We start from the raw sequence: 128,443 nt of genomic DNA on the forward strand, positions 1-128,443 counted from the left end.
CAATATATGTAAGTGATACATATGTAATGTATGTAAACATATGTTGTGCACCTTAAGCATATACAGCATTCCATGTGACCTATATCTCAATAAAACTGGGGGAAAAAGTTATTCTGTGCCAAAAGCTCTCCTAAAGGCTTTGCACATTCACTGTGTTTACTCATTTTATCCTGACAACAACTTTGTGAAACAGCTATTACTATTTTCATCAGTATTCCGTTTCTAGGGACGGGGAGGCTAAGATTGCAGAGACGTCAGGAATGGAGAGGAATTTGGATCTAGGCTGTTAGTGCTACCATTCCTGGACTGCAGGTGCTCTCTTCCTGGGGGCCTGCACCTCTAGCAATTTCTGAGTGACGTCTTTCAGGTTTTCTATGTAGAGTCTCATGGCATCTGCAGATGGTGAGAGTTTGACTTCTTCCTTGCTGATTTGGATGCCTTTTATTTCCTTTTGTTGTCTGATTGCTGAGGATTGTACTATATTAAATAACAGTGGTGTGAGTTGATATCACTCTCTTGTTTCTGACTGTAGAGGAAAAGTTCTCAGTTTCCCTCCATTGAGGCTGATATTAGCTGTGGATTTTCCATTTAAAGTCTTTCTTTTGTTGAGGTGTAGCCCCTCTAAAACTACTCTATTGAGGGTTTTCATCATGAATGAATGTTGTACTTTGTTAAATGCTTTTTCTGCATCTATTGAAACGATCATATGCTTCTTATCCTTTATTTTATTAATGTGGTTTATCACATTGATTGATTTGTGAATATTGAACCTTTTGCAACCCAGGAATAAATCCCCCTTGATCGTGGTGAATGATTTTCTTTAATGTATTGTTGGATTAGGTTTGCTAGTATTTTATTGAGACTATCTGCATCCATGTTCATCACAGATATTGGCTTGTAGTTCTCTTTTTTAGTGGGGCCTTTTTCTGGTTTTGGTATCAGGGTAATACTGGCCTCATAGGATGAATTTGGAAGTTTTCCTTCCTTTTCTGTTCTTTGGAATAGTTTGAGAAGAATAGGTACTAACTCTTCTTTAAATGTTTGGTAGAATTTGCCTGTGAAGCCATCTGGTCCTGGACTTTTGTTGGCTGAGAGTTTTCATTTTGTATTGTTTTTACTGGTTCAATTTCTTTGCTGATTATCAGTCTGTTCAAGTTTTCTATTTCTTCCTGTTTCAGTTTCAGTGGTTTACTTGTTTCTAGGAATTTATCCATTTCTCCTGGATGATCCAGCAATTGAGCTACTAGGCATTTGCCCAAAGAACACAAAAATACTCATTCAAAGGTATACATGCACCTCAGTGTTTACAGCAGCATTACCAACCATAGCCAAATTATGGAAACAGCTCAAGTGTCCTTTGATGAGTGGATAAAGAAGATGTGGAATATTTATAGAATGGAATATTACTCAACCATCAAAAGAATAAAATCTTGCCATTTGCAATCACGTGGATGGAGCGAGTGAGTATTCTGCTAAACAAAATAAGTCAGTCAGAAAAAGACAAATACTATATGATTTCATCTGTATGTGGAATTTAAGAAACAAACAAAAAACGACCATAGGGGGAAAAAAGAGAGAGAGAGAGAGGCCAATCAGGAAAGAGACTCTTAATTACAGAATACAAACTGATGGTTACCAGAGGGGAGGTGGGGTGGGGGGAGGGTGTTAAGCAGGGGATGAGGATTAAGGAGGGCACTTGTGATGAGCTCTGGGTGTTGCATGGAAGTGTAGAATCACTACATTGTACACTTGAAACTAATATTACACTGTATGTTAACTCACTGGAATTTAAATAAAAACTTAAGGGAACCTGGGTGGCTCAGTCGGTTAAGCATCTGATTCTTGATTTTAGCTCAGGTCGTGATCTCACTGTTCATGGGTTTGAGCGTTGACAGCATGGAGCCTGCTTGAGATCCTTTCTTCTCTCTCTCTTTCTCTCTCTCTCAAAAAGAAATAAATAAACTTTTAAAAAAGGACTTACAAAAATTCGTTATAGAAAACGTAAAACACAAACAAACAAACAACTAAATAATACTGCATCCTCAAGGCTACCTAATTCTGCAATTCAATTTAATTATCTGATACCGCTAAAAGAGCTTTTTCTGCAGTAGCTTCCTTGTTCAGATCTTTGCTTACAGGTACACATTGGGGGTTGGGACCTTTGCCTGTGGGATAGAAAAATGACAGATTAGGGGAATGGAATGTCACATTTCAAGACAGTCTAGGGAGAAAAAAAAAGATTTATAGCATTGGGTTTCTTTGACCTCTTCCTTCCTTCCTTTCAACAATGGTCACCCGACATTCCTTCTCTCATTGACAGGCATCTACATAGTCCAAGACCAAAAAAAAATAGCACACTTCACCCCAAACTGTAACTCTTCTGGGCATTGCAGGCACCGGGATGAGTGTATCTGCCAGGTTGGTCGTAAAGGGTGAGCACAACTGAAATGTTAGAGAAGTTGATCAAATGTTACACAATTGAAAAAAAGCTCTTCATCTCTGCAACAATTACGTAATTGTAATTGTAGCCACAATTTAATGAATAGCCACCATTGGTTGGGCATCTCACATGCTCTCACTAACCCATAAGATAACCTTATGTATTATTATCCTCAGTTTACAGACAATGAAGCTGGAGCTTCTGGTTCCCCCCTCGGGCTGTCTTCACTCCAGCTACCCTGAATTTTTTTCAGTCTTTTAATTTTCCCTGCTCTTTTCCACCAAAGATCTTTTGCATAGGCTGCTTCTTCTGATTGGATGCCATTTCCTCCACCCTGTGACTTATAATGCAGTTTAGAACTTATCTCAGAGTATAATCATATATTCATTAGTGTCATTTTTAAAGAATGTCTATCTCCCTCTTGATACTGTGAGGTCCATAAGAGTGGGGATTATAGATACCTTTGCTCATTATCATGTCATAAGAAATTAGTACAATGCCAGGGACATGGTAGGCACTCAGTACTACAGGTTGCATTAATTAATTTGCCCAAATTCACAGGGCTAAGAGTCAAACCAACTTCTTCCTGGCTCCAAAGCCTGAACCGTCTCTATCTGTGCTGTGCGGCCTCCAACATTTTCATGGCACTGTAGGAAAATAAATTGGCCTTTAATGAATAACCTACATAGAGATTCCATGGAAATGGAGCCCGGCAGACCACAGCACAACCACAGTTGCAAAATGTGGGTGTTGGTATGAATAACATTGCAGATGCTTTCAGCTTTTGAATTTGCGGGGACTTCTCCACCTCTCTTCTGTCATAGTTGTCCGTCCATCCATCTATAGAAACCACTCTTCCTACCCTCTGCCCAACGCACCCTGAATTTCAGTGGCTGCCAGTCCATGTACTCGCTTCGGTGAGTAGATGGACAGATAGATACATGCGATATAGGTACAGATGATACAGATTTGTACGCATGTCTCTCCTTTTGGAAAGGATTAAAACGGATGTTTGAATCCCAGTGGAAAAATAAAACCTTCAAACTATGAATTTTTTTTCTAAAATTGTTCTTCAGTATTCACAATCTAATTTCATTTTCCCTTTAGTTCCATCTCTCAGTTCTAATGCTGCACTTCAGTCTTGGAAGCGTCGGTTTCTTGCTTTAGAGATCTTTGCCCTTTCCTGCTTGGGTCTCAGCAAACAGCAATATAGTTTTCACTTACTAAGCAACGATTACGTGTAAGGTACATAGCACTTCACCTGCATGGCCTTGTACAGTAGGACTCCCAAGGTCTCTGTCAAGCTTCTCATTGTACAGAGTAGGAAACTAGGGCTCCAAAAAGTGGAGTAACTTCTCATGGCCACACAACCAGTACGGAGCACAAGCAGAATTCAAATCACATCTGATACCAATGTCTTCCTGTTCTTTCTGCCACACTGAAAAAAATAGCTAGAACATTTGAACCCAATTTAAAAGAAGTAATAAAGTCAGTCATCTCAAAGGCAAGGGCTGCTTGAACCATATGAAAACAGTAAGGGCAGATGACAAGCTACACTTACCTTTCCCTTCATTGTCTCAAGCTTTCTCTCCCCGCTTGCTTCCCATCTACACTTGCTCCTGCATAAAGGAAACTAGGAGTGCTTGACTGGTCAATTGGAAATGTCTAAGAAACTAATTCTATATTCGAATTAAGAAAGATAAAAGATTCAGGGGCGCCTGGTGGCTCAGTCGGTGAAGTGCCCGACTCTTGATTTTGGCTCAGGTCATGATCTCGCATGAAATCAAACCCTGCATTGGGTTGACATGAGCAGAGATTGCTTAGGATGCTCTCTCCCTCCCTCTCTCTCTGCCCCTCCCCTGCTCATGTGCTTGTGCATTCTCCCTCTCTCAAACATAAATAAATAAATAAATAAATAATAGAAAAATAGAAAGTAAATATCATGTACCTTCTTCATAACAAGTGCTTTACAAACATTGACCCATTTACAACAATGCAAAGAACACTATTGACATTTTGTAGATGAGGGACACTTGGACAGGTTAAGAAACTAAAGCTCATCATTTCCTTGTGAGTCATTTCTGTTCCCTTTATAAACTTTTTCTGGCCAATTTCCTCCACATTCATATTTCAATCACCAGCTAAATGCTGATTACTCCCCAAATGTACTATTCTAGGTCCCACGCATCTCTTTGTTCCCAACCAACAATTCTCAACTTTTTTAGTTACTTGAAACCTCTTTACATTTTTCCACATTATTGACAACCCCAAAGAATTTTGCTTACATAGATTATATTTATAGATGTTTACTGTGTTAGAAATTAAAACTGAGAAAAAAATCAATTTACCTGTTAATTTATTTAAAAATATAAATTCACTACATGTCAATTCTATGTTATCAAAAATGGCTATATTTTCCCAAACAAACAAAAAATGTACTGAAGAAAATGTCACTGTTTTGTAGTTGGCAAATCTCTTTTCTATCTAACTTAATAGAAATAAGTCTTTTTTTTTTCAGTCTTTATTTCAGTCTTTCAATTTTCAGTCATTAAATTTTAATTTTATGTGTCTGCATTTAATTCTCCTATCTGTTTCTGCATTTAACCTGCTACGATATATTTTTTTTCAACTTTTTTTTTTGTTTTTTGTTTTTGTTTTTGTTTTTGTTTTTTGGGACAGAGAGAGACAGAGCATGAACAGGGGAGGGCAGAGAGAGAGGGAGACACAGAATCAGAAACAGGCTCCAGGCTCCGAGCCATCAGCCCAGAGCCTGACACGGGGCTCGAACTCACGGACCGCGAGATGGTGACCTGGCTGAAGTCGGACGCTTAACCGACTGCGCCACCCAGGCGCCCCTAACCTGCTACGATATTGACAAAAACTGGCATCATACGCATATACAGTTAGAAAGAGGAGTATTTTAATAGCCCCTCCTTTTTATTCTAAGTAATAAACAGACACTACCCAGAAGATACATAATTACATTACTAAAGTGTTTAACCTTGCTCCACCAGTATGTTGTGAATTACTTGATGTCACAGGAATTTGTCCCGGGAAGGATGCAAACAGGATATGCTCCAGGAGCTACTTACAGTGGGTGTAGCCAACATAAGCTCAACCACGTCCTGTTTTCTGAAACTATACAAGCACCTATGCCTAAGATATATGACCATATGTAGCTAGAGTTATCAGGGGATAGAAAAACAGTTGTGAGAGTTTGAGAACTTTTTAAAAATTAGTTAATTTATTTTTAGAGAGAGAGAGAGAGAGAGAGAGAGAGAGAGAGAATCCCAAGCAGGTTCCGTGCTGTCAGCACGGAGCCCAATGTGGGGTTCTATCTCACGAACTGTGAGATCACAACCTGAACTGAAATCAAGAGTCGGGCGCTTAACTGACCGAGCCAGCCAGGTGCCCCAGAGTATGAGAACTTTTAAATGAAAAACTAAAAGAAAAAAAAAACCATACACATACTTAGTTACTTCTACATGTGACTGCTGTGTCAAGTGTGTGTTATAAGCAACAGGGTGGTTTCGATATATGCAAGATGATGGGAGCTATCCAAAGTGTGGTCCCTTAGCAATAATACAGACAAGGGTCAAGAACACATCACTCACAGTCTGAATAAATGAGAACTGTGTTACTTATTTAACATTCATATGTCCCTGATTTCCTAGCAAATTCCTTTTTTTTTTTTAATATGGAATGCTTCATGATTTTGTGTGTCATCCTTGCACAGGGGCCATGCTAATCTTCTCTGTATCATTCCAATCCTAGCAAATTCCTAAATTCATGGATTCTGCCCAGAAAGCAGACCAAATGTTACGGTTTTTCTTTTGAAATATGGTCACTATTACAATACACCATTAAAGAATGTCCAGGCTGTGACTTGACTTTCAGTATCATTCCACTGCTTATACGGAGATGTAAGAACATTGACCTTAACTGCTTATATGGTGTTATTATTATTATTACTATTGCTGTTATTTTATTCATCTTTTTCCAAAACTGGAAGAGTGTGAAGTTGTGTGCATACGCTGGGGGGAGAAGGAATGAAGAAACAGAATGATATACAAATCAAATTGACTAACTGCCATATTTAGGAAAAAAGCAATCACTGTCACATTCTATTGGATGTCTTTATGCTTATACACAATTACCAATATTAAAAGGCAAAAACATTAGGAGTGGGAGAATGATGACTGCTTATTCCATTTGAAAAGGACTCTCCATTCCTTTAAAGAGTCCATTTATGGGGCATCTGGGTGGCTCAGTCGGTTAAGCATTCAACTTCTGCTCAGGTCATGATCTCATGGTTTGTGGGTTCAAGCGCGGTGCTGACAGCTCAGAGCCTGGAGCCTGCTTTGCATTCCGTGGCTCCCTCTTTCTCTGCCCCTCCCCCACTCACCCTCTGCCTCTGTCTCTGTCTCTCTCTCTCTCCCAAGAATAAATAAAAACCTTACAAAAATAAAAATAAAAAAATAAAGACTACATTTATCTGTTAAACAAAAATGTTGAGGCTCCCACCTCTTAAAATCTATCAAAACACCATCATGCTCTACGTTTCTTTCTGTTACTGAATTTTGAAAGTATGTATGTTTTGAAATCGCTTCTCTCCTGTGGCAGAGAAGACTGAATGGAGTCCATGTCCATGTTGACGATTGTGGCTTCTTTTTTTTTTTTTTTTTTAATTTTTTTTTTCAACGTTTATTTATTTTTGGGACAGAGAGAGACAGAGCATGAACGGCGGAGGGGCAGAGAGAGAGGGAGACACAGAATCGGAAACAGGCTCCAGGCTCTGAGCCATCAGCTCGGAGCCCGACGCGGGGCTCGAACTCCCGGACCGCGAGATCGTGACCTGGCTGAAGTCGGATGCTTAACCGACTGCGCCACCCAGGCGCCCCGACGATTGTGGCTTCTTGAGGGCAGAGACTGTCTTGTGCATCTCTATGTGGCCATCTCTGCATCTGCCTGGCACACAGCAGTTTTTCAATGACTGGGTAATTTGAATTCTTTCCACTTGCCATTACACTGTTGAAAAACAGTGTATATTGAAGGTGAGAAACTTTCTCTTAGAGAGAAAAAGTGCTTAGAAATAGAAATTATTTGGATCATTCTCAATATTATTTTTCATCGTTCAAGTTGTGAACGCAGTTGTGTGGCATTTATCCCCATCATGAAGACAAATCATAGCCTGATTCAAAAGTTACTGTTTAGCCCTGCAATGCAACAACAGAGGGTGAGCCTTTCTAAAAATTCATCAACTATGGGGCGCCCAGTGGCTCAGCCAGTTAAGCATCTGACTTCAACTCAGGTCATGATCTCAAGGTTCATAAGTTTGAGCCCCATGTCAGGTTCTGTGCTGGCAGCTCAGAGCCTGGAGCCTGTTTCGAATTCTGTGTCTTCCTCTCTCTCTTCCCCTCCCCCGCTCATGCTCTGTCTCTCTCTGTCTCTCAAAAATGAATAAATATTAAAAAAATTGTTTTAATTCATCAACTATGTAAAAGTTTTTAAATGACCCAATCATCAAAAATAGCATGGCCTTAATTAACCTTTGGGAAGAATTTTAAAAGGGAATTTCTCCTCCCTTATCTTATTTTTCTCAACAAAGAAAAATTTTTATTTTTTTAAATCAAAGTTCAAAAGCCTTTGTTTTCATAGGAAATAAATTACATGTTCCTTAATCTAAATAGGAAATGATGGTTTACTCCTCAAGTTCAAGACAAATGTCAGGATTTTTCCCAGGGAATTAATATTATCATTGTTGTAATTTACTAAGATTTTGAATGTAAAAATTCCCAATTGTAAAATATATTTATTTTAAGCATTACATATTGGAAAAGTAATTTACCATGTTGCCTCATTATGAATGGCTGGCTTCCTTAATAAGGCAATCCAGTTTGGTTTTTACTGGGAGTCCCTTCAATGTTTAGAGTTGTGCTGCTTCCTTTTTTATTTCACTTAGTGCCTAGCATAGGCCTCAAGTACAGCTTCAGATACAAAATGAGGTGTGAGGCCACGAAACAAACTGATAAGAATGACCCACAGCAACTGGGTCACACAGTATTAGAATCAGGTAATTTCTTGTTCTTCGTGTATTTTCCTCAAGTTACAATCATCTCTAAATATTTTTCAGGAGTGATATAGTGGTCTGTGGAAATGACCTAACCTAATGATAACCCACATCTCTTTTTTCCTCCTTTTCTGTTCTATTGCTATGGGTCATTGTATTCCTGCAACAGAATTGTAGTAGAAACACAACATAATCTAAGTATTTCTTCCGACTTTCAATTAATGATATATTGCCATGCATGCATGTTTGTATTTGTGTATATGACAAAACACACCAGATGTATTCATTAGATTGTACTCTAAAAAAAACCACCTCAAAACTTAGTGGCTTAGCACAACCACCATTGAAATAGCTCATAGTTCTATGGGTTGGCAATGTGGGCTGGGCTCAGCTGGACGGTGTTTCTGCTGTTCTCAGCTGGACTCATTTCTGGGTCTTTAGTCAGCTGCAGATTAGCTTAGTGGCTCTGCCTTTAGGCTGTCAGCTATGGTAATGGAGCAACTGGGCCAAGGGTCTCTCCTCATCCTACAGGCTAGCCCAGCCTTGTTCATATGGTGGTTCTGACTTGAAGAGCCCAACAAAGCTTAATCAACAGAGTAACTCCCATGGCCCAGCTGATTTTCAACTTTCTGCTTATATCGCTTGGTACTGACCCGTTGACCAAAGCAAGTCACATGTCCAAACCCAGAACCAGTTTAGAAACATCCCTCCAAAGAATATAGGGAGGCATGAACAAAGCAGAGCTATTCCTGTAGTCAATCTAGCACTCACTTGAGTACCCTAAAAGAAGGTATTAACCAAGAAAACTATCTCCTCTTAGGAGCCTTTCTCCCCTAGACCTGAAGTCAATTGATAACACGGATGAACCTGCTGGCTTAGGAGAAATTGCCAGCAACAATGGTTAATGGTGAAATCACAAAATATAAACTAAATCATTATTATGCTATAGTGAGCAGCTATTTATGGTATTATAAGGCTAGACTAATCGAGAACATTTGAGAAAAAAAATGATGATCAAATTGTATTTCCAGACATTAAGCTGTACCATGAAGTTAGAATAATAAGAAACTAATGCCAGTATAGCTACATAGATGAATGAAACGAAACGTAAATTCTAGACTCGTGTTAAAAAAATATATATACCTTAATACTTGCTAAAAGTATCATTTCAAGTTGGGAAAAAAGTAGATTTGTATTTATATACTCAACATGTATCTATTAAGCCACTATTATTTGTTCCTCTACCAGTGTTTCTTAAACTTCTGACGTGGGCCTAGCATTGTTTTAGGCACAGAAGACAGAGCCATGAACCCAGAGGTCAAAGTTCCCGTTTTCTTAGAGCTAAAGTTTTAATGAGAGGAGACATAAAATAAACAAATCACCCAAAACAATAAATACACCCTCAGTAATAAAACAGTAAAATGAATTCAGATGGTGATAATTGCCATTAGGACAATAAAATAGGGGACTGTGTTAGAGAAATATTGGAGGCCTTATTAGGATATGATGGCCATGGAAGGCCTCTCTGAGGTGGTAACATATAAGAAAAACCAGAAAAATGAAGCCAGCTGTGTTGAGAGCTGAGCTTTCTGACAGAGACAATGATAAGAGCAAAGGAAATGAGGCCTGGTCTGTTTCAGGAACAAAAATCAAGCCAGAGCAGCAACTATAGAGTCAGGACCAGGGAAACAGAATCAATCAAGTAAAAGAAATAGGGAAGAATTTGGTCACGGGGGCCTCTGAGGCCATGGAAAGGAGTTCAGATTTAGATTTGATCCTGGATGTGGGGGTCAACCAGCAGAAAGGTTTTCAGCAAAGGAAATCAGAGGTAGTATTGTGATCTGATTTTTGTCTGTAGAAGATGTTGCTGGTTATGGGTGGAGAATGGACGTAGTGAGACAAGAGTGAAGGCAACGACCAATTAGGAGGACATCGCAGTGTTTGAGGAAGAAGTGATCCTGACCTAATGTAGGGGGTAGTGAAGATACAGAGACTAAGATACAACATCAGGACTTGCTGATTTACTGGGAGTGGATGAAGGGAAAGAAAGGAGTCAAAAGTGACTATTAAACATTTGGCCTGAGCAACCATGAGCCTGACAGTCACTGTGCTATATTTTGGGGATACAAGGGAGAATAAGACATAGTCCTTGCCTTGTGGAGTTTGTAATCTATATTATTTAATAAATGTTACTTGGTTGATAAACTACTAGTTTAGAAAAATTGTTAAATTTAAATATCACGGTTTTTCAGAAATATAGATCCATGGAACAGAGAACCAAGAAATGGACCCAAAAATGTATGGCCAACTAATCTTTGACAAGATAGGAAAGAATGTCTAATGGAAAAAAGGCAGTCTCTTCAAAAAATAGTGTTGGGAAAACTGGACAGTGACATACAGAAGAATGAAACTGGACCACTTTCTTACACCATACACAAAAATAAATTCAAAATGGAACAAAGACCTACATGTGAGACAGGAAACCATCAAAATCCTAGAGAAGAAAACTGGCAACAACCTCTTTGACCTTGACCACAGCAACTTCTTACTAGACATGTCTCTGGAGGCCAGGGAAACAAAAGCAAAAATGAACTACTGGGACCTCATGAAGATAAAAATCTTCTGCACAGTGAAGGAAACAATCAGCAAAACTAAACGGCAATGGGAGAAGATATTTGCAAATGACATGTAAGTAAAGGGTTAGTATCCAAAATCCATAAAGAACTTATCAAACTCAACACCCCAAAAAACAAATAATCCAGTGAGGAAATTGGCAAAAGACATGAACAGACACTTTTCCAAAGAAGACATCCAGATGGCAAGCAGACACGTGAAAATATACTCAACATCACTCATCACTAGGGAAATACAAATCAAAACCACAATGAGATAGCACCTCGCATCTGTCAGAATGGCTAACATTAACAACTCAGGCAACAGCAGATGTTGGCGAGGATATGGAGAAAGGGGAATCCTCCTGCACTGTTGGTGGCAATGCAAACTGGTGCAGCCACTCTGGAAAACAATATGGAGGCTCCTCAAGAAGTTAAAAATAGAACTAACCTATGACCCAGCAACTGTACTACTAGGTTTTTATCCAAAGGACACAAAAAATGCTGATTTGAAGGGGCACATGTACCCCAATGTGTATAACAGCACTGTCAACAATAGCCAAATTATGGAAAGAGCCCAAATGCTCATCAATTGATGAATGGATAAAGATATGGCATATATATACATGGTATATATATACAATGGAATATTACTCGGTGATAAAAAGGAATAAAATCTTGCCATTTGCAACAATGTGTATTATGCTAAGTGAAATAAGTCAGTCAGAGAAAGACAAATACCATATGATTGCACTCATATGTGGAATTTAGGAAACAAAACAGATGCAAATATGGGAAAGGAAGGAAAAAATAAAATAAGATAAAAACAGAGAGGAAGGCAAACCATGAGAGACTCTTAAATATAGAGAACAAACTGAGGGTTGCTGGAGGGGAGGTAGGGATGGGCTAAATGGGTGATGGGTATTAAGGAGGGCACTTGTTGGGATGAGCACTGGGTGTTACATGTAAATGATGAATCACTAAATTCTACTCCCGAAACCAAAAAATAAAAAAATAAATAAAAAGCACAGTTTTACATCACAAAGTCTAGATGTGTTGAATGTTAAATTTAATATATGAATAATATCTAAATAAATAATCTAGAAGAAAATAAATATGCATACTTATATACTTCAAGGACAGGAAAGCTTTTTAACAGATATAACTGATAAGGAAAAATATTAATAGATTGAATACTGAAATTTTCAAACTTTTGAATGTAAAAACATCTACAATAAACAAAATTGAAAGGCAAGTAATACTTGTGAAATATATTCATAGCATATATGATGAAGAGTTGATGTGCCTAATAAATCAATATGGAAAAGATGAGCAAAGAATACAATAAGTAAAATAAGCAAAAATACAGGGTAAATCTATAGAAGGAATTTAATCTTACAGAAAATCAATAATGTACATATTTAAAATAGGACTTGATTGGTAAATAAAAAATGAGAAGAACCTAGGAGTTATCCTAGGGGTATAAAGTTGACATTTTTTGGAAAGAAATTCTTTAAAAATACACAATTCCCTCTGAGTTGGCAGTTTCATTTTTGGAAATGGATCTAAAAGGCATGATCACGGTTGTGTGCTGCTATATATAAACATTTACTGCAGTCTTGTTTACAGTAATATAAATTTCTCACAATAAAGAACTGATTAAATAATACTTTATATGGTGTAATATAGTGCAGCTAGTTAAAATCACATTGCAGGAAAAAACAACCGACTGACATATGGTAGATAGTTCATAATATGTTTTATGTGATAGAATCAGGTTATAAAACATCAAGCCAAAGTTAATTGCATTTTGGTAAATACCTGTGGAGAAACTACATCAGTGAAGACGTACACCAAATTGTTTATATATTTGAGTGTTGGGATTGTAGGTGACTTTTCTTCTACATGTCTGTGATTTGCAACTTTCCACATTGCACATGTGTAACTATATATGTTTTATATTACAAAATTTAAAAAATGTATATATTTATGGAAGGGTAAGTACTCGAAAATAAAATGAGTCACTGAGCCTCTAACTAAAGGTAACTAGTTGGAAACCAGAAGTCAGAATAAAGGCTTCAAGGATGGTTGTGATAAAAAATGCAAAACAAAGATGCCCTGATATTGATAATAAGCAAATGATCCCCATAAGAGTGCAGGCAGTGAAGGTGAAGCATAAACTTAGACAAAGAAGTTCTGGAGTCTGGAGGCTAGAGACACTGTGGGGCCCGTTAGCCATCATTCAAAGGTCAGTCCATACAGCAGGGGATTATGGGGCCAACTAATCAAGTTAACACCCACAAGTAATCCCAACTTACACTGACCTCATATAAGAGGTTATAGAAGCTTTGACTGTGATCTAATAAGCCCCTTGCTTGATTCTGTTCAGTTTATTAAAATAACCCCCCAACGTGATAAAACTCATCATTCCTGACCTTCACACACAAGTTAAACAGATAAACTGTCTGACCTTTTGAACATACAGAATCCTTAAAACACCCCATTGATCAAACAGGTAACCTGTAAATCTAGAAAAATGGTCTATGACTTTGAATGGTCTATGAATTTGAATTCAAAGGACACCAGAGGTCAAATGTGCCTACTGAACTCATTGTTGAATTATATTGAAATTCTTTTGAGGACTCCAAGGTTTACACTTGTAAAATAACTTTTTTTAAAAATTATCAACAGTTGCTTTACATGGGAAACATAAATGAACAATGATACTAAAAAGTTTGTGTGTGTTTGTGTGTGTGCGCGCGCGTGTGTGTGTGTGTGTGTGTGTGTGTAAATAAAAGCACTTTGCATTTCCACAGTATCTGTCATTGGTGCGGAGGCGCAAGGCGTGCAGGTTCGGCGAGTTACAGAAGTGGTTCTGGTGTGTGCCCTGAGGTGTGAGAACCACTAGTCTGGGTGAAAAGGTGCCGGCAGGGAAGGAGCTGGCAATAGAACAAGGAAAAGAAAACTGAGACATTTCTAATTCAAAGTGAACATTTTTAAAAGAAGGACGTGTGAATAATGACATTCCTTCCCAGGTAGTGTCATTTCTCAGGGACCCTTCACCTGTAATCTGGGCACAGAGTCGGGGTTAGAGTCAGTCCAATTCAGTGGGTAATGTCAATTCACTTCTCACGATGTGTGTCAGGGAGCAAAGGAGTGTTCCTATCAGCTGCCCCTAAGAAAGAAAGTAAACACTCCCAACATGCACTGAGGTAAAGGGAGTGGCTCAGGTTTCTTACACGTCCCTGCTCTGGCGAAAAGGGGTAATAATTAACAGCTCCTGGGGCTCGATGATCCTGCGGAGGGCACTGCCAGGTGCAGAGCTGAGCAGCACGGGGCGTCGGGTCGCCCCTCCTCCACACTTGGCTCCGACCTCCAGGACAGGTGAGGGAGCCCTGCCTTTCCAAGGGACGCTCGGAATTGGAGAATCTGTGACTGAGCAGGGGAACAAACTCTCCGGAGCAAGTTCAGCTCAACAACTCAGGTAAAAAGCCTTCTCCTGGTGTGAATAACAGGTGACAAATGGGCCTGGGGAAAAGAACCCCTCTAATCCACCCTCCGCCCCAGGTCAGGTTGAGGACACGTTATTAGAAAGCGGCATCCACGGGCAGCCAAGTTGAATGTAGGCATGCATCAGACCAGTTGAAACTCAGACATTGCTTTTCCTTTTTGATTGTTTTCAGAATACCCTTTCCTGACGCAGGTAAGCATGTGGGGAGGAGGGAAAGGCACGAACTTAAGTGTGGCCACTGAAGCCCTTCTCCCTTTCCTCGAGGGAAATAGCTCAAAGAGCGCTTTATCTGGAATTGCACTTAACCCTCACATCCCCCTTTCTCTTGAATCAGCGGACTTGAAAGGTCCTTTTACGTGAGGGTTCCGCTAAACTTTCCGCTCAGAAACTACAGAGCTACAGAGACATATCCCTCCAAAAATTGAAAACGATTTCTGCTGTAATTTAAGAGTTCACCAAACAATGAATGAATGAATAAGCATAATTAAATGGGAGCCCATGAGTTAAGGATACAAGTTCTGAAGCAGGAGAGCCATAAGTTCAAATCCTGGCTTTGCCACTTATTAGTTTGTCCCGTAGCGAGTTACTTAACCTAGCCAAGCCTCAGTTTGTCACCTGTAAAACAAGCCCCATAACAGGATATGCCAATGGGGCTTTGATGGGAATTAAACACTTAGCAAGCATCCTATAAGTGGTACCTCCAGTTAGGATTAAGAAATTAGCAGTTCTGCCAAAAGGGCCAGATCAGGGAGGGTGAGCTAAGCTGGGGAGACCAGACAGTGTGGAGGTGGTAAAGCTTAACTGGTTTCCAGAGAATGGGTCTAGGACACATGAGCGGATGGCCAGTGGGCAAAGAGTTACAGATCATCTGGCTTCTTGCTCCTTTTCAAATAGTGTACATAGTGGCAAATTCAAAATTATCTGCTACTCAATCACTTTTGCTTTGGAAAAGTCACGTTCATTTTAACTGTTATTTCTAAGCAGAAAATATAATTTTGTAGTAGGAGACTTACACACAACCCCAGATTGTGCAACCTGTGACATTTAGTTTTATAAGACAGATAACCCTTGAATGACTTTGATAAAATAGACCATGGTAGCACCCATATTGGATTGTTTGTATTGAAGTGATATAGACTTTCATTTGTGTATATGCACGAGAAGCACACAAGAACAATACCTGTGTTTGTTGGTCTTCACCTCTGAACTTAAATTACAGGGAAGTGACCTTTATGAAATTTTATTTAAAGGGCACTTTTGTTAATGTTGCTGTTAGTTTTATATTAATGTTGGTAATTTCAAGAAGGGAACAAACTTAGAAGTTGCAACTAGCAACGTATTTTCATTGATGACATTTTATATTTTCATTACATTAATATACATTTAAATGGTTTGCAGTTGATCCCAGCTTAATGTCATCATTGTTTTGATGGATTCTTGTTTCAAACTGCAGATTTGAGATTCTCCAATGTACTTATAGTTGGATATTCGCTAGAATTCTAAAGCCAACCAAACTGAGCTTTACTATGTTATTGTCCTCTGGGTCTTAATTGTGTTAGTGTTTATAGCTAAAAGCTTATAAAATATTCTAACCCATTTAGAATATAACTTTATGCCAAATAGATATGGTTGGAACTTCTTAAACCAAATTATTTGATTTAACATTTTGTAATGTTGTATGTTTAAACAAACAGTAACCCCAACTGAGATAAATCTACTTAACTGTACTTGAGATTAATATGAGATTAATTTATCTAACCACATAACCAGATTAAGTCTTCCTAGTTAAACTCTATTTTAGTGTACATATGTTCCTCTACTATCTCCAATATGAATAACATTTTAAGATATACTATTAAATGTATTGGTCCATCGAGAGAGAGAGAAATAACCAGCAATGACTAAGAAAAAATGAGCTTTCCCAATTATATGGAAGATAGTGTAACACATATGTAATATTTTTTAGCATGTAATTCAAAGTTTCATATTTGATACTTGTTTTCACTTTTCCTAAAATAAGAAGCACCCTATACTTTTCACTGAAATGGAAATCTAGTCCTAATAGTCAATTTACTTGTACAGATTCATTGAAGGTAGGGAATTTAGGATTTTTAGAGATACAGGAGCTTCCTATAAAAGTTTAGATTTGGGGGATGCCTGGGTGGTTCATTCGGTTAAGCATCTGACTCTTGGTTTCGGTGTAGGTCATGATCTCATGATTCATGGGATCGAGCCCCATGTTGGGCTCCATGCTGACTGTGTGGAGCTTGCTTGGGATTCTTTCTCTCTCTCTGCCCCTCCTCAGCTTGCTCTCTCTCTCTCTCCCTCTCTCTCTCAAAAAAATAAATAAACATTAAAAAACATTAAAATAAATAAATAAGATAAATGTTTACATTTTTATCTTGCCATTTGCAATGACATGGATGGAACTAGAGGGTATAATGCTAAATAAAATAAGTCCATCAGAGAAAGACAAATACCGTGTGATTTCAGTCATATGTGGAATTTAAGAAACAAAACAAATGAGCAAAGGGAAAAAAAACAGAGGGAGAAACCAAGAAACAGACTCTTAACTACAGAGGACAAACTGATGGTGACCGGAGGGGTGGGGGGTGGTGGGATGGGGGAATCGGTGGTGGGGATGAAGGAGAGCACTTGTCATGATGAGCCCTGGGTGATGTATAGAAGTGGTGAATCACTATGTTGTACACCAGAAACTAATATTACACTGTATGTTAGCTAACTGGAATTATGATTTTTTTAAAGTTTAGATTAAAAATTTTTTTTTTCAAATATAGGTCAATCAAAGATACAACCTCTGAGAAAGAACTTCTGAATATTCTCTCTTTGCCCTAAGGTCTAGTGTTAGAGAGGGTTGGGTTTTGTGGCAGAAATTCATCTGTGTCTTTCAAAGCTATCAGATACGGTGATTATATCACTTCATAACATCATCTCAAATTGCAGACTAATGTCACTGCTTTCCGTAGTGGAACGTGACGATGTCTCCCTTTTAAGTGATGACAGTGTAATCTTAATCACCTAAAGGACCACTTCCCCGTCACCATCCCAGAGCCCAGTAAGTGGGGTTCAAGAGCAGAAAGTGCTTGCTCTGCAGCCAACATACAAATAAGCACAAGAACAATGATTCACCGTCCCTGTGAAGTCAAGCTTAGAATTTCCTCTTGGAAACTAGATGAAGCAGAGAATCCTTGAGTGGTACCACAGCAGCAGTTCCAGAACATGCCTTTGGCAGACTGAGCAGCTGCCCTCCAGACCGAGTGGTGGCAAGATGCCTTGAGTCCTAAAGTGGCTGAAAACCCATGTGCTTCTGTTACAGTTCCTGTGCCTTGAGGGAGCTCTGGGGACAGTCAAGCCAGTGCGTTAATGTCCTGTCAATATGGAATAGAATATTAAAGGTTGGCATTTCAAATGAGATTCCACTGGGACTGACAGCAATGGCATAGAAGCCTGGGTGTTTGATCCATACCCTGTTGAGTCCCGTCTTATATTCAAGCATTATGATACATTGTTATGCATCTCAAAACAAGCATTTCTTAACTGTAATAAATATCACTTAATAAAGTGATAGTTTTTATATGTCAGCTTCTCACTTTTGCCATCTTTGCAAATGAGGCAAATTCTTTAGAAAGATAGAGCTGGATATTTCCCAGAAACCACACTTCTCTGGACTCTTGTACTGTTTTACTAAGAACTGGATAATGGATAGAATTCTAGATTTTTTTTCTCATTTCCTTGAAGTCATGTAATTGTATATAGATCTGTTCTTCTGAACTTTAAGGTTCCTGGTCAGAGTTTAGAGAAAAAACTTTATTTTGGAACTGAATACATATTTGTAACTTTCCATTGCTTTTTCCGGCCAAAACAATGATTAAAAAAAAAAAAAAACCTTCATTTTTACTGCGCTGAATATAATCTTACTTCATAATTTAAATACACATTTGCTATTCCAATGTGTTACTTTCCATTCTTTTTTTTTCTTAGTAACTTTTATGGTGTGTGTTATGTAAGATATGTTCCTTGTATATGATTTAGAAAGAACATATGAAATCAAAAAGAAAATAATTATCATTCATGATTTTGTAGCTTACAGCTTTATAGTTAATATTTTAATATGCCTCCCTATATATTGCATATATTCATTCTTTTATATATGTTTTTACCTACATATTTGCATATATACACTCACTCTAGAAGGTACAAAAACGAAATAATCCATAATCTTGTTCTAAAGGAATAGTCAAATTAACTAAAGTAAAATTTAGTTAGAGAAAGCAGTAAGTAATTAGAAAGCTGCAGATATTTTGCTGTGTAATTTCAGAGGCAGGAAAAATATCCTTTGGCTGGGGAATGTTGGGAAGTTAGCACCTATATTCTTTTAGTTCATTGTAAAATTCTGACTGTTCGGCACCTCATGCACCAGTGATCCCAGGAATAAGGGGCTACAGACACAGATGTAGGCTATGCTTCCTGTGCCTAGCACAGGGGCAAGCCCAGAGAGGGAACTCCTGAAATATCTGTTTACTATACAAAGGAGTGAATCAAATTTTCCACTTGTTAAACAAGTGGCCATTTAATCCATGATAGGCCACAGGAAGGTACTTTAAGTGACTGGCCCATTTGAGTTCATTGGGGCTGGGATTCACCTCCCATCCTCTGGCCTCCTTCTGGTACCTGGCCAATCCAGGCAAGCACACGTCTAGGAGGGATACAGGCAGGATACAGAGCAGGTGGAGGCAAAGCACAGGTGCTCTCTGATGCTCCCAGGTCTCACTGTGGCCTGCGAGCTGATGCTGTCTGATCCTGCCTTCTCAGGCTCCCGATCTTGTCTGCTTGCTTAGACCTTGCTTGTCTGCTTTGCTTTGCTTTCTCAGTCTCTGCCCTTCCCTGTCGAGCCACCTAGGCCCATCTGAGCTTAGACCCATCTAGTATTTCCAGGACTGTTTATTTCTCCAGGACTTGATTGCTGACCTAATTTCCTGTCTCATGAGCTCCATCCTATCTGGACAAAATGAAAAAATAAATAACCAAACTTATTCAATAATAATCTTATTTCATACACATAGTCAATAAACTCTGGCCCGAGGACCAGAGAGATTGTGTGATTCACTCTCCCAGTAAAGTACATAGATTTGTAACAACTACCTTCCTCCTCAAGGCATAGTTTATTATGCCCTACCAAGCAAATTGTGAATGTCCAACATGAGACCTCTAAGCTTCTAGAAGTATCATTTTTCCTTTTTTCATAAATCCTCATCTCTGCTAATCATGACCTCTCTTATCTTGCTCTTAAGATTTTTGAGATAACTAGCTCAGATCCTTAAATCTACCCAGTCTCTATAATTTAGAAGATATTCACAAATGTCCTACCAGGTTTTAAATTACTATGAGTCATAGTTAATAGGATTGGAGAGGGGAAACTGTTTGAATTCACAGATCTATTTCTCACCTTGGCAATTAATAATAAAATGAGACTTTTACCTTTTGGGTATTTAGACTGTTTGAATATTTTGTTGAGCCAATTTTTAGATTCAGATATGGCCAATATGATTCCTATTTAATTAGCATATATTGCCAATGAACAAAAAATTTTATCCTGTTTTTTTTTTCCCCCATAAATTCCATTTAATTGTCTTCCTTCCTAAGGTCAGAGAATAATGTAAGTGCTTTTGAAATCCTTTAATCACACCTGAAATCTTCTGATTGGCTTTGGCATAGCTCACCAGTTTGACAATATAATTCCACAGCAATTGTTTAGTATCTTTAATGACACCTTAGCTATTTTCCTATAAATACAAATAGGAAGCCAACCAGGAAGTTCCTGCAGTGATTTTCAGCCCATCACTGTCAACGTCACTTTGTGATTGTAAGAAACTTCCACTGGTGATTCTTCAGTTCAATATATACCCAACTTCTAATCTCAGCAAAGCTATCATGTTAACTATGAGGTCAAGAAAGATGTACAAATACCAATTACTCAGGCCATATCTGCAATTCTACATTTAGTCAGTCACTCAGCAAATATGAATTGAATTCCTTGCATGTTCCAGGCAAAATTCTAAGAGCTGGTTGTATACAGATAAATACAAAAAGCCCTGATCCAAAGAAGTTCATGTTGTGGTTGGGGAAGACAGATAAGTAAATAAATAAGATCCTTTCAATTACTGTTACATACCTAAATGGAAATCATGTGGTAGTAGTGGCTGACTGAGAATTGCTTAGGGAAAGCCTCTGAATGAAAAGATAAACTTGGCCCACGATCAGCATGATGGAAAACAGATGTGGAAGTCTAAGAGCAGGGTGTTCTAAGTAGGAGGAGTAGCAAGTATAAATCCCCAAGACAGGAATGAGCTTAGGGAGTGATGGAAAATCAGCAAAAAGGCCAATGTAGACAAAAGGGAATCAATGAGGAAAGTAATGAAGGGAATGAACACTGAAGAGATTGATGGGATGCTGTGGGTAATCGTAAGGAAGCTATATTTTATTCTATCTCATTCTTGGAAGCCATTGCAAGTTTTTAATCATCAGATGATGAGATTTATTTCAGTCTTTAAAAAGAATAAATAAAATAAAAATAAATAAGAAATAAATACAATAAATAAAGTTATCATCCTAGTTTCTGTGTGGAGAATGGAAGACTAGTCACTGGTGGATGCTGGGAAACTAGCCATGAGGCTGATGCAGAAATTCAGGAGTTAAGGTGGTGATGATGATGATGGCTTGACTCAGGGTGGTAGCATTGGAAATAGAAGCTTTTGAGTTCAGGTGATATGTTGGAGGTACAATTAGTAGGATCTACTTTTGAATTAGAATCTCGTTCTAATGAAAGAGGAAAAGATAAAACTGAGTCTTAGTTATGGTGCCAAATTGGGTAGATGGGAAAGAATTGTCAGGGAGGGAATTCTGGAGACTGAAGAAAGTCCATGGTCCTGTCTGGGCCATTTGCATGGAGATATCTTCTAGACTTCCAAGCACAGATTAAGTAGGTAGTGACATGGGTCTGGAGCTCAGCAGGGAAGTTGGGTTAGAGATGGATTCGATTATCTGGAAGAAAGTGTAGACAGAGAAGAGGACACGGCCGAGGATAGGCTAGTAGAACTAACCAGCATTCTGTGATTGTGCAGAGGAGTCTGGACAAGAGACTAAAATGTGGAGTCCTGTGAAATAGCAAAGAAACAAGGCAAGTTTGTTGTGGTTACTGCTTTGTCTCAAAAGCCTCAAGAAAAAAAAGGATGGGGGGAGTTCAAAAGCAGGAAACAATCAACCTTGTCAAATGCTGCTCAGAGAGAAAATGAACCATTTGTTAAGATACAGGCCATTGGAACATGGGAGGAGAGGTGCAGGGAGGGGTAAATTAAAAGAATAAATGGTAAATAATAGATATCCAGGAGAAGACAGTGTTTGGACGATGAGGTTACCACTAGGGGATTCTCAGTAGGGAGCAACAATAACCTTTTTTGTGGGTGATTCAAATGATAGCATCTAGAGGCAAAACTCAGGTTTTAGAAGCAAGAGCAAGGGCTATATAACGAAACAGCCCAGACCAAATCATACGAATGAGTAACTGGGATCTATTGGGCTCCTGGAACGTGCTGTATCTTTCTCGCAAGGCAGCCTAAAATACCCATGTAACTTCTGACTTACAGAGTTGATTTGCCTGATGGCTAAGCTTCTGTCCCTGCCATCACAAGTCCTCCCAGAGACCCCCTTCCAATGATGAGCTGTCAAAGAAGATGACATCCCCAACTAGAGGAACACTGTTCTTTCAGCAAGAAGATAGGAGTAGAAAAGGTATAAATCAAGAGCAATGATACAAGGTGAAAAGGAGAAAATGGCATCAGAGCAGTGCAGATAAGAGACTATGGAGAGACTTGATAAGTCCCACTTGAGCAGAGACTAGGAAGAAGCAGAAATCTGAACATCAACCTGTGGTGATGAGGGCCCTCTCGTGTGAGGTAACTAACTGGTGACAAGAGACTCAATGGCTTGAGAGCCATTGGACCAGTAGGCCTGGTATTTGAGAAAATCTTCAGTTTTAAGTTTAGAAGAGTAGATGTTTTGGTGGAATTACAGAAAACCTGAATGTCAGGTTAGGAGACCTGGACTGTATTTGCTAAGAATGAAATCCCAGGAAAGTTTGTGAACAAGAAAATGATGTGATGGTCCAGATAGTAAAAACATAAAGGGGAATTAGTCAGGCATTCAGCTTAGAGACTATTACAATGTTCCCAGTGAGATGTGCTCATAGCTTTCAAATAGATTATATATTTTCAAATAATGTGCTATAATGCATCAGGGAATTTGTGAACATAGCTTTCCTTTTTTTTTTTTTCTTCTTTTCTTTTCTTTTCTTTTTTCCTTTTTTCTTTGTTTTGGGCAGTGGGTGGGAGGATTGCTATTATCCTGGAGAAAGATGATATGAAATACCTTCCAAACACCTTACTCCAACCAAATTAATCTAATTTGGAAGTAAAAGGAGGAAGTCCCACCCTTCTTTTTTTTTTTTTTTAAATAAAAATTGAACTTTTCTCTCTAGCCTAGCCTTTTATCCTGGCTATATCCCCTATGATTCTATAGGCTTGAAGCAATAGTAATTAAATATGTAATTTCTGCAAAATGGAATGACTGGAAAACATTATACTTAAAATCTCTTGTCACACCCGAATGCCATTTAGATGAAGACATAAAGGAGGATGTTATTCACATCTGACCACGGTTTCCAAAGCCTGAAGGAAACTTGAAGGATGTTACATCACACTTAATCAACACTTGCGAGTCAGAGCTTGATTTTAGATGCCTGGAAACTTAAAATTGTGTTTGCAGGACTGGGGCACAGTTCAGTCAATTTGGGTTGAGTGGCTGTAATAGAAGAAATGTATTCCCTTGCGCAGAACCATATAGGAGAGAACTCATTCTAGAAATACTCCAAAAACAGACTTACCAAACTGGCCAATCCTTCCTTGCCTTGGACCACTGATTCTGTAGTTTTTTAGTTTACTTGGTACATTTTCTTCTTTTCTGCACATCTCCAAATGTTGATCCAGGATTTCTTTTCTACTTTAACTATCTTGCCTTCCCATGTTGCCAAAATAATTTCAATGATTATAAAATGCTTTCGGTGGGGCGGGGGGATTATAGAAGCCTTTGGGACTTTAGTATCTTCTTAAAGAGAATAACACTGAGCTGTCAAGTAAGCAGAACTTTAAAACTGACTGAAATTTTTTTCCACAAGTTTCTGGAAATTTCCTTGAAAAATGTAATAAGAGCAAGACATCTCAATTTTTTTCATAAATTTCTGGAAATTTACTAGAAACTGTAAAACCAGCAAGGCTTCAGAAACTATTATTCCAGACGGTCAAAGTTCCTCATGTAGCTTCTTTTCTTTTTTCTTTTTTATACTTCTCAATAAAAAGTAAGATCTGAACCAAAAAAACAGCAGTTTCAAACATCCCAAGCACACCTGTGCATTTATAGAGCGAGCAGGAACATAACTTTTGAATCAATAAAACCTGGTAGTACCAGAACTGTGGATAAATCGAAAAATGAAAAAAATCCTTAGAGCGCATTCCAAATCAAATACTAAAAATTCAGAAGTAGAATTCCTGACAGGAGTTATGCCAAATTTAACCATACTGGATACATTCATTACCAGGAGCATAGCTAATACAGCCATCAACTGTAAAGTGATCATCAGCACAATTTTGACCCGGGGTTTCACTTACAAATTTGCAAATCATTTGCATTTAACACAGGCCAACATTGCGGTTTGTATTATACTTTCTTAGATATATCTCTCTATCCTGTTGGCCCTTCTCTCTCCCTATCTCTCCATTCCATAGTTGTCAATCTCTCAAGTTGATTACCAAGGGGAAGACTGGAAGTGAAGTTATATACTTCTGGCCCATCTAGTGTTTCTTCATATGCCCTCTTTATCATCTTTATTCAGAGATTGTTAAAATTAAATTATACGTTCCTCTTCCTTTACTATTTTTCCTAAAAACATGAAGAATATAATTTTCAATTTCAAGTGAGAAATATATCATGAGAGATAAAATGAATTTTTCTCAGAAGCACATATGGATAACAAAAACAGGAAAACACCTAAACATCTTAAAACTTATAAAGGTCAAGTGGGGGCAAGAGCAGAGAAAACAAGACATTATTACTTGTTGTCAAGCAAGTCACTTTGTGAAAAGTCATGAAAAGGTGGTTTACAGGATGCCATTTAGAAACTCACTCAAAATGTGTTATAGTTAAAACGCTGAACTGAGCCTACTTTCTAACAATTGAAATTTTGGAGGGCATCTCACTTATCCTCAATAGTAATTCTCTTAGAAAAAAAAATATATCTTTGAAAAGAATCTTGGAATGGGCCAACTAATAGAAAATCAAAGATTGGAATTTGTATAACCTTTCCAAAATGCAAAAACAATGTTGGTGAAAAGAAAAAAAATTAGAGGCCTTCAAGATTCAGACTTTGTTTCAAATTATGTGTCCCATTACTTACCAAGTGTTGGAAATAGAGGTAATAACATCTACACCCTGCTGGGACGGTCTGAGGATTGAGTAAGATAACATCTGGAAAGTGGCTCACAGACAGAGTATAAGATCTGTGGCACATGGTAAAAAAAAAAAACAAAAAAAACCTTTCTCTTTCCTTCCCTTCCCAACCCTCATGCCCATAGAAAAAACACTACTTAAAAACTTGTCCCAAATACTTTTACTCACCGGGGACAAAGCAAAACATTTCAATTTAAGTCAGAAACTAATTTATGAATGCATCACAGGAGTATACCATTAATGTTATCCTCACGTCTTAGGGTATCCTCAGATGATCTCAAAAAAGGAGAAAAGTTGAATATGATGGCTCACCAGTGCTCTTCCTGGATCTTCATCAATGAGAGGACATTCATTACCAGGTAATTATATGCCTGTATGTGTTATCCTACTCAGCAGTCATTGGTGGATTAAGCCCCAGGACTTTGTCATTCTAAGCATGATGAATGAACCACAAAATCAATATGAATCAACAGTCAGACAGTGAGTACTAGTCCTAAAGACTGCTAACACATAACCTTTCATGGAACAATCACTCATATTTTATAAATAGTGGTCTAATTTCACTATAGTTGGCAGAATTCTCAGGAGCAGCCTTAACTAACGGATCTAAGTCTCCTCATAAATTGGATATCCAAAGAATTGGTCCAGGGGCTCAAAACAGGCCTTCCCATCCTCTTCTCTCCCTCCCTTACTCCTTAGGACACACTTCATTTTCACTGTGTCCCTCTTGATGTTAGGTTATGCAATATATAGAACATCCACAGTGGTTTTCTTATACACAGCAAATAGCATCTTATATTGGTTTGGGAATAACTGAGCAGGAATTTGAAAACTCTAAGAGTAAAGCTGAGCCCTGAACTGGCTGATCAGGAGCAAAAGCAGATGAGAAAAAAAGACGGGGAAACACACACACACACACACACACACACGCACAATTGGCCCTGAAACATGACCCATGTCTCACTGGGAAGAGAAACAAAGCCAAACAAATGATAGGAGGTGGTGGGTATAAATTGATGCTGGATCGGGCCACAGGAAAGCAGAGAGAACAAACATGGTCAACAATGGAATTAAAGTCAGACGGAGGATAAACATGAAATATAAGAGGTGGGAAGAAGGTGTGAAGTAAAAGACAGTGGATTCATCTATTCATTCCTCAAGTATGTATTAACTGCTTCCCAAAGACAGGTATTCTGGACCCTGAGCATTCAGCAATGGCCCAAACAAAACCTTTACCCTTGTGGGGTGGCCTCCTCAAAGGGGGATACAGTTGCTGTGTAAGATAAATGAGTAACAATATATATATTATTAGACACTGAAAGGTAGGAAGAATAAAATAAAGCGGGAAAGGGAATAATGAGTGCTGGAGGTGGACAGCTGGGGTTATGATTTCATATATGATGTCCAGGGAAACCTCGGTGAGAAGGTAGCATTAGAGGAAAAGCCTGGAGAAGGTGAGCAAGCCAGTTGTGTAGGTATCTGGCTGGGAGCAAAGGGGACAGCCAAGACCAAGCTCTGAGGCAGGTGCATGCCTATATGGATGGAGGAAGCCAGGCTGGGGTAAACGAAGTGGGAGGAACAGCAGAAGCGAAGGCTCCTGACATCATGGGCCAGAACACGTAGGATCTCGTAGGCCGTTGTGAGACTTCATCTTTCCCACCGATGAGAAGCCATTGAAGGATATTGAGCACTTGGGTGACTGGATCAGTGTGGCCGAAGAGGGCATAAGATTGGAAGCAGAGAAATTATCAAGGAGCTGAAAGTTCAGGGGAGGGATGATGGTGCCTTGGGCCAAGGTATCAGTAGTGGAGGTCAAAAAAAAAAAAAATCAGATTCTCAGATATTTTGATGGAAGAGAATGAAACCACTTTTTTTGGGGCGGGGGCGGGGGGGAATATTTCCAAGGAAAGGTCTGCAATTCTGAAGACCCTTATTTTATGTCATATTTTGAATTGGCCAAATTGAGGACTGACAGTTTGTATTTTGTAGCCCAGCGTCCCTTTCAGGCCCTGGTATCTACATATCAGCTGGAACTCCAGTAAAATTTTATTACATTTACACAAACGCCAGACTTGAAGATAGCACTTCTCAAAATGTGGTCCACAGGCCGCCCACCTCCCAGTCAGACAGTTGTTGACAATGCAGACCCCGGGCTCCCCTTGACAGATAGTTCTGATGCATACTGAAGTGTAAGAACCACTGCTCAGAGGAGGAAAGGATTAAAGTTCGAGAACTTCTGACCTCCTGAAATAAACAAAATCCCAGAGCCCGGGGAAATCTGTACAAAACACTTGTCAGAAATTAATACCACCGACCACCCAGGATATCCAACATGTCACAAATCTGACAGACACCTCCATTCATTTAGTCACTGGATGAGTAATCATTCTGCTCCCGCTCTGCGCTAGGCTTTGTTCCAGCGAACAAGGCAGAAATTACAAACTTATTAGGGATTTTTATTTTCCTGCACAAAAACATGTGAAAATAATGGAAACGAATAGGGAAATAGAATCCACTCAATGGAGATTTTGGCCTCAGCACATTGCATGAGAGCTACATTTGATCGATAAAATAAGAGGTTGTGACAGTAATAGCATAGCAGCAATGGAACATTTAGGTCTTACTGCTGAATGAGGATTCTCTGAGTTTAGAAACTTCCCTGGGTAAATGGCGTTGGCATAAGTCAGCTTCACGCTCCGATGACTAAGTTTCCAGTTGCCGTTTTCATTGCCTGGGGTCATCACTGGTCTGCTGCTTCACATGGTAAATATTCTAAGCGAGCAGAGTTTCAAAAATATATATATATGGTTGCTTTCAAAGTACTTTCAGGTGCTAAGCTGAAATCAGGGCACTTGAGAGGTGAGTAAATCCAACCAGAGTACTTGAAAAAGTTCAAATCCGGTTTTAGAATGCAGATCAGATTTGATTCTCTGGATTCCTTCGTCTTTGTCTCCTCCTCGGGGAGCCCAATGCACACTCCTGTGGGCTGCAGCGCTACCCACAGCCCACAAGCCATGTGTGCATTCCTGTCCTTAGTAAATAATTTTAATGAGCATGATGTAATAAATTTTAGCAGTAAGTGCATTATTCCACACGGTGTCTCTTTCCAAGCATGTTGGCCGGGCACCCTTTGCTGAAACAAAGGAACCAGCCACCTGCACCTCTGAGCACAAATTCAGCACAAAGAGCCAATGTTCCACAGGCTGCTTCTACCTGGCCAGTAGAGCTAGAGGGCAATGTTTGCCCAGTTTCCATGGCCAGGGTCTTCTCTAATCAAGGAAACTGGATCAAACACTGCGTGTCCCAGCGTGCCCTGCAGGTGGGTTTATAAAGAGGACACCCTTCTCCTGAAGGCCACTGGACTCTTGTCTTTTTTTAACTTTTTAATGTTTACTTATTATTTTTGAGAGAGAGAGAGAGCAAGTGGGTGAGGGGCAGAGAGAGAGGGAGACACAGAATCCAAAGCAGGCTCCAGGCTCTGAGACGTCAGCACAGAGCCCAATGCAGGGCTCAAACTCACAAACTATGAGATTATGACCTGAGCCAAGGTCAGCCACTTAACTCTTAACTCTTATCTTTAATAAAGGATAAGAGAGCCCTCTCTGACATTTTTTTTTAAGGAACCAGGATTTTAAAATAGGTCAGGGGGACGTCTGGGTGGCTCAGTCGATTGAGCGTCCAACTTCGGCTCAGGTCATGATATCACAGTCTCTGAGTTTGAGCCCCACATGGGGCTCTGTGCTGACAGCTCAGAGCCTGAAGCCTGCTTCGGATTCTGTGTCTCCCTCTCTCTCTGCCCCTCCCCTGCTCATGCTCTCTCTCTCTCAAAAATAAATAAACATTTTTTTTTAATAAAATAAGTCAGGGACAAAAAGTTCAAGACATGGTTGGGACCATCTCCTTTAAAAATGAGAAATTTTTTCTACATGGAGATCGTTTTTAAAAATTTATTTCAACATTTCCACTATGAGGTTTGATAACCTAATGAAAATAACAGAAATGTTCATAATGAAAAATTGGATATACTAACTTCATTAGTTACTATGTCAAAAAAAAGGTGAATAATGTCCCCCCAGATATGTGAAAAAGTTCATTTTTTAAAGCTTTCCTTATATCAGATATTTTTCAATGAGCATTGACAATCACGAAGCATATCAATGTGACTGTTATTCCCAACCCAATTTACTTATTCCACGTTTACCTGTTTTATCACTTTGGTCAGTTAGAAAACAGTAGGATCATCCATCTGTCCAAGATACACTGAAAATATTTCAATAGGCATCTGATAAAATCAAAATTCAAAGACTAGAAATATATTAACTTATGGAATTTACTTGAATTTCTGGATATGTTAAGTGGTGGCACTGGTAAAAGGTTTTATTTTTCCCTCTAAAAATAGGTCAGGGTTTAATTTTCTATATTTTATTCCCTCAACAAATAATTATTGGGAACACACCACAAGCCAGAAGTTGTGCTAGAAACTGAGGTATGGAATTTTGAGCAAAAAAAGACAAGAGCTGCTTGGAGCTACGGATCTCCGATTTGAGCCTTCGCTAGAATGACCTGGAGGGCTTGCTACACTAAAGATTGAGGGACCCACTCCCAGCTTGTGACTCAGTGGGTCTGGGTTGGCGTGAGCATTCCCATGTTGAAGTTCCCGGGTGGTGCCCATGTTACTGGCCTGGGAATCACACTTTGAGAACTACAGGTCTAAAGGCCTGATTGATAACAAACTGACGCAGATGTTCAGAAGGAAAGGGATCCTTTAGAGAATAAGGAACTAGCCTAAACAGTGGCGGGGGTGGTGGGGTGGGGCTCCCGATATCTGACCAAGGAGGAAGCTAACGAGTTTAAGGAAGTGAGCAGGAGAGCATTCCTGACATAGGGAGTCTGCCTGAAGTCGTTATGGCCAGAGAGAGCTCAGGGTTCCAGCAAGTGAAGGGGACCCAGTGTGGGTGAGGTACAAGACACAGGGAAATGCATCTCTTCAAAGTAGGCTAAAGAGACGGAGCAGGACCTCCCCTGCTGTGATAAAGATTTGTAGTTTTTATCCCAAGAACAATGGGAAGACGTTTAAAGATGTTAAGCACAGCAAATGCTATGGTATGTTCTCTGTGCTCTGTATAGAGTGTGGAGTATATGGAGGACACCCAGAAGAAAAACAAGGAGGTCCCTTAATATAAATTTTTATTTAATTTTTTAAAATGTTTTCTTTATTTTTGAGAGAGAGAGAGAGACAGACACAGAGTGTGAGCAGGTGAGGGGCAGACAGAGAGGGAGACACAGAATCCGAAACAGACTCCAGGCTCTGAGCTGTCAGCACAGAGACCGATGCGGGGCTCGAACTCATGAACCATGAGATCATGACCTGGGCCAAAGCCGGACCCTTAACCGACTGAGCCACCCAGGTGCCCCTGTATTGTTTTAAACGTAAGGAGAATCAGTGGTCAAAGTCATGGCAGCGTCACAGAAGAGCCAGGTAAGAGCCTGTGTGTCAGGAGAGCTCCTGTCTTCAGCTCATGCTCATGTGCGTGGCCCCGAGGATCACTGGCCACCTGCTGTGTTTCAGGCACTCTGGTAACAATCCTAATGGTCCAAGAGGCTGTTAATGAATTAACAGAGTAGATAGATCATTTCCTCATCCCTAGGGAACAAGGGGCATCAGACTGTGAAGCCAAGGTCGTCATCCTCAACAAGCACACAAGCCTCCAGCTGTTCATACACAAAGGGTGTTATTTTACAGCCAGCCTGTGTGTGCTCCAGTAATGACCAGAGTTGTGTGGCACACTTGTGTTTACTTTTCAACTGGCTTACAAAAATGTATAAGGCTTGGATTAGAAAAAAAAATGAAATGAAAGTTTAACTCATAGGAGAATAAGATCCCAATATAAGCTACATACCAACCCAACTGTGCCATTCCCTCATCTCTATACCCAGCCCCACAGCAAATCTAATTGGCTCCACTTCCAGAATCCAAACAATTCTCACCACCTAGTCCAAGCCACCATTATTTCTTGCCTGGACAATTGCAACAGCTTCCTGCTTCCATTCCCTGTCCCTAGAGATCTGGCCGGGAGGACCTTTATGACCTCATCTGAAACCACTCTTCCCTTCTTTCTCTCCTTCAAACATGCCAAGCTTAGTCTTGTATACAGGGCATTGCATCTCTTGCTTGGGACAGTCTCCTTGACTCTTCACATGGTTGGCTCTTTCCCATTATTGAGATTTCAGCTTAATATGGCAGGCCTCCTGATCACCCTTGCTGACACGTCCTCCACTATGCACTCCGTCAACATGATCCTGTTTTATTGTTCTCAGAGCATTTATCCCTATGTAAAATTAGTGTATTTCTTTAAAAAAATTTTTTTAACATTTATTTATTTTTTTTGAGACAGAGAGAGACAGAGCATGAATGGGGGAGGGTCAGAGAGAGAGAGGGAGACACAGAATCCAAAACAGGCTCCAGGCTCTGAGCTGTCGGCACAGAGCGCGAAGCAGACCACGAGATCACGACCTGAGCCGGAGCTGGACGCTCAACCGACTAAGCCACCCAGACGCCCCCAAAATTAGTGTATTTTGCTCTTTTGTTTTCCTCTGTCTTCCTCCCCCTCAGAATGTAAGTCCCATCAGTGCAGGGGGTCTCATTCACTGTATACTTTGCCGTATCGCTAGCATCTATTACATCATCTGTTATATAGTAATCCCTCAAATTTTTGCTGATGATGCATTCCTATGGGCACTAAACTTCAGAGAACTAAATTAGGAGCTCAGTGTTTTGACATGTGCTACCCTTAAATACTGTTTCATATCTAAGGGCAAACTGATTACATCAGCACTCCTCTTGAGTTTAATGTATATGCAGATTTCCTGGGTATCTTGGTTAAAATACAGATTTTAATTTCTAACAAGATGCCTCCTATGTGTTCAGGTGATATGAGAGGAGCCACTCTTAAATCCTGTGATAGGCATATTAATGGCCTCCCAGAGATGGCTACATTCTACTCCCCTGAACCTGTGAATATTTTACAGTTGCATGGCAAAAGGGAATTCAGGCTGCCAATCTGCTGACCCTAAAATAGAGAGATTATTCAGATGGGCCCAGTGTGATCCCCAGGGTCTTTAGAGATGAGACAGGAAGGGGGCTCTGTGAGGGGAGCCTGTGTCAGAGTGGGGCTGGTGAGAATGACTCCATGGTCATTGCTGGCTTTGAGATGGAAAGGGGGACAGAACTGAGGAATGTGGCAGGCTCAGGAACTGAGAAAGCAAGGAAACAGGTAAATACAGTCTCTGGTTCGAAGCACTACCACTATACACAAATCAGTACCTGTTCTCTCCAAACACTCAGCTACAGCAAGGGGCACCTGGGTAGCTCAGTCGGAGGAGCATCTGACTCTTGATTTTTGGCTCAAGTCATGATCTCGAGGTTCGTGGGATTGAGCCCAACGTCAGGCTCTGTGCTGACAGTGCAGAGCCTGCTTGAGATTCTCTCTCTCTGCCCCTCCTCTTCACTCTGTCTCTGAAAATAAATAATAAATATTTATTTTTATTAATTATATTTATTAAATATAATATTTAACAAATACATTTATTAATATTTATGAAAATATTTATAATAAATAAACATTTTTTTAAAAAGACAAAACACTCGGCCAGAACAAGAAAACGGACTATTTCATCAAAGTGGAGGTGGTTTCAAGTCCTTACTTCGGTTTGGAATAGAAATAGAAGCATCAGTCCTGATTTGTGAGTAGTGTTAGGGCTGTGAACCAGAGGCCATATTTCTCTGTGTTTCCGGCCAAAGAAGACAGAGCACAGACTTCCCTCATTCTTTCCTCCCTGTCCACAACTGCTCGGGCTGCCCATAAGGGTTCAGCTGCTGCAAGTGACAGCAGAGAACAAGATCTGACACGGAGGCAGCTCCTCGCAGCTGCCAGCTAGAATATAGTAGGTTGTGAATTTTTTTTTTAAATCTTTTTCATAAAAATCTTTGGAAGCCAAACCATAGAGGAAAAGGGAATAGATAAGTATCTTCCCTCGTCTGAGGCTGTTGGAAAACACGCCAGTGTGTTAATATATCAAACACTGAGATTTACCCTTATGAAAGGATTCTCTCAAAAATCCGCTATCAGATCTGGAGCACATTCTTGTTTCCTTCAGAAGCACCGGTATTTGAACAAATGGCACAGTCCTTTGCCTCTCCCTTCTTATCCCCTCTTTTATGTCTTATCAACGCCCAGTGGCATTGTTCTGAGTAGCTAAAGCCCCTGTCTTCAAGGGTAGAGTTTTCATCCTCAAGAAAACACTTTGGGCATTTTTCTTTGTTTTGTTATCTACCAACTAGCCATCACTTCCAGTTTCTTTTTAATACTATGAAATTACTCCTTAATCTTTAACCCTTTTCCCTTAGCTGAGTTCTAGGGGTTGAGGACCCGAGAGAAACTGACACGTCTATCCACTAATGGCTCCAGGGCCATTTTTTACAGGCGTTATCAAGAAAAGATGAATGCCCAGAAAATACAAAAGTCACAATATGGCCAAAAGCAGTGAGGGGGAGTGTGGTGGAGGAGAGGCAGGTCTGGCTGTACTATCGTATTGATTAGATTACTAGTGGAGCTCACGAAACTCCCAGGCCCTTTTTATTGTGGGTTGTCAGCACTGAAGAGGGAGTTAGGTCTTAGGATAGAACTGTTTGGGAGAACAAAGCAAACAAGTCAGGGGCACCATCATCCTGACCGCCAGCAACGATTACTGATATTTTAGCAGAATTACTAAAAATGTTAGGAGCCCTTCCTTTTCAAAAAGAGCAGCCTCCTCAAAGGAAGCCAGGAGAGGCAGACAAATTCAGAGGTCCCTGATCAGTTAGGGTTTGCATTTTTCCTGCAGTCAAATCAAAACAGCCCTCCTTCCTCTTCCCAACTTCTCTCTTTTCAAACTGTGGAATCCAATCCCTTCATTTGCAATGGAAATGTGAATAACCTACTTTGCCAGCTGAGGAAGGTCTCTATGCAAAGGTGGAAAGGTAGTCTTCTTTCTTCATTGAGCCAGGAGCTGAGGCTAAAGGCAAAAAAAAGACCCAGAGCTGTAGCCGCTTATAGAACAGTTGCAGAAGTTTGCGATTTGAATTCCAGGATTCAAGCTGACAGTAATGAAGGATAAAGCGGGTTAAGAGAATTCTGCTTCTGCTTGCAGACATCATGCAGACATCAGTAACATGGAATGATGGGTTGTCTTGGCATAGGGCTTAATGATAAGTCTCCATTTATTCTTTTCTGTTGTCCTCCTATTTCCTGGTTCCACCTTTCCAAAAACATACAGGAGTTTATATTATATTATATTATATTATATTATATTATATTATATATTAATTTTTTTTAATGTTTATTTATTTTTTGAGAGAGAGACAGACAGAGTACAAGCAGGGGGAGGGGCAGAGAGAGAGAGAGGGAAACAGAATCTGAAGCAGGATCCAAGCTCTGAGCTGTCGGCACAGAGCCCGACACGAGGCTTGAACTCACAACCCCCGAGATCATAACCTGAGCCGAAGTTGGACGCTTAACAAACTGAGTCACTCAGGTGCCCCTATTTTATATTTTTGTTGGAAGTAAAATTATGACAACATTATAAATGCATTATGCACTAATTATATGAAGTTTGGAAACTATACAGAACTATGACCCATAAAATAAGTCACAATCTTTTTTCCCAGAAAAATGGTCAATTTGTTACCTTTCCATGCTTAATTCATAACTATTTTATTAAAAACATATTAAGTTTTAAATTGTTTTGTAACCTAACATGAAATTGTTGATCTCATTGCTAGAATTTAATATTATGAACAAAATCCATGTGTGTTATGGGGAAAACTAAATATGTAAGGCAGTAAGTTAGCATTTTTATTCTGCCTAAATTTTTCAACTCTTTGAAGATATTCTTTCAAATGATTTAGGCTCCTGTCCTTAAACATGGAAATATGCACAGCAGGATGTTGTTTCTAATACTGCTGTCACAATGCATTTCAGGGTCGGGTATTTGGAGCCTGGACACTTTTCAACAAGTCTCCAGGAGGCAGAAGTAACACAAAGTCAGGAAGCTCAGCCGTGGCCAAATATGCCTTTGGTGGCTGAGTTGGGTTGTATTTTTCTCCGGTTTAGTTTGTGTCATGTGTAGCATCTGAAGTTTGTGTTGGGTTACATTGTACAACAGTGTTTCTCATTTGCCTTTATCGGGTCCAAATAGTCAGAATCACTTAGCAAAGAGGGGGCCAGGGTTTTTGGTTGCCAGGAAAGGGATCGAATATCCTCTTAATTACATTGCAAATCATTACTGAAACTAGAGAGAGAATTCTATTGCCACTAATATTTGACATCCATTCTGTCTATGGATGCAGGGCGTAACTCCGTTCCATCCGTCATGCTGTCCCACGTCCAAGAATATTACACTTTTATAAGATCAAATAAAAATGGTTTCTTCCGGCCAGCTCAGTAGCATGATAAGATTGAGGAGCTCATTTCTTGCAAAGTCCATTATTCATGGCAGACGTCACTATGTGGGTAATTCCCATCTGCTGAGCAGCTGCAGTTCGGGCCACAAGGTACAAAGTTCACCTAAGCATTTTACAGTGAATTCTGGATCCACTATTGCTCATAAAACCAACCTGGGAGCCTTAAAGGAACAGGAGCCTGGGGCCCTCCTATGCATTGTTCCCCTGCACCTGTCACCCCTGTATCAAGTCTCTCCTGCCTGGCACTCTTCACGAGCTGCAGTGAATAATTCTGGGTGTCCACCAGCAACTATCAAGATGTGATTTCTGCCCAGCCAGCACACGGTGCCAGCTTCTGTCTTGGGAAGCTTATGATCCTATGTCTTCATGTAGGTTGGAAGTCCAGTTTATACGGAAGTTTGCCATTCCTCAGTTTTGTAAAAACACCAATCCATATTATTTACTGTATGGTTTAAAAAAAAACACACACCTTGGGGCGCCTGGGTGGCTCAGTCGGTTAAGCAGCCGACTTCAGCTCAGGTCATGATCTCGTGGTCCGTGAGTTCGAGCCCCGCGTCGGGCTCTGTGCTGACAGCTCAGAGCCTGAAGCCTGTTTCAGATTCTGTGTCTCCCTCTCTCTGACCCTCCCCCATTCATGCTCTGTCTCTCTCTGTCTCAAAAAAATAAATAAACGTTAAAAAAAATTAAAAAAAAAACAACACTCACAGCTTGTTATATATTATGATGCGGTATTTCTATGTTCCAAAAAACCAAGCTCTCAGAAAGTCATTGTTTTAGGTATCAAACATAAACTGTATAGGCTATTCGATGTTTGTTTCTTGGGTCTCTCTGTGACTTCTAAATATCACAGAATTGTAAACTGAGAAGATTGCATGTGGAATCTATTTCTTGCCACCCATTTTATAGCTTTGTTAGGGCAGCTGAATAGTTGCTAAGTGGTCTGATCTAGGCTGGGTGGGGAGCTTTTTTGGCAGCTGAGAGGAAAAGGTACACAGATGCCTGTTTCCTTTTTTGATGGGGGAAGGAAGGTCCATATATGACATGTAAATGGACCCAGAAAAATCTATTATAATTACCATTGACAAGGCACAGAGTGTATTAAATCCCTGTCCCCTTTCCTGACTGGGGACTGCCTAGATAGCGCTTTAGTGATTAGATGTCCTAAATCATGTATAGGTCCCATCTAGACTTCAGACCCTTCTGTACATGCGAGACACTTGACCCCATTTCCATAGAACACAGCCTTGCTCATGCACCTCTACCCCAGTACTGTTTGCCAATAGTCCCAAACATCTTTCTGTTTCCATCTTGTCCTGAAATCTGTCTTCTGTAAGTTCCCTAGTGGCCCTTATCATCATGTCTTTCTTTTGCCTAGAACCTTCCGTAGCTGCCCCCTGCTGGCAGGGTGAATGTTAAGCTTCTTAAAATGGCTCACGAGGTTCCTGCCTGGTTCTTCAGCTATTCAATGCTCACCACTCCCCATTTACATGTTCTACCCTTAGAATCCCGGCACTCTGAGCTTCCTCCACAAAAACTGTGGAAATAGCTACATGTCCTTGTGAAAGGTATTTTTGCCTGGTAAGCTCCTCACACGCTTCATGTTTCATCCCTCCCTTCCGAAGTTCACTGTAGGAAGCAGCTATCCTTGAAGCTCTTACCCATCCTCAGAATACGAATGAAACCTCTCGATGGAGCTCACACGGTGACTATATGACTGTATGAGAGAATGACCGTTCACTGTTGGAAGACACAGTTTGAATCAGTCTGCAGATACAGGTGATCGACTTGACAATAACTTCTTAAGCCCTTGTGCCTTCAGTGCCAACGCGTAAGATCACAATGTTGCAGGCTGGGTTTCATTACTACCAGCGTTCTATTAAACCCACTGTTCCATCAGATGAGCAAAAGAATCATCTTCAAAAGTTCCTCTGGGAAGGGATATACAAATCAAATGTAATGGTGCTTTAATATTTGCAATGTATTCACTTTTGCTATAGTTGTTTACATAACTTGTGAGGTTTTGTGTTCATTTTGTTGTTGTTTTTTTTTTGTCTAATTCTTCACTTTATCCCAGAATCCTTCAAAGTCCCATTAATATTCGGTCAGAATGATCCTGCCTATGGTAAAAAAAATATGGATGACTTCTGTGGTGTTCAGCAACAGCCTATGTTATACTTGGGGAGGGGTGGAGGTTGGCTGACCCTCTCTGTAAAGGGCCAGATAATAAATATTTTAGGCTTTGTGGGTCATATGGTTTCTGTCACAACTATTCAACTCTGCATTTATAGCAGGAATGCAGCCACAGACAAGAAGCAAGCAAATCAGCGTGACTACATTATAATAAAACTTTATTTATAAAAACAGATAAGCTAGGACCGAAGTTTGCTGACTCCCTGGGTCATCTGGAGACTTATTTCTGTAGAGGAAGATTTAGTCAGGTTCTGTTCAGGTACAGAAACATTTTCCAAGTGGCTTGTTCCCTGAGAATATCTTTCTAATTATACATGATTCTTAGGTAAATACTATGAAGGATATTTGTACCATATCCTATTATGCAATTTTATCAGAAACAGAAGCTGAGGGAATAAGATGATATAAAAATTCATTTGCCTTAATAACAACCCTCACAGCTCAGCATATCAGGAGTTGCATCTCAAGTGAACCAGAAATTTCTATATGCTGCCCTAGCACTCAATAATGAGAGCTATAAAAAGTGTTCATGCTCCTCACCAGTACAATAATTTTTAAAAGATATCCCACAGTAATGACTCCAAGGGAACGAACCCCTTGTGTGTGCAATGATATTTAGAACAGAAATATTCATTAACATTGAAATTCTAAAGTAACTCAGTTGGAAATGGAACCATAGCATGGAGGAATTCTGTAGAACTTTTTTTTTTTAACGTGTCAACTGAAGTGTATTGAACCTTGAAAATCTGTGTATTAAAGTTACAAAGTGAGGGGTGCCTAGGTGGCTCAGTTGGTTGAGTGTCCAACTTTGGCTCAGGTCGTGATCTCCCTGTTTGTGAGTTCGAGCCCCCCGTTGGGGGCTGTCAGAGCCTGGAGCCTGCTTCAGATTCTGTGTCTCCCTCTCTGTCTGCCCCTCCCCTGCTCACACTCTGTCTCTCGCAAAATAAATAAACATTAAAAAAATTTTTTTAATAAAACAAAATTGCAAAGTCAGATGGAAAGAGCATGTCTACATGATATCAAGCATAAAAATCAATATACATGAATTCTGTCATTCAGCATTTAATAAATCTTTATTGAATAAGAGCCTACTCTGATCAAGTCTCTGTTCTAGCACTGGGAAGACAGTAGTGAATAAAATAGACCAACATTGCTGCCCTCATGGAGCTAATATTCTTATGGGAGGGAAACAGATATTGAAGATCAAAGGAATTTTAACAAATGATATATTTGGAAATTTAATATGAGATTTCCCACCCCATCCCCATAAAACTATTTATGTAAAGATGTTTTTCCCCCTTTATTTGGCATGTTTCCATTTTTAGGAATAAGAATTTCTCTGATCATTTCATTCAACCAGTGTTCATAGAGTTCTTACTATGTGCCAAACACTCTTCCAGGCACATGGAACATAGTGCAAACAAAATATACAAACACACCTATTCTCGTGGAGCTGCAGTCCGGTGAGAGAGACCAAATATAAGACACATAAGTAAAATACGTGTAAGGTTAGATGGTGACTAAGGAGCAGAGATAAGAAAGCAGGATAAGAATGTTGAGAGAAGGCAAACCTTTAGATCAAGTGGTCAGGAAGCACTCCTTGTAAAAAGGACTTCTGAGTAAAACGTTAAAGAAAATGTGCTAACAGTGTGACAGTGGGGGGAGGGGAGGGGAGCTCATTCTAGACAGGGGGACGAGCAAGTGCAAAGGTCCTGAGGTGAGAATGTGTCTGACATATTCAAGAAATATTAGAGTCCAGTGGCTAGAGGGTGTAGTGAGTGAAGGAAAGAATAGTTGGAAATGGATCAAAGGGAAACAGAAGACCAAATCACATCTGGCCTTTTAGGTCATCAGAAGGCTATTGGCTTTTACTCTGAATAATGAAAAGATAATTGGAGAGGGGCACCTGGGTGACTCAGTCGGTTGAACGTCCAGCTCTTGATTTCAACTCAGGTCATGATCTCACAGTTTGTGAGTTCAAGTCCCACATCAGGCTCTGTGCTGACAGTGAGGAGCCTGCTTGGGATTCTCTCTCTCTCTCTCTCTCTCTCTCTCTGTCCATCCCCAGCTCTCACTGTCTCTCAAAATAAATAAATAATCTTAAAAACATTTTGTAAAAGATACTGGAGAGTTTTGAGCCAAGGAGAGATGATCATGTTTGCACCAAAATAATACCTACTGTTACAACAGACTACAGAATCAGGGAGGCTTTTAGGAGACTGTTGCAGTAATCCAGGGATGAGAGGATGGCTTGGACCAGTAGGTTAGGTAGGGTAAGGATCTTAGGCTGTGGTAGCAGGGGAGAGGAGAGAAGAGTGTCAGGAACCAGTATTCCCACGAGCCCAGCTGCCTCACAGGAAAAGTAACTCGGGAGCAGTGACCATTCCTGAACTGTGACTATACCGCTGGTGGGAAACACAATGTCAGGCACATACTAGGTGCTTAATGTAGGCTGCTTAAATGTTGCAAAACCAAAAAGAAATGTGAAGCCAAATCTCTATTTTATGGCTGTCTCCTGTCAACCAACAGTCTTCTCACCACTTTCCCCTCATTTTCCCTCCTTTGGTGATTTATTTGTGAATAAGCCCCTCCAGCATTTGTCGATGTCCCAAGAAGACTTCCATTTTCAGTGACCTGCATTAAGGTAAAACCACAGAACAGTAAGGATTCCATTGAGCCATTTCTATCTCATACCTATGCGAGCTGAATGAATATTATTGCCTTTTACTGTCCAAGGGCATGAGTATAACCAAATGTAACTTTTTTTAGGGAACAACTCAACTCTTTATTGAAGACCTATAACATTTTTTACGAGAACCAGAAAAACCTGCATATTTTATGTGGACAGGTAAGCCCATGAAACTAATGTAAAATACGGTTTAATTCACAGAAAGAAATTCCATAGAGGTTATATAAAGGAATCAGGATGGGTTGGAGTCTATAATCTAGCAGCACAAGTGGTCTGGAAAAACAGGTGAATCTTTGACTGGATCATGACTTTCGTATTTAGACTCTATCACCAAATCCCAGTCCTGGGACATGTGACCTTTTAAGCAGCTTTGGGGACAGGAAAAGCATTTAAAAATCATTTTAATGACCTGTTTACTTTCTAGTTTTAAAACAGTGTATGAATAGATTTTGAACAGCTGTTCCACTAGAAAGCTATTATAATACTTTCTTGCAAATGTACCAGAACAGATAGAGAAGGTGGTGTTATCCCGTGGTGACATCATTTGTAATGGAGAGAGTATCTTCAGTCCATACCCATGGGGGAATGCTCGAATAAATACGACACAGGCTGTAACATGGTTTGATTTGGTTGTTAAGATGAATCAGATTCCAATGACTGTGTACTATGGTATAATAACAAATTTTAAAATGTGAAAGAAACACTTCAGAAAAGTCCTGAATCTAGAAAGTATTTTTAGGAGTGCAAACTGGCCTTAGACTTTTCCTTTCTTCCTTTTCTTCTCCTTCTTTGAATGCTTCGTTCTCCACAGATCTCTCCACTTAGCCTTGCATTCTAATGGGACTCGCTTCACATCACTACAGTATCTTCCTGGCCGTAAGGAACATTGGAACTTTGTACCTCCTATTAAAATCTTCACATTTGATGGTACAACATTGAGTTTAGGCCACTGTGATTTGGCTTAAAATTGCAGTTGAACACAGAGAAACTTACTAGCCACTCTGGCCCTTACTAGTGAAGTTAAATGATTTAGTTTGATTGAATATTTCAGTTACCTTCCCATACGTAATAGAAAAAGGAAATAACTAATCTCTTTACAAAGAAATGGGCCTATTTTTAAATTATTTCAATATCATCCTATATCTTAGATCTCTAATCTATATCATTGTGAAGATAATTTAAGAAAAAATCCAAACTTTAAAAAAATGACTATTTATATTTTAGTTCAAGTTTCTACAAAGTTCACGATGTGAAGAAGTTTGTTTCCTTGAGGAAAATGTTCGAATTTTGATGTTATGAACATATAATGTGAGGCATGTTCTTCCCAATTCTGCAAATCAGTGTTCAATTTACCATACAAAAGTCATTTAATTTTTTTTAAAAATTACGTGAAGTAAAGTCCACAGTGAGACTGTCAGATTGCTTAACCTTTCCAGCTTTCCTCACTGGTCAATAAAGTGAGAGTCCAGAATTCTCAAAGCATTCTGACTGAATTTCAATAATAGACACCATTAAAGGGGGCAATATGGAGGACGACATGTAGCTTTCTTAATCTCGGGTTAATTAAGCAAATATTGATTGCCTACCATGTGCCAGACACTGTTGTAAAAGCTGCAGATAAAGCAATGAAGAAATGGGACATAATATCCTGCCTCGATGCTTCTTACTCTAGAGCACACCGACAAGAAACGAAATATGTAGTATATCAAATGGTAATAAGGGCCAGGGACAACAGCAAAGCAGGGACGAGAGCTCAGGGATCTAAGTGGGGAAGGGGAAGAGGAGCGTTTGACCAGAGACTCTGAAAGATGTGAAGAAGCAAACCTTGCAGAAGCCTCTGGGACGCACATTCGGGCAGAGACAGCAGCCCCAACAAGGCGCCGGAGCTGAGCTAGTGTCGTTGAAGTACAGCAGGGAAGTCAGTGGAGCAGAAAGCTTGTGGGAATGGGGAATTAGTAGACGATGCAGCTAGAGAGATAACTGCGGAGGAAAGCACCAGAGCATCTGGGTCTTTAGATCATTGTGAAGACCGGAGCGTGTACTTGGAATGAGATGGAAAGCCACTGGGGAGTTTGGGGCAGAACAGTGACATTATCTGAAAGGATTCACTTTACAAGAATCTCTCTAGCTATGGGGAATATATGAAAGGCCAAGAGAAGAATGAGAAAGAAAACTCCTGCAGTAATCCAGGCAAACAATGAAATGGCATGGACCAGAACCATGGTAGTGGATACAGTGAGTATAGTAGTCACGTTAGGGATATATTTTCAAGGTGGAGCTCATAGGATTTGCTACTGCATCAGATGTTGAGTACAAAAGAAAGATTAAAGGTGACTCTAAAATTCCTGGCCTGAGCAACTGGAAGGATAAGGCTGCTATTTACCCAGATGGGAACAGAATGACTTGGAGAGGAAAATATTCATGGGAGAAAGATCAAGAGTTAATTAGGAGCATCTTAAGTTTGATGTCAGGAAGGCAGTCAGATGATTGGAGTTTAGGGGGAAGGTTTGGGCTAGAAATATAAAGTTGGAAGCTATTAGTTTAGAGATGGCTTATAAGGATCTTAGAGACTACCAAGGATACGGGTATAGATCTAGAAGAGAAGAAGCCTAAGGATTTAGACAATGAGATTATATCAGTGTAAACAAGCCTTCGGTGACATATTTAGTTCATCTATAAAGAGATGCTTTGTGAAATTAAAAAAAATATTCTTGTATTCCTGGGACACCTGGGTGGCTCAGTCGGTTGAGCATCTGACTCTTGATTTCAGCTCAGGTCATGATCTCACAGTTGTGAGATCAAGCTCCACATCGGGCTGGGCGCTGTGCATGGAGCCTGCTTAAGATTCTCTCTTTCCCTCTGCCCCTCCCCTGCTCGTGGGCTCACGTGCACTCTTCCTCTCTGTCTCAAAAAGAAATATTCTGATATTCCTTACATGAGAAAATCTAACGTTGTCTGATAACAGTTGGAGTGTTTCTTCTTGAAAGTAAGAATGCGATCATCTCAGAAGAGCAGTTATTCTGTGAGTTTTTGACGTAGGGGATCAGTTGAAGTATAATTAAACAAAGAAGGGATGCTATACATCAGTAACTAAAAGTAGGACCCGCATCATGTGCTGCCATTTCAAAGACCAAATTATGTTTGGTTGTTCAAAACAACTGATGGGTATCCTGACGTCTCAGTAATCTGAAATGTGAACTCAAAAGCAGGAGAAAGAGCATAACTTTGTTTCAGGAGTGACTCTGAAGTTAGTTATTCAGCCCAAGAAATAATAAGCAACAACATTTATGAAGCGCTTATTAAATATCAGGTCCTATGAGTTAGGGACCATAATGATGTCCATTCTTCAGAAGCAGCAGGCTTAACAGTGTTCAGCATCTTGTCTAAGGTCACCCAGTGAGGAAGTGACAGAGCCCAGGTTCAAACACAGGTCTATCCGGTTCCAGAGTCTGGAGTGTTCATTACACTCTCAAATAACAAGTCCTTTACATTTTCTGATAATTGATTTTTCATAAGAACAGTAGTTATTGGATGTTATAGTAATTATTGGATGGTTGGAATGTGATTTTTTCTTGGTTTCTGTATTTTTTGAAACCATTTTTTATGTTATCATTTCTGTAATGATAACATTACTTTAATAGCAGAAAGACTTTTACATATACAAGCAAAAAATAGATTAGAAAATATATTCTATGCGACTATGCTTTGGCATTAATATTTACACCCACAGAATAAGTAAGTGTTCACAGTCCGTGTTTGCATGGAATTTCCTTCTTTTGTTACATTTCCAACTTAAAAATTAGTCAAATGCTATTGATTTTTTCAAATATGTAATTTCTGTTATACATTTTACACTGTTTTTCATACATTTCTAACTCATTCTGCATAATAATTTCGTGAGTTAAAAATTTCCTGTTCAGGGGCGCCTGGGTGGCGCAGTCGGTTAAGCGTCCGACTTCAGCCAGGTCACGATCTCGCGGTCCGTGAGTTCGAGCCCCGCGTCAGGCTCTGGGCTGATGGCTCAGAGCCTGGAGCCTGTTTCCGATTCTGTGTCTCCCTCTCTCTCTGCCCCTCCCCCGTTCATGCTCTGTCTCTCTCTGTCCCAAAAATAAATAAACGTTGAAAAAAAAAAAATTAAAAAAAAAAAAATTTCCTGTTCAGAAATGAGCAAATAGCCACTAAATCTCTGAAGAGCTATTCTTCTGATTTCTAGTTTAGTATAGTTTTCAATTCTGCTTTAATTTTACGTTGAATAGAATTAACCTTCTACCTCATTGAAGAATCCTCGAGTTCAGAAAGCATTTTAACATGCTCTGCCCTCTGGTGGGCATATCATTACCATTATGACTTTACTGGTTAGAGCTGTTTTCAAAAATAAAAGAATGTTTCCAAAATTGAATTATTTTGAGGATAAATTGAAAAGCCAAACAACCCTATCAGGGAATTTCTTTTTATCTATTAAAATGGCTTATAGACTTGATCTCTCCATTTTCAGTTAAAAGATTAACCTTCTATAAATAACACAAAAACAATGTTTGAGATGATTGGTTTCTTCTGCAGACAGAAGATGGCAAACTAATTGTTGAAGGAATGTTGGACATTTTCTGGGGAGTAAAACGGCCTATACAGCTAAAAATACAAGATGAGAAACAAATCCCTTCTTTTACTAGGTTGAAATCACCAGATGTCTTTCCCAAAAGGTAAGCTATCTTTCACTTTTTTTTTTTAATGTTTATTTATTTTTGAGAGAGAGAGAAAGGGAGAGAGACAGAGTACAAACGGGTGGGGGGGGGGGGGTGCGCAGAGAGAAAGGGAGGCACACGATCCAAAGCAGGCTCCAGGCTCTGAGCTGTCAGCACAGAGCCCGATGCGGAACTCAAACTCACAAACAGCGAGATCATGACCTAAGCTGAAGTCAGACGCTTAACCGACGTAGCCACCCAGGCACCCCTATCTTTCACATTTTAACTCCTTAGAAGATCATCCTCATATTGACTTACATTTATTGTGTGCACTCTTAAAGATGGGAGCTTTAAAGCTTCTAACACCATCTCATTTAATCCCCAGCAATTCTGTGAAGTAGGTGTTCAGAACCCAGAGCTCTGAGGGTTTAGGTAATTTGTGCAAGATGTCCAATTACCATGTAGCAGGACTGGGCTGGACCTCAGGTCTACCTTTCTGCTGTGTTGTTTCTCTCCTGGAAGATTTCATTCCTTCGTTAGAAAAGACAAATTTCATTAGCCCGTTAGCCTGGCCTTGTCACCAAAAGGGGAGATAAAATTTAAATTTCTCTTTTCCTTGGAACAGAGGGCTCTTCCTGCTTTCTAGAAAGGAGATTTAATTATGCTCCACCTGATTGTCCTGATATTGTTCAACAGGGCACAACAAAGTGCAGTTGGAGCTCAGTAACAATGTGAGACCGTTCTCTGTGTGGGTTTATGCAGCTGTACCTTGAATACATTAAGTTGGGCTGATTTTTTTCATTATCCTTTGCAATTTTTATAAAAATAAATACTCTGAGAAGGACTCGTGCATGTAATTTTTTTTCTTTTTTTCTTCCTTCCTCCCCACTTTCCCTCCTTTTTAATGCTTAACTTTCTGACTCCTCCCCCTGTTGTGCATCTGTGGGAGGACCAAGCCTTCTCTCCCATCCTGCCATCTATAACTGGATGGGCTGGGGTTCTAGGAAGAGAGGATGGAAAGAGAGCTGCCAGGACCTTTTCCTCAATCTGATCTTGGGCTATAAGCAAGGAAAACCAAGGACCGCCTTGAGGGAAGCCCCACTTTTTCTCTGGACGCCCCGCTATGATTTGCACCTTGCCAATGTTCTCAAACATGATCCAGCAGTTCTGAACATTTCCTAATTCCCTACACATGCCATGCAGTCTCTTACTTTCCTGACTCCTGGAAAGTCTACTTGCATTTCAACATCGTTTGCCTGACTCCCCTCTCTCAGTCCTAGGAGACTCTGGTCAGGTAACACATTCTCCAGAAAGTCTTTTTCTGACCCTTCAGTCTCTCCTAGGTGCACTGGCAATTTTTCAAAACACACCGTTAATTGTGTTTTTATGCACCCACCTCGTGCTCTGGCCTGTGAGCTTTTTCAGGGTACGGAGCATGCCTTATTCGTCTGTTATTGGGGTGCATAGCAGTGTGCCTGGAATGAAGAGAGTCGAAATACAAAATTGAATAAAGCCCCCATGATCCTGGTAGTTACATCACCTCTGCTCTGTTGTGAAAACTGCCTCTGTCTACCACTTCTGACTAGTCTCCCATCCAGGCTAAGGGCTGCCCATGGGCGAAGGGTCCAGTATTTGTGGAAGAGTGGAAGGGGGACCACAGACTTGGGCAGCCTAATGAAGCCCTGCAACCCTCCCCTTCAGGTCCTAGGTGACCGATGGGGCTGATGATTCTAAGTGACTAGGAGCATCCTTTAAAAGGAGAAATTACCCCTGGGCTCTGCTTTTAGATAACTGCACAAGAAATGAATTTGGCAAAATTAGCTATCATTAGTCATATTGCCGAAAAACTCATTGCAAAGTTCTCTGAGCAGCCGGCTGCTTTTGATGCAATTTAATTATTTGAGTCATGAAAACTTAATAAGTATGGCACATTAAGGGAAGATGTCAAGGAGATACAGTAAGGTACTCGTATTATCACATTGTCTTTTTTTTTTTTAAATAGCTACCCCCAAGTTATTTTTAATTTTTTCAAATTAAAATTCAAAACACTTGTTCCTAAAAATCCTCACTGTGGGGAAAAGTTTCAAGAGACCAGGTAGACAAAGTGATATTGATGCCTGTCCATACACTGTGGCAGATTAAAAGTTAATCTTTTCACGATGTGCCTTCCATGGACACCAACTGCGGTTTTCATTGTTTATCAGCACATTGCTGTGAACCAAAGAGGAATTACCTCCCTTAGTTTAAAGTTGAGAAAGAATTCCCTAGAAAACTGTGCTTGCCCTTTACCACAGTAATGAAACTTACCAGGAGAACATATGAAGTGAAGGGCACACTTGTGGTGTATCAGATCTTTCTGGAGGTTGAGAATCATCAGAAAGAGATCCTACTCCTCTCACACTCAAAAGCAAGATTAGATTCAGTCACGATTCATTAGCCAAGAATCCTCCGTGGGAAGTAGCTGAACACTCAGCGGGAAGGTGCATATAATTTGGAGTGGCTGTTCCTTGGCCTCTGTTCCCTAGTAGGGTGCAAAACCACCTAAGGTCCTGTCTTTGTTTCAGTCTGGTCCTAGACACCTTCACTCTGGTTGCCATCCTTAAGGGTAGCATTCATTTAAATTCTGAGCCTTGAATGAAATCATATAAAGAAAGGGACTAGGGGCACCTGGGTGGCCTAGTAGCTTAAGTGTCCAGCTCTTGATTTTGGCTTCAGGTATGATCCCAAGTATGGTGAGATTGAGCCCTGCATCAGGCTCTGCACTGACAGGGTGGAGCCTGCTTGGGATTCTCTCTCTCTCTTTCTCTCTCTGCCCCTTCCATGTGTGCACATGCGGTTGCTCTCTCTCAAAATAAATAAACATTAAAAAAATAAAATAAAAGGAACTATTCCCTCACTCTGTAACCCTCCTCAACTCTCCTTTCTCATACTGGGTTTCTGTGTGCAGAACTCTTTAATTTTTTTTTTTTAAGTTTTACTTATTTATTTTGAGAGAGAGAGAGAGAGAGGGAGGGAGAGAGTCCCAGGCAGGCTCCGCAGAGTGCGGAGCCTGACTCGGGGCTTGAACTCATAAACAGTGAGATCAAGACCCGAGCCAAAAACCAAGAGTCAGATGCTCAGTCGTCTGAGCCACCCAGGAGCCCCTGTGTGCAGAACTTCTACCTCTGGTCTCACATGGTCACTCATGTGGTATCTTCAGTGGGTGTATGTAGAATAAGGGACGGGTGTGGAAGTTGTGTACTCGGCTGCAGGAAGGGCTGTGATCTTGTCTTTCTGTTCACCCATTGAGAGAATCATCAGTTTGTCATGCTAGTTTGTTTTAATTATCTTGGAAATGAGTCACACTGAGTCAGCTTAAGGGGAGTGGTAGAAGCTTAAATATAAATCAGTCTGTTTGAACTGTGACCCCTTATGATCCTTTATGGAAACAATTCTGTGGGAAGTACTTTGATCTCTCATATCTGGTCCACATATTTTGTTTTGAAATTTTTTCAAAACCTAAAACAAAACAAAACCAAACCACCAAGCCTTCTTGAGGTTATGTTTACTTGCACTAGTTTTCATTGCTGTTTTTAATCTTTCTCAAATCAGCTTTCGCACATTTTGTACAAATCATGACAGAATAACATAAAGAGCAGAAACTGGACAGGTGTACATTTGAATAATATTTATAGTGTAGGTTTTTTTTTTCTCCCAACGCAGGTAGAAAAATAACCACATCCCGTTTGTCTATCAAATTACTACCTCCTTTTTTATTTTGCAACTCATTTGAAAACTTGCCCACAGTTTAAATTTACCAACGTATACATCCTGAAGCATGGTCAGGGCAATGCTAACAGTCTTGTGCTTGAGCAAGTTAAACTATTTGATGTTGCATAAAGTTCCACCTAGTTTTCTTTGAACGACTCCGGGTTAACTGCCCTCAAGCGTAGCCATGTGCACAGTTGCGCGTGGGTGACTCTTCAAATTACACAATCCAGAGCTCAAAATTGATGTTTTCTGCTAAGATGGGTAGAGAGGGGAAAGGGCCAGACACTCATATATGGAGCCATGTTTGTCCCCTGTATTTGTGTGATGCCACTAAACTGTAAGAAAGTGAGGACAAGTGTCCAGTCTACCAAGATTACCAAGGATCTATAGAACACCACTGGCCAGGCACTCTTGGGCTTTCTCATCTTCCCCCGTATGAAATAGCATCAGGCTGCCTTGCCGTTTTAGTTTCTGCTTTTTATTGATATTGGGCTTTTCCCATGACTACCACTCTTTCTGTGATAATAGCATCTGCTTCCTCTTGATAATTAATTTCCTAGCGATTGGGGAAGATGAGCAATTTTATCTACCGTAAGAATAACTTGAATCTGAGTCAGGACCTGAAGAGGTTTCCCTTGGGTTAGTTATTATTACCTGTAGTTCTTGGCCTTTTCTTACATGTGTTTTAACTGGCTATGTTCTGGATAGTAGAGCTTACTGAAAAATTAACTAACAAATATGTTAAGATTACCTTACTTACATTATAAGACTATTATGAGACTCAAATGACATAAAAGTTGTAAAAAGACATGAAAAGAATTCAAAGATCAAGGAGAAAATACTCGTGTTTGTCATATTCACCACCACTAGTCTGAATAAGCATTTTTTGTTATTGTTGCCACCAGTGACATTCGGATAGAAGCAATGTTACAAATGTCACATTTGGATACAGCATATGCTACCACTTACAGTCTTTGGTCATAAGGAAAACAGACATTATGGAAGAGATTTTTAGTAAGAATAAGACCAATCCCAGCAATAACAGTATCCATTAACCTAGAGAAACCCAAGAATATCTTGGATCCCTAATGATTCTTCACCCATCATGAAATGGATACAGGTGACTCTGATGACGAAGACGATGAAAATGATAACTTTGAACACATACTGAGTGCTTACTCTGTATTGGGCACTATTTCAAGAATTTTACACAAATTAACCCACTTAATCTTCTCAGCAACCTCACACTGTTATCATCCCCATCTTATAGATAAGGACACAGAGAAGTGACGTGGCTAAGACCAGATAAATGAAGTAAAAGTGACTGTTGGCCCAGCTGGTAAAAATAAGTAGCTGCCCAGTTTTATGTATTGTAATTATTAGAATGCATTGAAAATTGTTAGTGTCCTATATATAAATCATGTTTTAGAAAAGAAGCTTCCCATACACTTTCCTCCTTTGTAAATTGCATTCTTAGTGGTAAAGAGCCTTAAAGGTAGGCACCGCATCTTATTGAGAGCCACTCTACCCAAAAATGCTTTGAATACAATAGGAACTCAAAGTATGTTGGCAGAATGAACAGTTTTATATCTAAACTCTCCTAAGAGCATTGTAAGGTATCTGTGTAATGATGGATTATGTTGGTTTCCACTAATTCCATTTGCATACACACATTTTAGAGAATCTATATAACCTTGTATTTCAGGGTTTACTCAATTATTATATCAGATTTGCTCAAAATCAGTACAGGAATTATTTAAAATACCCACTGACCATCCCGGTATAAATATAATTTTAATAATATCATAAAATTGTTATAATTTAGGATATGCCTACCATAGTCCCTCAGTATCATATTAATACTCTAAATCTGAAAATCATCATAAGGCTTATTATGAATAGAATTGATGCCATTTACAAGATTTATTACTTTTCAGGGGAATGACACGCTGGGGGGAATTTGATGATCTTTACCGTATTAGTGAGCTGGATAGAACCCAGATTCCAGCATCTAAAGGAACAGATTCCCAAGAAGGTCAGTATCAAACTTTTATTAATGGAGAGACATTTTTTATGTAAATCACGAATCCTAAACGTTTCTCTGAAATTTAACAGTTTACACACCACTATTTAATAAAACTCTTATGTTAAAAAAAATCTCTTCGGATCATACTAATTTAAGTCACTACAGTGCTCATGTGATGTTTAAGAACTTTACTACATAAAAATACGATGATTTTTAAAATTACATCAAGTCACTTAGATTTACTAGGTTAGGGAAAGCTAATGGTTTGAATAAACCTGTATACATAAAATTCTTTAATATTTTCCCCAAAGTTGGGATCATTTATTATACTCAGCAGCTTTTTATGTCAGACCAAGCCCCTCACATTAAATTCTACATCTTTTTAGAAGCTGAATGTCTTAGTTAATGGATATTTGCGTGACAACACTTCCCAGAAAGAGGCAAATATACTGGAGTCAATATATTTAATTGACTCCAGTATATTGTTGTTGACAATTGTCAACAACATTGTAATTATATATGGTACATTACATTGTATATTGTAATTGACTCCAGTTGTTTCAAGCATTTATTTGAAAAAGAGAAATCAACTTGAACATCAAATGAATTCGTATCAAACATGACAAACCAATGGTAAATGGCAGCTCCTATGGCATGTGACATCAGTAGTCATAATGATGATGTGATAGTTGTAATATTACTAGCTGTCATTTACTGAGACTCTGATAAGTGTCCGGTATGATGTCATATATCTTACATAGATTTGGTTTTCATATAATATGTAGAGATATAAGGAGGAGCTGATGACTGGGGTTGGGAGCAGAGTTCATGTTTCTGGGGTGGCCGTCTTACCAAGCTGACTTCAGGCTGAAAATAGTACCCTGCCGACATTACCTTCATGAATGGACCAACAAATTCCAACGTTGAGTTATTTTTTCCAAACGTTTCTCAGGTCAGTCTTCTCTGCTGTCTCTGTAGCAACCCGTATTCAATAACAACCATGACACTCCTTCCAGGATTCCCTTATTTTTGTGTGATGGCCCTTGGCATCTTTTATATTAGGGTCCTTCCAGTTAGCCCTTTGAAAACACTCATCTAAACCCAAGGGAATTCTGATTTCTAATTCTAAATTCTAAGGGAATTCTATGGTGTCTTGGCACCAGAGATACCACAAAAACCTAGTTGCAAAAGCACCAATGCTAGAAGAAAATGAAATCTCCCATGCCTATGGGTTGGTACTCTAATTACAATAGAAACTTCTTTAAAATCCCAAGGTTAAATGGAATACTATTTCCCACTGTTTGAAGCATTATAGTTCACTGCTTAGCTGCATATTTACTTATTAAATACATATACAAATTCACCCAAAGAGGTAGGCAGCTAAATGATATGGCCTTGTAATCTTTATTCTTCCTAGATTATTTATCTTATCCCAGTAGCACTCTGAAGGCTTATGCAGATGAAGAGCCAGAATCCCCATTGCTCTATCGCACCATGAGTGAAGCAACCCTGGTGAGAAAAAGGATGAAGCCTCCAATGATGGACAGAAAAGACAGACAGAAGCACAGGGCCTCTATTAATGGGCACTTCTATAACCATGAAGTGAGTTTTGATTCCGCTAATGTCATTTGAAAATGATGTCTATTTTTTTTATTTATTTTTTTTAACGTTTTACTTATTTTTGAGACAGGGAGAGACAGAGCATGAACAGGGGAGGGTCAGAGAGAGGGAGACACAGAATCTGAAACAGGCTCCAGGTTTCGAGCTGTCAGCACAGAGCCCGACGCGGGGCTCTAACTCACGGACCACGAGATCATGACCTGAGCCGAAGTCGGACGCTTAACCGACTGAGCCACCCAGGCGCCCCCCGAAAATGATGTCTATTTTAACAACACCACTCAATTCAACTTACAATTAAAAATAGTACTAATAAAATAGTGGTAGTGTATTTAATATTTATTGGGTACTCTCTATGTGTTAGGTGTTAAACTGTTTTAAATTGGATTTTGATGGATTATCTCATCAATCACTAAAACAATTCTATGAAACAGGTACCATTATTTTCCCTGCCTTACGTGAGTCAACTGAGGTTCACAGTGGTTAAGCAGTTTGTCTTAGGTCACACTACTTTTAAGTAGCAGATCGGAACTTGAAACCAGCTTTGTCTGACTCCAGAACCCGTTATTAACCACCGTGATGAATGAGCCCTATCTAAGTGGCAGGTTCTGTACCAAACACTGGGGAGCTGAAGGTGATTCCGATGATGCCTCTGCCAGCATGGAGCTCAGGTGTTTGGCAAAGAAATCAGTAATCGACAAATGGCATTAGAATAATGTAAATGCTACAATGGAGATTGGTTCAAAGTACATTTGAACATTAACATTTAAATAGAGGGGGAAAAACTCCATAGACCTATTATTCCAATAAATCAAACTTCTCATTTTGTCACATCTCCTTCCAGGTCTTGTACATATACACATATTTTTTTTATGCAAGGATTTTTATGCAAGGGTTAGTTGTTTATAATTTTTATTCTGATATAATTTTTATTCTGATTTTTCACTTAATGTGTTAAATTTACGTGTTTCTTTTCCACAGTTTTTGTAAGACATTTCACTTTGCCGAAGGTAGGCAATGTGTCGTCTTTTTTTTTTTTTTTTAACTCAAATTTTTCATTGTCTGGTACTTCAGCAATTATTCATCCATTCATTTAATAAATACTTAAAAAGCACTCGCTCTGTGCCAGGTACCATTCTAAGCCCTTTCGTACAAAATGTTAACTCATTCATCGTAAGCTTTTTTCCTGTAGGGCTTTCTACCTTATTCCTTCCTCTACCCTTGGGAGCATATCCACAGTGTGCCTTTGGAGACTGGTGGGGAGAAACCTCCTTCGTGAACTCTTTGTTCAAATTAGATATCTTCCTGGCTCAAGCATTTACCCTTAGCCATAAAGTAATTTTGACAATCCCCCATAGATGTGCAATGACCAATTGTCCTGGTTTCTATTTCTCAGAATCACACTGTGTCATCATCCTGTGGGGTGATTTGTGTTAAAGAAGGCTGTGAAAGCCACATTGTTCCAAATGAGCGGCTTCCAGATGGGACCCTTGTACTAAGAATGAAATTGGCACTAAGTTGGCAGCATGGTGTAGTGGCTAAATGCTTGGGTGCCGGAGCTTGACAACCTGATTTCAAATTCTTGCTGAGCAAAGTTTAAATTTTTTTTTTTCAACGTTTATTTATTTTTGGGACAGAGAGAGACAGAGCATGAACGGGGGAAGGGCAGAGAGAGAGGGAGACACAGAATCAGAAACACGCTCCAGGCTCCGAGCCATCAGCCCAGAGCCCGACACGGGGCTCGAACTCACAGACTGCGAGATCGTGACCTGGCTGAAGTCGGACGCTTAACCGACTGCGCCACCCAGGCGCCCTTGCTGAGCAAAGTTTAAAACTACCTCCATCTCTTAGCCTTTATCATTCCTACTTTACAAGGTTGTTGATGGGACTAAATGGAATAAGGGGAGCTAAGCACTTAGCACAGCGTCCGGCACAAAGGAAGAACTCAATTTACATTAGCTTTATTGTCGTTCGTTAAAAGAGATCAAGCTGGAACTACACATATTTCATACAGATGCCAGTCGCTGCATTGTAATAACTAGCAGGAAAAAAAAAAACCCAAAAAACATTCTATCCATGGATGGGCAGTGAGAGGCATCTAGGAGTTTAAGTTGATAGAGTCATAAGATGTGTTTTTATATCATGATACCCCACGATAACACCAATATTGTTAGGACATGAATAACACTCATTTCAGAGGGTTAGATTATGATATTTGTATATAAGTTATGACTATTGACTTGACCTGTGGTATATTTCTATCCGTGCAATAAGGATAGATGATTTTATTTCATGATGTGTTTTGGCCAACAAAACTAATCTAAAACTCTGAAAAACATGATTCCAAATTCATTGTATGTTGGTACTTTAGATGGGCTCTTGGGGTCATCTAGTCCCACTCTCTTATTTTACAAATGAAATCCTTGAGGCCTCTTTAGGCCTCAATGTGAAGTGAGTTGACAAAGTTGGAGTTAGAAGACACTATGATCCAGTTCTCCTAAATCCTAATCTAGTGCCGTTGCCAAACTCCATAAAGATTCTTCTTATAAACAACATCAAGCCACATATGTAACATATCCTTGCCTTAGTGCCAGATGAACGTATGGCTCTCCAGGGCTCCACAGAACTCATAAGCACTGGTCTTATATGTCATGGAGTGATTCATCAATGCCTCACAACGTCCATGAACATTGAATTTTCTCATACTTAGCAAGAGTTTATTCCAGACAGCCTCCATATATCTACCTTGAAAAATTATTTCCATATCCATATTTCTACTCACACAAGTGCTGTGCATATATGCACTTTAATGTTTATTTTGACATTCATTTACTGGTTTCCCAATATAAGGCTCATCTACCTAACATTCCATTGAGCCACCCAGAACCCACCCATCTCCATGTCTGCTGAACCCACCACCCCCCTCTTTTAGAGTCTTGGAACACTATTAATATTACATTTTATTTGTTCTTAGTTATAGTTAATTTATTTTAAATATTTGAACCACATTGAAGAATAGTATGATTATCTAGTGAAAATGTTTTGAACATCCTCAAATGATGTCTTACGTAACTTAATTCTAGAAACAATGTAAAGTTGCTTAAAAGGATGCATAGTATCCAACAACAAAGAAAGCAAACACAAGAAAACAAAACTTTTAAATTGGTGATTTGTGATTTTTCTTTCTTTGCCCATAAGAAGGCCAGTTTCACCAGATGCTCAATATCACTCATCATTGGGGAACTACAAATCAAAACCACATTGAGATACCTCCTCACACTGGTCAGAGTGACTAAAATTAACAACTCAGGAAACAACAGATGCTGGAGAGGATGTGGAGAAACGGGAACCGTCTTGCACTGTTGGTGGCAATGCAACCTGGTGCAGCTGCTCTGGAAAACAGTGCAAAGGTTCCTCAAAAAATTAAAAATAGAACTACCTTACAACCCAACAATAGCACTACTAGGAATTCATCCAAAGGATACAGGAGTGCTGATTCACAGGGGCACATGTACCCCAGTGTTCATAGCAATGCTTTCAACAATAGACAAATTATGGAAAGAGCCCAAACTTCCATTAACTGATGAATGGATAAAGATGCTGTACACACACACACACACACACACACACACACAAACACACAATGGAATACTACTCATCAATCAAAAAGAATGAACTGGAGGATATTATGCTAAGTGAAATAAGTCAGTCAGAAAAAGACAGATATCATATGTTTCACTCTCAATTTGAGAAACTTAGATGGCCATAAAGGGAAGGGAATGAAAAGTAAGTTACAGAGAGGGAGGCAAACCAAAAAGACCCTTAAATACAGAGAACACACTGAGGGTTGGTGGGGGTGAGGGGTGGCCAAGACTACACTGTGTACACTGTGTGTTAGCTAACTTGACAATAAAGTATTAAAATATAATATAATATAATATAATATAATATAATATAATAAATATTGGGCTCCTCAAAAAAGAAGTAGGAGAAGGAGAAGGAGGCCAGTTTCACCATATTGATTCTTGTTAGTTTGATGTAAGTTTCAGAATTTCCATGGCAATATTTTGTTGTTGTTTCTAGACATCAATTTTCACTCCAGCCTTTGGATCAGAAACTAAAGTCAGAATAAATAGTAATATGAGAACTGAAGAAGTAATTGAGCAACTTCTCCAAAAATTTAAGGTAATCTTTATCACTAAATTGAGCTATAACTGTCTTGTATATAAGTTAACTATAGGTACATAAATGTACTCTTCTGAAAAAGACCTATGAACACGTACATCTAAATTAAATGGTTCGTTTCCGAAGAATTCTTTCTTACGAATAACACCTTTTCATAATTGGGCCTTGAGAGATTATATTATTCTCTCAACAGGGAGGAGAAAAGGATTCTTGTCTAAAAGTGTATAACAAAAGTGAGGAAAAATATACAGATTTGGGGTCTGGCTGGCTCAGAAAACATCTGCCAATGACCAATCAATCAAATATGAAAGAACTCATGTCTGCTTTTTTTTTCCATTGACAGATTGAAAATAGTGCCCAGGATTTTGCCCTTTACATTATTTTTGCAACAGGAGGTAAGCGTGATCCCTCTTTTTACATGATTCCAGTATGTTATAGTTTTCTGCCCACAGGGGAGGCCCAAGAGCAGCTAACCCTCTTTCTGTGGAAGAAAGGGAAGGAAGGGAAGAAGAAGAAAAGTGGGGAGGGTATTTTAGAAGGTTATTCATATTGCACAGTTTCAGAGGAAGATAACCTACGAATAAGATATCCTAGAAGAGTTTATAATACAAAGGAGTTTGCTTTTTGGCCAGACATCAAATTACCTGAATGGCAGTCAGTGCCTGGGAGAGTCTATGGAGAGTTCCAAAGAATTGTTACACACTGAAGTCCTTGACTTCTGGACCTCTTTCTTTTTGGCTTTCCCTTCTCCTTCTAGCTCTTACGGCAGTCATCAATGCATACCATTTGCCTCTGATCTTGTTATTACCTCTTTCTTACACAGTGTCTGACACACTGTAGGAGCGTTCTCTCTTCCTCAGTAAAGAAAAATATGCAGAAGTTGGTGGTAGGGAGTAAAAGGTTAGCATTGGGAAGAGGCTCTATGTGGGGTGCTGGGAACAGGATGGAAGAGAGATTAGAGAAAAATCTAAGGCAATAGTGAAATGGTCTTTTTGAAAACTCTTAAGTTGAAAAAAATAATATATTAAATTGTAGAAATATCTCCAGTTAGAGTTTAAGTGTCAGAATGTTTGAGCCAGAAATTGAACAGAATGAAATAATACATTTTGATACCAGGACAACTGTAAGAAAATGGAAGTTGGATCTTCAAACATATACAAAATTAAAGTCTTTATTCATTTAAAGCTTAAATGTAAGAAATATAATATAAAGTGTAAAAATTCTAAGGGTGTGTGTATATATTCATATTCTAATTGTTTAGGAAAAAACTAAAAGGTATAAAATAAAAAGCAGAGACAAGGGCGCCTGGGTGGCTCCGTTGGTTAAGCGTCTGACTTCAGCTCTGGTCATGATCTCACAGCTCATGGGTTCGAGCCCCACATCAGGCTCTGTGCTGACAGCTCAGAGCCTGGAGTCTGCTTCAGATTCTGTGTCTCCCTCTCTCCTCTGACCCTCCCCCACTCACACTCTGTCTGTCTCTCTCTCAAAAATAAATAAAATGTTTAAAAAATTTAAATAAATAAATAAAAAGCAGGGACAGACTTATAAAAATGTAAAAGATAGAAACAGCAAATTACGAAAAATATCAGATAAAAATTTAATACATATAATATCAAATAGTTCTTGCAAAGTGACAACAAAAAGACAACTTAATGAAAATAGAACCCACAATGCAATATTATCTCATATTTATCCGATTGGCGAAATGTTTTTGAAGGATTCTACCTATGTGTGGTGTGGTGAAGGGTAAAAGGGTATTTTCATGCAGTTTTGGTGAAAATATGGCTGTCTACTTTTTTGGAACTCATTCTAACAATATTATTAAAATTTACAGTATAAGTAAGTACCCTTTAACCTGGCAATGCCACTGCTGAGAATCTATTCCACAAAACTAAAAGGACTAGTACCTATAGATTTATGTGCAAGGCTATTTATAATGACAAAAAATTAAAGACAAAGTCACCTATCACAGAAGAATGATTGAATAAGTGGTTATGCAGCCATTAAATGGAATGTGTCAGATTATACCAGTTAAATGGAGGGGATTCCATAATATATATTACATGAAAGATGCAACATGACTAAAAATGTATATCATATGATCCCATTTTTCTAGAGGAATTACAAACCCCTATTTAAATATAGGGGTATATATGATCATATGATCAGGAAGAAAGGTATGAAATGATAAATAGGAAGTCACTGATACCACTTACCCCGTTAGGGGGTCAGGACAATGCAGGAAAGAGGATGGAAGGAGGAGGAGCACAGAAGGAAAAACAAAAACAACAAGTACATCATTTTTTTAAAGTATGTCTGCGATAAAAACAGCAAGTATGACATGACCACCTGTACGTATTGTGTGTTTGTGTGTGTGCATAAAGAGATATACGAACGGTTGGCCACACAGAGGGTAAGGCTGATTGTCTCAGGGTTCTGGGATTCCAGGTGACTTTTACTTTCTGCCTTTTACTTTTCCCCATAGTTTCAATTACAGTAGCATACGTGGTTTTTTAAGACTTTACTGGGGAAGGGGCACCCAGGTGGCTCAGTCAGTTAAGTGTCCCTCCGACTCCTGCTCAGGTCTTGATCTAGCGGTTTTTGAGTTTGAGCCCCACGTCGCACTCCCTCTGACACGTTGGAGCCTGCTTCGGATTATGTGTCTCCCTCTCCCCACCCCCTCCCCACTTGCTCTCTGTCTGTCTCTCTCTCTCAAAAATAAAACATCAAAAAAAATTTTTTTAAACTTTATTGAGGAATAATTGGGAATAATTGACAAATATAATTGCTATATTGAAAGTACAATGTGATGATCTGATACACATATACATTGTGGGATGATTACCAAGATCAAGATAATTAACATATCCTCACATCACATAATTAAGGCTTTTTGGGTATGTGTGAGAATGCTTACGATCTACTCTCAGCAACTATCAAATGTACAATACCATACTATTAACTCTGGTCATCAAGCTGGAGATTAAATCCTCAGAACTTATTTATATAATAACTGAAAATTTGTACATATATCCCCCTCGTTTCTCTCCCTGATAGCATGAATTATTTTTATAATTAGAAAAAAAATGTTTATTTTCACCACAGAACTGTAGTTCTTTAAAACTTTATCTGTGAAAATCATGTTTTATTTTGTTTTTCATGTCAAAAATGCTTGCACACAAAATCCAGAACAGAAGATAACCCTAAGTAGCACCTTTTAGGGATCAGGAACAGAGAAAAGAATGGAACCTATAGCACCTATTTAGGTATTAATCTGGAAAATAAAGGCAGGTGCATTTTAACACCTCGTATCTACTAAGCCCAGGATCTATAACAGTGTTTTTCAAAGTCTAGTGCACTTCAGGATTACCTGAGAAGTTCATTTAAAATACAGATTCCTAAACCCCTCCAGATCTAGGAACAGTCTGGGAATATGTATTTCTTAATAATTATCCCAGAAGCAAATTCATGAAGCAAGAAACCTTGCTCTGGAATATTAAGAACGCAACAAACAGAGGAGGCAGTTATACCACATGTAGAGGTCAGAAGAGGATTCTAGTATGTTATTAAGATGAGCTAGGGGTGCCTGGGTGGCGCAGTCGGTTAAGTGTCCGACTTCAGCCAGGTCACGATCTCGCGGTCCGTGAGTTCGAGCCCCGCGTCGGGCTCTGGGCTGATGGCTCAGAGCCTGGAGCCTGTTTCTGATTCTGTGTCTCCCTCTCTCTCTGCCCCTCGCCCGTTCATGCTCTGTCTCTCTCTGTCCCCCCCCCCAAAAAAAAATAAATAAACGTTGAAAAAAAAAATTAAAAAAAAAAAAAAAAAAGATGAGCTAAATTACCGGGGCTGTAGCCTTGCCTCAGAAATGCAGAGGAATTAAAACAATGAATTCTGACTCTGTGGAAACAAGAACGGATAACATTACTGACTTTTTCCTGGGGTAAGTCCCACCCAGGAGATGAGCACAGTTCTGATTCTTGAAACTTTTAAGTGCCTGACATAATTGATTTCCTAGATGACAGTGTAGAAAGGACTAACTGGTCTACCCATTTCCCTTTTCAGTCTCTTTCAACATAGCAGACAGATTGTTCTTTTTTTTCCTTATAATTTATTGTCAAATTGGCTTAAATACAACACCCAGTGCTCATCCCAACAAGTGCCTCCATGCCCATCACCCATTTTCCCCTCTCCCCCACCCAGACAGATTGTTAACAATAGAAGTCAGACAATGTCATATCACTTCTCATCCTCCAGGGGTCTCCCTTCCCGCAATAAAGCCAGAGTCTTTATGCTGGTCCCAGTACGTGTTCACTTCAACATTTAATATTCCTTTCCTCATCTTTATGTTAGCTTCCCTGGTCCCTTGCTGCTCTTTGATAGCATTAGGCATGCACTGACCTGTAGGATGCTCTACTTATCTACTTACTGTGTTTGGAACACACCTCCCCGAGAGCTCCATGGTTCCATACCACATCTGCTTCTGGTTGTTTTCAAATGTTACATCTTCAGTGAAGCCTTTCTCAGCCACCCTACCAATAATTGCATACTTGTCCCCTGTACACACCTATTTACACAGACCCATACGTTCTATCCCTCTCCTTGCTTTATTTTTCTTCTGAGTACTTATCACTAATATGTTTTATTGGTGTATCCTCCTTGTTGTCTGTGTCCTCCACTAGAACGTAAGTTTCGTAAGTGGATTTTACTCTGCTGTGTTTTAGAAGGTGCCCAGCACAGAGAACAATGCCTGACACATAGTAGGAACTCAAAAAATATTTGAGAAAGGAGGAAAGGAGATGAATGTAAGGACACAGTGTTCTGTTCGTGCTTCATTCTGATAAAAATGAAATGACAGATGTGAAATTATTTTGACAGAAAGTTGGAAGTGCTTTTGTGAGTGGGAGTATTTATAACTTTTGGAAATTTGAAATTCTTGGAATATACCAAATTGGAAGTTATTTCCTTTCTCATTTCATTATCATGGCATGGATGAAGCCCACAGATGAATGAAATAATAAAAACACTGACCTGTGATGTGAAAGACATTCTCAACATGTTTTTAAGGAAGATCCAAGGATTTGATTGAGATGAGAAACAAAGGAATAATTGAGGATAATTATAAAGTTTTGGACCTAAACAACTGGAAAGATGGAAATACATTAACTGAACTAGGAAAGAATTAATAAATATTTGCTGAATGAATGAATGACAAATGATGAAGAATTTTTAGGTGTGTCGCTTGGTAAAAGCATAAATGGCACTGGAGATGTGTCTGAACATCCAAGCTAAAGGCAAGATTGAATTATCTGAGATATAAATCAAACCTTAAGATCTAGCAAGACAAAGAAGTTCTCTTTGGGTTCTTTTAAAGGTTTTACTTTTAATTTACTCCTTTGAATGAGTGCCTCCTGTTGTATGTTCTTCTTAGGTCTTCTCCCAGCGTGAGCTAAAGAAACAAAATGAGTGGGCAACTTGCCTTTCTTCTTTTTCTCTACGATGGACTGCTAACTATAGTTGATTCCTGTTTTCATTTGTAGAGCGGAGGCGGCTAAAGAAGACAGATGTCCCGCTACTGCATAGGCTCGTGCAGGGACCTTCCAAAGAGAATGCTCGCATTTTCCTCATGGATAAAGATGAAAAAGAAATTAGCAGTGATGTATGGATACTGTCACACTGAATCTCTCTTTGCTTCCTCCTGACCCAGCACCTCTCACAGAATCTGCATTCTTTTTTGTTTTGTTTTGTTTCCCTTTTCAGGTGGCTCAGTACATTAACTTTCATTTCCCTCTCCTGGAATCCATCCTTCAAAGATTAAATGAAGAAGAGAAAAGAGAGATTCAAAGAACAATAACAAAGTAAGTTGGGAATATGTATGTATGCTGGGTGCCTATTCCTATAAGAGGTTCAGCGCACAAATTGTGTTCAATTTTTAATACCCTTTTTCTCCTTCTCCTTTTCAGATTCAGTACAGAAAAGGCTATTATAATGAAATGTCTCCAAAGTAAACAGGTAGTAAAAACTGAGACAACCGTTTAGCAGACCAGGCTGTAATTGCTGAAACTCTGAAACACTTCAGCAAAATTAGAGGGATATTACTATTTGATGAATGCACAAATTCCATACTTGCATTCATACAAATGTCTGTGAACTTGAATCTGTGGAAAATTGAATGTTGAAAAAGCTTGTCTCTCTTTGAAGTGATGAGTTGACCTAGGCTTCACAGTTGCACTGAAAGGAGCTGGAATTTGTTTCAGGCTGAAACAAGCTTGGATACTGTGTATCCAAAATACTTTCTTATAGTAAAACACTCCATGAACTTGAATCTAAATGATGTCTTCAGATATCATGTAGGGTAAACTTCTTTCAGCTTGAACTGTCAAGAGAATTAAAAAATCATCAACGGATTCTCAGAACTGATTCAGGAGTAAAAGCTGCCAGCTCTTGAAATAAAAAGGAAGCACACTCTTACCCTACAAAGGAGTCTGATAGTGAGTGATGGTGTTTCTCAGCTCCGTGCAAACTCTAGCTTCTTCATGAAACCCAGGGCTGTCTCTATGTGGTTGGTGGCTTTCGGCTATTTGTAACATCAGAGCTATCTGTCCTTTGGGATAGAAAAAATGGTTGGATTTCTGTTAAGAAATCCAAATTGCAATTTTCTCAACCCGAACCCTTCTTTTTTTTTTTTTTCTGTTCTTCTCATGACTTTCAAAAAGTATTTTTAAGCAATTTTTTTTTTTTTTTTTTTTTAGAGAGAGAGAGAAAGTAGGGGGGAGGGGCAGAGGGAGAGGGAGAAAGAGAATCTCAAGCAGACTCCACAGTCAGCACAAAGCCTGGTGTGGGCCTCCAGCTCATGACCCTGAGATCATGATCTGAGCCAAAATCAAGAGTCGGACACTTAACTGACTGAGCCACCTAGGTGCCCTGAGTTCTTAAGCATTTTTAAAAAGTCAGTTAAACTGGTTTTCATTATTTTTCCAAACAAGTATACCACAGAGACTTAATACGTTTAATGGGCTAGGACAAGAGTTGATCCACAATAACCATTTGTTGCCAGATGAAAACAAAGGATAACACAACTGTTGTAGCAAAAAATAGGCAGGGAATCTGGAGCTCTGCTCTTTTTCTCCAAGACAACTCATCCCACAACTCCCAAGATACTTAAAAGTCTGCTAAAACTGACTTGAAGAAAGGGGGGACAAAAAACTGGTAATGCCACAAGTATCATCTATGATTTTATTTGTGAACTCTATGTTAAAATGGAATTTTATGCAACATTGGTCCATTCCCTAAACCACTTTCATTCACATTCCTCACAGGCATTGTGTTACCTGGTTTGATTACATTACATGTACTAAGGGAAAAGGTTGTATGTAACAAGCCCAAGTTCGAAGACTATCAAAATTAAAATACGAAACATTTTTAGACAAAGCTATTACTTCCTAGTGTCACCAAAACCGAAACCTAAACTCAATGAAGGTAAAAGTGTGCTGTGACCTTTGAGTCCTAGGAAATCTTTTATTGAGGAAAACAGAGGCTTGCATCATTATCTTTCCAGCTATCAGTTAATAAGAAATTATGTTCTCAGGGTGCCTGGGTGACTCAGTCGACTGGGCATCTGACTCTTGGTTTCAGCTCAGGTCATGATCTCACGGTTCATGAGTTCAGACCCTGCGTCAGGCTCTGTGCTGGTAGCACAGAGCCTGCTTGGGATCCTCTCTCTCTCCCTCTCTCTCTGTCCCTCTCCTGCTCACATACCCTGTCTCTCTCAAAGTAAATAAATAAACTTAAAAAAAAAGAAAAATATCTCATCTTCCTAAAGTAGGGCAAAAGAAATTGTTAAAATTCAGAAAAAGGTCTCATCTTGCTTAAAGTAGGGCAAATGAAATTGTTAAAATTCAGTATACTTATAAAAATTTAAATCAGTGTCAAGTACCTGTCCTAAATGACAAAAGATTAATCATCAATATATTGAAAGTCTACAAGATCTGTAAGAAAAATTCCAAGGCATGGATAGAAAAAAAGAAAAAAGACATGAAACGTAAAATCACAGTAGAAATACAAAGAGCTACTAGGTGTGTTGTGAGAGGAGAGTTGTATCTTAATGGTGATCAACTGTATCCAGTAAGGAGACAGAAACACAGTAATTTAAGCAGGAGAAGTTTAATATAAAGAATTAAGCTGTGGGGCGTCTGGGTCGCTCAGTGGGTTAACCGTCTGGCTCTTGATTTTGGCTCAGGTCATGATCTCATGGTATGTGAGATCGAGGCCCACCATCAGTGCTGAGCCTGCCTGGAATTCTCTGCCCCGCCCCCACGTCTCTTTCTCTCTCAAAATAAATAAATGGACTTTTTTTTTTCTTTAATTAAGCTGTGATGATAGGAGAATAACTGTAAAGCAGAAGTGTGCGTGCCAAGATTGGGAGCTATAGGGGCCTCTTTTGCAGGAACCCAGTACAATTCTGTGCATCAGTTGGGCTGCAGTATCTTTGAAGCTGTGTGGGACAGAGGCTGGTCAGGTAGCTTACTAGATGGCCACCCCCGGGGGCCCTCTCTGTGAGCAGGCACTGAATCCAGGGGGGTGGTGTGGAGAGCAGCGATTTGTGTTCAGGTACAGATGTGCACTCAGCTCCAGGCTGTGCCACCGCAAACCAAATCGAAAGATGGAGGAGTTGGGGGAACAAACGGTAAAGGAAGCTGCACCCTACAGGCAAACTGCCCTGGAGAAAGCACTCTGGGCAAAGCAGTGGAGGAAAAAAGTGGGCTTCCCCAAAGCCTTGTCAGTCAGCCCTGGGAATCTGGAAAGACCAAATTTCCCGCTACAATGCTTCTTCAGCGCCCTCTACCGACGAAGCAGGACATCATGCACAATGCAAACGAAACACACTTAAAGGGTCCATATCCATTTTCACAGAACCAAGAGCTAAGAACAAATTTGGAGGGGAGAGTCAATAAAATAATTCTAAAGGGTCCATATCCATTTTCAAAGAACCAACAGCTAAGGATGAATTTGGAGCACAGAGTCAACAAAATAACTCGGATGTCATCAAAACATAAAGTTAAGAAAAGCAAAATGCACTTTTTGGTCTATTGGCAAAGATTAAGAAATGAGATTAAATACTCAGCAAATCACAGTCAGATGGCCACTGAGACTACTGGTGGAAATACAAGTGGATATAACTTTTCTTGAAAGCAGTTCAGCAGGAAGTTCATCCTATAATTCAGCTTAGAGGATCCTATATTGAAATAATCAGTCATACAAAGCCATTGTGCAAAGATACGTATTATATTGCTATTGTGATAAAAAAATTAAATAGCCTAAAATTTCACACTTATGGAAAAAAAACAGAAGGAAAAAAACATTTACCCACAGAATATTATGCAGCTATTAGAATTATGTTTCCAAATAAATTGTAATTATGGAAGAAATTCTTCTTACATATCTGATATCTAAATAAGGATATGCATACAAATATTCAAAATATCTATTATGCATAAAATATGTTTGTGTGTGTGTACACTAATATTTGTACCTACACACAAACCAAAAACACATTAGATGTGGTTATATCTGAATTGTAGAATTATGGGTGAATCATTTCTTATTTTTCTATGCTTATTAAATAGCCTATAATAAACATGTGGTACTTTTTGAATTAGGGCATAGATAAGTTATGATTAGAAAGTTACCAACAAGAAGTAGCAAGTACATGCAAGCACAGAGTCCTACCAGATGCAGAAAAATAAAATTATTTAATAAGACATTAACTTCGCTTCTGTGGTAGTTTTAAAATATATTCATAAAGTCTTTGATATTCCTCCTTTCAAGAGGTGGGGCCTAATCCTTCCCACCTTGCAAATGGACTGGACCTAGTGACTCAATCCTGATGAGCAGAGGACAGCAGAAGTGACAGTGTGCGATTTGGGCAACTAGGTCATATAACGCTGTGGCGTCCTTCTCGCTCATTCTCCTGGGTCACTGGCTCTGGGGGAAGCCGACTACCATGGCGAGAGCAACCCCAGAGAAAGATTTGCATCGTGGGAACAGAGACCTTTGCCAGAGCCAGCAACAATTGAGGACTCCTGTCCACAGCCCACAGATGAGTGGGCCATGGGCTGGTCCCGGTCAAGCCTTCAGATGACACAGCCCTAACAGTTTGACTACAGCCTCCTGAGACACCCTGAGCCAGAAAACCCAGCTAACCCACTCCTGGATTCCTGATCTTTGGAAAATGTATGAGAAAATAAATGGTTGTTGTAGTATGCCAAATTTTAGGATAATTTGTTACATGGCAATACAATTTCAGAGAGAAAAATCCGTTCGGAGGCATCTTTGCATAATACAAGAGTATAAACTTTTGTCATAAAACTCTTTATCCTTGCTTCAGGTGGCTCAGGTTTTTTATTACCAGTTGCATATTAGTTCAAATTCAACCCTAGTAATGTTATACTTATTAATGGTAGAGGACCTGTTACATTCATCTTTGTATACTTGGCTGAATTTAATGCTGTGTTTTGTATATAGGATGTGCTTAATAAAAATCAATTGAATAAAAGACTTAATGAATTAGTGAATCAGTGAATAAAAGAATGTGCAAATGAGTTATGTGAAATGTTTTTCTAAAAGCTCCTGTATATATGCATCCTTTTCACAAATCGGACCCAGTAGCTAAAGGAATATAGAATCTTTTCTGTCTGGTTTTCTCTGATTTGGTGGTATATTTTACTATCTCTTGGCTATATGAAATGTTCAGTTAGGCAGTGTTGCTATGGAATTTTGCTTAGGGCCGTTCACATTGGTTTCAGGAACTGAACGGGGAAGAAGTCCATTTTCAAGGCAGTCTATGAGGACAAGATGGCAGGTGTAACTGTCATGTTGCTGTATCTACACGGGAAAGGAAAGAAAGGAATAGGATGCATTAGAACAAAACCCTTCAAAGGCATCCATTTGTCCTTTTTTCTTCTTTTCTTTTTTCTTTTTCTTCTTTTTTTTCTTTCTCTTTTTTCTTTTCTTTTTCATTTGTCTTCTAAATAATAATAGTTAACACCTATTAGATTGATTGAGCCCTTTGAAATTGTCAATATTTAACCTACCAAACTGGCAATTTCACATCATTCAAATTAATAGCACTTACCATTTGTCAAGTACTGTTTCAAGCTTTACCTATATTAGCTGATTTAGTGTTTATTATAGTCCCACAAAGAAGCTACCCTTTCAACCCAATTTTATAGATGAGGAAGGCCATGGAGAGGTTAGGAGATTTGCTAAGGTCTTTAGAAAAACTGGGTAGGATTTGAACCACACTCCGGAATCCACACTCTCAACCCCCATAATCTATGGCTTCACCCTAAACTACACTCTGTCTGTCTGGCATTCTTATTTGTCCTCATCTGTAAAATGGGATAGTAGCACCGACTTCACTGGATGGTTGTGGGAGTTATAGGAATAATACATGTCAAGGCTGGCACCTTACACATTTAAAATGTGATAAACCTTAACTGTTGTTAAAATGAAACTACAGTATGTCCCCACCCACCCTTATATCCCTATCTTCCACTGGATCGCACTGCCCACAACTACTTAATTTTTGTCTTACAACAGACCAAACTGAATCACTCACCATACCCCTAAACACCTCACATCCCACCACTTCTCTATCTGTTCAAACCCTGCCTAATTTCTAGTCATTGGGCAGGGTCACTTCTTCCATGATTTTTCCTGGTCTCTGTGACAGTTTGTGAACTCAAACTCTTGTGAATCACATTATCAGCTCTGCTCTTGTGACACTGGAAATTTGAAATCTGCCCTTTGTTATAATTCCTTATGTGTTTGTCTCTTGTATAAATGCATTAGTTATCTGGTCTTAAATTCATATTCTTCTCTATAGCACCTAGCCGTGTATTAAACACAATAGGAACTTGCAAACATTTTTTCACATCTAATTTGCTAATGTATATAAACATGTTGAAATCACTGGAGTGAGGTAAAACTATTTAAAATCAAGGTGAGATGCAATATAATGAGATTTTTTTTCTCTAATCAGAATAACTCACTTATTTAGTAAGCACTACACTATTACTGCTTATTTTTTATTAAACACAAAAAAAATCTGGAAAAATAAACATAAGTCCAAATGATAAGTTCATTATGTCATTGATCCTAGGATTGCTGGGGAAAAGACTACCATACAAATCATCACCGAAAGCTCAAGTTAATAAACATCAGGGCCCCTGCATTCCAATGTCAGCCTCACATACCTAGGGTAAAGATAAAAGGTGGAAGGATGAGAAAAATGGGCCAAGGGGGTCAGAACTCAATTTCAAAGTTTAAAGAAAGAAATGAGCACACATAGAAAAAGGAATTGACAAATATATATTAAAGAGATGAGAGAAAGAAAGAGATAGAGAAAAAATAATGAGAAATTGAATGAACCTCTGGGGGATTCTTCCAAGGCTGAGGCGTTGGTGGCAGAATCAATGGTTAAAGGAGACAGAGCGAGTTATTTGGTTCGCTGTTCACAGAAGGAATTAGCCATTCTCTTCTCAACATTGTGCAGAGAAAACTACCACTGTTTGCAATCAGTGCTTCAGGGAGATTACTCTGCTATTGAGTTTTTAGATAATGATGTTCCTTGACATGACAAAAAAGCACGAATGCACTGATTAAGAGCCCAGTTTCTGGAGATGGATGGTCTAGATTTGAAACCTGGTTCCAAACCATCTGTGAATACTTGGGCAAGTTACTTAACCTCTCTGTGCTCATCGTCTTGGTCTGTAGAATGGGAAGGTTACTAATAGTACCTTACTCATTAGCTTATGATGAGGACTAAATGAGTTTTTACAGGTAAAAATTTAGTATCTGGCACCATGCTAGTTATTATTACTGTAGCCAGTGACAATAATAAGCAAGAAGTTACATGTAATTATGTGTCTTTAGGACACCGGCTGTTGCAAAAGCAGACTTATCTGGCACGTAGGAGACAATGTACGGCCAACAGAACCTATTCCCCACCTCAGTTATGACCTTTTGTAGCTTTGCAAGTAACTCAAAGGCTCTTGGCAAACAGAACGTTAAATATTTTCTTGATTTCATCATGTGTTCAATGCCATAGGCACAAGGCAAAGTCCTAGTTAGTTCAAGTCTAACTGATGGTGAAAGAGAGAGAGAGACAAAAAGAAGGAAAAATATGTTTTCGCCAACCTCCCCCAGAAGGTAAACATGAGGAAGATAGGGATTTTGTTCAGTTTTTCATGGTCACCGATGTATCACAAGCTCCTAGGATAGCGCCTCATACACTAGACCCACTAAAAGTCTATTCAATGAATGAATGTTATAAGCAGTTCCAAGTACCCTCCCGGTTCCACACTTTCTCAAAAAAAAAAAAAAAAAAAAAGCCAAAGCAATTCTAAAGTTAACTTATTATAAAGCACATTCCATTCAGTTCATCAATAATCATTTTCAGCAGTGATATGGACAGAAACTTCCAAACTGCAGGCGGGTCTTTTTCACTCTGGAAACCCAGCAGCCAGTTTCTAGCTCAATGTGGCAGCCCATCGCGTCTACCTGAAAAGCCCCTTGATTTCATATTTCTGGTGCTGCTTCTGAGAAGCCGAAAGCTTAGGGGAGAAAGGAAGAGTGTAAGCTGGTTGTATCAGGGTTACGATAAGTAGGTTTCTCTGAGTAGAAAAGGGGAGATTTAGTGTAGCCGCGCTAGTGTTCTTGAGTAACATTGTGAGTAGCTAAGAAATGATTTTGTTGAATCTTATTTTGAATCTCAGACATGGGTTTGATTACTGATGAAAAATAAAAAGCGGATCTCACCAAAGATTCCGCACTGACATTTTCTGGGATCATTTGTGTCCCAAGAGAGACTGGCACTTTTCAATCAGTTTGGACCCCTAGAAAAGAAAGCAAATAAGTACATCGGTAAAGAAAGAGAAAAACAGAACAAAAGAAGACACCCGAACATTTATGATCCCCAAACAAAAATCTTTAAGACTTACCTGTTATATGCCTGTTGAGGGGGCTCTTAAGTGCTCACTGCTCAAGATCTTAGAATTTCTCACAGCCTACTCCCTTAGCTTAAGCTCTTACTTAACTGCAATGCCTCTCTCACTCTGAGGACCCCAGATTTGGATTTAAAAAAAAACAACTGGGGCGCCTGGGTGGCGCAGTCGGTTAAGCGTCCGACTTCAGCCAGGTCACGATCTCGCGGTCTGGGAGTTCGAGCCCTGCGTCAGGCTCTGGGCTGTGGCTCAGAGCCTGGAGCCTGTTTCTGATTCTGTGTCTCCCTCTCTCTCTGCCCCTCCCCCGTTCATGCTCTGTCTCTCTCTGTCCCAAAAATAAATAAACTTTGAAAAAAAAATTTTTTTTTAAATAAAAAAAAAAAAAACTTTGGTTTTTCCTCACAAAACTATGGGACTCTTTTGGCGCAGGGTAAAAACAATCAATATCAGTTTCTCAATGCATTTTAAAACTGCTCTAGGCTAATCCCATGCTAAATCATTATATAATCAGGTATAAGAATTCAAAAGGATCAAAACCACGAACATTGATCCGTGTCCTTACCATCTTCATATACACTGGTATTGACCTCTATTCTAAGTCCAGCAGTTTTCCCCAATTTTTACCTGTGTGCTCTTTATTCAAATGAAAGTCATTCTTGGAAGCCCAGAGAGATAGGTAAAAGTTAAGTGATCTTTAGTGAAGTGGGAATAGGCCCCTAGAATTCCATTGCTAAGATTAGTGCATGAGTGAGTGTGTGTGCGTGTGCACACGCATACATACACACACATGAGCCCGCGCGCCCTAGTGGATAGGTGACCTGAACTCCCCAGAGCTCCTAGCACCCTGTGGGACATGGTTAAAAGTCTATTAATTTAGCCTTTCTTCCTACCCTCAAACAGTACCACATCTAAATTATCTAGAGACTGGAATCTATTTAAGTTTGGTTTTCAAAATAGCTCTGCAGTTTAAGGAATCTTTGTTTCTCTGGGAACCCATGACTTTTTAAATCAATCTTCATGGGACATTCTCCCATAAGCTCAACCTCAAGACCGTCATATTTAATCTTATCCATTTGCTCTGAACCTAATATTAGTGGGTAAGTCCTATTTCTCCATATCCGTCCTTCCTGACTTTATTTATTCCTATTTATTCCATAGTTCCTTGGTAAATTTCTCACTTGTAATGACGACAGATGCAGAGGTGGGGGGAAAACGTTTCTGGTAAAGGTAAGGTAAGGTAGAAGAAAGGAATCTGAAAAACTACTGTAATAATGAGAAATGTCCTACATGAAATAAGGGATGATAACTCAACATCTTGAGGCAAAGCACAAGCAAGATTTAGAAATAGAAAGCATGGACTCATGTTCCATGAGGTGATGGAATGCAGAGAACAGAGAAAAGAAAGAGGAAACATTTTCCTTACACTGACATCAAATTAGTCACTCTGATGTCCTATAATCCTGGACATGTTGGTAGACTGCTAACAGGTCACCCATCCTAAGACTTTGGGATAACCATTACCAGTCAATTTCTCCATATCCTTGTGACATGCATTTCAATCCTTTTTTTTTTTTTTCATTCTAGATACTCTCTGGACATAACAATCAGCCAATATCCTCTTACAATGTGTTTTCTCTCATCTCTTCCAAGACCCCAGTGAAATAATGGTAAAAATGCTTTTAAAAAAGAAGAAAGCCTTGTCGATGCTAAAAAGAAAAAAAAATCAATGTAAGAGATATTGATGAACTGCTAAAGGGGAAGAAAGAGGCCATCAGTATGACACTGACCAAAATATCAAAGTGCAAAAATAGGGGTTAAGAATAATGAAATGATGATATGTCATAGCAGTAAAATACCAGAAAGTCACTAATTTCTGAGTTGCTTTTGGTTTTGGTCTACCGCTCAGCTTGTTTTTGAAACTGTAGCCACCACTATTCTTTCAATAAACTAATATTACTTAGCCAGAATTTGATCCTATTGTTTACACCTAAAGAACCATTGACATACCAGCAAAAATATTGTGCAAATATATGGACAAAATAATATTTTAAAATACAAGAACCCAGTGGCCCCTGGGTGACTCAATCGGTTAAGCTTCTGACTCTTGATTTCAGCTCAGGTCATGATCTCATGTTTTGTGAGATCAAGCCCTGTGTTGGGCTCTGCACTGACAACACAGAGCCTGCTTGGGATTCTCTCTCTCTGCCCTTCCCCAGGCTTTCTCTCTCTCTCTCTCTCTCTCTCTCTCTCTGTCTGTCTCTCTCAAAATAAATAAACTTTAAAAAATAATAAAATACAAGGACCCAGAAAGTTTATATATTATTCTGAAATAATACATACATACATATGTACATATGTTAAGAATGTAGCCCAACAAAATGTAAACTAGTCCAAGAAAAAAACAAAAAAATTGTATTTAGAAATAGTCCAATTTACCCAGGATTACACTGAAATGAAACCCTATGTGAATAGCCATGGATAAGTCCAGAAATAACTACATCTGATTGAAAGATTAGCTCAGAGGGCTTTTTGAAATATTCTTTTAAGATGACAGAATATTCTATTAAAAAACTGTCTTATTAAGAACTTAAAACATTCTAGTAATCTGATGAAAGTGCGTGCTTTATTTGCCAACAGAAAAAAAGAAAGGCAATTAGAAACTCTTAAATACAGAAGGATATACAAGAAAATCATAGTCCAAATATGTGAAACTAAATAAAAGTGGCATGATTTTCTGCAGCTGGTAGTGGTAAGAGAAGAGTGTTCATTTAATTTCTACACCTTTTAACAGGGTAAATCATTCAGTTGGTCAATCCATTCATGGTACTGATATAAGTAATATTCAAAGTAAACACACAATTAAATATACTATTGAATCATTTCCAGTTTTTAGCATTAACTTCTGAACAAAGTATATAAACTTTGTATTTAATAAGCAGATACATAAACCCAGACAATGTAGAACAATGGTATAGCTTTAAAAAGTAAACTTGGCAGGAAGTCAAAGGAAGTTTAGACATGTTACTTATGTTTGGGAGAATCATTAGCTGCTGACTGGAACTGAAGGGCCAAGAAATAGAAGCAATAAAAGAACTAAAAATACTTTTAAATAAATTAAGAAAGAGTCTCCGGATAGGGTTCTTGAAGTCAGCAGAAGCACACCATATTCATTATGTGATGTGAATATTTTGAATATTTTAGGAAACTATTAAGGTGATGATGGGAATCACTAGGAAAACTAGAAGAAATAACTCAAAATTGGGAAGGGGAAATGTACCCTGGTGTTCTGTTTGAGCTCTTGTTGTGTTCATGTATTGCTTATATAATTTTCAAAGCTTGTGTAATGTATTATAACAAACTGAACATAGTAACCTGTGACCACCTGCATTGGTAGTTCACCCACGTTGATCCACCTACGTTGGGATTATCACCTTGCTTAACCTGGTCCTTGTTTTTTCTTTGGAAATGCATCCAAGACTACAGTGGCTCTGACAGTAGACCCATCAAGTTGTTGGGTACAGACTACTTACCCAGCAGATCTTTTCCCATGAACTTGTGTTAAGTCGCATCTAAAAGTAGACCTTCGCTTTTTTTCATTGTGAAATTGCATGTATTATTTTCAAAGCATTGTTCCAACCTGCCCACATTTCTGCTAATTCATGTTTGCTTTCTTCTATATTATACTCTGCTGGTTGACAGAGAAATATCTCAGGCTATAATTATCATTCCCCGTTGACCTGGCAGAGAGTATCTGTGAGTAGGGTTTTCTCCTTGAACCTGCTGAGGTCTACAATTTGTGTTATTATTTCATGAAATGTGAGAGATGCCCGTTCTTTGGACAATCCAAATTCACCCTGTATAGCCGAGTTTCTTTTTTTTTTCCTCTTATATATTCGTTTTTCTCTTGTCAACATTCCAACATTGTTGGTTCACCCTTTTTCTCCTTAGAATTTGGCTTCCTTCTCAAACTATGTCTTCCATCTTATCTAAAAATGCTTTGTCCTCCCAACAGCCAGAGCTAGAAAGGCAGTCTTCAAACCTGCTCACCCTCTCTTTTAGCAGGCAGGACAGGTTTACATAATTGACTACTATAATATCAGAAAAGAAAACAAAGAAAATGCCCGTAGGTCCCTGGAGTGGTTAGTCTTTTATAGGTAACTTGGAACAGCCACAGACTGCCAACTGGCTGAGCCTCTGAGCTTCTGGGGTCGTGGTTCCATGGAGGCTCCTGGAGTCTCTAGGCATTATTCCTCTGCCCTATTGTCAAACCTAGACTCCTTTCACAAACACAGAAGCATGGCGATTTGCACAAATTCTTGAGGATAAGATTCTAAAGTAGTTTTATCATCCGTTCCCACATGTTTTGCTAAGCCTGTTTATATACTATAAGGTTATTTTGTAAATATTCCAGTCTTATCTTCATATCTAATATCCACAAATCCTTTCACTTCCTTTTATAAATATGTTATTTTCCAATTGTTTCATTATTTCTGTTACTGTCCTTGGTTCCAACTTCTCACTGAGAATTAGACAATTCAGAAACATGGGGAGGGAATGGGGGAACAGTTTATGATTACCTACTTGCACCTTACTAAAGTGATCCTTAAAGTGGTCCCCAAACCAGCAGCACCAGCAGCACCCAGAACTTGTTAGAAATGCAAATTATCAGACCCCATCCCAGAACTACTGAAATCCGACACCCTGGGGTGGAAAACACTGATTTTGTTTGAGTAAGCTCTGTAAATGATTCTAATGCACACTAAAGTTTCAGACTCACTGCCTTGGAATAATCATACAAGGATCAACTTGACCAAACTTTAGAGATAATGCATAATTACAGATAATAAGCATTTTTATCTGAAGAAGTAATTCTGGCAAATTATAATTAACATGATATATTCTTCAGATAGCTTCTGTTTTCTCCTTTAATTTGGGGGAGAGAAATCCTAAAAGAAAGTAGAGAAGGAAGGGGGAAAGGGGAAGATATTGGGCTTTTCAACCACTAAGTTGAAGATTACTGTTAGGCAAAAAATGTGGGGGAAAGAGCACAGAAATCTTCCTAGCAGGACATTGGTTAAACAGTTTGAGCAAGTAGTATTCTCACTCAGGAGCAAGAATGCCTCAAGAAAATTCCCTTGGGAGTTCCCAGTCTAGGCCCTTCTTCAAAGTGTTGATCTGTGTGGTTATGGAGTTGTCGCTTAGATGGAAACATGTTTTCTGAATGCTTTACAAAAAGTAAAAAGGCTTTAAAATAAATAAATAGAAGGGCGCCTGGGTGGCTTAGTCAATTAAGCGTCCGACTGTGGTTCAGGTCATGATCTCACAGTTCATGGGTTCAAGCCCCGCATCAGTCTCTGCGCTGACAGCCCAGAGCCTGGAGCCTGTCTCAGATTCTGTGTCTGCCTCTCCCCTGCTCGAGCTCTCTTTCTGTCTTTCAAAAATAAAACGTTAAAAAAAAACTAAAATAAATAGATTCTAGCATAGGTGATTACTTTCATTTTTTGTATCAACTAATCTGGGAGTCAGTGAAGTTTTTCTGTGAGCAGCCTGATAGTCAATATTTGAGGGCTTTGCAGTTCACGCAGTCTCTGTCACAGCCACTCAATCCTGCAATTACTTAATTCAGCTCTTATAGACAGAAAGCAGCCATAGACAATATGTAAATAAACGGGCAGGGCTGTGTGTCAATACAACCTTATTAATATAAACAGGAAGTGGAGTCCATTAGCCTGAGAGCTGTAGTTTGCCTGCCCTTGGCTAGACTATAGATATGTGACTTTTAACATAAACACATGTACAGTTTAGTGAATAGGTAGAAAAGAGCCACTGAAGGTAATCAAGGCATTCAGGAAAATTGTTACCCGTGAAAACATTTCCCTCGGCCATCGCTAGACATATCCCCCATCTGAACCATCCACAGCCTGTTTTCACTATAAAGACTGCTTTATTATTATTTTTTTTTAACTACACACTTGCATTCCTTTACTCAGATACTACAATATCTGAGTTTCTGCTCCTTGAATCACGTCCCTGGGAGAGCAGTTTGTCCTAGGTCCCTTCCATGAATTGACATGAATTTTCTGGGCCACAGCCTACCATGATATTCTTAGCAGTTTAAGTCCTATAACTTTACCATCTTAGGAAAAATCATTTACTTGGTAACCATACGCAATTAGATTAGTTACAGAAACTAATGTAGCAGTCAGTTTGGTGAGTAAGCACGAGCACTCTTTTCTGGTCATTTCTCTTTCCTCTCTGTAGTCTTCACCCCTATTCCAATGATCTTCTGGCCACTAAGAAAATGAAACCCTTGTCCCTGATTCCTTAGTTAAGCCCCAATTACATTTGGCAACTATTCCCTATTGTGCCCTCCAGAAATTTCTGGAACAAAACTACAGTTTGCCCATAAGGTCTTCAAACTGTCATTTCTTTAAAATTTCACTCTATTTTTAAGGACACCGTTTCTCTACAATTACCAAAGTCTTCAGTTCATGTTTCTCTCTCCCAACCCCAATCCACCTCCATCTGGTGCCACGACTCTGGTATTCAATTCTGCTGGTTTCCTCAAATAAGCATAAATAGTAACATACCCTGAACCTAAATGTAGTCAATTACACCAATCCGTCTACACTGTGCTTTTCTCCCAATCCGTTCACGTTTGGAATGGAGAAAGTACTTTGTTTAGAACTTCAATAAATCCTAAGAGAATAGACAAGGAAACAGGGATACCTCTCCTCTGAAGCACATTTCACTTTCCTCTGCTTGGCAGCACGTCTCCACCAGGTGAGCGAAATCTGCAATAATTGATTGGAACTGCATCTCCGTTGCCCGTGGTTTCTGCTTCACAAGATTGCTCAGGAGCCTGAATCGGAAATCAGTGGCAAAAATGCAAGTGCTGCCTGAGTTCTAGATGGCCAGCCTGCACACCTGCCCTGCTAACTTAGAGCTGAACACCACCCACGCCTCTTTGTCACTCCCACTCTGAAGTTTATGAAAGGCCTGGGGCCTCTGGGTGGCTCAGTTGGTTAAGCATCCGATTCTTGATTTCCGCTCAGGTCGTGATCTCCCGCGAGATCAAGATTGAGCCCCACGTCGGGCTCTACACTGACAGCTCCGAGCCTGCTTAGGACTCTCTTTCTCCTTCTCTCTCTGCCCCTTCCCCACACACATGCACCCACATGCTCTCTGCCAACAATAAATACATTTTAAAAATATTTAAAAGCCCTGAAAATGCCATGGTGTATTCATACTTTTCACACTGCCCATCTCCATCTCTGTGTTTTATCCAACATACTTTTCTTCCAGTACATCTCTTTAACATAATTGATACATTAAATTTAATTATTTTACATGACTATTACTAGGGTAAACATGTTTGTTTTCTCTTTTCATTACATTGGATGATAAATAGATTATATCTTAAAATTAAATGCTTTTTCCTATCGCATTTTGTAATGAACATTTATTCTGAACAACTAACTTCCAAATAAATATTACAAGTATAGCACACCTCGAAGTTGAGGGTCCTTCATATGTTATTAATGATAAACCAATAAACTAATATGAAACTATAATGGATTGACAGTCATCTCCGATTTCCTTCACAAAAGAGTTTCCCCCACAACTCTAGTTTCTTGCCACTATGAATCTCCAAAAGTGTAACCTGGTTTCTGTCTCTCTACTTGACGAAATAGTATTCCAAATCTTCCAATGTTATCTTTCTCTCTCTCTCTCTTTTTTTTTTTTTTTTTTTTTTTTTTGTTTTAGACCAAGACAGATTTAACCACAAGGAAAATAAGGAAGGGTGGGGAAAATATACATTAATCCGTCTTCTACTGTTTCACCAAAAACCTTTCCTTATTCTTCATTTTCAAGTTCACATGTATACTACCTAGTGGCCTTATTTGTGCCTTGGATGGGTATGAAAGAAAATATCTCAAAGCTCTAAGTAGCTATTTCTATGACAATTTAAACCAGACGTCCAGTAAATAATTCCAGATAGTAAAGATTTTAGGCTTTGCCCATAGACAGGTAAATGGAGGCTAATATAGAAGTGCAATGTGATACTCCAAACCCCTGTTTGCCTGGGGTGGGCTGCCCCATGTGGCAGCCACAGTTTGTGTCCAGTTGCGTCAGCTGGAGAAGAGGGAGAAGAGAGACCAGGCAATGAGGGAGGAGGTACGCACTGTGGTTAGGTTCACTCTGGGCCCCAGACACGCCCTCCTCTTCTCCCAGCTACCTCAATGTGGGCCGCTGGCCCAAGCAACTTGCTGAGTCATTCGACTCATGGACTGAGATGCCACCACCTTTTGCTGCCCAGCAGTGACTAACAGCGAAGTCCCCCACATGTAAGTGGCACAGCTCAGGCACTGTGCGGCAGTGAGCATGGTCACTCACAGGGAAGGCAGGCACCGGGAGCAAAGAGGGGGACGTGGGTAAAGCAAACTTGGCCATTCGCAGCTCTCAAGCCTAGCCCAATCAAGCAGTGCCCTCAGGACCTACAAAAACAGCCGTGCCCTGTTGCCCATAGCATGCTGATCCCATTAATAAAATAAGGTATCCAGCTTAACATGGCAGCCCAGGGGACATGCCTCTTTGAACTAGCCGTTTCAGCCTCACCCTCTCCCACTCCTCCAACTCTCACACCCCCGCCACCTCCCCCCAGAAATATTTAAAAAAATGGCAACGGCCAACATCTTCTGAGTATGCTGATGTTTACTATGATCCAGGCAAGGTGCGATAACTTATCGATGTTATCCCATGTAATACTGTCTGTTAGCTTTTTAATAAGGTTCTATGTCCTCTCCATTTTGCATTAGAAACATTCCCTGGGAGTGTTATAGTTCTGGGCATATACAGCAAACCAGGGAAGTGAGCCTGCCTCCCAGAAGGCATGAGGATTGGGAACCACGTGGGAGAACTCATCCAGACACAAGAAGTCAGGCTCATACCCTTCCCGTCCCGGAAGAAAGGCTTGGTCAGGGGAAGAAGCAATGATTCTGTGGTTCCCGAACCAAGCCTTCATTGGACTCATTTCTGAGTCACATGGGATCAGGGTAACTCTTTGAAAAAGCACCGTAAGAGAACTTTCGTTAAAGTTCTGCAAACCATGAAGACACACGGGAGCAGCCCCGCCCTGGTACCTGCTGAAAGGGCATAATCCTGGGAGTCAGGGGAAAGGGCTGTCTTTCTTCTTACAACAAAACATAAAGTAGCTTTGTCATTTCAAGGGATCCAGTCTGCAGCTGAGCAGGTGACAGCAGCCCCTGGAGGGCATGACTGTTCCCAGTGGCCCAGGAGTGGTGCCAGGGAGAGCATGCTTGGAGAATGCTCCAAGGGGGAGGGGGAGGGAGTTTCATAAGCTCTCCCCTGAGGACTCTAGGGATAATTGCTGGGACTGAGATTTGTGGAAGCAGGTAGTCGCAAGGCTGTGCAAAACTTGTATTATTAAATATTAGAACCACAAAGGGCAATTGTGGGAGTGTGCACTTGCATACATATGTGACATGTATTCTTATACTACACATATATTTATAATGGGTAACTGCAGTGTTGGAATAAAATCATTATGATTTTTCCTTCTCTCTTGTGTACTTTCTAAGTTTTCTGCAATGATTGTGCATTACTTCAATAATAACATAAACCAATATTTTAAAAAGAAATAGAATAGTATCAGCATTTTTTCTACCCAGCTGTTCTGTACATATTTACTCTTCTAATTAGACCTAAACCTGATCCCACTTGAAAGAAAATGCTGTATTCGTTTCTAAGTGCCTCTATATAATTTAAGTCTGTATGGTTAGATAAATAATCAAAGAAGTTTACCCTACCTTCAAATAATCAGTATCGGTTTTTAAGAAATTAATTAGTAAAGGTGGAGAAATACAGGCTATTTCCCATTGGAATTTGGTGGGTTTTGTCTTAAAATATACTTTCCTATAGAAACAATATTACCCATGATGATGAAATTCACTGACCTATCCATGAAAGCATAGGATTACTTAAGTCCCAGGCAATAAACACTAGCTGTCAGGGATACTTACACTGTGGGAATGACCCTATTTCCAAACACTCATTTGGGGCTTCTGTAGTCTGGCTTAGGGCATTCAGCACCAAAAGGCCAGAAGCTGGCATAGGAAGGGGACGAGGTTTACCCCTGGTTCATGCAAAATCTGGACTTCTCTTTCCTTCTAATAGCATAAAGAGGGCACAGACTTTGAAGTCAAACTTACTTTGGTTCAACTAGTTAGTGTGATGGTAAGTGAGATTCTTAACCTCTCTGACCTTTATAAAAAGTAAATTTGAACACCTACATTGCAAGGTATTTTCAAGGACCAAAAATAATGTCTTAAAGGGCTGAGTACAGTAACTGGTGTACTTAAGGCAATAAATAATGTAAAAGATAATAAGAACGATGAACAATTATAATAATCATAGCACAACTTGCTTCCATTTCAAATTAACGGTTGCCCAACCATGGTTCCCGTCCTCCCTGACTCCCACAATAAATAGTACATTGTCACAGCTCTCCTCCTATTTATTCACTTATTCATTCAGCAAAGAATTAACGAGCATCTTTACAATTTCCCTGAGGATTTGAGCTGTAGATCCCACAGTAATAGAGAAACCTAACGGGAGAGGCAGGAAAGCTCCCTTGTCTATACCCTCCTCTTGTCTCACAAGCTGTGGGATCCAAGTGTGTTCATGGTTTGGCCCCTCCCAAACTCTCTAGTCTCACCCCCAACAGTTTCTCTCCCTTCCTTCACTTATGCCTGAGTCACCAGGCTTTCCTCTTTCTCCTGCTGGGTGGGCTGGTTTCCAAAGGCACTTCCCCAGAGGGACCAGTAGGGGGAAAACGGGCAAGACTGCTATGTTTCCAGAACACCAGAGAGCAACTGCTTCTTTCAACCAGGAGAAACACTCCAATCATCCTGGAACCAGCAAGGGGAAGAAAAGGATCCCATTATGAGAAGACAAAAAGTCTGGGAATGAGATTCATAGCAGGGGTATCAGGATGTCATGATATCTCTCCTTAAAACCCCAGATATAAAGGCTGCTGCTTCTAAAGTGGGGGATTCTGTGCCACTTAAAAGCTTGACTCCCTCCCCCCCAGACTGTCACATACTTGTGACCTGCTTGGAGTTGATTTACCCCTCCTGACCACTTCCTTCCTCTCCCACTCTGATCTTTCTACCTACCAACCCTACTGCTGTTATTTAAAAACAGTTCCCTTAAAAAAATTATAATAAAAATTTTTAAAAAGCTCCCTTAATTCTTTATGTTTTTAGCTTACAATTTTTAACTTACCTTTTTAAATCTTAAATCCTAGTTTTGATTCTCAGTACCATCAGCTTGTTTTCAGTTTTTCATTTCTATGATATTAATCTTTTATTTTCATTAAATTTACCCACCACTTCATTTAAAGCATAGTCTAGTCTTTATATACTATCTTAAATCTTTATATACTCTCTTAAATCTTCTCATTGCCACTCAATATTTTTAACTGGATTTTAAATTCTTTTACTTCGAACTTCTATTTCCTTTTTATTGTCTCTGTCTTATTACATGATCTCAACTCCTACTTTCTCTTCTATCCTGCTGAATTTTTCTTTCCTCTCCAGAAACTCCTTTGTTTGTTTTTCCTTTTGTGTTTTTGCAAATTTATGCTGTGACAGCCAGTCATACAGAGCCCTTGCCACTATCCCAGGAAGTAAGAAGGGTTTTTTTCCAGCTTGACCCTTGACTCCCAATATGGATCTTCCCAGAATATTCCAGAAATCTCTACATTAACTATCTGTATGCTATTGTTTTCTCCATACAGAGAACACAGTGATTTCGCTAGGACAGGGACGATTCCTAATATTTTATACTTTTTATTATCTAGCCTTTATAGAATAACTCAATGTTTAAGAAATTATAACTAATATTATAACCCCTTGATTCTGGCACACTAAGAGCTATATGTTGGTAGTTACAGCCAGGTAGCTTGGGTGAAAATTGCAGCTCAACAACTATTTACCTGTTGCATAGTCTCATACTAAGTCTTCTTGCCTTCTGAGCCTCGGTTTCCTTACAATTAAAATGGCATATAATGTTATCTCCCTCATAAATTTGATGAGATGCCATACATAGAGTAGTGCCTATCAATACTCAGAGACTTCCTCAAGAGGAAGAAAATTTGCACGCTAGAAGGAAAAGAGACCTCGTTCTTCTACATTCTCACATCAAGCCTGAACTAAAGAAAGAATGGCTAACTAAATGTCTCAACAGTCTTTGGGTGCTGACTGGGAGGTTTTAAAGGCTAGTTTGTGACTGGCTCACCTTGGAGAACTGAAGAAAGGATTCCAAGGGTCAGCTGGCGTAGGAATTGCAAGTACTGTGATAAAACAGACCAAGCAACAACCTGTGCTTGCTGCCCATGAGTATGTATTCATTCCAGAAGCAACAAAAACTTTGCCTCACTTGGCAAGATGATATTGTTGGACCAACAGTATTTAGACCCTGCAAATGCATGTCTTCGAGTAAATAAATTAACTAGAAATACAGTAAGCTACCATTTCTAATGAAGTTGGGGGAGAAGGAACAATGAGGAGGAGGGCTTGCATGCTTTCTCCTGAGGACATGATCAGGGGCATTGGAGGGAACCGCCCCACCGTCAGGGGTAGGAGTGCTTTCAATGCATCCTGCTGATTCAGGGATATTAGAATTTCACCCTTTGGCTTTTTCTAGAACAGTCACTTTTGGCAACTCCAAATGGGGCCTCTAACATCACATTCACCAGCAGCAGAATTCCTGCTGAGGGAGAATGCCTGGACCATGAGAATATGTTGGCTCTAAGCTCAGGAGCTGGATGGGAGCGAAGAGATGGATGATCAATGCCACTAAGAAAGAGAACTCTTTGTCTTCAGCAGCAAGCAAGTAGTCTCTTTACTAAGACCTGACAATGCGTTCCGTTTGATCCGTCTACGCAGGAGTGGGGAGAATTGGAGAAAATGCCAACCGCCTGTGAGATCTTAATCACCTGTGCTGTCAGTGGCAAAGAACAAATCAGCTGCCCTAAAGTTTTCTGTGCTGTGTGTGCTACTTCCAAAGCCCAGCCCGTGATGTCTCTGTCACCTCAGCCTCAGTCACAACCAGAAATCTAAGCCTCCCAGATCATCTGTCATGATGCTGATGTTTCTATGCCCTTAATCTGACCCATCTCCTGCTCTTTTGGTCCTCTGTCTCCTCTGTAACATGAGGCTTTCTCAAGAAAACGTTCCCAGGGCACCTGGGTGCCTCAGTCCGTTAAGTGTTCGACTTCGGCTCAGGTCATGATCTTACGGTTCATGGGTTCGAGCCCCGCATCGGGCTGTGTGCTGACAGCTCAGAGCCTGGAACCTGTTTCAGATTCTCTCTCTCTGCCCCTCTCTCTCCCCCTCCCCCCTCTCAAAAATAAACATTAAGAAAAAAGAAAACATTCCCATATCCACAGCTTCTCTTCTGAACTTCTCTGTCTTGCTCTAAACGAAAACAGGAAGCTACCCAGAGCACATAACTTCCCCCAAGACCTTGCAAGATGAGACTGTTTTTGCTTGAAATCCACTTACCTTTGTATCTAGTTCTTTTTTACTGCTTTCAATATAACTCCTTCATTTTCATTGGAAAGCCACAGCTCCTTTGAAGTACAAGTTATCAAACTCTGACACCCCTTATCTTTACTTATTTCTGCCGCATATAGAAAGTCTTGTCATCCCCCTCATTTCTGATGACTTCAGACCCAGTTAATCGCCTCTTTTTCCACCATTATCTTGACATTTGTCATTTTCTATAGTTTCAACAGCTATATTAATGATCCACAGGTGGCTGATAGATTACAAAAATGGACCAATTGTCCATCTTTCTCTGTATTCATGTCCTTTATGATGTGACTTTCCAACCCTTCCTATCAAGAAATGAAGTCTATTTCCATACCACTTTAATCTGGGCTGCCCCCATGACCTACTTTACAGAAGCATTGGCATTGCATGCTTCCAAACCTGGGCCTCATGAGGCCTCCACACAGCCACTTTCTCCCAGCTGCCATGTGAAGAAGCCTAGGTTAGCCTGCTGGAGGACAGAAGACCATGTGGCCCAGGCCAGCCAACTCCCAGCTGACTTAGCAGCTGACCATAGAGTCTTCTGAGCAAGCCCAGCTGAGAATGGTTGAGGCTCACCCCAGATCAACAGACTCATGCAGTCAACCCACAGACCCCATTGCTGACTTCATCCAGAAAACCTTTTACATTAGAATACACATTGGGAAACCCTGTTCAAATGTAAAGACGTTGTATTCTACTGGCAGCATTTCTGACCAGTAGGCTTCAGTATTGCTAACAGCAGCCAAATCAGAATAGTACTTTGCAAAGTAATAACTTATGTTCATAAAATTATCTAATTTATAAATGTTTTCATATGCATTATATATGTATATGTCATACACACATACATGCATGCACCCACATGCAAATGTTCCAAATTTTGCATTTTAGGAAAAATACGTTAATGTACTTCTCTGTCAATATTTTCTGACCAATAGACTCAATCTCATTAACTGATCTGATTGGGGTAGCAACCACAATAGCCATAGTTGCAAAATATGCCAACATTCTCAATTCTACTGGACCTCCAACATAACATTTAGCTGACCCGTTCATTATACAATGTTTATATCTGAGCCCAGTTTACCATTCTCTGTACCTGCTCCCCTGCTGGCAGAACAAATTAGAGAACAAACTAAACAAAGATTCTTACTTTTGCTTCTCAGTTTGGAATTGCTCCTCCCGAGCTTTGCACAAGTCCTCTTTAAGGCTGATGACTTGGTCACAGGATAAAGGTGGAGAAATGTAAGTTCTATCTACCTGCAGATCATCAAAGCATGGCTTCCTGAAGGCATATGAGTCCTCACAGCAGTGACCCACACCAGGATTGATAGGCTCTGCTTCGTGTCTTCTGCATAAAGCTCCAAGAATTAGTTTCGCCTTTCCCAGAAGAGAATTAAAATAAGAGCCATAAGGTTGTGGTCATTTTTTGTTTGTTTTTTTTTTTTACTCCATAGAAAATAGGGCTAATAAGTATTCTCAGATTCTGGTTTCTGCTAGTTCATCCTGGATTTCACTGTTTAGGAAAAATCAGGAGGGTCAAGTGCAGCCTGGTTCCCAGACTTGTCCTCCCTCTTCTCATCCTTAAGTTGAGTTCACTTGGACTCCACTTCCAGGTTCCTCTCCAGTCCAGTTTATAGACCAGTGTTGACTTAAGGTTGGAGTTTCTTATGTTCTTTTAAATTAAAATCAAGCTGGGGCGCCTGGGTGGCGCAGTTGGTTAAGCGTCCGACTTCAGCCAGGTCACGATCTCGCGGTCTGTGAGTTCGAGCCCCGCATCGGGCTCTGGGCTGATGGCTCAGAGCCTGGAGCCTGTTTCCGATTCTGTGTCTCCCTCTCTCTCTGCCCCTCCCCCGTTCATGCTCTGTCTCTCTCTGTCCCAAAAATAAATAAACGTTGAAAAAAAATTTTTTTAAAAATAAATAAAAATAAAAAAAAATAAATTAAAATCAAGCCTCAAGTCAACAGCACTGCTAATTTGACTCAGTTATATGACTGAAGCTCAAATCCAATTTGTTTCTGTTTTTTTGTAAGTGGACATCTGTAACTGCCACAGAACTTGGCATATGGTAGATGCTCTATGAATATTTGCCGAATGAATGAATGATGAGAGAAATCCTTGTATCCTATTTCAATTATCTCCTTCATTTTCTGGTCCTCTTCTAAAGCTGTCACCTTGCCTTGCTTCTATGGTGTCTGATTGTTATCCTGATGCTCTCTGCAAGCCTGCCCATGTGCCTTTCCAAGTACAACTACCCCCAAATCCCTATCATTTAGGTATTTGGGGATGAAGTCATTGAGGCCAATAAGCATCAACATTTCATGTATGAGTTTATCCATTTTAAATGTAACCAAAGAGATCACCTAAAAATAAGGCTTTAGGAATCTAGAAGTCTAACTGACAGTCCTTCCCCAAGAAAGGCAGTGACTAGATAACAAAAAATTAAAATAAAATAAAAGGGAGACTAGGCTAGACAATAATGTTTTAAATCTGCAATCAAAAAAATTATATTTTATCAGAAGAAAGACCAATTTAGCATGAAAGAATTGTTCTATCAAGAACATAGGGCAGAGGGGCGCCTGGGTGGCGCAGTCGGTTGAGCGTCCGACTTCAGCCAGGTCACGATCTCGCGGTCCGGGAGTTCGAGCCCCGCGTCGGGCTCTGGGCTGATGGCTCGGAGTCTGGAGCCTGTTTCCGATTCTGTGTCTCCCTCTCTCTCTGCCCCTCCCCCGTTCATGCTCTGTCTCTCTCTGTCCCAAAAATAAAATAAAAACGTTGAAAAAAAAAAAAAAAAGAACATAGGGCAGAGAAAGTTGTCACCACACAAGAATTTAGTAGTGTTAAAATAATACCACTCGAGAGAGACCTGGAGCCTACATCTTGGAGATGTGAGCATACAGGTACCTAGAGGGATGTTCTCCATTGTGAGGAAGACATAATTTATCATTCTTCACTATAGCCTGGAAGAAATATCCCTTAAGACTATTCTTTCCCTTCTTCTGATTCCATTTGCACTAGTCATATCCTACTTCATCGTCATAAGTATTCTGATCCAGGAAAAAGTGCAGTCTAGTTGTTAGGCCCAATTATTGCTGTCATTGGAAAGACATTTCTCATTGTAAATGAACACACTGGTATTCTGTCTAATAAATTTAACACTTGTGAGTTTGATGTGAGATAATAGAAAATATAAATATTTGATCTTTGACCCTAGATCTTGCCAACCGTCTTCAGAAACCCTTGTAAATTCCTAAGTGATAAGAGCACTAGGAGCATCTTTTGTCCTAATGAGGCAACTCTGTGTGGGCTCGTGGATGGGCACTGGTCCCCAGAAAGACAACGTAGTGATTAGAAGCTTGGAATTTTAAGTCCCCCCCGTCCATTTTCCAGAGAGGAGAGAGGGCCTGAAAATGGAGTTAATAATTGATCATGTATACATAAGGAAGTTTTTATAAAATCCCAGCAGTATGGGTGTTGAAGAGCTCCCAGGTGGGTGAACCCATCCACATACTAAGAGGGTGACACACCCCAACTCCACAGGGACAGAAGCTTCTGCACTCAGGATGCTCCCAGACCCTATGTATCTCTTCCAGTCCTATGTATCTCTTCATTTGGACGTTCACCTTTATCCTTTATCATACATTTTACTTATCTTGTAAACTTAAGTATTTCTCTGAGTTCTGCGAGCTGCTCTAACAAATTAATCAAACCTGAGGAGGGAGTCATGGGAACCTCAGATTTATAGCTCACCAGTCAGAATCACACAGAATCACACAGAATTACAATTGGACTTGTAATTGTTATCTGAAGTGGGATGGGAGCAGTCTTATAGGACTGAGCCCTTAACCTGTGGGATCTGACACTATCTCCAGACAGATGGTGTCAGAATGAGACAAACTGTAGGATACTCAGCTGGTGTCACACAGAATTGCTTGTCGTGGGGGAAAACACTTGGTGTCAGAGATGTTGTGAGTGTGATAGTTATGTAAGATTAAAGGAGAAACGGGAAGAAGACTAGTTTGTTGCTGTTGTTGTTTTCCTATACATTCGAGTTAGTTTAAAACCAGCATTATCTTTGAAGTTGTTGGCAAAGTCATTTTTGTTGACTTGAAAATCCAAGAGTTAGACCCTAGGGTATGATCCAGACAAAGACGTACTGAATCTGATATTGCCACCATTAGGGAAGTGACAGTCTTACTCCTGCTGCTAATCAAGACAATTGGCATGAGTTGGCCTAAAAGAATTTCTCCTGGGGACAGAAGTATTATGCTCCATTGACAGTTCATGAATGTGTCCACAAATATGAGATGGATTGCTGGAGGTTGGGGATTAGGACTTTAAGAGCAGGCAAACATGAAGTCACAGATGTGCTTACCGAGTCCTCCATGCAGACAAATCGCTGCTCATCTCTCAGTGGGCAACATTTGGTGGCAGCAGCTGCCATGTTCTTCGTGAATGTAACCAACTCTTGAGCAGATAGTTGTGGGACTTTCTTAGTATAAAGGATTATGAGCCTGAAAGAATAATTTCCTCTTACTCCTGGCAACGACTATGTGCCAATGATGAAGAATTCCAGAGTTTTCCTTAATATTTGACAAACTGTGGTTTAGGCTGAACAAAGCATTAAACTGGGTTTAATTCTTTTTAATCTTTATTCCAATGGCCCAATAACTTCATCAATATACCTGGAATTCTCTTCTCACCTCACATGTTGCTCTACCCTGATCCACCAAAGATACTATGACAGCTAATTTGGATGACAGCTTCTGAAATAGTTGTGTACACAGTCCATTAAAGATTGCATTGGTTGTCTACAATGTGTAGGAACAGGGGCCTACAACAATGATCAGCAAATAGTGCCTACTCTCATGGGGCTCACGCCGTACTGGGCAAGATAGCAGGTACCCTTGAGGTAGTGAGGGAGTACACAGTGCTGTAGATACACATGGAATGGCAAGCAGTCCCATCCCAGGCAGGTCAGGTAGGCCTCCTGGAGGAAACGACACGTGAGCTGAGATCTAAAAACAACAAAAATGAACCAGGTGAAAGGGAGTGCAAGTGGGAGGGAAGCCACTGAATGTGATTTTGGTTTGGTTTTGTGGGTTTTGTTTTGTTCTGTTTTGTTTTGTTCTGTTTTGGAAGGGGGGCAGGAAATGAGGAATCAGAAACAGAACAAGAAAGAAAGCTCAGTTACAGAATCAGAACTGCATTATTTTTAGGGTAATTATAGTTGCCATGTAAAGAATGAGTGGAGGTGAGCAAGAAGCAATGTGAAGGAAGAAGCAGTTTGAAGACTATTCTGGAAATTCAGTTGAGAGACGCTGATATCCTGAACTAGGAAAGTGGTGGGAACAGAGGGACATGAGAAAGATTTTTTAAGGAAGAAGACTCTTACAGACCCAGATGTGAAGACAACAAAAAATCAGACTCGATCATTGCATTTTATATTGAAATGGAGTCAGGGAAAGAATTTAGTTGTAACATCCAATGAAACAAGCAACCTAATCCAGTGGTTCTCAGAGTGGGACTCCTAGACCAGCAGTATCAGCAGCCCTGGGAACTTACTAGAAATGCACATTCTCAGGCCCAATCCCAGACTTACTGAATCAGAAACTCTGGGGATGGGGCTGTATTTTAACAAGTCCTCCAGGTAATTTTGATGTATTGTAAAGTTTGAGAACCAAAGATCTAATCCTTAAGCCAGATATTTGCAACCAAACATAACATAGAAGTAATAAGCCAAATATTCTCTCGGAAAGAATACGTTTTTCTGGATCTATTATTCTGGACATCTATTTTAAGCTCAATATTATTGGACACTATATCAAACTGATTTTTCCCCAACACTCTGCTTCTAAATAGACTATTACAGTAAGATCCTAAAGATTACTAAAAATTGGTTTTTGTTTTTGGATATACCAATCTTTTAAATACAGTGGGTTCCACCAGTCTCTGCACACAACAAGTTTATGTATTCTCTCCGGCAAATAGCTATGGTATCCATTCATCTCTACCCTAGGTGCTGAAAATACTAAATTTGCTATAGGAACTGACTTGAAACTGACAAAGGGACCCTAAGTTAGATTGTTGTAGCTTTGACTTAAAACTGCAGGCAGGGGTGCCTCGGTGGCACAGTCACTTAAGCGTCGGACTTCAGCTCAGGTCATGGTCGCACAGTTCGTGGGTTTGAGCCCAGCACTGGGCTCTGTGCTCATAGCTTGGAGCCTAGAGTCTGTTTTGGATGCTGTGTTTCCCTCTCTCTCTCTGCCCCTCCCCCGCTTGCACTCTGTCTGTCTCTCTCTCTCAAAAATAAACATTCAAAAAACTCTGCAGGCAAAGCCCCCCAAACTAAATGTGTGAGGGAGAGATATGAGGGAGGGGTGTGAGGGATATGAGGGAGGGGTGTGAAGGAGAGGACCTTGAAGAGACTGCAGGACGGGAGTCAAGGTCTGCTTGGTTCCCTAACCTGTGGGCATTGACCAGAATTCTGGAAACTGGCCTGGAGAGCCAGGTAAAGGCACATAAGTCTGTGTAGATATCTGTATTATTAAAACAAAGATAGGTTAATTTTGAACTCACATTTTCCTTGGCCTCTGACATTTTAAGGTTGGATGTAGACTCATAGCAGCTCTCAGCATCAGGAGTTAGCAAAAACTCACCAACAAACATATAAACCTGGACAATATCTTGGAAGCATACCTGTCATGGAAGTTAGCATCTCCTAATTTCTCACGTAAATCACAGTGATTTTTTATACGCTCATGGCTTTCACCAACCACTCTTTGGAACATCTCTTTCTGGAAAATAAAGATAATCAATATTTATCACTGTAACAATATATCTTGAGGTAAGATTGCAAAACCGTCTTCTGTAACAGTTTAATGTAACTGTTTTCCTAAATCCAGGGCTTTATTTACTTAGTGAGTTTGCAAATCTTGAAAAACATGTTTTGGTAAAGCAGGAATGTCCATGTACTTTGCAGAGAAAAGAAGTGGTACGAGATTGATGTTTAGTTTCTGGTGTATAAACTCATTTGTGGGTTTAAATGGAGTATTTTATAAGAATAAGGCAATCATTCATCAAGCCAAAAAGACATTCCTAAACGTAGTTTATAGAGCTAAGTTTGATTGGTCAGAGTGTGTTGGTTATATTTAATAAGACAGCCTTTTTACATAAACAGCACAGATAAAGAGAATAGAAATACAGATACAGGGCACCGGGGTGGCTCAGTCGGTTAAGCATCTGACTTCGGCTCAGGTCATGATCTCACAGTTATGAGTTTGAGCCCTGTGTCGGTCTCTGTGCTGACAGCTCAGAGCCTGAAGCCTGCTTCAGATTCTGTGTCTCCCTCTCTCCCTGCCCCTCCCCCGCTCACACTCTGTCTCTCTTTCTCTCTCTCTCAAAAATAAATAAATAAACATTAAAAATTTTTTAAGAAATAGAGGTACATATTAAGAAGTCATGGTTTAATAAAAACATCTACCAGCCTTCAATATAGTACAGCACTCCACAAATACACATTGAAATGAATCAAATGGAATTCTCAGAAGTAACCACAAGTTCAAAGAGTTCTTCAGCCATGCACATAAAATTCCAGTGGGAAAATACAAGCGACCTTCTAACCTTAACTCTTCAGTAGGAGGACTGGTTATCATCTTAACCAATCAGACCCAGTGCACCTGATCCTAATAAGCAGTGTTTGTTACAGTGAAAATGTTACCAGATTTGCAAACTATTTACCTGGATTTAACCCTTAGCCTTGTCCTTTACTGCCTGTGTGATATTGAGCAAGTCTTTTAAACCTTCTAAAACTCAATACCGTCATCCAGAATACAGTTAATAATTCTGGTATTACCTATGTCACCGGACTGGTGTCAGGATCAAATAGGACGCTGATGGTAAAGTCGCTTTGTAAACTCTAAACACCCACGCTCCTGTTATTAACGTTCATGCTTATCCTGTTATTAATGTTCATGCTTATGCTTTTATCATAGTGATTATTGTGGAGGTCTACTGGCTACAAAAGGGTGCTCACCTACAGGGGACTAAATTACCTTCATCGATCCTTCTCTCTAGAAACAGAAAGATGGTAGATGTACCTGCTTGGGCCCAGACAGGACAAGGGATGCCTTCAAGCCTCCACCAGCACCCCACCCTCTGTAAACATGTAAGCCACTGCTTAGATAACAAAAGCCAGAGTCACTTGGTTCCTGGTAATCCGTGGATAAGTGATCACCTGGTCAGATTTGTAAGGTCACCTGCTTTTTTCATGTCAAATGCATAACAGAGCTACTGCCTGTAAACAACATCATCTGGCCTGAAATAAGGATGGTTTCCGGGACTGCTTGTTGGAAACTGTCAACCTTCCCATACCCTAATACACTGTGCTTTCATGCTGCTAGCTACTATGCCCAGGAGACACTCATTAAAAGAGGAGATTGCACAGAGAAGGTTTCGTGAAGCACAGAATGTACAAGACAGGGATTCATATAGAGAACTGCTACAGTATGACGATGTGGCCTTTGGTTTAGAGGAGAATCACATTCCTTGTTCAGTGCTCGCAATTAACAAGCATATGCACAATCATTTTACAAAATAGGACACTATTAACAGCGCTGGAATTATTCTCATGTTTGTAACCACTTATGAGTAACAAGTTAAAAAATAAAAAGGAATTTACCCCATGGCTATAGCATTCCAGAGGATTTTCTAATTTACAGCATTTTCCCAATAAATTTTGATATACTGTATACACTCTTAAAATCACAGAAACTGCCAATTCTGAATGTCTTCTTGAATATTCATAAAGAAACCTATATCCATATGAAACAGATAGTAAACAGTAAAATTTAGAAGTCATGAGTTTTCTCTCAAAAGCCAATTATGATTATAAAATTTATTCAATATTGTAACTGATTTTAGGCATTTGGAAACCTTGAGAGGATGGCAGGGAGGTTTTACTGACTTCATTTTGAGAGAAGGAAGCCAAGTCAGTAAAATTATGTGATTTTTCCAAAGTCACACAGGAGTGGGTGTCAGATTCAGAATCTGAAACTAAAACAATCTGATTGGCTGATGGGTTCCTGGCACAGGAATTTTATGAGAAATTAATTTCAAGTGTTTGAATGAGAGTACATTTTTCTCAGGCATCTTTGAGGCTAGGTTTTATAAGTATTAGAATTTTTTTTGAAAGAAAGTGCCAGCTAGGTATTAAATCACCATCTTCCCCTCTTGTCCAGATAAACATTCAAACCTGAGTAGTCCAAGCATAATCTACACATTCTTCTGTGTTACAAGAAAGAGAAATTTGGACTCTAGGATATTTACAAAGGAATCACAGAACCACAGGAGGCAAACTTATCTTATCCAGCCACCTCAGTTTATACCTGGAACACTAGAGCCTGAGGAAATTAAGTGGCTTGACCTACATTCCAAAGCTTATGCATGACAAAACTAGACTTGGAACTCCGGTTTCCCAATTCATAGTTTAATGTGATTTCCACTAGGAAGGTGAGCCTGTCGACTTTTCCAGTACCAAATGCAAGTTTAGGAATGAGTAGTTTCAGGCAGTGACATTTACTTTTATAAGCCGTATCAAATGTAATTTTGGAAATATAGCTAAAGTCATTCTACAAAGAACTTTGAAGAAAATTCAAATTCTTATGCTTTGTTGGAGTTTAGTTGCTTCAAATAATGCTTCACAAAGTGACTTTGGAAATACTTCAATCACACAGCAATATTGTTTTAATATTACATATTGAAATCAGTTTGTCTTGCACAAATTAGTATGCATTTCTGAACGGACACCGGAGATGTTAATAGCCCATCTCTCTAATCTTTAAATGCCCCACCATGGCTTTGGTAATAGGTATTAAATTAATTAGAATAGAAGAACTGACCAGGTATTCCAATCTGAAGCCCTTGGAGATGAGTCCCTTAGAGCAAAACTTGCAAACACTTAACCCTCATTGTGTTCTTAAAAATGCCTGTATTAGTCGTCAGTATTTAAAAAATCAAGCGACTTCCAGCTTCCTTCAAAATGCAGTGGACCCAACAGCCCAAAGCCTGCGTTCCCACATGCTAACAGGTGGCTGGAGCTGTGCAAATAACTGCCACCTTTTAGACTCCACAAAGCATCTCCTCTGGATCACCGTTCCCATGCAGCCACTCATTTACGTCATGGGCCAGCCTCCGTCATCATTCAGGTTTACAACCTTTCCCCCCAAAATGCATAAGTATAGTATTCCATTAGTAAGATTTTACAATATACATATATATATACATATATGTACATATATATATATATACATATGTACATATGTACATTACATATGTATTACTCTGGCAGGAGATCATCTTGCTTGTTGATGAATTGCTTGCATACAAATCGGTCTTCTGTAAACCTGCTGAGTGGCAGAGATGAAAGATCAGGTTTGTCATCATTTTCTGAGTTGATAATGCATTCCCCTCGGAATGGCACGGACAGTGCACAGCAGGGAGTGATTTTGCTGGATAGGGTCGACTGTTTAGAACAGATATCGTTCATAAGCTGGCTCTATAAAACATGAAAAGGGTAGTTATTTTTGATGACTTCATTCTGAACTTATTTATTTTTGTTGTTCTTGCTAGAAAACCAGAGAAAAACTTGGCACTCCTTTACTCTTGGCAAATTGAGAGACCGAAAAGGTCATTTATAGTGACTTGTTCTAATAAGGAGAGCTGCTCTGTTTGATCTTCCTCAAGTGTCACAAGCTCTTTCAACATCTCTTGCACTTAAAGGGAGACAGACACAATAATAGTGTCCATGGTTAGCCCCACAAAATACAAATGAAGAGAAGAGTTTTATTGTCCTGCTATTGTCATTATTGTTTTAGGATTCCAGTTCCGAAAACATTTTGTCTCTGTCATTTACCATATATATTATCATATTACTATTATGTTTACATATTTAACATATTTACTTACAAATATTGTGTGTGAATGATATTTACAAATATTAAATTTTACAAATTTACACACAAATATTATGTGCGTGTGTGTATGAATAAGTTAATCTCTCTACACTTAAGAAACAATCTAATTCGAGAGTCAAATAATTAAACAACAATCGTAATGCAGTATAATAGAAGTTGTAAGAGAAGTGCATATGTGATGCTTTGGAAGAGAAAAGATTGGCCATCCAGACTGGATGGAGTCAGAGTGAAGATCCTAAACACTTTGAGTCTTGATGGACAAATAAACTTAGTTGGAAACCAATGAAAAGGAAGAACATTCTAAAGTTATTCATCTTTGTATATAAAAATCTTGGAAGTGAGAGAATATGACATATTTGGGGAAATGATATATCGGATATTTGGGGGGTTTTGAGAAAATGTAGTTGAGAAATGATGGAGAACAGTATGGAAGTTCCTCAGAAAGTTAAAAATAGAACAACCCTATGACCCAGCAGTTGCACTACTAGCTATTTGCCCAAAGGATACAAAAATACTGATTCAAAGGGATACGTTATCCCTGATGTTTATAGCAGCACTATTTACAATAGCCAAGATCTGGAAGCAGCCCAACTGTCCATCAATAGATGAATAAAGATGGCATGGTATAAGTATACAATGGAATATTATTCAGCCATAAAAAAGAATGAACTCTTGAGGAACCTGGGTGGCTCAGTTGGTTAAGTGCCTAACTTTCGCTCAGGTCAAGATCCTGCTGTTTGTGGGTTCAAGCCCCATGTCTGACTCTCTGCTGTCAGTGCAGAGCCTACTTCAGATCTGTCTCCCTCTCTCTCTGCCCCTCCCCCACGGCTCTCTCTCTCTGTGTCCAAAATAAATAATTTAAAAGAAAAAGAATGAAATCTTGCCATTTGTAAAGACATGGATGGAGCTAGAGCATATTAAGCTAAGCGAAGTAAGTCAATCTGAGAAAGACAAATGCCATATAATTTCACTCATATGTGGAATTTAAGAAACAAAACAGAAAAACATAGGGGAGAGAAAAGAGAGGGAAATGAGGAAATAAACTCTCAACTATAGAGGACAAGTTAACGGAGGGGAGGTGGGCAGGGAAGTGTGTTAAATGGGTGATGGGGATTAAGGAATGCACTGGGTGTTGTATGTAAATTCTACACCTGAAACTAATATTACACTGGATGTTAACTAACTGGAATTTAAATAAAAACTTGGAACGGAGAAAAATAATAGGGAAAAAGAAAGAAAAAAGGAAATTATGGAGCTTGAACCAAATGAGTGATTGGGCAGACGTAAGAGCTGACGCATAGAATTGACAAGATTTTCATAAATGATAATTAGATTGGAGGCAGGGGGTGAGGTTAGGACGAAGAAACTAGAAGGGTGTAGGACACTGAGGTTAGCACTATTTACTGAAGTTAATATTCAAGAGAAATTAACAGATTTTAAGAGAATAGCCAAAAAGGGACACCAAAGAGTTAAGATGTTTTAAGGCGTCTATTAGGCATCTACATGGAGATTTCCTCTAAGCAGTTAGGACTTTAGATTAAGGACTCAGGAAAAAAGAAGAAAAATGAGTAAAAGGTCTAAATATGAAAGTAGTAAGTTGAAGCTACATCAACAGGGTCACACTGAGACTGTTAGGGAAGAGTCTGTGCATTAGTTAGGTAACCAGCAGGCTTTCAGTGACTTGCTAGAAGTAGGTTTGTTCCTTTCTTAATAAAGAAAGAATGCCCTGTGAGAAGACAGGCATATTGCCTCCAGGCAGTCATTGGGGGTAGGAGTAGTTCCAGGTTGACAGAGGCTGTGTCATCTTGCCCTTGTGGTTTCTAACATTGCCTTCGGATTGGGGTGCTTGGGCCAGGAGATTATTATGGGCCAGGCCTAGAAATGGCATAAATCACTTCTGACCAGAACTCAGTCAGGTTGCCCTCACCAAGTTGTGAGACAGTCAGAAAATGTAGTTCACGGCTCAGCAACTCATCTAGGTCATGGAAAAGGAGAATGAAAGATGGCCAACCATCTTGGAACCTTATGTGTAAAATAAGAAAGGAAAAGGCCAAGAACAATTTTTAAAGCGTAGTAGAAGAGGGGAAGAAAATTGATGAGAGGAACTGTAAGAAAACAGGCATTCCAGGTAGATGAAAAACCTCTCCCGCCATTTCTTACCTTCTAGACACCCCTATGCAGAAATAGTAAATGCTTCTGAGAATTTATTTGACTGGAAAAATAAACCAGTTGCCGTGGTTGACAGCTTTAGCTCTAAAGTCAGACTTCCTGAGTTCTAATCTTGACTTTGCTACTTCCTGACTGTGTGACCTAGGCAAGCTACTTTGCCTCTCCATGTCTCAATTTCCTCATCTATAAAGTGGGGTTAAAATAATACTTAACGTCTTATGGTTGTGGGAAGTAAACAGACTAGTAATTGTTAGGGACAAAGAAAGGAGCCTGGAACAGATTAAGCACTAAAAAAAAAAAAAAGTGTTCATTAAGTAACAGTGAAATGCTTGAAATTAATGCCTGGCACACAGAAATCATTTTTTAAAAGTTTGTGCTATAGCAATTATTACACAGTCCCAGAATGTCGGTCTAATAGTGCCTTGAAGTCAAAGAAAGAGAAAGAACTTTACAATGTAAAATTGAATTACATGGACTGTGTATTATAATAGACTGATAAGCCCTACTAACTCACATCACTTAGTATTAAAACATCTAGTATAAAGATTATTTGCTTTTTATGTTGGTGTGGTGTTGTGAAGCATCATGGGATGATATAATAATCATTGATAAAAACAAAAAAGCTTTCTAGGACATACAATTTAAATGTGTACAATCCATACAACATTCCTGAAAGCATTGGGAGAAATACTCTTTAAAAGACAATCAGATCGAGACAAAAAATAAACAGTAGAAAGGTATCCTTTTCTTGGTGAGTGCTGAGTAATGCACAGAATTGTTGACTCACGATTTTGCATACCTGAAACTAGTATAACACTGTATGTTAACTACACTGGAATTGAAATGTTTTCAAAGGAGGAAGAAAGAATGAAAGAAAGAAAAAGAAGAAAGAAAGAAAGAAAGAAAGAAAGAAAGAAAGAAAGAAAGAAAAGGGAGATGGGGGAGGAAGGGAGGGAAAGAAAGGGAGAGAAAGAGAGCTAAAGTTCTTCCTTCCTTCCCTCCCTCCCTTCCTTCCTTCCCTCCCTTCCTCCTTCTTTCCCTCCCTCCCTCCCTCCCTTCCTTCCTTCCTTCCTTCCCTCCCTCTTTCCTTCCTTCCTTCCTTCCCTCTCTCCCTCCCTCTTTCCTTCCTTCCTTCCTTCCTCCCTCCCTCCTTCCTTCCCTCCCTCCCTCCCTCTTTCCTTCCTTCCTTCCTTCCTTCCTTCCTTCCTTCCTTCCTCTAGTGGAATAGAGTGTATCAAAGAAATGATAGTACAACTGAAATAATTCTTGTTAGCAAAATTATTAAAAAAGAGTAAGTACAAAAAAATCTAAGAAGTCAACCCAACAACTGAGATAAAACACCTAAGCGAACCTGAGAGAATAAAATTAAAAGCATAAACGCAGTAGAAATAATAAATAAGTTTGAGAACTTTCTCTTGGAGAACACTGATACATGAAACAGGAGGTTTGCAAAGCTAATTAAATAAGGGAGAAAACACAAAATACATGGAGAAAAGGAAGTATAATTACATATTTGATGTTTTTAATTATCAAATAATAATGTTATGTGGAACTTAATAGGTAAATAAGAAAATGTTGACAAAGGAAACTTTTTTTAAAAAAATGTATATTATAGGGTGCCTGGGTGTCCTCTGTTGGTTAAGTGTCTGACTTCGGCTCAGGCCATGACCTGTTTTGAGTTTGTGTCCCACAACGGGCTGGGTGCTAACAGCTCAGAGCCTGGAGCCTGTTTCAGATTCTGTGTATCCCTCTCTCTGCTCTCTCCTGCTCACACTCTGTTTCTCTCTCTCTCAAAAATAAATAAACATTTTTAAAAATGTATATTATAAAACCTGACCACAAAAAGGTACAGTTGATTCTCATTAGTCACAATAGTCTGAAATTCACTGAATTTGTGAATACTGAATAATGAGCCCTAAGGGAATATAGGATCAGGTTCCTGTAAGCCCCTGGTCACATTTTCATTGTCAACAAATCAAGACGTATCTTTGTTTTGTGTGTGTTTCTATTTAAAGACACATTATTAGGGCACCTGAGTGGCTCAGTTGGTTAAGTGCCAGACTTCGGCTCAGGTTATGCTCTCACGGTTCATGAATTTGAGCCCCACATCAGACTCTGTGATGACAGCACAGAGCCTGCTTGGGATTCTCTGTCTCCCTCTCTCTCTGCCCCTCCTCTCCTCAAAATAAATAAACTTAAAAAAGTTATTTAAATAAAAAGACCTTATTTAATATATATTGTTGACTTATTAATGTTGAACGAATACATCTAACACATTGTCTTCTCCAGAAGCACATCATGACTTTTTGCGTTTAGGAACACCAGATAGCACTTCAGCACTAGGCTTGGGGGCCACTTCAAATAGCTAAATCACCCACAAAAAAACCCCACAAAATGTGGGAAATGTGGCACTAGACTGTAGGAAGGAAGCTTATTTACAGTATGAGAGCTAAAACAAGAAGGTGAGCCTGGTCGTATTCCCTCCCAGCTGGGACCCTGTGCATCAGGTAACTCAAATGCTCCACTGTTCTGAGCATGCCCCGGTCTGTGGATGACCACACAAGTGCTGTCAGTATTAATTTGAGGGTTACAAATAAATTCTGGCAAATAAGTAATTCACAAGTACAGAATTAATAAACAATGAAGATCGACTGAAAAATGTTAAAAGAAATCTATAGCAAAAGAAATGGAAAAGCTGTCCCACCAATTTCTTGTCTCAGTCTCTGCTTCAGTCTCATGGACAAGTTCTTTCAAACCTTCCCAAAACAGGTAAGACCCAATACTATTATATTATTTCAGAGACTTCAAAAGGAAAAACAATGCAATTTTTGGAAGTTAGCGTAACTGAATACCAAAACCCGGAAGTTCTAGATCAATCTCACATGTAAACACAAATGCAAAAAATTGGAAATTATGTCCATATAAAATCCAGAAATGCAGTAAAAGGAGATTGACTTAAGCAATCTAAAGAAAGTTAAAAATTAAGAAATCTGTTAATATGATTCAACGAATAAATTAAATGAAAATCAAATGATCATCCCCAGAAGACAAAAGAACACTTACTAATGCTCAGCATCCATCCTAATTAAAAACAAAACCATCTCTAAAATGGAATGAAAATCTTTTAACACATAAACAATATCTTTGTCAAGCCAGTAACTTTGAACTTTGTCCGTGAAAGTCTGGACAAAGACAGGAATGCCAGAGCAGTCCACAGTTATTTTGTATTGTTTGTGAACATTAGCCAATGCTATGAAATCATTCAAGATGGTTCTGGCATTCCTGACATGGTGCAGAACTACAAATGGACCTGTTCTGGAGTTACTGGCTTGACGCAGGTATTGTTTCTGTGTAAAGGATATTAGAGATTTTGTTTTGTTTTATTTTAATTATGATTGATTCTGTCAGTCCCCCAATTTCTCTTACTTTTCCCCCAAGTTCACCTAATCATACAAATAACACTCTCTTAGCCTGTCCTGAAAAGCCAGGACTCCTTCTAAATATGCGGAGTAGAGTTTCTTTTTTTTTGTTTGTTTTTAATTTTTAAAAAAATTTTTTTTTAACATTTATTTATTTTTGAGACAGAGAGAGACAGAGCATGAATGGGGGAGGGGCAGAGAGAGAAGGAGACACAGAATCGGAAGCAGGCTCCAGGCTCTGAGCCATCAGCCCAGAGCCTGACGCGGGGCTCGAACTCACAGACCGCGAGATCATGACCTGAGCCGAAGTCGGACGCTCAACTGACTGAGCCACCCAGGCACCCCAGTTTGTTTTTAAATTTTTTTTGTATATTTATTTTTGAGAGAGAGAGGGAGAGAATCTCACGAGGGGCAGAAAGGTGGGGAGAGAAAGAGAGAAGCGGGGTTCACCAGAAGTGGGGCTCGTGTTCTACCTGAAGCAAGCTAGGAGCTGACAGGAAGCGGGGCTCGAACTCATGAACCATGAGATCATGACCTGAGCCAAAGTCAGACACCTGACGACGGAGCCACCCAAGCGCCCAAGTTTTTTAAAGGCTGAGTGAGTTTTAAGAAAGGGGAGGCTCTCACCCTGCCAAGTACACAGGCTACCACATCTCCTTCACAACAGGTCTGATGCAGATTTTTAACATCCCCGGCCAGTTTGGCAATTTCAGAAAAGTTAGCTTTCGGTTGTTTCTTAGTCAGCAGAACCAATTCCCTGAAAAGAAAAAGAAGTGCATTTTAAACCGTATTTTGAGTTCAATGCTTTCTAAAATTAGTTCTAGTTCATTGAGTAACCAAAATAATAGAAACACACTTGCAAACGTAGGATGAAGAGACTATGTTTTAAATGCTTTCTGTTTCTTCAATGATAGCACTCAGAGCCACGCAAAGATGTCAATCACAAAACAAACACCATTCAGTTCATGATCATGCAAGATATAGTCATTTTCAACATTTAAATTATCGCTTAAAGAAGCTGAGTTGCTTAGATGGGTAATTCGGAAATTTCTCTGACCCAACTTTCTAAGTAAAATCCTTCATCACAAAGAAAATAATTATAAGAGTCTTGGGTCTCCCTTGCCTGTCCTTGTGAACAACTGAGCAGCATCCCTGAAATTTCCCTGGCAATAGGGAAAATGGGCCTGCCTTATAAGGAGAACTAAGCTTCCATGCAGCTCAGGTCTGTCCCAAATTGGGGAAGAAGGTGATAAAAGGAAGGATACATCTGGGCCAAGAAAGAGGCACATGGAGAAACATCAAATTCTCCCACACTTTCCATCCCTACCCTGAAAAACGTCACTAGATTTTTCTATTCTTTTTTTTTTCAATTTTTTAAAGTTTATTTATTTTTGAGAGACACAGAGACAGAGTGCAAGTGGGGGAGGGGCAGAGAGAGGGAGACACAGAATCCAAAGCAGGCTCCAGGCTCTGAGCTGTCAGCACAGAGCCCAATACAGGGGCTTGAAATCACGAACTGCGAGATCATGACCTGAGCCCAAGTCAGCACTTAACTGACTGAGCCACCCAGAAGCCCCTAGATTTTTCTGTACTGCAAGACACTGGAGCCAAAATCCTTTTTATCTTCACAGAGACAAGAATACATTTTATCTTCCAGCCTTTATCATGCAGAACGATTAAGTGCCTGCATCTGAACGTTCAGAATCTTTTGCGCACTAAGGCAGAGGCTTAGGGATCTGAGCAGATAGAAGAAATTGAGGCAGGAAATAGTGGGTTTAGATGAGGAATAGTGTGGTTTCAAGTCCAGCTTTATGTGCCCTATTGAACAGGCAGGTAGCATCCGTATGGAGAAAGGAACCAGGTTTGTACTGAAAGACATTATTAAATGAAAGAAAAATGATTTTTTGACCAGAATGGGGTGCTTGGGTGGCTCAGTTTGTTAAGCGTCCAATTTCGGCTCAGGTCATGATCTCACAGTTCATGCCCACTTCATTCGAGCCCACTTCGGGCTCTGTGCTGATAGCCCAGAGCCTGGAGCCTGCTTCAGATTCTGGTCTCCTTCTCTCTCTGCCTCTCACCTGCTCATTCTCTCTCTCTCTCTCTCTCTCTCTCAAATAAATAAACAAGAAAGAAGAAAGAAAGAAAGAAAGAAAGAAAGAAGAAAGAAAATTGATTTTTCAAATGAGTTTGATCAAATGGGGTGATCCAACAGCAACAAAGTTCACATATCTCAATCAGTAACTTACACTGCTTTTGATACTTTGTGGTTGAATTTAATCCCAATTTCACATAAATGGTGATGCCTCAAAGATATTTCTCTCACGTATTTCCTGATGGGTTCTAACTGTAACCAGAAAAACAATGGATCAAAGACATGTAGTAGTAATAGAAAAAGTTAATCTTGTCATTAGTAAATAAGAAAGAAAAGTAAAAGTTGTGTATCTCAAAATTAGAAAGTCCTTATTGTTTTGTTTAAAAGATACCAAATCCAAAAGCACAATGTGGTTGGTTGGTTTCATAAAATAGCATCTCACTTCCCAGAGATCACTTGGTCTAGAAGCTCAAACCTTTAGAATATAAAGACAAGAAAGTGAGCAAGCAGAAGTCCAGACAGCACTAGAATAAATTGCAACAATGTCTTACAGTTGTGTTTTATTTTTATTCAAGTTACTAGCTCTGCCATCTGGCACATGTCTCCTATTGCAAATCTAAAATATATGCTCTCCAGTTTTGCAATATATATTAATGGAGTCCCCCCGCCCCACCCCTCAAGTATGTTTGCCATTTTCAACCTAGGATTTTTACTTTGGAAACTATCGCAAAAAAATTCGTCTAAATAAATAAAAACATAATTATGCAAAAATGAGAACATGCATGTTTTGTTATGAAAGCAAAAATTTAGAGACAAACTGTCTCAACAGCAGAGTGACGGTAAGGTAAATAATGGCATATTAATTTTGACAAAATGTTTACTCTTAATAAAAAGTTCGCATTTTTAAATCTCAAAGCTATATATTCAGTGTGATCACAACAATGCACAAAATAAAATCTGTGAGTGGAAAAATGAATAAAAGGATATACACCAAATTGGTATCTCTGTATGCTGGGCATATTAGTAATATTTTAAAATTTCAGAACAGTTCTATATTTTCACTTAAGAAATTATAATGACGATAGATTGTTTTTACTTTGGGTAACTGCACCTTACAGTGCTATTTTTAAGAACAAGTTAGAAAATATATACAAAGGCAATATTCAAACCACAAAACTGGCACAACAATTATAGTTTAATGTAATAATTATGATTAAATGTAGCTAATTATATTTTTATAATACTTACACATATAATTATTACTTTAGTCATTTTGTTGTATTATACTCATTTAAAATCTAATACAAACAAGCCCATACACTTCTTCATGAGAGAGTCTCTGAAGACTTAACTCGTAAACCACATTCTTTGATCATAGACACAATTTTTACGCACTTGGTTATGGAATTTTCTCTGAGGAAGAAGCGAGAACTACTGGGAACAGACACGCTGGAAGCAGCAATACCGTAAAGATCATAAAGTGGGGGAGAGAAGGGAAGAACTCTTAGCTAACTTATAGGGGCATGTTTTACATTAAGGAAATTCTCCAGTGAGAAAGGTTAAGATTAAGAAAACTTTGTAACTACAGGCACCTGGGTGGCTCAGTCGGTTAAGCATCCGACTTTGGTTCAGGTCATGATCTCACGGTTTGTGAGTTTGAGCCTTGCATCGGGCTCTGTGCTGACAGCTCAGAGCCTGGAGCCTGCTTCAGTTTCTGTGTCTCCCTCCCTCTGTGTCCCTCCCCTGGTCGCACTCTGTCTCTCTCTTTCAAAAATAAATAAAACATTTAAAAATTAAAAAAAAAAAAACTTTGTAACTTAGAAGAGCAAGCATAAGTTACTTAAAAAAAAACAACTAAACTCCACAAAAAGTTCATTTTTTCAGAAATGCAAAGTAATGAGACATAAGACTGCACGATCTTTTATTTTTTGTTGTTTTTAATTAATATAATACCAAAAGAAAAAAAAAAGACTGTCCTGCTTAAAAATTCAGAATTGGCTTCTGAAGGCGTCACTAGGGGACAAATAGAAAAGGAGGTAAGAAATATACATATAAATAGCTTTAATGATAATAGCTATAATTATTGAGTACTTAGCATATGCCAGAACTCTTTAGATACATTATTTAATTTCTCACACCAGATAAATGATGAGGAGCTCCATAGGAAAAATAGGTGTAGAGGAATAGAGAAATAGGGGTTTGAGGAATATGAGATAAATTTGCACTGAGAAAATCAAAGGAAACAGAACAAAGTAGCACTGCATTTAGTCTTGAGGAATTCATCAAACGATTATCAAACTACTACTCATTTAAACACAACCTTTGGAAAAATCCATGTAGTGTCTTTTCTAGTAAAGACGGTTATTTTATGTTGAGATTTAGAACCTGTAATGAGCATGCATACAAAGTACTTTTATCATAGAACTAGTCAATGAAGGAGAAAAGGCCACATGGTTAAAATTAAGAGTGGTAAGATTGTATTGTCCAAAGATGGCTGCAGCAATATCTTCCGTCTGTGTTCCTCTTACAATGAGTCTTTGACAATCTGCTCCTCAAGAGGTACAGTATATATACTGTCCCCTTCAAACCGGTGAGGTGTTTCAACCAATAGACCATGATGGAAGTTATTTCTGAGGCTAGGTCATAAAAGGCCATACAACTTCTGCTTTATCCACTAGAATACTCATTCTTGAAGATTTGGGCCATTTGTAAGCAGTCCAGCTGCCCTGAGGCTACCATGCTGTGAGGAATCCCGAGCTAGCCAGGGCAGAGAGACCACCTGGAGAGGCCCTGAGATTATATGAAAAGAAAAAGGTGTTGAGCTAACTCCCAGAGTCCCCCAGAGTCCTAGATCTAGCCACTGTCTGACTACAACCACAAGAAAGATGAGCCAGAACAGCCCAGATGAGCCCTTCCCGAACTGAGCCCCAGAAATCATGAGAGAGAATAAAATGATTGTTGTTGTCTTGAGTCAATAAATGTTGGGGTGCTTTGTTATGCAACAATAGTAACTAGAATATTAAATATTTGTAATGAAGTAATGTCTATGCTAAATTATGCTTTCAGATTTTATTGACAATATGAATTGCCTACGTATCTTGTTAAAATGAAATCTTGGGGCGCCTGGGTGGCACAGTCGGTTAAGCGTCCGACTTCAGCCAGGTCACGATCTCGCGGTCCGTGAGTTCGAGCCCCGCGTCGGGCTCTGGGCTGATGGCTCAGAGCCTGGAGCCTGTTTCCGATTCTGTGTCTCCCTCTCTCTCTGCCCCCCCCCCCCCGTTCATGCTCTGTCTCTCTCTGTCCCAAAAATAAATAAACGTTGAAAAAAAAAATTAAAAAAAAAATAAAATGAAATCTTATTTAGTAGGTTTGGAGAAGAGCTTCAGGTTCTGCATTTCCAACAAGCTGCCAGGAGGTAGGTGTGATGCCAGTTCACAGTCCACCCTTTGCATAACAAGGCTCTAAATCACAATTGACAAATATTTTACCTTTATCTGGAAGCACTCAGTTTTGTTTTCTTCTTGGCAACATGACCGAATAGCTGTTTCATAGCAAGCAGACATGGTCAGAATAGTAGGTCCATACAAGAATGGATGCTTTCTAGATGTTTCATAAATGTACCTGTAATGTGGCAAACGCGGAGTTGTGAAATTTAGAATTCAAGGACATGTGCCAACACTGTCTCTTAAAAACTTAGGATTCATTTTATTTTGTTAACCCGAAACTTCTAGAATTTCGTGGTGAAAGAGATGAGGTAGCAGTATACATAAATGCATCACACGTTCACACACATCACTGTGGACAGATCCCTGTGAAGTTAGTCAGACATTCCCTGAATGCCCTTGAAGTGGCCAACTGTAACTACCAGGCTGGTGGGGAAAGAAAAAATAATGAAAACCTGTCGCTTCTATATAAGGAGTGGAAGGTAGAAAGTTCAATAGTCCAAACTGAATTGTAAATGCACAATTGTACAGCTGGTACAGGAGGATTACATTTAGGAGCTAGTGGTGGGGGTAGAGGAGTCTCTCAAGATCATCCAGAAGTTCTTTCTAGACGAGGAAAGTTAATGTCACTGCCCTCCAAGATGTGCCCCTCAATATTTGGGTTTGTTACTAAGTCCCCAGTTTTTATTTCCCTCTCAGGTTTATTCATTCTTCCTACTCATAGAGCCTGGGCTTCAGGTCTGCCTTTCACTTATAATTATATCTCCTATATGTGCAAAGTTTGTTCCAAATACCCCACAGACACGCATGCAAATATACTCGACAAGAGGACATTACAGGCAAAAACTGTCTCGAGGCTCACACAAATTCATTTTCCTGTTTGTACAGGGAGAGTCTTACTTCAGCCTCCCTTGCAGTTAGGTTGGGAACATGTAACTGAGTCCTGGATGATGAAATATGAATGAGTGTGCTCTACACCGCTTTGAGGTGTGGCTGTTAATGTCTTAGCACAGTTCCCCGTTTTCTCCTTTTCTGTCTCACAGTAACCGTGGAAACACACGCTCCAGATAATATAGAGATGGAAATGTCTTGCATTCTTGAGTTACCTCTTGGAGACGAATTGTCAGGGACTGAGCCAAGTTAGAGAGAGATGAGCTTCAAAGTGTCAGAGTAGCCAATTAAAACGAATTGAAGTAACACTTAAGACTTTAATCACTTATGAGGATAGTATGAGCAAGAGGTTAAACCGGAGAAAGTGCTGACTCCCCACCCTGTCCCCTTGTCCATTCCCGCCCACCCCCACCCCCACCCCATGGACCTGCACCAGTCAAGGATCAGGTAGATCATCACAGATGTGAGGATGGCTTACTCCTGAAGGAGTCCCAAACAAAAGGCCCCTGTGGTTTTAAGGACACTGGGGCAGGGGGGAAGGGGAAGGGAAAGGTCTGAGAGTTGGAAAACTCTGAATGCTGAGCTAACATGCACAAAATTCTCTCCAAGTTTCTCCCTTCATCTCCCCCCGCCCCCCCCCCCCCATTAGAAAGTCTCAATAGAGGCACCTGGGCTAGGAATGAAGCTAGGCACAAAAGTATGGCCAGTTTGGAGGGAGAAAGGGACTGAGTCCTTGACTGCGACTCCTTCAGTGGCTGAAATGTGTTTTGCCCCAATCTGGAATGGGAATGACAGCTTTACCCCATGAGGAATGTCATCTGTAATTGCCAGGCCTGAAAAAAATCATGCTCAGGATTCAGCCAGGAGCCAGACTCTTCAAGAGTCACCAAAGAGAACTACCGGATTTAGACTGTGATATGAACAAGAAATAAGTCTTTATTAAGTCAATATTTAGGATTTTAGGATTTATTTCTAAACATAGGATTTACTTGTGACCACCGAATAGCTTAGTCCATCCTGATTATCATAAAACTTAATAAAAGTTTAAGATGTAATGTCTATAAAGTAGGCATATGTCACCAGAAAAATGGTGACACCAGAAAACCAGGTTTTTAACATTAAAAGGATAATGGAGGAGATGATAGATAGAACAGGGACTTGGTTCATGTTTTAATTTCCTCCCGCCCCCAGTTCCTTGGATAACACATAAATCTTTATTCCTGCAACTTCTCTAACTCCAATTTCTTTTGGGATACCAGCTAAGGACACAGCTGCTGCAGCCATTGAAGTCAAACAACAAGTTGGTATTGTTGCCTTCCCTGAAATGATTGAAAAAAACAATTATATTTCATGACAAATGGCCAAGGAAATGCTTAAAATATTTGAAGAGAAATCCCCACGTGTTACCGGGTCTAGAAAACAAAATCACACCCAAGAAAGTGGCTAGAGTTTCTGGAGTCAGGGACTATATCCACATGTGACTGCATTAGAAGAGTATTTCTTGCTGCTTTCTGAAGTTTAGGGCCAGATTGAGAATCATGGCACCATAATGAAAGATGAGAGATTTTGCAGGAGACCTGAAGCACTAACCAAACAGAGGACTTATTTACAACGGATGTGTTTAGCAATCCTGTGGTAACATTTGCTTTTGGTTAAAAGTACAAAATCTTTTCTTGTTGGTGGAGGACCAAGATGGTGGCCATTAGAGTTGTTTACTAAATATTTCTAGTTCCCCTCCTTTCAGGCAAGTGGTAGGACTGTACATACCCAACCCCTCTGAAGTGAGGTATGACAATGTGACTTGCTGGTTAGTGATGTCTGAGTAGAAATGATGAGTATTTCTTCTAAACAAGCTTAAGAAACAGTGCATGATTTACTATCATCCCCTTCCCTTGACATAGGAATCAAAGAAGCAAGTGTTGGGTCTTTCTCAACCTAGGTCTCTAAGTGACTATGATAATCAGGCCTCCTACCAATCTACATTGGACAGATAGCATGAGTGAAGAAAAAAAAAAAGTTATATTGAGCTGCTGAAAATTAGAGATTGTTTGCTTGTTTGCTACCACACTAAATTTAGCCTATCCTTTTGCTCTTTAAAAACCTATAACAGAAAAAATCTTCTACAAACCATGGAGGGGGAGAAATAGGCCAAATAATAGAACTGAACATGATTCATTAGCAAGACTTAGAAAAGTAGGTGCGTGCTTGGCAAAACAAAAACAAAAACAGAAAACAAACAAACAAACAAATGCTCTTCATTCTCACCAAGGGGCTCTCAAGCCCTTGGAAGTTTAGTCAATAGATTTCTATCAGCAGAGTTTCTCAGGCCCAACTTGTAGAAACAGAAGAGCAGAACTGATATTATCAACATATACCGGGCCTCTCAACATAAGGCAAAATTCTTGATCAAAATGAAATTTCACCCAAGCCATTCAATACCTCTGCTCTCTACTGTGCATGCTAAATTAAGAGTTCATTACTATACTACAGTAACTTAGTTCCCTTGGAAGATATTCAATATGAGCCAATCTAATTTCAAATCTCCAAAGGCAAAGTTTAATTTAGTATAAGGAAAAGGTTTCTAATAATTACAGCCATTTACACAATGGAATGTCCCTATTGTAAGATAACATAGGGTCATGCTTGGTTGGAAGTTGGGTTCTATAGTCAGACATACAATGGAAGCTTACAATAATTAAAACTGTTATTGAAATTTTCTTAGATAATCCAAAGGTACAGTAACTATGGTTTTGTGTATCTGTATATTATATATACCTTTTGAAAAGTCTGAAAGAGCTGACTTTTCACTCCAGCTTTGATATATACGTTACTGTTTCCTTGGTTGAGAATTAAGTAAAGTTATTGCCTTATAATTAGGACAAAAGTAGTTAGAAAATTATTTTTCCCCTGAATATTCATAGTTGTCTGCACATAAGTAAAGATTATCATAGGAAGAGAGTTAAGATGACAGAGTAGTGGGGTGGGGGGGACCCTATGCTTGCCTTGTCCCTCAAACACAGCTAGATAAATATCATATCATTCTGAACACCCAGGAAATCGATCTGAGAACTAAGAGAACAAACTACACATCTAAAGAGAGAGAAATGACCACATTGTGGAAGGTAGAAGCTATGGAGAGTTGATTTGGGGGACAAAAGAGTTGTGGGTGCTGTGGAAGGGAGGGAACCCTGATCATGGACAGCAGAGAGAGAAAGAGAGAAAGCAGCATGCATGGGATTGCACAAGAAAAACACTTCCCCAAAATCATTGACTGGGAAAAAAAGAGAGGCTGATCATCACAGTTTTTGCAAGCAGTGGAGTTCAATGTCTGAAGTTTTAGAAGTCTGGGCCATCACCGGGTAGAGGCTGATAAGCTTTCCAGTGTTCCTGTGGAGGAGGGCAGAGGCGCTGGAGTGGACAGGGTGCTCTAAAGATCCTCTGGGCCACACTGGGAGAGAGAGTTCCCTTTTTTGGAGTGCATTTGGGAGAGGTGGCACTGCCTCTCAGGGGACAAAAGACATGGTGGGCACCATCGAGCAGCCCCATTAATCAGCATGGCAGCAGAGACACCTGCTGAGGGCAGCTAACACGGAAGTCAGCTTTTGGCATTGCTTCACCATAAACTCCAAGCCCCTGTGTGTTCATGAAACTACCCTTTTGGGACAAATTGACAGCAGCCACAGCACAAGACCCTCCCCCAGAGGATTAGCATGGGTCTGTGTCATGCCTGGTCCCTAAAATTTGGAATTTTGAAACCCAGTGCCCGAGATAAAACACAAGAGTACTATGCCACAAGGCAGGCAGTTGGCTCAGACGCAGACAGGCAGAATGCAAGGATCTGACGGAAGCCTGAAACACAACAGAGATTTTTCGCTCCTCTCTTGAGGGCTTCCCAAACAGCGGCAGGTGCAAACTCCCCAGTCCAGGATGAGAGAACTAGCTGATGCCATTTTTCCCCCCAGCCCATCAGCACCGACGGATTTCCATAAGCCTCCAGTGGAGACTGGAGCCACTTACCCCAAGCCCCACCCCACTGAGCCCTGTAGGTGCATCTTTACTAGGACAGGAGTGCCTGAGAACCAGTGCAACAAGACTCTCCCCCAGAAGACTAGCACAAACCTCCCACATGCACCAAGTCTATTGATCACAGAGTGCTACAAACTTCAGCTCTAGGGAAAATAGAATCCAGCCGTTTATAACAAGCACACCAAAACACACCTAGTTAAAACTCACCACACACTGGACAAGGTTCAAACGCTTCCCATTGCAGGCAAGGAGAAACTCTGCAGAGAACTTATCTGAGGGAAAGAGCAGCCAAAACATAACAGCAAAGTGCACAGGCATACGCCAAAAAAATCTTCCTGAAGTACCAAGGCCTATACAGTATATGACCTCGTCTTAATATAGCCATTACCCTCAGGAGCAGGAGATGCAACAGTATTTCCTAACACACAGAAGACAGAGTCTAGCAAAATGCCAAGACAGAGAAATTCATCCCAAAAGAAAGAACAGGAAGAGGTCACGGCCAGGAATCTAATCAAAACAGATATAAGTAATATTCCTGAATCAGAATTTAAAACAACACTCATAAGGATACTAGCTGGGCTTGAGAAAAGCATAGAAGACACTATGGAGTCCCTTACTGCAGAGATTAAAAAAAAAAACAAAACACTGGGGCGCCTGGGTGGCTCAGTCGGCTGAGCGTCCGACTTCAGCTTAGGTCACGATCTCGCAGTTCGTGGGTTCGAGCCCCGCGTGGGGCTCTGTGCTGACAGCTCAGAGCCTGGAGCCTGTTTCAGATTCTGTGTCTCCCTCTCTCTCTGACCCTCCCCCATTCATGCTCTATCTCTCTCTGTCTCAAAAATAAATAAACGTTAAAAAAATTAAAAAAAAACACCTAAAAACTACTCAGGCTGAAATAAAAAAATGCCATAACTGAGATGAAAAACCTACTGAATGTATTGACAACAAGGATGGAAGAATCAGACTACTGATTATATTACTAATTAATAATATAGAAGATAAGATTATGGAAAATAATGAAGCTGAAAAGAAGAAGGAAAGAAAAACATTAGATCATGAAAGTAGACTTAGGGAACTTAGTGACTCCATAAAGTATAATAACATTCTTGTCACAGGAGTCCCAGAAGAAGAGAGGGGGAAGTGGGCAGAAGGTTTGTTTGAGGAAATTATAGCTGAAAACTTCCTTAATCTGGGGAAGGAAACAGACATCCAAATCCAGGAGAGAACTCCCATCAAAATCAACAAAAGCTGTTCAACACCAAGACATATCATAGTGAAATTTGCAAAATGCAGAGATAGGAATCCTGAAAGCAGCTAGGGAAAAACAAATTCTTAGCCTACAAGGCAAGACAAATAAGGTTTGTATCAGATATCTCCACAGAAACTTGGCAGACCAAAAGGGAGTGGCATGATACATTCAATGGGAAAAAAATGTAGCCAAGAATATTTTATCCAACAAGGCTGTCATTCAGAATGGAAGGAGAGATAAAGAATTTCCCAGACAAACAAAAACTAAAGGAGTTTGTGACCACTACACCAGCCCTGCAAAAAATATTGAAGGGGACTCTGAGTAGGAAAGAAAGACCAAAAGACTAGAAAGAAACCAAGAAAATCTCCAGAAACACTGGCTTTACAGATAATACAATGGCACTAAATTAATATCTATCAATAATCACTCTGAATGTAAATGAACTAAATGTGCCAATCATAAGACATAGGTTATTAGAATGGATAAAAATAATAATACCCATCTGTATGTTGCCTATAAAACACTCATTTTAGACCTAAAGACACTTGCATATTGAAAACGAGGGTATGGAGAACCATTTATTATGCTAATGGATGTCAAAAGAAAGCCAGAGTAGCTGTAGCTATATCAGGCAAACTAGATTTTATTTTTTAAATATTTTTCAAGTTTGCTTGCTTTGAGAGGGGGGAGGGGCAGAGAGAAAGGGAGAGAGGACCCTAAGCAGGTGCCAAACTCAGCGCAGAGCCTGACACGGGGCTCAATCTCATCACCGTAAAATCATGACCTGAGCCAAAATCAAGAGTTGGGTGCTTAAACCAAGCCACCTAGGTGCCCCCAAACAAACTAGATTTCAAACCAAAGACTACAGCAAGAGGTAAAGAAGGGCACTATAACATAATTAAGGGGTCTATCCAACAAGAAGATCTAAAAAGTGTAAATATTTATGTCCCCAACTTGATAACACCAAATATATAAATCAGCTAATAACAAACATGAAGAAACTCATTGATAATAATACAATAATAGTAGGGGTCTTTAATACCCCACTTACAACAACGACAGATCATCTAAGCAGAAAATCAACAAAGAAACAATGGCTTTGAATGACACAGTGGACCAGATAGATATAATAGATACATTCAGAATATTTCATCCTAAAGCAACAGGATACACATTCTTTTCTCCTTTTTTAAGTTTATTTATTTGTTTTGAGAGAGAGAGAGAGTGCAACACATGACTGTTGGGTGGGAGGGTGGGAGGGGCAAAGCAAAAGGAAGAGAGAGAATCCAAAGCAGATTCTGCACTGATGCACACAACTGTGAGATCATGACCAGAGCCGAAATCAAGACTCAAACACTGGACTGACTGAGCCACCCTGGTGCCCCAGAATACACATTCTGTTCAAGTGCACATGGAACATTCTCCTGAATAGATCACATACTGGGTCACAAATCAGGCTTCAATAACAACTAAAAGACTGAGGTCATACCATGCATATTTTCAGACCGCAATGCTATGAAACTTGAAGTCACCCACAAGAAAAATTTGGAAAGACCACAAATAATGGAGGTTAAAGAACCTACTACTGAAGAATGAATGAGTTAACCAGGAAATCAAAGAAATAAAAAACACATGGAAGCAAATATCTCTGGAGGAAAGGGAACAAAAGCAAGAATAAACTATTGGGATCTCCTTAAGATAAAAAGCTTCTGCATAGCAAAAGAAACAACAAAACTAAAAGGCAGCCTACAGAATAGGAGAAGATATTTTCAAATGACATATCTGATAAATTGGTTAGTATCCAAAATTTGTAAAGAACTTATCAAACTCAATACCCAAAAAACAAATAATCCAATTAAAAAATGAGCAGAACATGAATAGACATTTTTCCAAAGAATACATACAGATGGCTAACGGACACCTGAAAAAGATGCTCAACATCGCTCATCTTCAGGGAAATACAAATCCAAACCATGAGAGATACTACCTCATACCTGTGAGAATGGCTAAAATTAACAACACAGGAAACAACAGATGTTGGGAGGATGCAGGGAAAGGGGAACTTCTTACACTGTTGGTGGGACTGCAAATTGGTACAGCCACTCTGGAAAACAGTATGGATGTCACTCAAAAAGTTAAAATTCGAACTACCCTACAATCCAGCAATTGCCCTACTAGGTATTTACTCAACATATACAAAATAGTGATTAAAAGGACCACATGTACCCTGATGTTTAAAATAACATTATCAACAATAGCTAAACTATAAAAAGAGCCCAAATGTCCATCAACTGGTGAATGGATAAAGAAGATGCGGTATATATATATATATATATATATATGTGTGTGTGTGTGTGTGTGTGTGAGCTACTCACACACACACACACACACACACATATATATAAATATATATGAAGATTACTCAGCCATAAAAAAATGAAATCTTGCCATTTGCAACAATGTGGATGGAGCTAGAGTTTATTATGCTAAGCAAAATAAGTCAGTCAGAGAAAGATTTCACTCATATGTGAATTCAAGAAAGAAAACACATGAACAAAGGGTAGGTGGGGGAAAGGAGAGGAAAGCAAACCATAAGAGACTCTTAAATATACAGAACAAACTGAGGGTTGCTAGAGGGGAGGGGGGCAGGGGAATGGGCTAAATGGGTGATGGATATTAAGGAGGCATTTTTTGTGATGAACTCTGGATGTTATATGTAAATGATGAATCACTAAATACTACTCCTGAAACCAATATTACATTGCATGTTAACTAGAATTGAATAAAAACTTGCAAAAAAAAAAAAGATTAACATATAACATAACTCAACATTGATTTCATTGTAAATTCTCAAGAAGAGACTAGATTCACTGCCTGAGTATTGGTCAGACTCCGTAATCTCTGAATGTTCAACTCAAACCTGATTTTAGACTTCTCCTTAGAGTGGAGGAACTACAAATAAATAGGTAGCTGTGTCCTATTTTGGTTCCCATTTGGTTTCCCCTGAAGTCAGATGAGTTGCAACCTGCCCAACCCCTTGTTCCTTAGTCCTTTCTACCTAAGTAGCTGGGGCCAATTAATTTCCTTTTGAAGGCTCAGTAATCTCTGGGGGCAATTCTGCCCTTATATGGGTGAATTAAAGGAGTTTGTATTATTCAGCATCAAATCATCCTGTCTGCTCGTTTATCTGTGGTCTAAAATTTTATGTCTAAAATCTGAAATAAAATCACTACTATGCTCCTTGCAGTCTAGAATCAGCAATCAGACCTTTGCCTTATTCCCATTGTCTGAACCTATCTTGATAAGATGGCCAAAACTTCATTCCTTGAGAACTGAAGCTTTGTGTTTCTCTTGTCATTTCTATCTCTCTAGGCATTGGTTACCTGCCTCTAAACCCCAGTCACTTGCTCACACCACACATACATAGACCTCTATGCTCACGAGAAGAAAAAATGACCTTGCCTACCCATTTGCTATAATGCTATTCACTCCAGGTGGGAATTGTAGAATCAGACTTTATGAATAGAAAAGCATCTCTGTCTAATCTGCAATTGTCACTTATTCCTAGGTTCCATATGAAAGGCTCTTTCCATGCCTATCAGGTACCCTCTCTGCTATCCCTTGATGAATCTCCCAAATCCCAGCCTCTTGCCAGAGCTATTACCTGCTCTCTGTCCCCAGTACTCTCTGTTTATTATGCTTGGCCTGATTGCTATACCTTGTAACATCATTTACAACTGGTCTGACTAATCTAACCAATAAGGAGGTGGGTTCTTTACATTGTCCTAGTCATTTTTAAAATTTAGTTAAACATTTTTTTCATCCTAGTCATTTTTAATGCCTCTATACACAGACCTGTATATTCATTAAGACTGTAATTGTCATTCTGAGGGAGAAAAATATATATTGTAGCTCAAACCTTTACTTCAATTCCATGTAATAAAGCAGTGTGTTCTCAGAGCCCATATATTAAAAAAAAAAAAAAAATCTGTGTTCAAAATGGAAAACACTCTTCTTCAGAGAGTATGGCAAGGAGAAATGACTTACCTCTCCTTCACTGATGCTTGATTCTCTTTGTCTACCTCGCAGATCTGCTCAAGATTTGGAATTTGGAATACATCGCTATATTCTGTGTCATCTTTTTTGTATAATAGGAAGCACTTGAGTCTTGCTTTGTTATTTACATTGCAACAGTCAGAAAACTCCTGTTTGTCAGCCATTCCTTGGTTGTTACAAACATGCTCTAGGAAGGTAGTCATCTGTAGGAGGAATAATAATAATTTAAAGGTGAAAAATGTATGATCTACATCCCTAACCACAGGAAAGTTAAAGAATTATTTCAGGAAAAGACCACTGAGGGGCGCCTGGGTGGCGCAGTCGGTTAAGCGTCCGACTTCAGCCAGGTCACGATCTCGCAGGTCTGTGAGTTCGAGCCCCGCGTCAGGCTCTGGGCTGATGGCTCAGAGCCTGGAGCCTGTTTCCGATTCTGTGTCTCCCTCTCTCTCTGCCCCTTGCCTGTTCATGCTCTGTCTCTCTCTGTCCCAAAAATAAATAAACGTTGAAAAAAAAGAAAAGACCACTGAGTGTACAACTTGTATTTAACAGTCCCTGGACATAGCTCTTTAGAGCAAAAGCTTTTAGATTTTGAAGTCTAAACTCCCACATGCTGACATGGGCCCAAAGGAATTCATCACTCTCTCCTTTCCTATGTAATTGCTTCATTTTCATATAGTTGTTAAGAGGTATTAAACACAAGCCAAAATTACAGAGCCTAACAAAGTTCAGGTATTTTTTTATGAGAACTATCCACCAAGAAATAGATGGTAATTTGCTTTCCTTGCTTCCTAATTGTTTTCAGTTTGGTTTCCATGGGAAGTTATTTTAAGAATGCAACTCTGAGGCAGTGTGTATTCAATGTCAAATATTCAAATGAAAATGTGATAATTTAGTTAGTTTTCAAATACCTTTGAGTGGCAGTAAATGTGTGGGATGCTGTAAACCTCAAAAGACATATATTTCTAGATTTGGGGGAAAAGGGCAAAAAAAAAGGCCATCTTTTGAAGTAGAAATAAGAAGTAATCACTATAAAGTAAGTGAGACTAGTCATTGGCAGAAGCATTTCATTTAAAATGTGTTTCTCACAAGACTGATAATTTTTCTGTCTACTTAGAGTCTAGTAAAAGATAGGTGAGTTTTAGCTCCAAGAAGATGGACTTAAAAATAAAAACCTCCCAAGAAATAAGAAAACCACTGACTTGTAGTTTAAAGTGTTTGGCATGAGGTAAGTGATCCATAAAATCTGTAGATTGTACAAATATGTTGTTAGTGTTTATCAAGAATTCACTAATTACAAGACAGACATACTTTATGAGATAGTAATAGTCCCCAAGATTTCCTACTAACTGGTAAAAGGAGCCTTTAATAATATTCACCTCTTTCTTCTTTTTCATATTCTCTTAGAAACTTTTTTAAATTAGTACTTTGATTTCCCAGTTACCTTTATATAAGGATGTTAGACAATAGTATTCTAGAGGCAGAAGAACAACCAACTTAAATGAACAAATTGGCATTTTAGGTCATAATAGTCGCTTGAGTGTTTTGTTCTCTGAGTCTGACCTCCCAGCAATGAAATGAAAAACTGTAGGTTTATAAACCTATAAAATTTACATTTTGAGTGTGATTCACGTACACATCGCTGCCTTAAACCCCCCTACCTAATTGTTCAGCACCCCACCTCATAACAACACCTTCTGGGTGGAATTTCGGTCTAAAAAAAAGGGGGGAGAGAGAAAGACAGAACACGATTCACCTACCAACTGGTGAGAGCATTCAGACGGTGATTCCTGTGGCTTGAGGACCTTGCACTTCTCTGCACGATCTACCAGCTCTTCAACTATGGTTTGTACTTCTTGGTAAGTTGATTTCTGAAGAAACTGAGCAACCATAATGCTAGTGCTGAAACATAACACTTGTGAGAGTGCTAAAGATAGAATCAAAACTCTTCCCCCATCGTTGTGAGATCACTGCCCCCTCCTCCCTCCAGAATAAGTATGATTTCAAATTTCAGACAAAAGAATATCGATAATACAACTCACATGTCTCTTAAGTTCTCTTGCAGATAATTCTGGCTATTAGTGTGGTTCAAGGCTGAAGAAAAATGAGATTTTATTTGCATAAGAGGATATTTTCAAAATTGAAATCTCCCTGTATAATTCTGAAATGTATACTTTTTCACTTATAAATTTCCAGGTCAATTTCATTTGCCCTCAAAAATTAAAACAAGTTACCAGAATTTATATTCACTTGTGTTTAAACTGAATTCTGTGAATAACTTATTTCTGTTCAAATATATTGTGTACTCAAAATCTGTCATTGGCCTCCCATTAAGTTGCATGTACTTGTGTTGACACACTTGAATTAATTAATGTGATTTGGTTATTTAACTCTTTATATTAGAAGTTACTAGAACATCCAAGGAATGCTAAGAAAATTAAGGTTTAACATTGGTAACAAACATACACACATTAGCACTTTGACAAGATTCATTTGGCAAAGACATTATCTCACCCATTTTGGATTTACTCATCAACTTTATCTTTCTTATCACCTCCACTCACCACACACACACACACACACACACACACGTTCTCTATTGAAAACAATACCTTCTGCTTATACTAATAGCTCCTAAAGAGCTTAGCAGCTACCTGTTAAATAAAGAAATCATTGTTATTTACTTGCCCTGTTAATATAGAGAAATGTTCTGGAGTCAGTTACTCTGAGTTCAACTTCTAGCTCTAATACTGACTGTGGCCTTGGAAAAATTACTTAAGCTCTCAAAGTTGCTGCTTCTCCATCTACAAAATGTAAGTAAACTCTACCGCATTGGATGTTTGTTAGGATTAAATGGAAACATGTGTGACGCACCAAGCACAGTGCCTGCCACAGAATAGGTACTGAAGAAGATAGATCGTAATATTATTCCTGCTACTATAAATACAATTACTTTATCCAAAATCATTTATCCGATTTCAAATACAAGTTTGAAATGGATCATTCCATCACCAAGAATGGAAGTAAGACTAAAACGAGATCTTCCTGTGTGTGTTGCCTCATTATGTTAGTTCTCTTTCTGCATCCATTCTACAAATTAATTTCTAGCCATTCCAATGACTCTATTGACAATGATGAGCACTGAGAAAGATAAACCTTTCCATACATATTTAAGTAGTTGCTATGCCTTTACTTCCTGGCACATGGGATATATAGAATGTAAATAGGATCCCTACCTGCAGCTAGTAAACTTCTCTGTAGAGTTTGGCATTGAACGTAGCTGAAGAAAACAAGAAAACATATGGGTCTAAGATTCTTCATTATTTTAGATGAAACTTTAAAGTAGGTGCTCTATCACCTGAAAAAAAATGAAGAATCTTTTTATACTCTTTTCAAGTAATTACTATTAATAATTAACCTTTTCCTGGTGAATATTTTTTCCAGGCCAGTATGACCCTGATAAAATTTAAGAATCTCATGACAATGAAGAAATATTGTTAATTGATGGCATTCATTAATGAATACTGGATTTTAAAATCAGTCATGTGAATCTACTTGTTTTTTCAAGATTATACCATGTAGGCCTTGTAATAATCAATATGCGCCTTTGGTAAATATCTCATTTCCTGGAAATGCTTGTTGACATGTACAAAGTTCTGAAGTGGCAGGAGGAAAGTAAACATGAACTACAACAGATTCAAATAAATGGCTAAAGCCCTGATTCCAGTGCTGGGCACATTTTCAAGTCCCTGGTGAGAGTGGGAAACATAGGCCTCGGAAGCAAACCCAAGGAAATGGGACCTAATTTACTGAGTGCTTATTGTGAATCTGGTGCTTTATATGACTGTATTTAGATAACACTTTTCTTGTTTCTTGAAGAAGACATTAAGACTGAGGATCATACGGGCCTGCCCACCATACTTGGTAGCCAGCTAAAAGTGGCACCTGGGAGCCTCAAGTTCTGGAGAAGGCCAGCAACACATTGTGCAGTCTGTCTAAAGACCATGAAGCTGCTGACAGCACTGGTGAGAGTGAACCAAGACAACAACATGGACAAGCTCTTGGCCCAGTGGCTGTATGAGATTGAGAGCATCACGAAACTCAAGGTATCTTGAAACTCAAGTACTACGTGGAGCTGCTGGACCAATGAAGCCATCAGGATGCAAATGTGCAGATGAAGTGCATCCTTGTGCTAAAAATGCACTATGAGAAATGGGAGTTGGCAATGAAATAGGGCCTTTTCTTCCATCAATTCAAGGAATGAATTTTTTTGATGACCTAGGACAGGCAACCAGAAATCACTTTCTAGTGTATGCTGCTCTTGAGGCTTATATCTGAGGCAGACACAGAGGACTTAGATTTGCCCTGACAAATTGGGGTTTGCTCATGGGATTGGGAAGCCAGCCAAAAGCAGCACCTGGGAGCCTTGAGTCCTGGAGAAGACTAGGAACACATCATGCAGCCTGTCTATAAGGTACAGGTGGAGGGGTCTGGACTGGTTTTCAAGGACACGGCTTGGCAGACTGCAGGAATATCCTTCACTAAGAGATACCTGGGAGCCCTGATTACTGGCAGAGCAGACAAATCTGGAAGCCTTGCAAGAACCGACTCCAGCCTGCTAACCATGGTATCCTCAATAAGAGACACCAGAAATCTGGTTTGTTACAGAAGCCTGGGACTTCAGAAAACAGGCAGACTTAGAGAACTTGGATTTCCCTGCCATGTTGGAAGCAGGAAGAAATAGAAAATTTGAACAGACCAATTATCAAGAATGAAGTTGAATCAATAACCAAAATCTCCCAACAAACAAAAGCCCAGAGCCAGATGGCTTCACAGGCAAATTCTACCAAACATTTAAAGAAGATTGGGGGCGCCTGGGTGACCCAGTCGGTTGGGTGTCCGACTTTGGCTCAGGTCATGATCTCACTGTTCATGAGTTCAAGCCCCGCATCAGGCTCTGTGCTGACAGCTCAGAGCCTGGAGCCTGCTTCGTATCCTGTGTCTCCCATTCTCTCTGCCCCTCCCCCACTCATGCTCTGTTTCTCTCTGTCTCAAAACTAAATAAACATAAAGAAGAATTAATACCTACCCTCTTCAAACTACTTCAAAAAATAGAAGAGAAAGGAAAACTTCCAAATTCATTCTATGAGGCCAGCATTACCCTGATACCAAAACCGGATAAAGATGTCACTAAAAAAGAGAACTACAGGACAATATCTCTAATGAATATAAATGACAAAATCCTCAACAAAATACTAGCCAGCCAAATCCAACAATACATTAAAAAAAAATCATACACCACAATCAAGTGGGATTTTTTCCCAGATGCAAGGGTGGTTCAATATTCACAAATCAATCAGTGTGATACATCGCATCAATAAGAAAAAGGACAAAAACCATATGATCATTTCAATAGATGCAGAAAAAGCATTTGACAAAGCATTCGACAAAGTACAACATCCATTCATAATAAAATCCCTCAACAAAGTAGGTTTTCAGGGAACATACCTCAACTTAATAAATCTATGAGACACCCACAGTGAACACCATATTCAATGGGGAAAAACTGAGAGCTTTTCCCCCAAAGTCAGGAACTGGACAAGGATATCCATTCTCGCCATCATTATTCAATATAGTACTGGAAGTCCTAGCCACAGTAATCAGAAAAAAAAAAGAAATAAAAGGTATCCAAATTGGTAAGGAAGAAGTAAAACTTTCACTATTTGTAGATGACAGGATACTAAATATAGAAAACCCTAAGGGCTCCACCAAAAACCTACTAAAACTGAAAAAATGAATTCAGTAGTCACAGGACACAAAATCAATGCACAGAAATCTACTGCATTTCTATACACTAATAATGAAGCAGCAGAAAGAGAAATTAAGAAAATGATCCCATTTACAATGGCACCAAAAATAATAAAATACCTAGAGTAAACTTAATCAAAGAGGAAAAAGACCTGTACTCTGAAAACTATAAAACACTGATGAAACAACTTGAAGACGATACAAAGAAACGGAAAGACATTCCATGCCCATGGATTGATTGGAAGGGCAAATATTGTTACAATGTCTACACTACCCAAAGCAATCTACACATTTAATGAAATCTCTGTCAAACAGCATTTTTTATGGAACGAGAACAAACAATCCTAAAATCTGTGTGGCACCACAAAAAAACAAAACAAAACAAAACAAAAAACCAAACGGACAATCTTGAAAAAGAAAAACAAAACTGGAAGTATCACACTACTTCTGGACTTCAAGTTATATTACAAAAGTGTAGTAACCAAACAGTATGGTGCTGGCACACACACAAAAAAGACACACAGATTGGGATGGTTAGGTGCCTCAGTTGGTTGAGCATCTGACGTCAGCTCAGGTCATGATCTAATGGTTCATGAGTTCAAGCCCCACATCAGACTGTGCACTGACAGTGCAGGGCCTGCCTGGTATTCTCTCTCTCCCTCTCTCTCTGCCCCTCCCCCACTTGCTCGCTCTCTCTCTTTCTCTTAAAATAAATGAATAAATTTTAAAAATATAGACAGCCAGATCAATGGCACAGAATAGAAAACCCAGGAATAAACCCACAATTATGTGGTCAATTAATCTTCTACAAAGGAGGAAAGAATATGCAATGGGAAAAAGACAGGCTCTTAACAAATGGTGCTGGGAAAACTGGACCGCTACATCCAAAAGAATGAAACCACTTTCTTACACCATACACAAAAATAAACTCAAAATGGGTTAAAGACCTAAACATGAGACATGAAACCATAAAAATCCAGGAAGAAAACACAGGCAATAATTCCTCTGACATAGGCCATAGCAACATTTTTCTGGATAATGTCTCCTGAGGGAAATAAAAGCAAAACTAAACTATTAGGACTACATCAAAATTAAAAGTTTCTGCACAGTGAAGAAAACAATCAACAAAACTAAAAAGCAACCTATTGGATGGGGAGAAGACATGTACAAATGACATATCTGATAAAGGGTTAGTATCCAAAATATATAAAGAAACAATACAACTCAACAACCAAAAAACAAATAGTCCAATTAAAAAATGGGCAGAAGACATAAACAGACATTTCTCCAAAGAAGCCATCCAGATGGCCAGCAGACACACGGAAAGACACTCAATATCACTCATCATTAGGGAAATGCAAATCAAAACTACAATGAGATGTTATCTTGCACCTGTCAGAATGGCTCACATCAAAAACACAAGAAACAACAGGTGTTGATGAGGATGTGGAGAAAAACAAACTTTGATAGACTGTTGGTGGGAATGCAAACTGGGGAACCACTGTGGACAACAGTATGAAGGTTCCTCAAAAAGTTAAAAATAGAACTACCCTGGGATCCAGAAATGGCACAACTGGGTATTTAGCCAAAAAATACAAAAACACGAATTCAAAGAGATACATGCATCTTTATGTTTATGGCAGCATCATTTACAATAGCCAGATTATGGAAGCAGAGCAAGTGTCCATCAATAGACGAATGAATAAAGAAGAAACGGTATGTGTGTGTGTATATATATGTGTGTGTGTATATATATATGTGTGTGTGTGTGTGTGTGTGTGTGTATTACACATATGTATTACATATACATATATACATATATATGTATATATACATATACATATATATACATGTGTGTATATATATATATATATATATTTGTAATGGAATATCACTCAGCCATAAAAAAGAATAAAATCTTGCCATTTCCTACAACATGAATGGAGCTAGAGAGTATAATGAGAAGCAAAATGAATCAGAGAAAAACAAATACCATATGATTTCACTCATGTGGAATTTAAGAAACAAAACTAGCAAAGGAAAAAAAAAAGAGAGCGAGACAAACCAAGAAACAGACTCTAGAGAACAAAGACAGTTACCAGAGGGGAGGTGGATGCAGATTAAGAGTACACTTATCATGATGAGCACAGAGTAATGTATAGAATTGTTGAGTCACTACACTGTATACCTGAAACTAATATAACATTGTATCTTAACTATACTGGAATTAAAATTAAAAACTTAATTTAAAAAAATGATCAGTAGCAACAACAGAATCAGGATCATGTAATTTACTCATGGATTCACAAGTAGAAATTCAGGTCTGTCTGGTTCTGGAGCCCACACCACCCAAGAGCTAGTATTGAAAACTGAGATGTCAACATTCCTCAGCTATTGTCCCCTTTACCTAATATCCAGTTTGGGGATCTAAAGGAAGAAACAGATAATTACTGATTAAATAAAAAGTCTAAGATAAATGTAAAGTCCAAAAGTTTTGTAAATGGGAGATCACTGGTTACTACTCTAACAATTCCTGTCCTTAGTTTCCTCATTTATATATGGAGGATTTGGACCAGATAAGATCTAAGACTGTCAGTCCATTGCTTAATTCTACTACCCATATATTCTCAATTCTGGATTCCTAGGCAAAAAGTATACCACAAGTAAGAAAGATATATTTACCTGAAAAATAATGACAGTTCTGTTATTATTTAGGTTTGGGACACATTGGCCAATGATAAAGAATATGGATGAGGTGTGATGGAAAACTAGGGTCAACAAAGGAAAAATTATCTTTGGCAGGTTTTTATAATCCTCTTCAGGGTCCTCTAGACAGTTCTAATGCCCAGCATCTCTTCTGTTGTACATTCTTAGAGTCGTGCCCTTGAGATCTTACTCTGAACCTCCTGGAACAATCAGAAATGGACCTATTACTCAGGAGTGACAAATCCTTTGGATGAGTTCTGACAGACTGTCACCCACTGCAGACATTACTAACTGATCACTGCACTCTTTTCTTTGAACCTTGGCTCAGCCTTAGGATTATTCACTGCACAATGCCACAAGAGAGACACTATCAACTGATTGGAGCTGATGAAAAAAACAAAAAACCCAACAACAAAACACTATATGTGTGCTAAACTAATTCTTCTTTTTAAAAAACTGGAGAAAACTAACATCCTATTGGAACTTTCTTCTCAGAACAAGAGATTCTTGAAAACATAAAAAGATGCTAAGTCCTTTGTCAGTAACTAATGATGGAATTTCAGACCAGAGGAAAAACAAGTAGTGGGGATTATTTAAACAAAGGCAAGGCGGGGCGCCTGGGTGTCGCAGTCGGTTAAGCGTCCGACTTCAGCCAGGTCACGATCTCGCGGTCCGTGGGTTCGAGCCCCGTGTCAGGCTCTGGGCTGATGGCTCACAGCCTGGAGCCTGTTTCCGATTCTGTGTCTCCCTCTCTCTCTGCCCCTCCCCCGTTCATGCTCTGTCTCTCTCTGTCCCAAAAATAAATAAAAAACGTTGAAAAAATAAAAAATAAAAAAATAAACAAAGGCAAGGGGATGAGTTTTGTGATAATACTCAAAAGACAGCACAGAATTTGTTCTCTGAAAGAATGAGATCTTCACACTGACTTTTCAGATAAAAAATGGAAGGTATACAAGTATAAGACACAGTGATGATTTTTAATAAATACTATTTCACAACAAAACTAATTCTATTTTTTCTTAGGAGAGAGAGGGTGTGCATGCATGCAAGTGGAGGAGGGATAGAGGGAGAGAGAGAGAGAGAGGGAGAGAGAGAGGGAAAGAATCTCTTTTCTTTTGAAGATATAATAATCCTTTTTAAAATTTTTTTAATGTTTATTTATTTTTGAGAGAGAGAGACAGGCCATGAGTGGGGAAGGGGCAGAGAGAGAGGGAGACACAGAATCTGAAGCAGGCTCCAGGCTCTGAGCTGTCAGCACAGAGCCCGACGGGGGACTCGAACTCACGGATCGTGAGATCATGACCTGAGCTGAAGTCAGACGCTTAACTGACTGAGCCAAACAGGCATCCCAAGAGAGAGAGAATCTTAAGCAGGCTCCGCACCAGGTGCAGAGCCCAATGGGGGGCTCAACCTCATGACCATGAGATCATGACCTGAGCCAAAATCAAGAGTTAGTACTCAACAGACGGAGCGACCCAGGTGCCCATAACAAACCTAATTCTTATTTGAGTCATAGAAAGAGAGTTTGAAGAAAACTTAGAAAGACCAGGACTGGATCCCTGGATCCCACCTGAAACCTGGGTGGGGGTTGCTCATGCACATGCAATCTTGGCACTAATTATTGTATCGTGAGGAACATGTCTAGTACTAGTAAATTCTTCATGTGCTGAGTGCTGGTATGTTCTATTCACTGGTGTGAGTTCTGTCTGAGCAATACAGAGTAAGTGTGAGTTGCCCTCATTCCACATCCTCTCCTCTCTAGGTAAAATATATCTTTTGAAGAAACCATCCTCTTTCCTTTCCCTCCTTGCCTCACATCACACTGTTTACCTGCTGTTTACTAGTGTGTTCTCTGGCGTATCAGTAGAGAGTTCTTTGACAATACTCTCTGTGATCATAGAGTCTTGTGATGGCAGCAAGTTCCTGGATCTCTGGTTTCATATCTGCCGTGTTTAGCACAGTATTGGACACATAGCGGAATCCACTGTTGGGTACAAAATTGAATTAGCTAACTGTGCTCTGATTCGCTTCTGTTTGCTAAACTTATTATCCATTATCTGAGTAAAACTTTCTTCCTGCTCTCCTCATTAGTAAATGGAAGTGTTTGGAAAATGGCAAAAGGACAAAATAACGTTACAAAATAAACATCTATTATCTGCTGGCCATCGTGTTGGGTACTTTATACAGTAATTTAATACATTTCTCTAAAGCCTTTGTGATGCGGAGAATATTCTCCCACATGACACAAAGAAATGGAGGTCTTGGAATGTAGGGAACTTATCTGAGGCCATACAGCAAGTTAATGGCAGAAGGCATTTGATGCTCCCACCCCTTCTCACTTAGATTGAGTGCCTGTGCAATGTGCTCCCACAGCAGAGGACTTTTTCTATCCCTATGACATCATATGTGATTGCTTATTTACTATCCGTCTCCCCTGCCATGGGGAACCATCTCTAATTGGCTCACATTTGTATCCACAGTGGGAGACTAATAACTATTTGTTGGTGAAATAAATCAAAATCCCAAGACTTCATTGCAAACGCTATGCCAAAAAAATTCTGTGACTGTTCTCATGTATTACCTACTAAATGGCCATCATCTTCAATTTCAGACACTGAAACACTAAGAACATTAAAAGTTGAGAGAACAGTCAGGCCCTGAGCCCATGACCAACCTTCGTCTCCTCTCTGTTCCCACCACGCTCTCCTGAGACATGACTGACAAGCACTTACATCTCCAGCATTCACAGCAATTATGGCTTGGAATAGCGGGAGAAAAGAGCCATTGTCAAGGATCATGGGTGCTCCTCCCTCTCTATGAATAACAGATTTTGTTTGTCATTCAACATGGCCACACCTAGGAGGTACTGTGTACAAAATATAGTTCTGGGATTAGAGGACTCAGATTCAAACCTTGGTTCTGCCAGTTACCAGTTGTATGACATTGAACAGATTCGTTTATCCCCCCGAGACTCAAGTTGCCTATTTGTACAGTGGGAATTCAAATGATATCTCCTGCATAGAATTGTTAGGATTAAATGAGATAATGCATGAAAAGTACTCAGGACAATGTTGGCTACACTGAAAACATTCAGTGCCAGCTGGTAGTATGGGCGACAGCAACAGCAATGCTTCCTGCCCTCAGCT

The 128,443-nt window shown here is 39.4% G+C and overlaps 2 protein-coding genes and 1 non-coding gene across 4 annotated transcripts; 1 reads left to right on the forward strand and 2 right to left on the reverse strand.

The window, feature by feature from the left end:
- Window positions 1–6,131: 6,131 nt before the first annotated feature.
- Window positions 6,132–6,234, reverse strand: LOC125165001 (U6 spliceosomal RNA). Its single transcript, XR_007151910.1, has one exon. It is a non-coding gene; the product is annotated as a U6 spliceosomal RNA (small nuclear RNA).
- An 8,142-nt stretch (window positions 6,235–14,376) lies between these two features.
- RASSF6 (Ras association domain family member 6) lies at window positions 14,377–63,594 on the forward strand. Of its 2 annotated transcripts, XM_047857268.1 has the most exons (11): window positions 14,377–14,606; window positions 25,472–25,570; window positions 40,672–40,750; window positions 45,152–45,291; window positions 50,961–51,058; window positions 52,467–52,651; window positions 56,750–56,851; window positions 57,195–57,246; window positions 62,386–62,504; window positions 62,606–62,703; window positions 62,809–63,594. In XM_047857268.1, the coding sequence occupies exons 1-11, from the start codon at window positions 14,413–14,415 to the stop codon at window positions 62,882–62,884; spliced, it is 1,242 nt and encodes a 413-aa protein (XP_047713224.1). In that variant the 5' UTR covers window positions 14,377–14,412; the 3' UTR covers window positions 62,885–63,594. The 2 variants fall into 2 exon arrangements, with proteins under 2 accessions (XP_047713224.1, XP_047713225.1); XM_047857269.1 differs by lacking the exon at window positions 25,472–25,570.
- A 7,101-nt stretch (window positions 63,595–70,695) lies between these two features.
- On the reverse strand, window positions 70,696–120,104 carry LOC125164498 (alpha-fetoprotein-like). The gene is made up of 14 exons (XM_047857267.1): window positions 120,020–120,104; window positions 118,826–118,877; window positions 118,544–118,685; window positions 116,778–116,989; window positions 106,613–106,745; window positions 103,279–103,376; window positions 101,660–101,789; window positions 94,812–95,026; window positions 93,152–93,284; window positions 91,171–91,268; window positions 88,847–88,985; window positions 85,624–85,850; window positions 77,581–77,713; window positions 70,696–70,743 (listed from the first exon to the last, which is right to left on the reverse strand). Exons 1-14 carry the CDS (start codon window positions 120,102–120,104, stop codon window positions 70,696–70,698), a joined length of 1,845 nt encoding a protein of 614 aa, XP_047713223.1.
- Window positions 120,105–128,443: the final 8,339 nt, after the last annotated feature.

The sequence above is a fragment of the Prionailurus viverrinus genome, chromosome B1, assembly GCF_022837055.1.
Source record: "Prionailurus viverrinus isolate Anna chromosome B1, UM_Priviv_1.0, whole genome shotgun sequence".
NCBI lineage: Eukaryota > Metazoa > Chordata > Mammalia > Carnivora > Felidae > Prionailurus > Prionailurus viverrinus.

Excerpts from the sequence above, each read along its gene's own strand:
- RASSF6 (XM_047857268.1), top strand. The coding sequence starts at position 14,413 with ATGATCCTGCGGAGGGCACTGCCAGGTGCAGAGCTGAGCAGCACGGGG. Across the intron at positions 45,292-50,960 it reads CCAGATGTCTTTCCCAAAAG|GGGAATGACACGCTGGGGGG; the intron begins GTAAGCTATCTT and ends ATTACTTTTCAG. Across the intron at positions 51,059-52,466 it reads AGGAACAGATTCCCAAGAAG|ATTATTTATCTTATCCCAGT; the intron begins GTCAGTATCAAA and ends TATTCTTCCTAG.
- LOC125164498 (XM_047857267.1), bottom strand. The coding sequence starts at position 120,104 with ATGAAGAATCTTAGACCCATATGTTTTCTTGTTTTCTTCAGCTACGTT. Across the intron at positions 85,851-88,846 it reads TTGTCTGCATGGAGGACTCG|GCGAAACTAATTCTTGGAGC; the intron begins GTAAGCACATCT and ends CTTCTGGGAAAG. Across the intron at positions 70,744-77,580 it reads AAATGTGCTTCAGAGGAGAG|GGGTCCAAACTGATTGAAAA; the intron begins GTATCCCTGTTT and ends TTTCTTTTCTAG.